Below are 141,412 nucleotides of genomic sequence, written 5' to 3'. Positions count from 1 at the left end.
CCAGGTCAAGGTGTCAGCCTAACCAGGGCCCAGGATGACTTATAGAAGCCCTCAAAAACAATAAGCCAGGTGACACAAAACATGCATGTATGCAGAAATTAACAGCATTTTTCTGAGTCTTCTGATTTTAAAATTCCAGATAGGTTCATCAAAGTGGAAATATTTCCATCTGGGGGTGTCCTGGCTTAGTTTCTTTTTTAAAAAAAAAAATTTAATTATTTATCTATTTGGTTGCTCTGGGTCTTAGTTGCGGCAGGTGGGCTCCTTTGTTGCGGCTCGAGGGCTCCTTAGTTGCGGCATGCGTGTAGGATCTAGTTCCCCAGCCAGGGATCAAACCCTGGCCCCCTGCAGTGGGAGCACGAAGTCCTAACCACTGCGCCACCAGGGAAGTCCCTTAGTTTCTTATTGAGGAGGAGGTTGCCAGGTCGCAAACAACTGCCATGTCCTTTCTGAGAACCGTTCCCTACTCCCAAGGATGGATTCCATATTGGTACCATGTAAGCCCATGCCATGGCATATACATGTGACAGTCACAGTCTCTGCCTCAGAAATTTAGAACTGGGTTTCTGCTGGAGGCTGGAACTGGGCACTTTCAACTCAAAAGCTGCGGGGTGGCCATCTCTGCCACATGCCCAGAGACACTGAGAAATCTGGTCCCAGATGCAAGGAGAGAAGCAGAGATGAGATCATGCTATTGGCATTACTCACAACAACCAAAAAGCAGAAACCACCCAAATGTCCATAGATGGATGAATGGATAAACAAAATGTGATCCATCCATATAATGGCGTATTATTCAGCCTTAAAAAGGAATGAAATTCTGCCACATGCTGCAACATAGATGAACTTCAAATACATTGTGCTAAGTGAAATAAGCCAGACACAAAAGCTCATGTTATATGATGCCATTTATGTGAAGTACCTGGAATAGGCAAATTCGTAGAGACAGAGGTAGAATGGTGGTTACCAGGGGATGGGGGCGGGGGCATGGAGAGCTGTTCTTCAATGGGTGCGGAGTTTCTGTTTGGAATGATAAAAAAATTCTGTAGATGGATGGTGGTGATGGCTGCACAGCGTTGTGAATGCACTTAAGGCCACCAAACTGTACACTTAAAAATGGTTAGAATAATAGGTTTTATGTTATGTATATTTCACCACAATTTCAAAAAAAAGAGAGAGACAGTGGGAATAGAGACAGGCAGTGCTGCCTGCGTTCCCAGCCCCTGTCCAGCTCCTGGTATCAGCCCCCATGAGGCCAGGCCAGCTCTCTGGATTTCTGACACCCCTGAATTCTCAGAGTATATGTTCCTTTTTTTGCTTGAGCCCATTCACTCAGGGCTCTGTATTTGCAAATGAAAGGATCTCAGCCGAATATCAGGGGACAGTTAATTCTGGGAGGGCATCACCCTCTGTCCAAGGTCAGCCCCGAAAAAGGTCTGGTGCCTCCATACCCCAAGCTTCTCTTCCTGACCCGTAATAGTACCACCCTCCACACATTTATTTTAAAACTGCTTAAATTAGAACCACAGCCCTCCATAGCAGAAAACCTTTCTCCACCCTCCACCCTCCCCCGCCCCCTGCATTTTAATTCTAGCTTTCCCTTGTCAGCATTTCCCAGTTCAAACCTCTACCCAAAGTCAGCAGTCTTGGATCCAGAAGATTCCTTGCTAATTCCAAACACCAGACCCACCCTCAGAGGATGAATGGGCCTCTGCTGAGAACATTCAAAGTGGTGCCACAGGTTCTGGGACATTTCCAAGAGCTAAGTTCTCCAAAGAGCCTCCTGACAGGCAACCACTTTGAAGAGACGACAGTCTCTTACAGAGATAAGCACGCATGTAGTTAGAACAAAATCAGAGAAAGAACATTTGTGGGTCACGCTCTGTTCTGCAGACTCTTCACATCAGCTGGGGAGATGCCAACACCCCAAGCTCCTGGAAGAATAGGATTCAACTTTATGCTCATCGACTAAGACTATATAATCATCTAGGAGCTGGATGAAACACTTTATATAAATCATCTTATTTAATCTCCCAAACAGCTTGAAAGGCAGGTCTTACTATGCTCATTGAAAGATGAGAAACTGGGGCTCAGAGAAGTGAAGTAACTTGCCAAAGGTCACACAGTAGAATGTGGAAGAGCTGGGGACTTTCCTGGCGGTCCAGTGGTTAAGAATACACGCTTCCACTGCAGGGGGCACAGGTTCGATCCCTGGTTGGGGAACTAAGATCCTGCATGCCGCATGGCGTAGCCAAAAAAAAAAAAGAAGTGGGAGAGCTGGAATTTCAATCCAGTTTTATGTTAATTTCCAGGGTCCAGGCTCTCAACCACAGGGAGAACAGGATTGGGGCTACGGAAGGCAGGGTGTAGTGGAAGAAGGGAGTCCAGATTCTGAGCCTGGGTTCCTCCATATTGGCTCCCAACCTCCAAAGCCACCTGCCCACAGTCTTGAAAGTGTGAAAGGTCAAAGCCATAACACACACTAGCCATCAGGTGTTACGTGAATGCAGAGTCGGGGCTCCCGTCCCCACCCCATCATCTTCATCCAGCTTTTGCAAATAAGGTTGAGGTCAGGGACTCTTTTCCAGGTGGAAGGGACCATGCATCTTGGAGACAGACACTATTTGCTCCCATTTGTTAAGAGACAAGCCTCTGGACTGGGCCTGGACTTTAGCAACCCCCAGCTCCAGGTCTCACTGCCCTCCCATCCCCTCTCCCAGTTCATCCTCAAGGGAGGGGACATGCCCCAGTAGTCAATTCTCTCCTGTTGCTCTCTCCCAGCCCTCCAGCCATGCAGCTTTAAAGATCCCTGCCCAGGCTTAGCAAGACAAACAGTGTAGCATGAACCCCAGCCAGCCCTGCACAGACGAGGTCTATGATTACAGCAGGGACAGATCAAACAAACCCAAGTTTGAATCTAGCTTCCTTAGCAAGCCCTGTGACCTTGGGCAAGTCACTTGACCCCTAAACTTCTGTTTACAGATGCTCATCTGTAAAATGGGGATAATGACACTCAACTATGAGGGCTGTTGTAAAAAGTGAATCAGCTCATTTATATAGAGCACTCATTTACATATGTAGCCTTAGCAGGCCACTGATATCTATGGAGATTGTCATGGTTATTACCATTTTTATTACAGTATCCCAGAAAAACCTTCCATGGGCTAGGCTGAAACTTACCTTTGGATTATTTAAGCTTTAATAAGCAAATAAGTTTGTTTCCTCCAAGGCATTTATGCAATTTGTAATTATGTAATATATCTGTGTGTTTGCTTGGATTTTATCTGTGCTCTCAACTCTGTTAGAAACTCCATGAACATAGGATTCCCACCTGTCTGATTCACCAGTATCCTCAGCAGCTAATCTGGTGCCTGGCGCATCCCAGGGGGTTAAGTAACATTGAATGAATGAATAAATAAATGTAAGAAATTGAAGAAAGTGACCTAGAGTTTATCATACTAAGTGAAGTAAGCCATATGAAATATCATATGATGTCACTTATATGTGGAATTAAAAAAAAAAGAAAAGATACAAATGAACTTCTTTACAAAACAGAAATAGACCCACAGACATAGAAAACAAACTTATGATTACCAAAGGGGAAAGGGGGCAGGGATAAATTAGGAGTTTAGGATTAACATATAACACTACTGTATATAAAGTAGTTAAACAACAAGGACCTACTGTATAGCACAGGGAACTATACTCAATATTTTCTAATAACCTATAAAGGAAAAAATCTGAAAAGAATATATAATATATATTTTTAAATGTATGTTTTATATATATGTATAAAACTGTGCTGTAAACCTGAAACTAACACAACATTGTAAATCAACCATACGTCAATAAAAAAAAAAATTTTAAGAAAGCAAAAGCAAATAATATGGAAGCCCCATTTACGTTAATGGTGGCCAGGATAACGGCAAATGATTCTTACCTGTCAGTTAAACAGACCCAGTGAAAATCTCAAGTCAATTCATTAAAAATGCATAGAAGAGATTCAACTTCTCCCCTTGAAGTTCAGGCTTTCAGCTGCCCCGCCTACACTGACTGTCCTGAGCTGAGAGGAAGGAGGAAGGAGGGTCTAGATGGGACACAGGTGGGGAAACCTTACCTTAAGACAGTGCTCCAAGGGGCAGAACTTGACAACTGGTATTTGCTAAACGCCTGCTCCATCCCCATCACTGTGTCACCAAGATTCATGCCCCTAAATTTATTATAGGTTTATTAGTGTTATTTTCCATTTTGCAGATGAGAAGGATTTGAGAGTCTTGCCTGTGATCACACAGAGAGAAAGAGGCAGAGTTGCGATTTGAAGCTTCTGTTTTGTTCAGTTTGGGCCAATTTGGGCAAAGGTCCCATCAGAGGTCCATCCCAGGTTGGGGTCTCGATAGCGACATCCAGGTGGTGGCGTTACTCAGTGTTAGGAGGCTGGTGGCACTGCCATTTGGAGCAATCTCTTCAACTGCCTGGGCCTGGAACGGAGGATCCAGCTCCTCTCTACTGCAAGAGACGGGCAGGGTAGGAGGCCCCAGCCCGGGGAAACTGAGGCAGGTGCCCAGGTACAGAGGACAGGTAAGGCAAGGGGGCCATGGAAGGTCTGAGCTGGCCGGGCATCAGCCAGGGTGGCCACGATGCACCCCTGAGGGGTGCCGTCCCATACAGCCCATCTGGTGCCCCCAGAGTCATGCAACGCTCAGCCCACAAGCCTGAAGGTGGCAGCTGTGACATCAGGTCGCCTGGCTGCACCAAAAGCAAGGCTCCCCCGGGTCCTGGAAAGTTTAAAGGCTGATTCACTGAAAAGTAGTTCCTTCCAGTGGCCCACCCCCAAGGCCTCCCTCTCCCTGTGCCCCTGCCCTCTCTGAAGCCGGTGGGTTCCAATGGCTTCAGCAGGCTGTGCTTTCAAGAGCTGATGCTGCTTCTTCAGAGACTTCCAAACAGGCCTCAGGATCATAGATCAAACCTGGGAGGAAGGAACGTTGAAAAGAGATAAGTGATTTCTATCGCCAACAAAGTTCCTTGGTTGGGGCCTCATGACACTCTGCCCCACTCTCCAGACAAATGTCAGCCACCAGTGAAGAGAAGTCGAGCCCCTTGGGGCCGCACCGGCCATGCCTAGAGACGTGCAGAGGCTGGGAGAGATGGAGGGCTAGCAAGACCCAGCCTCTGCAGGGCGGGCAGTGGGGGAAGGAAGGAAAGGGGAACAGGCAGGAGTTTTCAGGGCCCCAGTGACTCAGAGCTCCAGCGTGTCAGAGCAGTGAAGGCAAGGAGGACTTCCTCACCCCACATCAATGGTGCTGCCCTCTGCACACAGAGGGTGAGGTACTTGGCGCACAGTAGGTGCTCATTCCTGGGAGGGGTTGCTGTTATTGCTTGTACGAGAAGCCCCAGACCAACCTGGACCTCAGTGCCTCCTGTGGACCCTGGGCCTGATGCCCACCTACAATCCAACATGGCGCCCATACAGCACGAGAGGGGGCCTCGAGCAGAAGCCTGGGAATGTGTAAAGACAAGAGGCATTTTCAGAAACCTCATTCAGTGCCCTTTTAGAGCCACTGGAGGGCAGCCCCTGGAGGCCTGCTCCTGGAACTCTGCGTCCAGTAGCTCTGAAGGCCGGCACTCAAATATCCACACTCTCCCCAAGCCCCCAGGAGACCCGAGGGGACCAGTGACTCAGGAACCCACCTCCATGGGTTCTTCTTACAGCAAAGCAAGAAGGCAAGAAGCTGTCAGTGACCACCGACTAAGGTGCCACGTGTGTCCATAAGTCCACCTCCCAGCGACTCCCTGAGGCAGGCATTGGTGGCATCCCCATTTTCCAGATGAGAAGGCCCAGAGTAGGGAAGTGCCTTGCCCAGAGTCAAGAGGACACGATCTGTCCTCAAGGAGCTTGCAGTCAGTCTTGGGAGGTGAGGCTTTCGCCTGAGAAGAAATTCAGGTGCTCCATGGAGTTCTAGAAACTGGAGGATGATGTAGCCCAGCCCCCTCAGTCTGGCATCTGGGAAATCCAAAGTCCAGACCAGAGACGTGATTTGTCCAAGCTCACGATCTGCCCGGCTGCAAAGCCAGTGCCGGACCCCCTGCCTAGGGTGCTGCCCCAGGGGGTTCTGTGGGGCTGGCACAGCTGGTGAGAAGCAAGAAGAGCCATCAACTGCCTGTTGTGGAGTTTGTGGGCAGGGGGCCGACACAGTGTGGACACAGCTGGAGTCCCCTTGAGGGCCCCTTTCTGGGCAGTGGAGGGCGATTATGTCCAGAGAGGCTACCAGAGTGTCCTCTCTTGCCACCTCCTAACCTATGGACACCAAGGGATATCAGGCGCCCCCTGCTGGCCATAGGAGCATGTCCTCCAGGATGGGGATACCCAAGATGCAAGAGTGTTCACCAAGAGGCAGTCAGTGATGGGATGCTGGAGGTCAATGCTAACCTGAGTCTCTGCACTATCCCATTAGGGTTCCACACTCTCTGTCCCAGCTTTCCATGGCCCTGGGGGATGGCCAGGTATTGATGCCCTCCACCTGGAGTTTTTAAACATGTCCGCAAATTCTTTGACTCTCCTCTCATGGAGAGAGAGGGTCTGTGCCTGAATCCGGGCAGGCTCATGTAGCCAACAGAATGCAGCAGAAGTGATCCTGCTAGGTCAGAAGAGGGCATGTGATCTCAATCCTGTTAGCTCACACTCACCTCTGGAGCCACCACATAAGACACCAAGCCTGCCATGACGTGAGGAAGCCCAAGCTACATGAAGAGGTCCTGTGTCAACAGCCCGACTGAGTCCCAGCCACATCTGGGATCAGTTGCTTCCAGATGATTGCAGTGTCCAGCTCTCGACTCACCCCTAAGCTTTAAGTCGTTCAGCTGAGGCCCCAGACAACATAGAGCAGAGAAACGCCATCCCTGTTGTACCTGGTCCAAATCCCTGAGTCTGTTAGCATCACAGAATGGTTGTTTTTTGCCATGAAGTTTTGGTGTGTGTGTGTGTGTGTTTGGGGGAAGATCAGATGAGCTCAAGGATGTGAAAGCCCTTTGTAGCTTGGTGGTTAAAAGTGAGGCTATGGGGCCAGGCTGCCTGGACTGCAGCTCCTCAACCATCTGTGTGAACTTGGACAGGACACTTAACCTCTCTGTGCAACTGTTCCCACTTGTGTAAAATGGAGATGATAACAGAGGGTTGCAGAGAGGTTTCAGTAAGGAAACTCTCATGAAGCACCTGGCGTCCGTGGGCAAACAGCGAGAGTGCAGTGAATGATGGCAGTAGTGATGAATGGCTTTGCAAAGGGGAAGAGCCTGCCTCCAGTCTGATGGGGGTAAGAAAATCCTGAGCCTCTTGGCTCATCTGGAATTCCTCAGAGGGACGATGTACTATGAAACCAGAAGGAGCAGGGGGAATAAAAGTGCAAAAACAGACAACTTTTTGGATTTCTGATCGAAACTGATAGGAGTTCAGGGACAGCCTTGCCTGGCTGGCCCTGTTTATGGAAGCCTGGTCTGGCCCCTTGCCTTACCTCTGGGCACTCTCTCAAATGCCCCTTGGTCAGCCTTTGGGGTCTTTCAAAAGGGGCCACATAGTCTACTAGAAAGAAAGTGAGCTTTAGAGTCCTGGGTCCAAACGCTGGCTCTGCCACCAACGCGGAGCACCAGGCAGGTTGTGTAGCTCTCTGAGCCACATCCCCCATCAAATGGAAATGAGGACTCGATGACACATGTAAAAGGCCTCTCATGGTGCCTGGCATGTAGTAGGCCATCAATAAATGGAGTTGTTATTATTCCTTCTATTAGCATTGTTCCTAGTACTGTTTTGACTTTTCCACTCTCTGGACTTGAAAAGCAGGAAACGATAGCTAACATTAATGAACGTTGTTCACCCAATATTTCCGGCTCTCTCCTTCTGGTACGAAGGATGCACTTCCTGACCCCTTGGATGGGTGGGGCAATGAGTTGTGAGTGCCATGTGTGTCACTTCCGGGCTGAGCGCTCAATTCCCAGCACAAGACTCTGCCGAGTTCTGGCACAGTGCCCGGCTCTGCACCACGCAGGATGGGGAACTTCAGCAGCCCAGGACTCTACGTGACCACACTGAGCTAAGCCCTGGCCCACAGGCCATCAACAAGTAGCAAAAAGTAGAGTTTTGTTGTTTTCAGTCATTAGGATTTTTGGAGGTTGCTTCTTTATGGCAGTGTAACGGGGCCCATTCCAGCATCCTCGCCATGCCGGGCACTGTGCTCAGTACTTTATGTGCATTTCATCCCCTCCTTATGTCAGTCCTCTGGGACACAGAAGATTATTGTGCCCATCTCACAGAGACAGAAACTGAGGCTCAGAGAGGGCAAGCAATTTGACCATGACAAATGGCTCATCAATAAACTGTCATTGCATAACAAACCAACCCAAACTCAATGGCTTAAAACAATCAGCATCAGTTGGTGGTCAGCTGTGTGGTTCTCCTGACCAGGACCAAACTTGACCTCAACTAGACTTGACTTGCCTTTGGGTCTGCTGTCAGCTGGTCTAGGGTGACCTTGCTTGGGACTCTCTCCTCCACAGGGCCTCTCACCTCCCCCAGCCTCTAGCACACGCTTGTGTCCCATGGAGGTTACAAAGGTCCAAGAGAGAGAATGTGCAGGTGGTCAATGTCTCTTGGGTCCCTGGCTTGGCAGTCACATGTTCTCACTTCCATCACTTTCTATAGGTTAAGGAAGGAGTGTAAAAATAGACTCCACACCAATGGGGGAAACGGAGCATGGTGGCCCTTTTTGTCCCTTATACAGTGGTTGGGCCAGGACTTGAACACAGGCCTGTCACTTCACCTTTATGACATCCTGTCTCTAACCTCAGCTCAAATCACCAATACTCACCTTGTTTGGGGTCGAACTTGAACCTCTTCCCTTTCCAGCTCAGGCCCTTGAACAGTATGGTAAGGATGAGTTACCCTTCAGCAAGAGGCTCAGAGGCACAACTTAATTACATCTATTTGCCTGGCCACCTATGCATGTATTAGATTCCTATTGTGTCTCTCTTCTGCCAAGCTCAAGGCCACCCTGGGAATTAAATTCACAGCACAAACAGCTGGGACACACTCAAGACATTGCAGAAATGGAGAGCAAGTCAGAGGGGGGACTAAAGTCAATGGCTTGAGGAGGACCAGTTCCCAAGAGGCCAGTGATGGGCATAATGGGTCATTACCAGCTACAATGCTGTCCTCACAGAACTGTCTTCACAGAAATCAGTGGTCAGCTGCAGCTGTGGCTCAGAGGGACAGCCCTGAGGGCCAAGTTTCACCAGGAGGGTTCTGCCAGGTGAATGACGACCCCTGGCGTTGTGCACAGAGCAGTAGAGTCAGGACTGGGATGTATCAAGGGCTGGACAAGTTCGGGGCTGCACTGTGCTCATGTTCTCATGCCCTCTCCTCCATCCCAGAGGCAGCCTCTGGGTCACCTGGTCCTGCAAACGTGGATCTTCAACAAGTCACTCCACCTCCTGGAGCCTCAGTCTTCCTATCTATAAATTGGGATGGTGATGTTACCTCTCACCATTGCTATGAGGAATCAGTGAAACCATGTATGTAAAGGGCAGTGGGGGCTTCCCTGGTGGCGCAGTGGTTAAGAATCCGCCTGCCAATGCAGGGGACACGGGTTCAAGCCCTGGTCCGTGAAGATCCTACATGCCGCGGAGCAACTAAGCCTGTGCGCCACAACTACTGAGCCTGAGCTCTAGAGCCCGCGAGCCACAACTACTGACCCTGTGTGCTGCAACTACTGAAGCCCGCGTGCCTAGATCCTGTGCTCCGCACCAAGAGAAGCCACCGCAATGAGAAGCCCACGCATTGCAACGAAGAGTAGCCCCCACTCGCTACAACTAGAGAAAGCCAGCACGCGTCAACAAAGACCCAACACAGCCAAAAATAAATAAATAAAATACACAGAAAACCTTTTGTTCTCTAACATAATAACAACAGGAAGAATAAAGCAAACACACACAACATGTATTGATATATAACATTTTCAATCCTCCCAGCATCACTATGAGGAAACTATGAGATTCAGAGAGGTTAAGTCACTTGTCCAGTGTCACACAGCTGGTAAGAAGTAGAGCCAGGGTTCAAAGCCAGATCATCCAAAATGTGGGCTTTTCTCCTGCATCTAACTCCACTGGATGAAGATGTCGTTCTGCCAGCCTGCCCTGAGAGGGAGAGAGAAGACGGGTTTTATTGTCCCCATTATGCGGACAGAGAAAGAGAGTGGTGGTCCAAGCTCCTCCTGCCCCCCACTTTGGCTGTAAGGCTGACCCAGCCACCAGCCTCCCTGCTGCCTGCTCCCCACCCCCCGCCCCCTTACAGAGAGCAGGGCCTGCTCAGTGGCCCAGGGCAGTCTCGGTTTCTGTGGGGTAGGTGTGGGGGCATCCTGGGGGCACCCTGGACTCCCACTCCTGCCATGAGCCGCAGCCAGGTTCAGGGGATTCAAGTTTCCAGATACCACCTGGCACCCAAGCTCGTGCCAGGAACTTCAACAGATGCTTCCCAGGAAAAGTTGGGATGCTGATCTTGCCCTCACCAAGAGCGATAGCTCCGGGGGAACAGAGGGGAGACCAGGAATGTGAGATGGAGCAGCTTTTAATCTGGACCCATAACCAACTACAATGGAACAGGTAACTATCGAGGCTTGGTCGTCGTCGTCGTCATCATCATCATCATCAAGGAATAATAATAATAACGGGAATTGAGTAGGTAGCCTATGAGGAGGTAGTTTAAATTATCCCCATTTTACAGATGAGGAAACTGAGGCGAAGAAAGGTGAAATCACTAGTCCAAGGTCACCCACGCACGTCCTAATCCTGATTCAGGCTCTGGGTTAAGCAATTCACGTGACCATTCCGTTAAATGTTCACAAACTGCCAAGAGGCATTATTATAGCCAATTTATAAAAGAGAAAGTTGAGGGTCAGATGGGCGAGTCACAAAGCCCAAGATCACACAGCTAGGAATGTCTAGGCCGAAGTCCCGGCACTTAACCATAGGTGACCTGGTTCTCAAAGGACTGGGAAGCCTCCACTTTGCCCCAAGGCCTCCTGAGGACAGGAAGATCTGGGCTATTCATCCCCAAGGCTGAACCCAGCTGGGCAGAATTGTGGTGCTGAGGTGCCCTCTGCTGGCTGCAGTGAAAAGAATACCAAAAGGACTGGGGATGCTGAGATGGATAATGCATCATCCCTGCCCTGATGATGCATTATCCACAGTCCCCTCAGAGGAAATGTACCATTTATGAGAGTGGTAATCACACAGCTCAGAAGAAACACCTGCTGAGCCTGAGTAGTCCGGGAAGGCTTCCTGGAGGAGGCTATCTGCATAGAGCAATGGGTAGCCTGATTCAATTCAATTCACTGAAGACAAAACAATTTAGGTTTAATTGGCCAGGCCAATTAGGATAGGCCATCTTGCCCATGACTTAAAAAAAAAAAAAAAAAAAACACCCTGAGAACATTATCTGAGCTGTTATCTTAAAGAATGAGAAGGCATTAATGGGGCCAGAAGGATAAGAAGAACCACATGTGTAAAGGTGCATAAGGAAAGAAGAGGAATCCCAGGCCAGATTGGGGAGGGTGGAGAAGGGGTCGGGAGCTGGGCTGAGCAGGTAGAAGTGAAGCTGCAAGTTTACAGTAGACCGTTAGCCATGGTAGAGAAAGAGAAGTAGTACTGAGCTGAGAGCCAGGGTAGCTGGTAGCAACTTGTCATCTGGGAACTTGCTAGAAATGCAGATTACCAAACAAGCCTCCCCCCACCCCACCCCACCCACTGCAGGTGATGCTAAAATTTGAGTACCACTGCTCTAAGCAATCCCTGAGGATTGCCAATTCCTGGCTGCACTTCTTATTCCCTTCAAAACCAGGTGATCTCCAGAGAAGGAACACTGGCTGGATGGAGTTTTGCGAAACACGTGGCTTTATTTCATGGTTTTTTGGGTTCCTAATATGCTGACATTTGCTGCTCAGTGTTGCTGGGCTGGGCAATTCACCTACATCCTTTCAACAAGCACAGCAGTACTTCCGTTCTAAAGGTGAGGAGACCGTGTCAAGGAGTTGAAGGAACATTGTCTAGTGTCACACAATAAGGATTGAGCCCAGCAGAAGATTCTGGAACATGGCCCTCATCACTACATCCCACTGCTGTGTCCCTGACCTTGATCTTTCCTCTTCTGCTCTTGGTTTTCTTGTCCTTAAAATAATGGGGTGCCATCCCAACGTTCATAGCAGCACTATTTACTATAGTCAAGAAATGGAAACAATCCAAGTGCCCATCAACAGATGATTGGTTTAAGAAGATGTGGTGTGTATGTGTATACACACACACACACACACACACACACACACACAATGGAATATTACTTAGTCATAAAAAGAGTGAAATATTGCCATTTGCAGCAACATGGATAAACCAAGAGATTATCATACTAAGTGAAGTAAGTCAGATAAAGACGAATACTATATGATATCACATAGGTGGAATCTAAAAATTAATACAAATGAACTTATAGACAAAACAGAAACAGACTCACAGACATAGAAAACAAACTCATGGCTACCAAAGGGGAAAGGGTGGCGAGGAGGTATAAATTAGGAGATTGGCATTAACAAATACTAACTTCTATACATAAAATAGATAAGCAGCAAGGATTTACTGTATAGCACAGGGAACTATATTCAATATCTTATAACCTATAATGGAAAATAATCTGAAAAGTATATATATACATAACTGAATCACTTTGCTGTGCACCTAAAACTAACACAATATTCTAAATCAACTATATTTCAATTAAAAACCCAGCTTTAAAAAAAACAATAATGGGGTGTCAAAAAGATCTTAAATCTTATGACTTAAGACTTATGACTCTAAAAATAATATAATTCCTAGTGTCTGGGACCCGATAGTCCAATTTTCCATTCAACAAATGTGCAGTGGAGAAGACAGGATTCTACCGTTTACAGTAAGTGCTGGAGGGGGAAATAAAGCAGGGAAGGGGACAGGTGGGGTCCCTCCCTGAGAAGGTGACCTCTGAGCAGAGACCTGAGAGGGACGAGGTCTGAAGAGTTCCAGGATGGCTGGGGGCAGCCTGTTCCAGGCAGGTGGGACCGCAGGGCAAAAGCTCTGAGGACAGGGCTTTTCCCAGCTTCGGGGGCAGCTAGGAGGCTGGCTGGACCGGAGTGAGTAAGGGGAAACGGAAGAGAGGAGACACTAGGGGCATAGGGGAAATTGTGAAAGACTCAAATGCAGTGAGTGCATGACCAGCTGCCCACCACCTTTCTTAGTCTATAAGGTAACTTACAGCTCTGCAAATTGTAGAAAACCTGATAGTGATACAAATCATTCTTATATGAAAGTGTAAATTGTGCTATTTACAATAGCCAAGACATGGAAGCAACCTGAACGTCCATGGATAGATGAATGGATAAAGAAGATGTGGTATATATACACAATGGAATACTACTCAGCCATAAAAAAGAATGAAATAATGCTATTTGCAGCAACATGGATGGATTTAGAGATTATCATACTAGGTGAAGTAAGTCAGACAAAGACAAATGTCATATGATATCACTTATATGTGGACTCTGAAAAAATAATACAGGGAATTCCCTGGCAGTCCAGTGGTTAGGACTCTGCACTTCCACTGCAGGGGGCTTGGGTTCAATCCCTGGTCGGGGAACTAAGATCCCATAAGCTCCATGGTGCAGCCAAAAAAAATAATAATAATAATAATAGTAATACAAATGAACTTATTTACAAAACAGAAATAGACTCACAGACGTAAAAAACAAATTTATGGTTACCAAAGGGGAAAGGGAGAGGGGAGGGATAAATTAGGAGTTTGGGATTAACAGAAAGACACTACTATATATAAAATAGATAGACACTACTATATATAAAATAGATAAACAACAAGGACCTACTGTATAGCACAGGGAACTATACTCAATATATTGTATACTCAATATATTGTAATGACCTCTAATGGAAAAGAATCTGAAAAAAGAATATACATATATAATATATTCATATATATATATATATGAATCACTTTGCTGTACACCTAACCTAACACAACATTGTAAATCAACTACATTTCAATTTTTTAAAAATGTAAATTGTGTCCTGGGAATACAGGTGATTTAAAGGTTCATCTCACTCATGGAGATGGAGTGGGAGCAGCTAGGGTTGCATTTAACTAGTTAGGGTTTTGCCAGGTTAGTACCATTGGATGGATGGATGGAGGGATGAAAGGGAAAGAAGGAAGGAAAAATAGAAGGAGGGGAGGGAGGGAAGGAGGGAGGGAGGAAGAAAGAAGGGGAGGGAGAGAGGATTGGCCTCTTTCAGATCTTCAAATCCAGGACTTTCCAGAAGAAAACACTGGGCCATCCAATCAGAACCTCAAGAAGAAAAGAGCCGGGCTTCCCTGGTGGCGCAGTGGTTGAGAATCTGCCTGCCAATGCAGGGGACACGGGTTGGAGCCCTGATCCAGGAAGATCCCACATGCCGTGGAGCAACTAAGCCCATGAGCCACAATTACTGAGCCTGCGCATCTGGAGCCTGTGCTCCCCAACAGGAGAGGCCGCGATAGTGAGAGGCCCATGCACCGCGATGAAGAGTGGCCCTCGCTTGCCACAACTAGAGAAAGCCCTTGCACAGAAACGAAGACCCAACACAGCCATAAATAAATTAATAAATAAAAATTTTAAAAAAAAATAGTAAGAGAATATTATAAAAAAAAAAAAGAAAAAGAAAAGAGCCTCAAATTGATCAGCCCTCAGTGGCCAATTATTCAGTGGGTCTGGCTCACTTTTCTCAGTCAATATTTGTCAAGTTAAGAGAGAACTGAAAAACAACAACAAGAAAAAAGGATAAGAGAGAACTAACCTGTTATTTTCTGTTTGGTCCTCGTTCAAAGCAACTTCCAACCTTTCTATTGTCGTTGTGCTTTCTGCAAACCTGGGTGAAATTTCCTCCCAACCCCATTCCAACCTAATTATATAGATTTGTTTATTAGGAGTTTGCAGGGGACCAGCTGGCACTGCAAACCAAGGACATGGAATTTAGCTGTCAAGCCTTTCTTTAAAAGCTACTGTGTGTGTGTGTTTCTTTCATTCCCTCCAGACATTTTTTTTTTTTTTTAAATGTGACGTATATGGTTTTTTTTTTTTTTTAATTAATTAATTAATTTATTTATGGCTGTGTTGGGTCTTCGTTTCTGTGCGAGGGCTTTCTCCAGTTGCGGCAAGCGGGGGCCGCTCTTCATCGCGGTGCGCGGGCCTCTCACTATCGCGGCCTCTCTTGTTGCGGAGCACAGACTCCAGACGCGCAGGCTCAGTAGGTGTGGCTCACGGGCCTAGTTGCTCCGTGGCATGTGGGATCTTCCCAGACCAGGGCTCGAACCCGTGTCCCCTGCATTGGCAGGCAGATTCTCAACCGCTGCGCCACCAGGGAAGCCCGATTCCCTCCAGACATTTTTAAGAAAACTTTCCAAGAACATTTGAGCCAGTTCAGCACGAAGCATGAAGTCATTGAATGAGCTCTCAGGCTTCCTTCCTTCCTTTGATTCTTCTTCTTTCTAGAAAGAGGCAAAGTCCTGGCGCCCAGTGCTGCTTGCACAGCATAATTACCAAACATTAATTCTCCCTCACACCTACCACTGGGTAGACGATCCTTACACTTGGTTTCGGTTTTGCAGAGTTCAACATCACGAGGCTATTAGGAAACTTGGCCATCATGCTCAGCATCGTTCAGAGTTAAAACAGAGAATTTGGGCTTCCCTGGTGGCGCAGTGGTTAAGAATCCGCCTGCTAATGCAGGGGACACGGGTTCGAGCCCTGCTCTGGGAAGATCCCACATGCCGCGGAGCAACTAAGCCCATGCGCCACAACTACTGAGCCTGAGCTGTAGAGCCCGCAAGCCACAACTACTGAGCCCACGTGCCACAACTACTGAAGCCCACGCGCCTAGAGCCCGTGCTCCACAACAAGAGAAGCCACCGCAATGAGAAGCCGGCGCAACACAACGAAGAGTAGCCCCCGCTCGCCGCAACTAGAGAAAGCCAGCGCGCAGCAACAAAAGACCCAACTCAGCCAAAAATAAATAAATAAATAGATAAATAAATAAAATTTGAAAGTTTTTTAAAAAAATAAAAAAAAAAACAACGGAGAATTTGCACTTATTGGGCAGGCCAATTGCAGACCACACAGTCTGCTGGGCACCTCTCATCCCTGGGTGCATTTGATCCTCACAACCCAGAGAGGTTAAGTTACTCGCCTGAAGCCACACAGCCATCTAGAGCTGGGCCAAGATCAGATACAAGACTCTCCCTTCTTCCCCTTCCCTTTGTGGAATTGGCTCTTTCTTCACTAATCAAGACATCACTCACATGTCATCACCTTTCACTGCACCGAGGGAGCCTGCTAATTCTCAGAAGTTGCCCCCACCTCCAAGACAATGAAGAAAACAGTCTCTGAGGCCCCTCTAGATATAAAACACGTGGCCGTAAAGTGAGCTTCAGTGTAATGATCAAAGCGATACATCTGGTTCTGGTCACCTCCCCCTGTAGGGACCCCACTCCAGACCCCTTCCAGCTACCACAGCTGAAAACAATTCTTTCCAGTAACTCGTGGTTCTCAGTTGGAGGGGAGGCGATTTTGCTCTCAGGGAACATCTGGCAAAGTCTGGAGACATGTTTGGTTGTCATAACTGAGAGGTGGCGCTACTGGCATCCAGTGGGTGGAGTCCAGGGACCCTGTTAAATATCCTACAATGCACAGGACGGTGCCCCACAGCAAAGACTTACCAGGCCCCAAAGGTAAATGGTGCCTGAAAAACCTCTGCATTAGCCCAAGCGCATGAGTAAGGCCTCTTTACAGACCCAGGAAAGAGGACAAATTTCAGGAGCTAAGTGGGGAGGGACATTCTTTTTTTTTTTTTTTAATATTGGAATATAGTTGATCAACAATGTTGTGTTAGTTTCAGGTGTACAGCAAAGTGATTCAGTTATACATATACATGTATCTATTCTTTTCCAAATTCTTTTCCCATTTAAGTTATTAAAGAATACTGAGCAGAGTTCCCTGTGCTATAGAGTAGGTCCTTGTCGGTTATCTATTTTAAATATAGCAGTGTGCACATGTCAATCCCAAACTCCCAATCTATCCCTCCCCCCCACATGGGGAGGGAAATTCCTTAGCAAAGGGAATGGTGCTGAGGGGAAAGAAGCTTATCCGGGTTTATCCACAATAAGAGGCAAAAATTCCTATACTCTACATCCAGAAAAAACTCTAATTCGAAAAGATACATGCACCCCAATGTTCAGAGCAGCACTATGTACAACAAAGACATGGAAGCAACATGTCCTAAATGTCCATCGACAGATGAATGGATCAAGAATATGTGAGATATATATATATATATATTATATATATATATAATATATAATATATTATATAATATATATAATATATAATATATATAATATATATATATATATTACTCAGCCATAAAAAAGAATGAAATAATGCCATTTGCAGCTACATGGAAGGACCCAGAGATTACCATACTAAGTGAAGTAAGTCAGACAGAGAAAGACAAATACCATATGATATCACTTAATATGTGGAATCTAAAATATGACATAAATTAACTTATTTATAAAACAGAAACAGACTCACAGACATAGAAAACAAACTTAGGGTTCCAAAGGGGAAAGGGGGTCGGGGAGGAATAAATTAGGAGTTTGGGATTAGCAGATACACACTACTACATATAAAATAAACAACAAGGACCTACTGTATAGCACAGGAAACTATATTCAATATCTATAATAAACTATAAGGGAAAAGAATATGAAAAAGAATATATATATGTATAACTGAATAACTTTGTTTTACACTAGAAACTAACACAACATTGTAAATTAACTATACTTCAATTTAAAAAAATACAAAAAAAATTCCTATGCTCACCCCCAAACCTTGGCCTGAGGGATAGAGCAGGCCACTGGACATGTCCTTCTTCACCACTGGCTCCAGACGTGTCACCCCAAAAGTATGAATGTGGACCACGAGATTGGGCAGGGAGATCTTCCAAATCTTCACTGGGTCACTTACCTGTCCCTGGTGCTGGGCTAGGCCCCGTGCTGCTTACAGACATGGCCAGCCAACAGGGTCCCGCCCCTAGGGAGGTTATTCCTGAAAGAAGATGGTCACAGACACCCTTCCTACAAGATGGTTCATGCTGTTCATGGAAAACAGAAAGGCAGATTTTATTCAGGGACTATTGCAATAGTCAGAGGGGCCACGGAAATGAGGCCTTGCAGTAAGGGAGAAAACTCCCAATTCTCAACTCAGAATACAACCAGGAAAAGTGGGAATGTATCGCCAAGTGGGGGCAGCTGTCTGTGGATGGAAAATTACTAAGAGGAAACAGCAGGGGTTGGGGGGATTCTGGACTGTAAAGAAAAAACACACTCTTGGGACTTCCCTGGCAGTCCAGTGGTTAAGACCCTGTGCTTCCGATGCAGGGGGGGGCATGGGTTCAATCCCTGGTTGGGGAACTAAGATGCCGCTTGCTGGAGAGCACGGCCAGAAAAAAAAAAGGAAAAACACACTATTGTTTTCCTTTACACCACACACAATACTCTGAACACTTCTGTACTCTGTCACTAAATGGGATGTGTGTGTGTGTGTGTGTGTGTGTGTGTGTGTGTGCACACGCACAGGGGGGCGGTTCCCAAACCAAGCAGTTCTTCAACACCAGCTGAATGTCCTACGATTTAACTCCATCCTGACACCGTCCACCTAGAATTCACATCGGATCCCACAGGTCAGTGACTCAGTCCCACAAAATTACTCACCCACACACACTTCAGACGCCAACTGAAGTTCAGGTTGTTACCTGTGCTTCCGACCCACAGGCTACAGATCAGAGGTTCCCACGACCCCCTCCTTGGGTTTGATTAATTGGCTAAAATGGCTCACAGAACTCAGGAAAACATTTTATTTACTAGATCACTGATTTATTATATAAAAGGAGACAACTCAGGAATAGCCCAATGGAAGAAATGCAGAAAGCAAGATATGTGAGCAAAGGGTGCCACCTTCCAGCACCTCCCTGTGTTCACCAACCCAGAAGCTCTCTGAACTCCATGCTTCTAGATTTTTATGGAGGCTTCATTACATAGGCATGACTGATTCAACCGTTGGCCATTGGTAATTGAACTCGATCTCTAGTCCTGCTCACCTTCTGGAGGTAGGAGGAAAGTTGAAGGGTGAGGCTAAAAGTTCCAACCTTCTAATCTTGTTTGGTGCCCCTGGCTACCAGCCCCCATCCTTAGGGGCTTCCCAAAAGTCACCTCATTAACATCAGTTCAGGTGTGGTTGAAAGGGGCTTGTTATGAACAACAAAAGACATCCATTTGGCTTTATCACTCTGGAGCTATTTCAGGAACTGAGGAACAGAAGTAAATATTGTAACAAAAGATGCCCCCTATGGCTCTTCTATAGGAAATGACAAGGGTTTTAGGAGCTCTGTGCCAGAAACAGGAGGAAAACCTAATATATGTCTTATTATAAATCACAATATCACACCGACCTGGCAGGGTTCCTGCTGAAGGCAGGTCTGACATCACCAGCTGAAGGGTGATCTGACATCACCTGGGGGATGGTGGTGGATGAGGAACCCGATCAGATATCTAGATGATCAGATATCAATGGGGGATCCTGGCTGAAGTGACTTAGCAGGATTCTTGCGGAGAATGCAGCACAAAGCAGAGACGAACATGGAAGCCCAAAGTCAGAGCCCAGTTGACCAGAGAATTCAGAGGAGCCTAAGTAGAGTTTGGCCAAGGAGAGAATCTTTGTCACCACTAAAAGCTGAGCTCTGCGCTGTGGGACATGCAGTGGCAAAGACCCGGAACCCAGAGTCTGGTAAGATGGGCAGAGGACAAAGAAGGTCCAGGGATGGTCCAGTCATGAGAGACAGCTGGCTTCCTGAAGGAGGCGGCACAGACAGGGGGCTGGGGAGCAAGGAGCACTGGACCAGGAATCAGAAGTCCTTCAGCCCCCCTGTGTCTGAGGGAGGTCATCTTAGCTCTCTGGTGACCTCATGAGCTTGCCATGAGGTCAAATGACAAAGTGTTAGAGCCCCTAAGCCTTATTCATCATAAAAAAAATGCAACGACAAACTGTGTGTAGGAAAAGGCGCTGAACTTGGCAACCAGGGAATCAAGGTCTTCTTCCTATCTTTGCCATCAACTGGCTGTGTAACCTTAGACCAGTAACCTCCCCTCTCTGGGCTTCACTTTTTTTCCTATGAAATGTGAGCATCGAATGGGCAGAGCTGTGAGAGGCTTTCCACTGCTATTATCTGAGATTCTATTCCTTTGAAGATCCTACTTAATTTCAAGGCTTTAAGTAGTATGCCTACGCCAAAGCCATGACTCACGTGTTTATAACTCCAAACCTCTTCTCAACTCCAGACTCTGAGAGCCAGCTGCCTGCTCAACATCTCCATTTGGTTGTCCAATGGCATCTCATGTCAGCATGTCCCAAACTGAGCTCCCAAGTGGTCCCCCTCTTCCAATCGGCTTCCCTCACACGCCCCCAACTCCATCTGCTTCTACCCAGGTGGGTCTTCCCCTCTCCTTTGACGACAATGACTCCATGCTTCCAGTGTCATACTTTCATTTTCCCTCACACCCCACAGTCAACGAACCCTAATGGCACTACCTTCAAACGACAGCTCCATGTGGCCATTTCTCACCACCTTCCCTGTACTCAGTCCTCCCTTGGATTTCCATATGGGTCTACTAAATGATCTCCAGGCTGCCTGCCTTGCCCCTGCCTCAACATAACAAAGACATTTTAAAAATCCCATTTAAAAAATAAGAGAATCATGTCCCTCTTCTGCTCAGTGCTCTCCAGGAGCTGTCATGTCATTTGGAGTAAAAGTCGAAGCCTTAGATGGCCTACCCTACATCCCTTACCTCTCCCACTTCATCTCCTCCCCTCTCTCCCTCCCTCGCTCATCTCCAGCCGTACCAGCCTGCTTGACTGTGCATCCTCAACCCAGTAGACATGCACCTACCCCAGGGCCTTTGCACCTCGTTTTCCCTTTGTCCAGTGTTTTCCCCCAGGTATCCTCCTGGCTAGCTCCCTAGCAGGGATGTCTCCTTCCCAGTGAAATCATCCCCACCCACCCCTGTTTGCAACTGTAAACCTTCCAACGTGGCACTCTTTCTCCCCTTTCCCTCCACGGCATCTTTCCCTAACATAAGCCACAATTCACTTCTTTGTCTTATTTACTGTCTATCGCCCCACAATATAATGGAAACCCTGGGAGGACAGGATCTCTGTCTGCACCAGTCACTGTTGTATCCTCAGTGCCAGGAACAGTGCCTGGCTCAGTCAATGTTCAATAAATATTTGTCAGAGGAATACTCCCAAAAGGTGTTGTTTGGAAGAATGGAACACTAGGGCAGGTGTTGAAAGGAAAGCAAGTGTAGGGGAGGAAACTTTTCCTTTCTCCCCTCCTAGGTTTTCTGGCTGGTCTAATAATTGACATAAAACAGACAAACAGGAGAAAAACAAATTTAATTTCATATGTACAGGAACTCATAAAAATATGAGACTGAAAGCAGTGACCAAAGCAGGAAGCTTTTACACCTTTAGACAAAGAAACAGATTTGTGAAGAATTGACAGGACAAAGAAGCTTGGGCTTGGGCTAGTAAATTAGTGAGGAAATAACAAGGTTTGTTTATACCGCCTTCTTAGCCCTAAATTTCCTCCTGCAATAAGATGCCATCTACCCTCCTGGTACAGGGAGCATACCTTTCACCTGGGAGATTTATTTCCTGCTTTCAGGGGAAAAAGGAAGGCAGAGTGTCATTCTTGCACTGACTGTTTCTCAAATAACTTTAATTCAAAATAATCAATATGCTGAAATTGCATATTTTGGGCGTGGTATATTCTGCTCCCCTTCAGAAGATCAAATTAATTCTGAGATATTCACCTTAACTCTGTTTTGTTGTTGTTTTAGTTTTATTTATTTTTTAATTTTTTAATTCTTTTTGGCCACACCTCGAGGCATGCGGGATCTTAGTTCCCCGACCAGGGATCAAACCCATGCCCCCTGCAGTGGAAACACAGAGTCTTAACCACTGGACCGTCAGGGAAGTCCCGATATTCACCTTTAACTCTGAACAAGTGCTTACCTTTTCGTTTTGTGCTTCCACTTTCCCCTCCCCCTATCTCTGCCTCCCAGCTTCCCACGCAAAAAAAGAATTTATATGTAGGGCCACCCCCTCCTGCATTTGTGCAAATACTCTAGGTCCATCCCCCTGATGTGGGCCAGGGGCAAATAAACGTCCTCAGTAAATCAGGTGAGCCTCCCCCTCCTGGCAGGGGTCACTGTTAAAGAAAAATGATTCACCTGCCTCACTCTGCTCCTTGGCTATAAATCCACCCCCCTGCAATCCTCCCTCGCCTCCCCACCCCCATCTGTCATGTATTCAGAGTTGAGTTCAGTCTCTCCATATTGCAATAGTTTTGAATAACCCTCCTTACGGTTTTTAACTAGTGTCCAGTGCAACCTTTCTTTCCTTTAACAGCACACATTGGCACAGCCGGGTTTTACACACACACTCCTGAATGAGCTAGGCTCTGGCCCTCCTCCAAGCATCTTCCCCATGGCTGGAAAGCCCTCTGCTGGGCTATTTCTGTATCTCACATCAGCCTCTCGTTACCTGGGTCCCCATCCAGTGAAACCAGGGAGCTCCATGACGGCTAAGGCTGGGTGTCCCTCGCCCCAGGACCCTGGAGAACAGGCACCCAGCTCAGGACCCGGCACTGCACCACCCAGGCGTTTGGCCAGCCATCCGGTGAGTGCCGTTGTCCAGGGATCATGAGGGAGAGAAGGGACTGAGGGAACTTTCTGGAGTGATTGGCATGTTCGACCTCTTGACAGGGGTGCAACCTACACCGTTGTATACACCTGACAAAACTGATCAGACTGTACCTTAAAATCCATGCATTTCACTGTATGTAAATTTCACCTTGCTGAAAAGAGTCTTAAGGAGAAAAGCGGTGGAGGGAGAGAAAGATTCCATTTGAGCAAGAGAGGGATCGGAGAGCAAGGAGTTAACCTCCCAGCTGGCCTGAAAGAACTGGAAGGTAGAAAAAGCTGTTTCCAAGAAGTGCTAAAACTTCTCTTAAATAGAGAGAGCAGGCATAAAATTCACATATGGAGCCTGTTTTTTCCACAGTCCCAAACAAAAGGAGATTGTGGCCAAACCTGCAAATACCTGTGACGAGCCAGTGCACACAGTCTCTCAGACTTTGCCAAGAGATAATCACTCCACCACAGGGAGGTGGAGGGGCCTGTGCCGTTCTCACGAGAGAGACCTGGATGGTCCCCAGGGATAGAAGCCAAACCTCAAAAGTCCCCGTCCCAGCTCCTGCCTGAGATCAGACCGCAGGTCTGCCCATAACAAAATGGCTAGTGTTATCCATGTACAGTGTGGTTGGGAAGAGGGAGGGCTTTAGAATCTGCAAGCTGCTCAGAGGTCAGGGGTCAGGGTGAGCCAAAGGTTAACTACAGGTGGTGTGGAGGATCTGGGTTCAAGTCCTAGCTCCCCCCAGGACCAGCTAGGCTGCTTTGAGAGAGGCTCTCCCTGTTTCTCAGTTTCATCCTCTGTAAAATGGGGATGCTGATGAAAATAGCGCCTACCTCATAGTGTTATACTGAGAATTGTATAAAATTATACACACGTATAGTACAGAAAACTTTGCCCAGAACCTAGTAACTGCTCAATACATACTAGCTATCATCGTCATTATCACCATCATCTCTGCTTTACCAAATTCCAACTGTGTGAGCTAAAGCTAATCAATTCATCTCTCTGAGCTTCCCTCTCCTGGAAGGAACAATGCCTTCTTCCAATAAAATAATGTGTGCTAAGTACCCAACATTTCCTAGAAAAAGCACAAGAAATGGTAGCTCTAATTATGATGATTTCTCAAAACAGCTGGCCTTTGTTTGCCAGATTTCTTTCCGGGCCCCCGATCGGCCTGTGTTTAGCATTTAGATCCCTCGGGGGCAGGAACTAAATTGCTTTCCAAGGGCCCAGCCCCAGTGCGATGGGAATTTGAGGTTTAGCCCCTGCTCCTTGATCTGTTTTTATAGGTCACCACCACAACAAAATCAGCCAAAATGGTTGTGTTTAGGTTTTTGAAAATAAAGGCCATCAGAGGGAAAACATTGCGGTAAGCAGATAAGGTAGGGGAGTCCCCAGAGAAAGAGAACCAGGAATGGCTTCTGGCCTAAGCCATTTTGTGATCTAAGCCTGGCCACAATCCTTACCCTCAGGTCTCAGTAATTCAAGATCTTAAGGGAGGGAATGCAGAAATAAGGGAGGAACAGTCAAGAAACAATAGTTTCCTGCCCCAGCCTGGGGGCAGGGTCCTGGTTCCTCAAGGGATATGCATAATAATATATCTTGGAGTTCTGCAGGAACTAAGACCCCCAACCAGGTAGAGGGTAGAAGGACGAAGTTGACCCTCCTGACTTCAATCAACTAAGCTTGGACTCTGTTGACCTTTGCCCCTATTCTGTGCTGAATTCTCCTCTGCTCAAGCCCCCTCATGAATATGCATGTACCCTTAGCTTAAAACTTCCCCAGTTTTACTGTCCGGGGAGACATTGCTTTTACACTGGGGAGAGGTCCCCAGTGTAATAAGTCCTTCCTCCTCCCGATTTTTGGCTTGGTTGTGTCTATTGGCTCCACACCCACTTAGAGGTGAATGTTTTGGGGTAACATTACCTGGCCGAGTAACTAGCTGGCTGTGCAAAGGAAGGCAGGGCAGCAGAGAAACACTTGGCATGGGTTCCTGAGGGTGGGGACAGGGGCTTTCAGTGCTAGAAAGGGGGTTCATGGTGTTCTGCGGGTGAAGCCTGGAAAACCACTGCCCTGGAGAGGCCCTGGGTCTGCAGGTGGTTGGTTAAAACAAGTTCCACTGATGTAAGTCAAATCATTATGTTGTACACCTTAAAATTCTACAGCGCTATATGACAGCGCTATGTCAATTACACCTCCATGAAACTAGAAGAAAAAAAGTTTCGCCGTTCATGGGTCAGGAAAATGTCTTCAGTTAGGTCCGCTGAGTCTGGTCGTCTCCCGCCATGCCAAGTACATGATTTTTCTTTTTTTTTTTTTTTTTTGGCTGCATTGTGTGGCATGCAAGATCTTAGTTCCCTGACCAGGGATCAAACCCGCGCCCCCTGCAGTGACAGCGCAGAGTCTTAACCACTGGACGGCCAGGGAAGTCCCTTTGATCATTTATCAGCTTCAGCTCACTAGCTCACTAGAGCCCCTTGCCATGAAGTACAGCAATTTTGTTGTTGTTGTTGTTTTTAATTTAAGTATAGTTGACTTTACAATAGCAGTTGGCTTTGATGGTTCCCAGAAAGTGCTGCTGTAAATGGAAACAAAAAAATTTTTACAGAATGATGGGTCATTAGATGATCTTTCTTCTCTCTTCTTTCCTGTACTTTCAACTTTGCTTCAGTGATCTCTGTATTGTTTTCATATTTAAAAATAACTTTCAAGAAACATCATATCCATTTATATGAGAGTTCTAGAGAAGTCTAAGCCACAGAGACAGAATGTAGAAGGACGGTGGCCAGGGGCTGGGGGAGGGAGGATGGAGAGTTACTGTTTAAAGGGTTTAGAGTTTCAGTTTGGGAAGATGAGAAAGTTTGGGGGATGGATGGTGGTGCTGGTTGCCCAACAATGTGAATGTATTTAACGCCCCTGCACTGTACACTTTAAAATGGTTAAATGGGGAAGTTCCTGGCAGTCCAGTGGTTAGGACTCCACACTCTCATTGCCGAGGGCCCGGGTTCAGTCTCTGGTCGGGAACTAAGATCCCACAAGCTGCATGGTGCGGCCAAAAAATTTTTTAAAAATAAAGCATTTCTGGGATTTCCCTGGTGGTGCAGCGGTTAAGGATTCGCCTGCCAATGCAGGGGACACGGGTTCAAGCCCTGGTCCAGGAAGATCCCACGTGCCGCGGAGCAACTAAGCCCGTGCGCCACAACTACTGAGCCTGCGCTCTAGAGCCTGCGAGCCACAACTGCTGAGCCCACGTGCCACAACTACTGAAGCCCGCGTGCCTAGAGCCCGTGCTCCACAAGAGAAACCACTGCAATGAGAAGCACGCGCGCGGCAATGAAGAGTAGCCCCCGCTCGCTGCAACTAGAGAAAGCCCGTGTGCAGCAACGAAGACCCAACGCAGCCATAAATAAATAAATAAATAAGCATTTCTAAAAAATAAATGAAATGGTTACAATGGTCAATTTTATGTTATATATATGTATTTACCACCATCTGAAATTTTAATTGAAAAAAAGAAACATCATCCTGGCAAACAAGGTGGACTCCACTGACAGATGTGATGGCCGAACTGGTACCATACAAGCCCTCCCATTGTAAACAACCATAGAATTGTACAAAGCAGCTGCAGCAGCAGTTCTCAGGCATCAAACCACAAGCAGCACAAGCAAGAGGAAAGAAACTCACAGGATGAGCCGCTGCCCTTTACCACCTCCCTTCTTCCTGGGGACAGTTCCCCAAACACCACACAGAAGCTGGAACCCAGGCGAAGCCCAGAGGTCCTGCCTTTGGGGCAGCAGAAATGCCTGGAAGTGGTAGGGCAGGGTGCCAAAGGGGCACTCCTCCTGGCCAAGCCTCTCACCTCTGTGTCTCAGCTTCCTCATCAGTAAAAGGGGGATAAGAAGACCATCCACTTCATAAGATCATTATGAGGTTTAAATAACTAAGTTAAAATAAGCAAAAGCATAAAAACCTTTACATGGCATGTGCTAAGGGCCACATATCTCCCCTTTACATAGTCAATAAAGCTGTGCTGGGTATAGTTATATGTGGGGTACTTGGTATTAGGAATTTAAAATGCATCCACGAATGATGATGCCAGAACTCTGCACTGTTTATGGCAGGGTCCACACCATCTCTCTTCTTTTGGTGTGTAGTTTGCATCAAGAGCCTTAACAATATGCATGCCCTCTGCCCCAATAATTCTACTTCTGGGAATAAGCCTGAAATAACATTCCTAAATACAAACAAGTTCTGTGATTTGTTTAGTCATTGATTCAGAACATGTTTTTAACACATGCATGAAATGGTTTGGAAAGGAGCCATTCTCTAGTGCAAGGCGTAGTAAGGATTGAAGGAGGTCTGTGTTTACGGTTGAGGTTATTATTTCAACACGAACCCTAGGACAGGGAGATTTACCAGGCTTCTCTGAGTGGAGCTGCTGGACAGAATAGCTTCGATGTCCCCACACCTTGTGCATGCCTTTCACGTGCCCCCTAGGAAGCCGGCTCTTTCATGCAGGGATTTTGCCTGAAGCATCCTTCTTGGTCCCTGGCACAGCCAGGTTGGCAGTTGGAGAGCTGGGACTGCCCCCCGCCCCATGGGACCCTGGGTTGAGGGTCATGCCCAGCAAAGCAGGTTTGAACTTGGTGTCTCTCCAAAGGCCTTTCCTCTTCACTTTCACGCCCAAACCCATGCCACTCTGGGGTTCCAGGACCCCAAGTGTCCTGGGCTGAGCTGGGTAGGAGGAAGGCAGTGGCTTTGGGGAAGCTGATTGGCTGCAGAGGAGTTGGCAAACCCAGAGCCCACCATCCGGTTGGTGGAGGACTCCAGGGAATGCATAACATCTGAAGAACTCTCCCAGTGACGTTTCACTAGGCCCCTAGGAGAAACGGACATGTCTGCAGAAGGGGCACAGGCTCTGGGATCCGGCAACCTTAGGTTGAATCTGATTCTGCTGCTTTTTTTTTGGCCACACCATGCAGCATGCAGGATCCCAGTTCATTGACCAGGGATTGAACCTACGCCCCCTGCAGTGGAAGCGCGGAGTGCCAACCACCGGATCACCAGGGAAGTCTCTCTGCTGCATATTGATGTGTGACTTCTGAGAACTTTGTTCAGCTCTCTGAGCACCAAAAAAATAGCAATGGTAACAATAATGATACCTGCTCCTGGGATTGTTCTGAAGATGACGACATATAATTTGTGAAGCACCTGATAGGAATTTGAAACTTTTGAACACAGACATGAGAAATTATTCATTATTACTCCAGAAGAAGTAGAGTGTGTGGTTGAGATCACTAACTCTGAATCAGTTTGACCTGTGTTCAAATCCTCCATTACTAGCTCTTCAATCCTCCATTACTAGCTTCAGTTTCCTCATCTGTAAACCAAGGTTGGTAATAATAGCGCCAAGTCACAAGGGCTTGTGAGCAATACATACAAAAATACATTAAAAAAACAAGGCCTGTTCTATAATCATCATCATCACCATCATTACTGGTAAATCAGAGAAGGCTGCTGGAAAGATGTAACCTTGGAAAGGGTTTTGAAGGATGAATAGGAGTTTGAAGGACTCAGAATGGTGCTGAGCACATGACAAGCACCTAAGAAGTATTTGTGGTTGTAAGATGCAGAAGGGCAGGTTCTGCAGGACTTGGGGTGGCAGGAATGGACAGCCTCACCTTCTAGAGTCAGCCTGGTGTCCAGGAGAGAGCCTGGGTTTGGTCAGCTTTGTGTTTGAATCTGTATTAGTTAGGATTCTCCAGAGAATCAGAACCAATAGGACAGGGAATTCCCTGGCAGTCCAGTGGTTAGGACTCCGTGCTTCCACTGCAGGGGACTTGAATTCGATCTCTGGTCAGGGAACTAAGATCCCACAAGCCGCGAGGCATGACCAAAAAAACAAAAAACAATAGCACGTATAGAGATAAAATATAGAGATTTATTGTAAAGGATTGGCTCACTTGGTTCTGGAGACTGAGAAGTCCCATGACCTGCTGTCTGCAGGCTGGAGGCTCAGGAAAGTGGGTGGCATACTGCCAGTCCAAACCCAAAGGCCGGAGCACTGGTGGGTGCAACTGTGTAAGTCTGGGTTCAAGTCTGAAGCAGAAGCACGAATGATCGAGGTTGGGAGAAGATGGGACGTCCCAGCTCCTGCCGAGAGAGCAATTTGCCCTTTTGTTCTGTTCAGCCCTCAAGGGTTTGGACGACAGCCATTCACCTGGGTGAGGGTGCTCTTCTTTACTCAGTCCATCAATTCAAATGCTAATCTTTTCCAGAGACATGCTCACAGCCACACCCAGAAATAATGTTTTTTCCAGCTATCTGGGCATCCTTGAGCCTAGTCGAGCTGACACATAAAATTAACCATCACAGAATCCTGGATCTGCCTCTCCCTGGCTATGAGAATTTTCTCTGCCTCTGTTTCCCCACAGGAAAGCAGGACCCTGACAACACTTGCCCTGCAGGTCAGGTGTCTGTGGAAAGTCCCCAGTGCATGATGGGTACTTTGTAGATGACAGTCACTGTTAGGGGGTTGTTAAAAAAATTCAACCAAGTAAATTTGAAGATCTAATTGGCTTTAGACAAGGATTCCTAAATGGGGCAACTAGAAGGGTGCTCCAGGGGTTGTACAAAATGTTAGGTTTTTATGGGAAGAAGGGTAGGGCAAGGGAACTACTAGCAAAAGGAAAGAAGGGTTTAATTTTAGGCAAGGATGGCTTCTTTGCGGGGCAAAGGGAGTGGCAAAGGTTTTATCATACAGATAGATGCCTCTTCTTCCTCTGGGGCATGGAGGGGTTCCACTGGACAGATGACCTCATCAGTGCTGACCAGAACATTCCAGAGTAGTGGATTAAGGGTTCATTTCTGGGAAAGGCTGAAACTGCAGTTAGGTCAGGTATTAAGTCTAGGTTTGGTATCATGGGCTTTAGCACAAGTGACGCCATTTTGGACCTGGGATTTCCTCCTTAACAGGGTCTTTGGGGAAACAGCAGCCTTGTCCCCACTCCTTATTAGCTGCTCACCCCCTCCTTCTGCCACACACCATCCTCCACTGCCCAGGGACACACAATCTGTCACGCACTTCCTTATCGTTTCATCTGGATGCCCTCGCATCTCCCCCAGCACTTGCATTAAGCTCAAGTTTTCCCTCTCTGCAGTTGGGGTTGGCAAACTTTTTCCGCAAAAGCCCAGATTGTAAATATTTTAGGCTTTGTGAGCCAAGAGGCACACTTGGGGATATTATGTGGGTACTTATATAACGAGAGAAAACAAACGTTCATAAATGCTTTATTGTTTGTTTACAAATTCTAAAATAATAACCGAATAGAATTATTTTTTTAATAACACAGATCTACCAATGAGCAGAGTGAAATTCTTTGGGGAGGGGATAACAATTTGCTTACCTGGGGTTCAAATGTAAAAACTGTTCTTAACTCCCAGGTTGAATTTTGGCTCTCTTGGTGCCTTTCCTCTTTCTTGGCTGGATCTTCTTGCAAAAAAAGAACTGCCAGGACTGTTCATCCAAGTGCTGCTGCTTTTCTGATTAGCTTTGTCTTCTGGGGCATTACTCTGCTCAACTGCACAGTATCTTCTGAGCGACTACTATGTTCTGGAAGCTGTGCTTAGACCTGGGGGCATAGCAGTGAGCAAGTCAAGCCTGAGCCCTCCCTCTTGAAGCTTCCGGTCTAGTAGACAGAAAAGTTAAAAGGCAAACCACTTGAGCTTTCTGAGCCTCAGTTTCCCCTTCCGTAAAATGGGCATAATAATCTATGACCCATGCCCTCTCCAGATGGCTGTGAGACCCAAGAGAGAAGACCAACGTGCTTTACAAACTTTAAAGCATCCTACTGATGTGAGCAGGGACCTTCTGCGTTTATTATTTTTAGCTGCTTTTTTTTTTTTTGTCGAAAACAAGAGACTTTGACAAGCAACCTTCAAGGTCTCATTGCAGTTGGTAGGGACGGCAGAGAGTGAGTGGACAGAGGCATCAGTTACCAGGGGAATCTGGGCCATTCCTGATATGAAGTTAATCCTGGAGCATCCACGTGTATTTGGGGAGAGGGGGTGCAGAGGGAAGTGTTCCCATATGCCCCTCAGCCCTCTGCAACTGCTCCAGCTTCAACTGGGGGCCTTGAGTGGCTGGAATTCTCTTCCAGCATCAAAGAGCCAGTAGATGGAGGCAAGTTTTAAATTCTCATTGTGAAACCCCACACCCAAGTCCTCAGGGCTGGGTCTTCTCCCTTGATCTCCACCCCCTCATCTAAATTGCCGGCTCTTATTTGCTCCTCACAAGAGGGTTGCCTGCCTCCCCCTGGGCCCAGGCCCCTGGCCAGGGATGTCATTTGCCCCACTAATGAACCTCCAGTCACAGAACCTGCTTTTCTGGGGAGAGAGGCCTCAGATGGTGAGAAGAGGAGGCCCTGGAGAGGCCTGGTACCCAGGAATCCCTTTTCTGGGGGGCTTTCATGCTGAACTTCATGCATCACCCAAGACATGTTAGCTTAGGACTAACTAATAAGGTAATTAGAGCCAGGGGAACATCGGCATCTTCTTGTTCAATCGTTTTCGAACTATTTTAGCAGTGCAATTTTTTCTTCAAACAAAATCCTGCAGGGAACACAAATAGATAAAGACTAGAGATGGCAGAGTGTTGTGGTTTTACATCCACTCTCAAAAGAGGAGGGATAAAATCAACTATACTTCAATTGAAAGAAAAAAAAAAAAGATTAAAAAAATAGATTAAAGAGGAGGGATAGTTTTTTCAACAAATGGCACTGAAGCCATGAAGTTGACCTAAACCACACACCTCATATAAAAACATGCAAAAGTTTTGCTGTACAGAGATTAACACTACATTGTAAATCAACTAGACTTCAATAAGAAATAAAATTAAATTTTAAAAAACACGCAAAAATTAACTCAAAATGGATCATGGACTTAAAAGTAAAACATAAAACTATAAAACTTTTAGAAGAAACATAGGTGACTGCCTTTGGGATCCAGGACTAGGGTCCTCAGCAAGATCCATGAAAGAAAAAAATCGATAAATTGGACTTCATCAAAATAAGAAAATATTTGTAAACCACAGACCAGCAGGGAGTTCCTAAGAGACATTTCTGAAGAGGGTTTACAAACGGCAAATAAGCAAATGAAAAGATGGTCAACATCACTAGCCATTAGGGAAACATAAATCAGGACTCCCATGAGACATCACTACTTTGTACCTACTAGAACAGCTAAAATAAAAAAGATAGTGACAACAACAAATGCTGGCGAGGGTATGTAGAAAATGGAGCTCTCATACATTGCTGGTGGGACTGTAAAATGGTACAGCTACTCTGGAAAAGAGTTTGGTAGTTTCTTTTTAAAAAACTAAATATACACTTACCTTATGATCCAGCAATTACACTCCCGGGCATTTATCCCAGAGAAACAAAAAGGTCCACACAAAAACCTGTATACAAATGTTTATAGCACCTTCATTTGTAATAGCCAAAGACTGGCAATAAGCAAAAGGTCCTTTATTTGGCTGAATGGGACATCTGTACCACAGAATACAATTCGGTAATAAAGAGGAACAAACTACTGATACACAGAGCAGTTTTGTTTGTTTGTTTAATTTATTTATTTTATTTTTGGCGTTGGGTCTTCGTTGCTGCGCAGGCTTTCTGTAGTTGCGGCGAGCGGGGGTTACTCTTCGTGGCGGTGTGCGGGCTTCTCATTGCGGTGGCTTCTCTTGTTGTGGAGCACGGGCTCTAGGCGCGTGGGCTTCAGTAGTTGTGGCACACGGGCTCAGTAGTTGTGGCTCACGGGCTCAGTAGTTGTGGCTCGTGGGCTCTAGAGCCCAGGCTCAATAGTTGTGGCGCACAGGCTTCATTGCTCCGCGGCATGTGGGATCTACCCGGAACAGGGATTGAACCCACGTCCCCTGCATTAGCAGGCGGATTCTTAACCACTGCGCCACCAGGGAAGCCCCACAGGGCAGTTTTAATGGAATCTCAAGGGATTATGCTGAGTGAAAAAGTCAGCCTTAAAAGTGTATGATTCCATTTATATAACCTCTTGAAAGGACAAAATTATACAAGTGGAGAACAGATTAGTGGTTGCCAGGGGTCAGAGCTGGCAGGTAGGCGGGACGTGGGTATGGCTATAAAGGGCGACACAGGGGAGATCTTTGTGATCATGGAACAGTTTCCTATCTTGATTGCTGTGGTGGTTACACAGCTCTACCCATGTGATATAAGCTGGCACAGAACTATACAATACTCGTACATACCAATGTCAATTTCCTGGTTTTGATATTGTACCACTGGGGAAAACTGGGTGTAAGATGTAACCATTGGGGAAAACTGGGTGAAGGATACACAGAACCTCACTGTACTATCTAGGCAACTTCCTCTGAAGCTATAATGATTTCACAATGAAAAGTAAATAAATAAATAAATAAATACCCAGGCTCAGAGGTCACTCAGAATTGAGTTTAAATCCCAGCTCCACCGTTAACTTGCTGTGTGACCTTAGGCAAATTGCATCACCTCTCTGGGTTTCATGTCCCCCTCTGTAACGTGGAACTACCTCAGGAGTTTGTGAGGGTTAACTGCACGCATGTAAAGTACCTGGTGCTTAGTAAGGACCCAACAGATGTTTGTTGTTATTATAAAAAGGAATATGCTCTGATTGGAGTGGGGCTGGGGGAGCTGGGGCAGGCACCTCCAAGGAAACCTCACTGGAAGACCACTTCTCTTTGTACCTTGGGTGCAGCTGAGGCCCTGGAAGTAGGAGGGACTGTACCCTGGGTCATCCAGAGCCCATGGTGCTGGGAGACTCAGACCCAGTGCTCCTGGCTCCTAACCCTGGGCTCTTCTCACTTTACTCCTCTGGCGGCCCCTCCCACCCATGCAGCCAGAGACATTCACTCCTCAGGGTCATCCTGAGCACTCCCTATGTGAGGCCAACAGGATTCCAACCATGTATGGACTAGAGTCTTAGCTCATGCAAGTTCTTCTCTCTCAAGGGCTCCCTCTGTGCCAGGCTCTGGGTTCGAGTCCTTGACTCCTGAGAACAATCCCAGGAAGTAGGCTCTGTCATTGCCCTGATTTGACACATGAGATAACTGAGGTCCAGAGGAGTGCAGTAGGTGGTTCAAGGTCATGGTGCAAGTAGGGCTGGAGCTTTGATTCTGGCCAGGCTTTGGATCCAGGGGCTGCCCTCCTAAGGTCTAGGATAACAGCAACCCGATAGCACTTGCTAGCACCACCCTAAGACGAGCTCACTTAGGCCACAGAATGGGGCTCAAAGGTAGCTTCTGTTGTCATCATTCCCACTTACAGAGGAGGGAAGAGAGGCACAGAGAAGATATTTAACTTGTCCAGGATCACACAGCAATCGGCAGAGCTGGGATTTGAACACGGACAGGCCAGTTCCAGAGTCTGAGCTCTCCGTCTCCCTCCCACACTGTCTCTCACTCCAGTCCACCCTTTTCAGCCTCTTCAGATGGGCCCTGCCTGCATTCTTGGGGTTACCTGTGCTCACTGCTGCCCTGCGAATCACTGGAAACCCCCTTCCTGCCAGACTGGTAGGTCCCCAGCGCCCTGTTTTGGACACAGAGCATTAGGTGATGATGGCATGGGAGGAGAATGCTTCTGTGTCCAGCCAAATTTCTTCCTTCCCTCCAAGGCAGGGAAGGGACCAGCCCCCAACTCAGGCAATTTAGTGAGGTTTGGTAAGAAATGCACTCTTGGGGCTTCCCTGGTGGCGCAGTGGTTGAGAATCTGCCTGCCAATGCAGGGGACACGGGTTCGAGCCCTGGTCTGGGAAGATCCCACATGCCGCGGAGCAACTGGGCCCGGGAGCCACAACTACTGAGCCTGCGCGTCTGGAGCCTGTGCCCCGCAACAAGAGAGGCCGCGATAGTGAGAGGCCCGTGCACTGTGATGAAGAGTAGCCCCTGCTCGCCACAACTAGAGAAAGCCCTCGCACAGAAACGAAGACTCAACACAGCCAAAAATAAATAAATAAAATAAAATAAAATAAAAATTTAAAAAATTCAAAAAAAAAAAAAGAGTCTGAGCTGTGGAATCAGAATGCCTGGATTAAAAAAAAAAAAGAAATGCACTCTTTTGGAAAACGTGCACTTAATGATAGTTATTTAAACTACCCAGAAGATAAAAAGTAATGAGTGGTTTAGGTGTCAGGGTGGATCCTGGCGGAGCAGTGAGGAGTCAATGAAGGGTCCTTCATCCGGCTCAGAGTGCAGACAGATCCCCTCCCCTGGGTCTTAGTTTTCTCATTCCTCAAAGGAGGGGACTAGATTCCAGCTGGAAAAGGATAACTTTCCAGAGCAGCCTACCGGACACAGAAATGACGATATTTCCCACATACACACTAGACTCAACAGGCCGAGATCAGGTTCCCACCTGCAAGGTTCATCCTCCTTCGGTGCCAGCTTCCTGCTTCCTAAGCCCCGCAATCAGGCTGGCGTTTGAAGATGGATTGCACACCTGGTCACATATTCAAAGCCAAGAAGTCTTCCATGGATCAGGTCCAGACCTGCGTGATCCCATGTGTTCATTTAAACAGGTCTGGGACTTCCCTGGCGGTCCAGTGGTTAGGACTCTTTGCTTCCACTGCAGGGGGCACGGGTTTGATCCCTGGTCTGGGAACTAAGATCTCGCGTGCCGAGTGCCACGTCCAGAAACTTAACAAACAAACAAACAAACAGGCCCACCTTCTTGTCCACTCCCTGAGTCCCCTTCACAGTGGATTGTTCTAGATGGTCAGAGTCTGGTCCATCATAGAACTGAGAACATCAGAGCTGGGAGAGGTGCCAGAGTAGTAAATCCAGGTCTCTTAGGCCAAGGCTGTGTGTGAACCGAATTCCCCATTTTTGCAAGATCTATATAACACCTCATTAAATCTCTTTCTTTAAATAAGCACCTATTTTATTTATTTTTAAATTCTTTTTTGGCTGCATTGCGGCATGTGGGATCTTAGTTCCCTGACCAGGGATCGAACCCATGCCCCCTGCAGTAGAAGCACGGAGTCCTAACCACTGGACCGCCAGGGAATTCCCAATAAGCCCCTATTTTAAACTGAAATGAATCATTTTGAAAAGGAAACTCTCTATCAGTCATGATTGAAAACATGGATTTAATTGCTAGTTAAACAAACATGCACATTTCTAAAATGCACAGAAATACACGTGTAGCAACTGGAATTTTAAAAATGTTCATCTGCGTCCCAGCTAAAACACCTCCTGGTGCACAGCCGTGGTGCCTGTGTATGCTGTGCATCCACGGACCACGTCCACAGTGTGTGTCTGTGGAGCATGTCCACCGGCACGTCCGTCCATGGAGCACAGACCCATCCCTTCCATTTTGCACTGAGGATGCCTGGGGTCCAGGAGGTTTGCCCACAGCCCAAGCCTAACATCACTGATGCATATTCTGAGAAGAAGCCCAGGTCTCAGCGTTGAGGGGCAGTGAGGTATGGCATAAAGGATGTGGGTTTCAGAATTGCAAAGTCCCAATGATCGCCTCAGACCCCCAGTTTCCCTCATGAACTGCTGCAGCTTCACAGGGCACATCTCACTGGGCTGACACCTTAAGAGTACTTGGTCTATAGTCATTCTCTTGCTCCTTCTCCACTTTGCCCAGAGGAGCAGAATGCATTCCTACCTCAGGGCCTTTGCACATGCTGTTCCTACTGCCTGAATTGCCAAGTGAAGAGAGGATGCTGAGGCTTGTGACCCTCATGCCTCTGTGTTGGTTGTAATCTAGGGACCCAATCTAAGGTCATGATAGAGTGGGTGACGCACCTGGCCTGGGGCAGGTCCAGCATACAGCAGGGACTCAGCCCACACCACAGACTTGCCAGCCCATGTGGTCCACTCTCCAGGAACAGCACAGCCCAGGGGTAGAAGCTGGGCCCTGGCATCATCCAGTTCCATGCCTGGTGTCACGGTTGCCCATAGTAGAGAGTGTATTTTAAGATGTTGCCTCCGCTTGGGACTTAAAACCCACAGAACCACGTGTGCTATTGCTATTCATTCCAAAGAGGACCCCTCTGTTTCTAGCCTCAGAACCCAAGTGAGGGAATTCCCTGGTGGTCCAGTGGTTAGGACTTGGTGCTTTCACTGTCGCGGCCTGGATCCCATCCCTGGTCAGGAAACTAAGATACTGCAAGCCATGCCACATGGCCCCCCCAAAAAAAAAGGAACCCAAGTGAGACCCCAGTAGAGATAGCAAGATAAGGAATTAAATGAAGGGGTCATAGGAAGAGAGGGTATTTAAGAAAATGAAGGAGGGGTACTTCCCTGGTGGCGCAGTGGTTAAGAATCCACCTGCCCATGCAGGGGACACAGGTTTGATCCTGGTCTGGGAAGATCCCACATGCCGCGGAGCAATGAAGCCCGTGCGCCACAACTACTGAGCCTGCGCTCTAGAGCCCGCGAGCCACAATTACTGAGCCCACGTGCCACAGCTGCTGAAGCCCGCGTGCCTAGAGCCTGTGCTCCCCAACAAGAGAAGCCGCCGCAATGAGAAGCCCGTGCACCGCAACGAAGAGTAGCCCCCACTCGCCGCAACTAGAGAAAGCCTGCGCGCAGCAACAAAGACCCAACGCAGCCAAAAAAATAAAATAAAATAAAAAACAATTAAAAAAACAAAGAAAATGAAGGAGGGTATGGGGGAGGACAGCAAGTAGAGAGCTTGTGGGGGACAGTGGAGTAAGTACAGGAATGGCTTGGGTAGAGGCCTTGAAGTCAGCGGCTTTGAAAATAGACAAAAGTTATGAAAGTATTATATCATTATTCCTTATATTTTATCTTGACATTGTTATATCTCATAATGAATCCTAGTGAACAGCAAAGCATTAAGTCACTGTCAACACACTAGAAAGTACTCAGTTTAAAGAATAAGGTCCTACTGCACAGTACAGGGAACTATATTCAATATCCTGTAATAACCTATAATGAAAAAGAATCTGAAAAAGAATACATATATATATGTATAACTGAATCACTTTGCCATACACCAGAAACTAACACAACATTGTAAATCAACTATACTTCAATCAAAAAAGAAAAAGGGAGACGGTACTCAGCTAAGGTGTTCTAGTGATTGCACGACAGGGAAACTAAGGCAGAAAGAAGTGGGCTCTGCCTGGCTTAGTGGTTGCTTGTGGAGTGGATGACTTCCTCAGGTGACTTCCTGGCTGAGCCTCACCAGGAAGGGATGAAGAGGAGACGCACATGGTTTTAGGCGCTGTGTTGACCTAAAGCCACACTGTCCCCTTTTGCCAAGTTTCCCTTACATGGGAACAGCCCTTTTACAGTCTAGGAAGCCCTTTCATGTGCCACTCCTGGGAGCAGGCAGGGCAGGAATGGTTGGCCCCATTGAGAGTCTAGGAGCCCAGGTCCTGGAGAGGTCAGTGGGAGGAGGCCAGAATCAGCTCCATCACGCACTGTGCGTGCGCCGGGGAGTGTGCGCCTGCTGGACCTACAGCCTTGAGTGGAACCCTCTCCTCTTTGGTGAGCCGGCTCTGCCTTCCACACCTGGGGCCTGAGGTTCTCAGAGATTTTGCCCTGTGCCCGGTCCCAGGGCTGGGTCTGTCTGACAAACAAGAAAGAATGGGTTGGGAGTCACTTGCTGAGGTTGAAATCTCGGCTTCTCCACTTCCACCTGCTAGACCTTGACTGAGTTACTTAACCTCTTTGTCTCAGTCTCCTTATCTGTAAAATGGGACTGTTATGGGATGAATTGTGTCCCCCCCCACCCCCCTAAAATTCTTATGTTAAAGTCCGAACCCCAAATACCTCAGAATCTGATTGTATTTGGCAGTAGGGTCTTTAAGGAGGTAATTAAGTTAAAATGGGATCCCTAGGGTGGGCCCTAACCCAGTATGACTGGTGGCGATGCAAGAAGAGGAGAATATGACATAGACACACACAGAGGGAGGACCATGGGAGGACACAGGGAGAAGACGGCTGTCTACAAGCCAATTAGAGAGGCCTTGGAAGAAAACAACCCTGCCAACACCTTGATATTGGACCTCCAGCCTTCAGAATTGGGAGAAAATAAATTTCTGAGGTTTAAGCACCCCCCAGTCTGTTATGCTTTGTTACAGCAGCCCTAGCAAACTAATACAGGGACCCATAGCAGTAGCCATTGTTGTATGGATGTTATAAAGATTAAACAGGCTTTTCTTCGTAGAACACATGGCCCGATCTCTGGCACATAGTAGGTGCTCAATAAATGCCAGAGCTTGATTCAATTTAAGACCTCTCTTCTTTAACCCAGCTGACTCAGTCCATTCAGTGAAGGTGAAAATCAGACAGTCCAGGTAGTTAGCACAGTGGGGGCCCCCATTGGTTTGGTTTGTTCATTTTCCAAAGGGTTGTTATAGTTTGGGATGACATGACATGGCCTGAAATGCAGGGGTCCCCAGCCAGCAGGGCCACCTGACACATTCAACAGGCTGAACTCCTTCTGGCTTTATCACTAACATTCCAGGCACATGACCCAATTCTGTAGCTGAGCCCAAAGCCCTGGTTTTTCTTGTTCATTCAAACTCTGTCTCTTGACCTCACCGGAAACTTGCCTGGCTTCTCGGCTCCATTACACAACCGATGCTGGGCGAACATCTGTAAGGCCTGCAAATTGTTTGTCCTTCTCTAGCCTCAAAACCATATATCCATCCTGCCCACGGCCAGGAGAAAATAGAATCTCTGCAGTAGACAGCTTTTATTTGCAAACTTGGATGAGGGACAGTCTTAAAAAATGACTGGAGAGCTGTTGATTAGAGACCAATTCTGCAAACTGGGTTCTATCACAGGCCAGGAACGCACCACGAATTGTGAACACCAGTGCAGAAGCAGAGAGGGGAGGCAATGGTAGATATAAACAACATACAGACATTGATGCAATTGATTTTGATCCTGTTTTTCCTGGATCTGAAAAATTAGATTGGACTCCCAAGGTGTGCCTGGTTTCATTTCAAATTTCTCCTGGACTCCCTTGTATGAAAGCAGGATAGCAGGACCAGCGGGGGCAAACTTGTGAAGAACTGCTTGTTCCTTGAGGTGCAGGTGGCTGGAGCTACAAAAGTGTGAGCCCCTCAAGCCCTCAGGAAGAGAAGCAAGTGCACTGGCTCCAGGTACTGGGCATAGCAGAGACTCAGTCAATATTACTGGAATATCTTTTTTTTTTTAAATTATTTATTTATTTATTTATGGCTGTGTTGAGTCTTCGTTTCTGTGTGAGGGCTTTCTCCAGTTGCGGCAAGTGGGGGCCAGTCTTCATCGCGGTGCGCGGGCCTCTCACCATCGCGGCCTCTCTTGTTGCGGAGCACAGGCTCCAGACGCGCAGGCTCAGTAATTGTGGCTCGCGGGTCCAGTTGCTCCGCGGCATGTGGGATCTTCCCAGACCAGGGCTCGAACCCGTGTCCCCTGCATTGGCAGGCAGATTCTCAACCACTGCGCCACCAGGGAAGCCCTGGAATATCTTTAAATCTTAGTCTTCATCAGCCAGCATGTGAGTCTTGGTGACTAGCATCCTATACCTCTTCACCCTGGAAGTAGACTTGGAATAGCTTCTGCAGGGCACAGACAGGGAGGCTTTCCTTGAGAGACGTGACATGACCTCAAGTGGCAGTTTTCATACTTTAACATATATACAAATCACCTGGGGGGAATCTTAATAAAAACTCAGGTTCAGATTCAGTAGGGCTGGGGCCGGGCCTGAGAGTCTGTTTTTCTAACAAACGCCCAAGTGTTGCAGCTGCTGCTGGTCCAGGGACCACACCAAGGGTTCTCTGAACTGGTGCATGAGGACTGTATTCTTCTTGACTCTCCTACCAGCCAGCTGTGTGGCCTTAGGTGGTCTCAGTACCTCTCTGGGCTTTGGTTCTTCGTCTGGATATTATATAGGTCAACAAACATATATGAACAGCTCACTACAAGTCAGACTGCCCTGGGTGGATGCTGGAAAAACAAAGATGAATGAATCACAAGCCCAGCCCAGGAGGGGCTTACAGACTGGGGAGCCTAAAGTTCCAAAGATAATATTTAAAGACCACTTGGATTCTAAAATTTCATGGCTCACTGGTAGAAAAGGCTTAAAAGATCTTCCTCTACTAGAAAACATCTTTCCAAACACTATGACAGGGAGCCTCTACCAACTACTGTTCTCAGAATCAGGGAACATTTAATCCAGAAGTAACTCCCTGAAAATTTAGCCCAAACTATATCTTGCCATTTAGCTGATGGGGGAACTAGAGAACAGAGGCAGAAAGTGTTGGGTCCTGAGCGAATTACTGGTTTCCAACTATGCTTTTTGGAGGTAGTGCTCTCCAATAGAAATTAAATGTGAACCACAAAATTTTAAATAGGTAATTTAAAAATTTGTGCTGGTTGCATTGAAAAGATTAAAAGGAAACAGGTGATATTCATTTTAATTCTACGTTTACCTAAAGGTCAAAAATATTATCATTTCAACATGTGATCAATATAATCAAATTATTAATGAGATATTTCACACTCTTTTATGTTGTCCTGAGACTCAGAAATCCAGTGTAAGTACACCGACAGCACGTCTCAATTTGCACTAGCCACATTTCCGGCATGGCTCTCATGTTGGATGGTAAAGATCCAAGTTGTATCGTCCTAGTCTAACCTAACTGTACAAACACAGACCAATTTTCCAGTGGGCAATAGCATCATTCCCATGATCAGTGATCATTTTTTATAGACACTGGACCAGAAAGTTAACTGTCCAACAGGAGATGTAGCTTTCTGTGGCCAAGTTGAATAGCATTCCTTTTCTGGGAGGGACCTTAAAAGTAGCCTAAACTAACTTGATGTATGATTTTATGAACACCCGGGGCAGCAAAATAGCCTGCTGTGGGTCCCAGTGATGGCAGGCTGGCAGTTGGAGCCCACAATTCGGCAGTTCCGTGTGTGAATTGCTTAGAACACTGTGCCAGCCACCCAGCAAGTGTCCGAGAAACCTCCGCAACCTTCTCTCCTTTCTCCTCTTCCAGTTTTGCACCAAACGGGTCTGTCCCCAGAGATGTTGCTTCATTCAAGTGAGATAGAATTCAGAGCACATCTTGGAGGCAGAAGTGTCGTTTCCAGCCTGCCTGGTAGGTGCATCTCCCTAGGTGACATTCGTTACAAAGCCGCAGCATGACACACCTAACTGATGAATGTCGGCCGCACACCCATTTCAGCCAGGAAAGCCACACCGGTTTCCGCCGGGAAAATAGTGGTGTGGAACTGAGGCATATAGTTGCAAAAATTACTTTCGCCATCTGACGAGTAGGGTCAGTTCTTGGGTGTTCTACCCAAAGCGCTTTTCTACGGCAGCGCGACCTCAGGAAAAACCAGTTTCGGGGCACCACACCTAGGATCATATGATGCAATCTGATATTAGCGTCTCATTGCATCAGTGTTTTTGACGCATGTGTCTTTTGCGCAGGCAAAAGGCTTTATAATTGGGAAAGAGAAAAAAGAAAAAGACTCGCTGGCTGACATCTAAAGGTACTGTCAGTACTGCTCCTAATTGGCCACACAGGGTGTTTGGAGGACAAACACCCACCTAACCACTGCAGCTTGACAAGCATCGGCATGCCATTTCCTGGAGGGGACCTGATGGCATATTTAGGTGAAATTCTTGTCTGGTTGGCTCTACTTATGTTTTATACCAAAATATCAAGGTTTAATCTCCTAGATCTTTTTAAATACATGACTATTAAGAAGAGGCTTTCAAAGGGTGCTTCGCCTTTCTGAAAAATCTCTGAAATGTACCAGATGATTTCTCATTTCCAAAGTTCTTTTACATAAGTGCTCTTGGCTCCCTGGACACACATACACTTTTGACTCTGATCAAATACCTTAGATTTAGGCCTCTTGGTTTCTCTATCTTCCTTTAAACATTTGTTGCCTCCTGAATCCTGGTTTTTTGTTTTTGTTTTGTTTTTTTGTGGCACCACGTGGCATGTGGGATCTGTGGGATCTTAGTTCCCCAACCAGGGATCGAACCAGCGCCCCTTGCCGTGGAAGCTCGGAGTTTTAACCGCTGGACGGCCAGGGAAGTCCCATGAATCCTGCTTCTTCCTATAGTGGTTAAGGAATTAATTGACTGCAAAAATCCTAGTACTCTAGCCATCTTCAGGAAGTTGCCTAAAGTAGGAATTTCCTTGTGCAGAATGCTTAAGGAAAAAGGAAGCCGGTAAAAATCTTTGGTAGGAGACCAAGTGATACTGAGATCATAATGTAGAAGGGGAGACCAGGCCTGCCTCTTCACCTCAAGCCATACTGTTCTTCTCTCTCAACCCCACGGAACACTTCTCCCAGGAGGCATGTCAAGACCCCTGGACTTTTGTGTGTATGGCTCCCTCCACCCGCCCTGGAAAGTCTTCTCACCCCTGTTCATCTGTTGAGTCTTACCCCCCCTGTCAGTCACTCAGCTCAGATGATTTTTCTACAGGGATGCCTTCCCCGACCCCAGAATAGGATGAATTCCCTTGCCATAATGGTCCTACATATGTGTCACTTTGCAATGCTTATGTAGGGGAGAAAAAAAGCTTTCCTTGACCCGGTCCCTGGTTGGGTTTGAAAATTATGCTGAAGGAGACAGATTAACAGGAGAAAAGCCTACAAATTTATTTTCACCTAAGTTTTACATGACACAGGAGACTTCATAAGGAAATGAAGACCCAAAGGAACAGATCTGTGTATCTTTCTGCTAGTTTTGATGAAGCCTGGACAGTCTGGAGAACTAGGAGAGGTTAAGGAGCTTGAGGCTAAATGTAGTGGTGGGGGGGGGCAATTTAACAAGGCTTGTTTATCAGGATTCTTCTTGGTTTCCCTTTGTTTTCAGAGATAAGGATGTCCCTGTCCTCCTGGAACAGGGAGGGCATCTCTCACCTGAGTTTTATGACTGTTTTTTGGGAAGAAGGTCAGAATGACCTTCCTGCTTCTGCCGTTTTCTCAAAACCTCGTCAGTTGATTCAATATGCCAAGGTGGCATAATTTGGGGTAGCATGTCTTGAACCCCATCACTTACACTTGCAATTACTTGTTGAATTATCTGTCTTTACCGTTAGACTGTGCATTCCACTAGGGCAGAAATCTTGTTCTCTAGCTTTGTTTCCCCAGCATCTAGCACTGTGTGTCTTGCATGTACTGGGGCCTCAGTAAATATTTGTAAAAAAATGAAAACTTTCCATCAGAACTAGCCTCCAGTGCCTCCTTGGCTTCCAAATTAATTACTAATTAATTCGCTAATACAGCAAACCTTTATGTATGTAACTCTACCGTGTAACAGCACCTTGCTACATACTGGGGCACATCCATAGGCAAATAAAATAACAGTTTCTCTCTGCACAGGAGAAAATTATTCAAATTGTATTCATCTTTCATTCCACTCAATTAGGACACGTCCCTTGTTGGCGGATTCGTGAGCGAAGTAACTATTTTCCAGCGAGTGTCCTCAGGTGACCTGTCTAGACATGCCCAGGATAAACAATCTAACACTCTCCTAACCCCCAAAGTAATCTCTGACGCGCTGGACGTGCTGCGCCGCCTACGAAACGCGCAGGACCGGGGAGTGAAGGCTGGCGGCGTGGCGCCCAGCGCAGGCTTCGGTGGGCCGGGCTGCCCCGCGGGCGAGGGCGGGGGCCGGGCCGCCGCCGGGTCCGCCGGCCGGCAGGGGGCGCGGGCGCCCCGGGACCCGCGCCGCCGGCCCCGCCGCGCGCTCGCTTGCCGCCCGGCAGCACATGTGTTTCTGTTTTGTGTTGTAGCATTTGTTCTGGAAGCTTGTATTTACATTTTAAGTGTATCTGGTGAGTGGGCTGGAGCCCTCGTCTGGGCTGGGGAAAAAAAAGCGCTTCGGTTCGTCTTTTAGTCTCTCCTCTTCCTTTTTCTCTCCGGTTTCTCATCACTCCACGCAGGTAGGGGCTGAAAATGAAATCGACAATGATCAGTTTGCGGGGTCTGGGAAAGTTTTTTTTAAAAGAGGAGAAAAGGTAAAAAAAGAAAAAAAAAGAAAAAAAACCTGGGGGAGGTTGGGGGAATTGAATGAATAAAAAGGGGAAGGAAGGCGGATCCACGTGGTTTAATCGGAGACAGACAGAGATCCCATTGTTCAAAATCAATCAAAAAAAAAAAAAAGCAGACAGGACGAAGGCGCAGGGACGCTGGGGGAAAGTAGCGGCGGAGCCGGGCACTTTGCAGCCGGGATCGGAAGGATCGGCTGAGCCGCACGCTCGGGGAGGGGCCGGGAGAGTGTCGGGCACCATTAAAGTTTTTATTTTTCGTGTCTGTGCGAGCAGGTGTTTGGGGCCGGGGGCCGGCTTTATTTGCGCCACCACCCACCGCACCCTTCCGTGGGGGGCAGCCAACCCTAAGGGATTCGGCTAATTAGAGCCCGAGGTCGGAACCCTCAGGCTGGAGCGGAATTGGGGACTCAGGCGGGGGGTGGAGAGAACTGCGTTTGAGTGGGCTTGGGGAGGGGGGTGCGGAGACAAAAGCAGCAGGTGGGGCCGCCGCGGAGGGGGGAGTTCCTTCACCGGGGTGCCAAAAGGGGGTCTTTGAAGTGTCCCAAAGCCTTCTCTAATTAAAGCCTCGGGGATCAGAGACTTCCCTTTTCTTTCCCTTTACTTTTTTGGGGACCTGGCTGCAATTATGATGCGATGTAGGCAAACCTAACTTGAGGATGGTCCCGGGGGGGGGGTCTCCATTTTTTTCTTTTCCTGAGCGGACTGCAGTCGGGGACCTGGACTCCCGTGCGGGATTCCCCGGAGGAGGCGCGCCGGGGCCCGGGAGGGGCGCGATTTCCTCCCGGCTCGCCCCCTCTCCGCCCACCCCGCGGCCGCCACTTTGGGGAGGGCAGGGGAGGAAGTGGAGGCCGGTGGCTCGGCTGGCTCCCCTCCCCCCGCGCAGTTTATAACCCGTCCATTGTGCGCCGCTGCCCCGTGTCTCCTCCAGCGCGACCATGCCCAGGAAGAAGGCGGCGGCGGCCTGGGAGGAGCCGAGCTCGGGCAACGGCACGGCCCGTGCCGGGCCCAGGAAGCGCGGTGGCCCGGCCGGTAGGAAGCGCGAGCGGCCCGAGCGCTGTAGCAGCAGCAGCGGCGGCGGTAGCAGCGGCGACGAGGACGGCCTGGAGCTCGACGGGGCCCCCGGAGGGGGCAAGCGCGCGGCGCGGCCGGCGGCAGCCAAGGCGGGCGGCGCGGCCGTGGTCATCACCGAGCCTGAGCATACCAAGGAGCGCGTCGTGAGTGCGGGGCCGGGGCTGGGGGCCGGGGGGCAAGGGCCGCGGCACAAGGGCCGCGGCACGTCACCGCGCGCGTCCTGACCGGGGGCGGCGGGGCCGGCGCAGGCCGCGGGCTGAATCATCGCCGCCGCCGCCGCCGCATAACAAAAGGGCGCGGGGCGGTCGCGGGCCGGGGCCTACCCGACCCCGCCGCCGCCGCCCACCCACGCGGCCGTTGGCCGTTGGGGCGCGCGCCCCTGGCCCCCCGCCGGGGGAGGGGCAGCGGGAGCCCGCGCCCGCCCGCGCGAGGGGGTCATGGCCCCGCCCCCGGCGCCGCTCGAGCCGACTCCCTCCGCCTCCCCTCCCCCTCCCGCCCCGGGAAGGGAGACTTTTGCAAGTTGTCTGCGGCCGGAGGAGGGGAAGCGCGCACCGGGCCCGGGGCGCGGCGCAGCGTGTCCTCGGTCGCCCCTGGCCCCCTGCGGCCGCCGGTCGGCCCCGGCACCGCGGGGGAGGGGGCTGCCGGCGCGCTGCGGGAGCGGCGGTTCACGCCGGGGCTTTGAGGTTCCCGCCGCCTCGGCTCCGGCGCTCCGGGGGGGCGGGGCTTGGCGGCAGCCGCGCATGCCCCGTGCGGCCCTGCGCCGTCTCGCGCCGCCGGGGAGGCGGGGGTGGCGGGCGCCGGGGCAGGGTGCGAGGGCGCATGCTCTGGAGAGCCCTCCCCCTGGAGGTCGGGAAGGGCCCCCACACCCCCAGAGGTGTTTGGGCTTTGTTCGTCGATTGTGGTCAGAAGGAACGGGCGCTTGGTGTGGTCTCTGTGCAGCGCCCCCCACAAACCCCCGTAGTCTGAGTGGGCTTCAATTTGCTCATTAGAGTTGGGCCTTCAAATCTTCATTAAGATCGTGACCAATTTATATGCCTGCAAAACCCTGCGGAGCCAGAGATCTTACGTGGGGTCAGTGATGCTCAAACCCCACGGGTTTAGTGTGGGACTTGTGTTTAGGGAGAGGGTCAAAGCTTTCACCAGTTGCTCAGATAGCTCCAAAAGAGTAAGAACTTGCACTTAGGGTCTAGAGTCTCACGGTCTGGAGGGATCCTTTTCTCAGTCCGTACCAGCGTGATTTCCCCCAGGGGAGTTCAGGCAGTATTTAAATGGTTAAAAATAATTGCACTTCTAGGTCCACTTTATAGGTGCGAAAACTGGGGCACAGAGTCTAAGGGACTAGCCCAAGATCACATGGAGCTAGATTTCCACTGGGCTCAGGGTTTTTTTCTGATGTCATCCTTAACGCCTCTGCAAATTGTTCATGTGGAGATGGCTTTGTAACTGCCATCTCAGTGGAAAGGGCCAACGTGTTAGATGGTGGAGGAGGGTGATGTTAAGGAGAGCCTGTATCACTGAAACGTGTCACCTGGGGTTGGGGACCAGGCCAGGGCCATGGCCACAGTATTGAGAAAAGGGAGCGCAGGGACTGTTTTCCTTTAACAAATGTGATCTTCTGTGCGGGACTCCAGACATTTTCCCTCCAATCCTGGTGTTAGGAGGGAACTGAAAAGAAAGGTCAGCTGGGCTCTGCCTCTGCTACATTGTCTCTCGAGTGTTTCCAGTCAACCTTTTAGAGTAATGAGTTTTGTTATCAGGGAGTAAAAGATTCTTACCGTGATGCTGAGATTCACCCAAGGAGGTAGTCACGGAGAGAGAGCATGTGCAGTGGACTGGCCAGCACACCATCAGGAGACTGAGGGTCCAACGAAGGATGCTGTTCTGTGCTTCATGGAAAGTGCACACCTCAAGCTTTAAGTCACTTTCACTTTTAGCATCAGTTGGTCCAGGGTCAAGGCCAGGCCCAGGCTGTCCCACTGCGTTCCCAATGCCTTGCCCTAGGTGGGCATTGCCCCCAGTCCTGGGTGTATCCCTGGTCCCAGGTTCCTAGACTCCAGGGGAAGCGCCTGGGAAGCAGTCATGAGAATCCTGTCTGCTGCCACAGGCCAGCAGCCGTCCCCAGCTCTTTTCAGAAAGAGAATTTTTACTGAGAATTTCGCAAGCCTCGCTGCTGTTCAGGGCTGTTGGAAGGAGGTTTGTATGAGAGCAGCTGCCATGAGTTGTCTGAAGCCGTGTTGCCTTCAGTTACCTCAAAGCGGCAGATGTTGGGCTTGTGAAAGATGAACCCCAAATACTTGTATGGTTGAGGGACAGAGTTGCCTTGAGAAAAAGCTGTGTATTTTTATAAAACATTCTTAGGATTTCAGTCTCGGAAAATGCTCTCTCCAAGGACCTACAAGGTTTCTGTGTAGTTGTATCAGATGAGCATTTTACGACCCTCTAGGGTTGATGCAGCCTGAATTCCCTGTGAACTTCATAACGCTGTAGGTAAAGCGAGCAGCCTTGGCTGACTCCTAGAAGACAGGTGAGTGTCACAAGCTGTCCAGGTCTTTGTAGTTCTTCTAGTGTTGGGTTGCTCAGGTTTTGTGGACCCTGAGACAACTCTGTCCTGTCTGAAAGGACCAAATAAATACAATTGAAAACTGAGCTTGAAGCCTGTCTTAGTTGATAGCCCACTAGGGAGTAGTCATTGCGGCCCTTTCTCTGAGTGGTCTTCCCTCCACGGAGAGTGGCAGCCTTCTAAATGGATGTATGTTAACGATTGACTCTCAGCCTCGTAAACATGCTCCTTGCACTTGGGCAGTAATTCAAAAATCGCTTTGGACCAGAAACCCCATTTTGTTGATTGAAGAAGGTCGGTGCGTGTGTCCCGGCCAGCGAAATTCACCCATCCTGTTGGGAGACTGTTCTCCCAGCTTTTCTGCCACATGATATTTAGACATGGGCAGTATGTCTGCTGATTTCATCCAGAAAACAACCTCTTGGCCCATCGGTGAAGCCCAGGTTACACCTGGGAGGGTCCCGTAACCTCTGGTGCTCACAGCCCTGGCAGCTGTCCCTGGGGTTTCTCTGGATGGAGCCCCCCGCATCCGCGGTCTCTCCCACCTGTGGGTGGGTTCAGCTCTGTGACAAAGAGGGACATGGGCTGTGTTTTTTTTAAATTTTATTTATTTATTCATTTTTGGCCGCGTTGGGTCTTCATTGCTGCGTGTGGGCTTTCTCTGGTTGCGTCGAGCCGGGGCTACTCTTCGTTGCGGTGCGCAGGCTTCTCATCGCGGCAGCTTCTCTTGTCGCGGAGCACGGGCTCTGGTGCGCGGGCTTCAGTAGTTGTGGCACGTGGGCTCAGTAGTTGTGGCATGAGGGCTCTAGAACACAGGCTCAGTAGTTGTGGTGCATGGGCTTAGTTGCTCCGCGGCACATGGGATCTTCCCGGACCAGGGCTCGAGCCCGTATCCCCTGCATTGGCAGGTGGATTCTTAACCACTGCACCACCAGGGAAGCCCATGGCTGTGATTTTTAAGTGGGTGTTAGGAGTTCTGGTCCTTACTTGAATTTTTTATTTCATATAAGGTGGAGGGAAGAATTGAATTATAAGCAGCCTACAGCAAAGAGTTATATAGATGATGACATCTAACGTGTGAGGAAATGAGGCCCATGACATAAAAACACAGTTAAGGTACGGCTTACCACCCTCCTTGGACCACTGTCACTGGAGGAAACACAATTGACCAGTTGATCAAGGTTTCCCACAAGGTGTTTACCTTGTGTCAGAAGGCTTGGGGTTTTGTATAAATGCTCCGCTGGCTCGATGGGCCAGTACACATAAACCCTTGTCCACTTGTGCAGGTGCTGGCATCTCCAGGTCACAAAGGAGATCCTGCTCGTGCCCAGGGTGATGGCAGCTAGTTCTGGCAGAGCTGCAGGTCCCGCAGCAGCCAGCAGCACTGCTGACCTGCTGCTGTGCTGCGCGCACCTTGGTGTGGAGTGGTTTAACCGTCTCTGCCCACCTAGGGGCCGGGGGGGGGGCGGCCTGGCCTGAGGTCACGGCTGTTCCGGTGTCCTCTCCCCGCCGTCTGGCCTGGTAGCTCATCCCACGGTGCTTTGGTCCATTCTGAGTCTCTGCTGCCCCTCCACGCAGACCTGAGGAATAGTGGAGAGCAAGTCAGTATTGTGGGCAGAGACCCAGGGCTGCTTCTTCCACTGGGAACTTGACAATCCCCTGATGCTATTTGTCCCCTGCAGTAGACCTGTAGAATGTTCCAGCCAGGCCCGCCAGTTAAACAAAGAAGGGGAGATAACCAGGGGAAACTCGGCTCCCATTCAAGTAATTGGAGTCTGGGTGCTGTGGGGTTGGACTACCCCGATTAAGGTCATTCTCTGAATAATTGAAATGTGGCGAAGTCATCCTCCAGCCCTGGCTGCTTTGTCGCCCCTTTGCATGCTGACCGTGGGCGTGCCCTGTAGATGGACCGTCTGCCTCCAGCCCTGTACTCGTGGCCGAGCGGGCGAGCATGACGGGACCGGGGGTGGTGTGTGTGTGTGCCCAGAGTTCCCTAAGAAACGGAATCCCCCCCATGAGGATGTGTTCCTCTTACACATGCATGTACTGGGCTGCCAGAACGTACCGCCAGGGCAGTCACTGCGTAGGGGTTAGAATGACTGGATTTGCAGCTGTGTGGCCTTTTTTTCCTCAAAGCTTTCCAAGAACGCTTCTGTAAACCGAAGGAAAACTCCTTCTTTGCTTTTAACGTCCTGGGATGCTGATGATGTAAAGGATGAAAGCAGAACGGGAAGTTACTGCTTCCCTTGCCTGTGTGGAACTAAGTGGAGCCTTCAGAAGTGGATCTTTGACTAACAGTTGACTTTAAAGAGTGTACTGGGCATCTCAGAATCGAAGGGAAGGGCTGAGCACAGGACGAGTGCCACCCGGAATCGGACAGTGGCCTTTTTAAGTAGTACATGCTCCCCCTGTGACAGTGAGAGCGTGTGGCCCTAGTGATGGAGGATGGGGACTGAGTTATACTGGCGGGGCCGCTGGCCATCAGTCCCCTGGCTCTCGGCCAGCAGTGAGGACGAGCCCATCGGAGGCTGCCCGGTCAGATCCGCCAGCCCCCCGTGGGTCTTCCTCCCTCCAGTGGAGGAATGAACACGGGGCTCTGCTGTTTTCCCCGCGGAAGGCTCCTGGCAGCGAGGGCAGTGCACGGGGAGGATAGGAAAGTCGACCGATGTGATCTCTGTGCAGAGATGCCCCGGGGCCCCAAAGCCTTCAGGTCCACGTGTGGTATGCTGGGCTTGCAGTGGGAAGATGCAGCCTTGGCCCCGAGGACAGCAGTTTTAACATTCACTCCCTGTGTGACGCAGCAGGCCTATTGCAAATACCTGTACAAGGCAGTCTGCAGAGCGGAGGGGAGGAATAGCATTTGGCTTCTTTTGTAGGGTTTTGCCAAAGATGTTTTTAAAGAGAAAGGATAAAAACGACCCTGGGCTTAACCGATGAGCTGCCGGGGCAGGTTCGGGATTCCACGTATGGAAGGGGCTGGCGAGGTTGTGCTTATTTCAGCTCCCTCTGTCCGCTGTGTGAACCGCTGAGGGAGAGCGTTAACAATGAATTATTTTGTTTCCTGCTGTCGTTGGACAGATTTGGGAAGCTAGAAGCAGCGTTACAAGCTAATTCTTTCTCCCTCTCTCTTTGTCTCTGTAGAAACTTGAAGGGTCTAAGTGCAAAGGGCAGCTTTTGATTTTTGGGGCAACCAACTGGGACTTGATTGGTCGAAAAGAAGTGCCTAAGCAACAAGGTATGAGAAACAATTTCTAAAGAATAGAAGACGCTACTATTGATTGAGTGCTTCCTGTGTGCTAGGTGTCCAGTGTGATTCTGGTGACTGTCCGCCAGGTAGGTATTCTCTTTACGGAAGTGCTCAGAGAGGCCAAGTGATTTGCCCAGGGCCACACAGCCACTCTAGTGATGGGGCTGGATTTGAACCTGGGTCTTGGGCAAGTCTCTCACTTGGGTACAACTCTGCTTTTGAAAATTCCATTGAGATTAAACAGAAAAATCTAAGTAGTAGCCTCAAATAAACCTCTACACTTTTTTCCCATCTTCTCATGTCACTTACTTTCATTAAAATGAAGAGGCTGGTGCTGTGGAATGTCAAAATGTCCTTGATATTTGTCACGTGTCAGATGGCGAACTTGTTAGACATTTCAGAAGAGTCCACGTTTCCTTGCAAACTGCCAAATTGTTGCGGGAACTGGTTTGACAGAGCAGGTAGCAGTCTGGAGTGGGGGAAGCAGGGAAATCCTAAGAAGTATCTTAGTTCCCAAATGTTTTTAGAAAATTGGTGTCTTTTCTCAGGAGAATACTGGCCCATCCAAGAGAAGTAAGGCTGGTACTTTGCCATATTTTATGGCTTCTTGATTTCATTTGGAAAGATTCCCAAAGTACTTTCCAGCATTGCCCGGTGAACAAATATTTGCACGCTGACACTCCCTGGGGCCTCAGGATGGGCAGTGGAGATCATCTTATTCCATGAAAACAGCGGGCGGGGTTTCAGCGGCACTCAGGGTCCAGATGAGTTAGAAATGGGTTTGAGCCATTTTCTTCCTGTTGGGGAAAGTGCCCAGCCTTCAGGACCAAGCTCTCAGCCTGAGCTGCCTGATGGCTGGTGTCACCTGGAACCTCTCCTGGGACGTGATAACATCAGTCTCCCTGCCGGCCCTGGCGCAGGTGTCGCATTATTTCTCCAAGCTGTTCTGTAAATGAGTGGCCCACTTGCAATTAGAGACACTCAGGCCCCAAGCGGGAAGTAGATTCCAGAGGGGAACCCGTGGCAGAGCAGGGCTGCCTCTAGTTGAAGGAATTTTGCCCCACTTGGGCTCATTTTAAGAGTGCCTTTTTGTCTTCTCCGAGGCCCACCTTTGCTTCCCAGATGTTTCTCCCTCTGAATGAAGTTTTATGTCATTAAACAAACATTTTAAAGTCTTTCAGTGTCTTTCGGCTCTCCGTGAACTTGCCAGTAGACATAATGGGAAGGGAGGGAGAATTTGTTTTCCCACGGGTGCCAAACATGAAGGGAAGAAGGATTTCCCCTCCCGCCCTCACCTTTCCCAGTCCCTCCCATTCTCGAAGCTGCCTTCCTTCCGAGAGCCCATCGGCTCTTGGGTACGCGTCACTGGATCTCATAAAGTCAGCAGCCTCCTTCGTTTTCAAGATAACACAGTGATTTTGTGCTCCACCTCTGACTGGGACCAGGCCCTGGGCATTAACGACCTCCCGGCAGGCCGAGTGGCCCGGGACTGCTGCTCTGCATTTCGTATGACTAGGATCCCTCTGAAGAAGTTTCCTTGGGAGGCCCCGAGAATCCCTGCCTCTCATGAGCTGATGACGTCTTGGGCACTGACATTCGTGGAGCTCATGCAGGGAAGATGCTTTGGCAGATCAGACCATCTACTCACCTGTGAGGGGGTCCACTTAGCCACTGTGGGTCAGCCGTGGTGTCCCCTGGCGCCTCCTGGCACCGCGTGTTGTCCACAAGCACGGCACACGGCAGTCATGCCACCGTGATGAGCAGACGTTAGCATAGGTGTGAAGGCTGTCGTTTCTGGTTTGCTCTTTCCCAGGAAATTGCTGGGTCTTCTTTCACCATTCAGTGGCAGAGGAGCGTCTTCAGGTGGAGAAGCTCAGGGGTGCCCTGAATCATGGTGGGGAACTTCCCTCTCTTGCCTGACCCGCCCCAGGTAGTTAAACGAGAGGCCGCGCCTGGCACCCTCTGCTGGTGGGGTGCGGGCAGGGTGGGGACGGGCGGGAACAGTTCTACAGACTTTCTCGTGGAGCCAGGTACTTGATGGAGAAGTTGACCTCTCAGTCCGTTCCTGCATCCAGGTCAGTCTGACACAGTTGATTTCGGCAGCAGCTAGCATTTCATAATAGTCACCACGGACCTAAAAATGGGCTCGTTTTTCTGTCCTTGAGAGCCCCAAGTTGAGGAAATTTAAGCCTCAAATCAGCCACGCCCTGTCCACTAACAAGGTGAAGTGGCGGGTATGATGGAGGCCGGGTGTGATGGAGGCCACTGTCTCTCCTCCCCCCCATGCCCTTGAATGGTTCCCAGTGCCCTGCCCCAGGCACGGGGAGGCCCTGGCCCTCGGGGTGGGAGGCACGTGAACTCAGCAGGATAAGTGCTGTGACAGGATTCACAGTGCGCTGGGGTCCAGAAAGCAACGAGTTGAAAGGGGGATGCGGGCAAGGAAGGCTTCCCAGAGCAGGGGGTGTTTGACCTGGGGAGCAAAGAACAGAGGCAGGGGGCAGGGAAGGGCCTTCCGTGGGAGCAAATACACGGGCGGAGCTAGGGGTCATGACTCGGCCAGCATGATGGGACCCCTGAGAAAGATGGCATGAAGGGGTGCAGGCTCGGGGTTGGGCCCCAAGAGAGCCTCGTGGCTGCAGGCCCCCAGCCTTTCCCCACCCCCAGGTAGAGGGCCAGGAGGGAGCTGTCGGGAGGGTGAGGGAGACTGGGGGTCTGCTACCTGCTCTTCTGGGTCAGCCCCCAGCCCGGCGGGGCTGCAGGGCGGAGGCGGTGGCACCTGCTTTTCGGCCACTGGCTTTTTGGCACGTTCGGCAGGTGGGTTCGGGCCAGAGATGGATGTGGAGCAGTGTGTTCAGATGGCCACTGACGGGTCCACACCGCTGGTGCGCTGCCCCGGGGGCCCCCGAGCGTGTGCTTTACGTGGGGAGTGGGGGGGTCGGCCCTCTGGCTGGTGACACTGGGGCAGCTCTCAGCACCCACCAGGGCTCTGCGACTGTTTGACGCGTGTTCCCTTTGCCTTCGCAGCCGCCTACCGCAACCTCGGTCAGAACTTATGGGGGCCCCACAGGTACGGGTGCCTTTCCGGGGTCCGGGTACGGACGGTGGTGTCGGGGTCATGCGCCGCCCACAGCCTCCTCATCACCACGGAAGGGAAGCTTTGGAGCTGGGGTAAGTACCATGGGGAAGCGGCGAGTCCCGTGGCGCGGCCCGCGGGTGGGCTCCCTTCCTCCATCCCCTGGAGGGGAGACCCTCGTCCGCCCTCCGGGGCTGTGCTGCTTGCTGTGCGTTTCCTCGCTTCCTGATGCCCAGCTAGTCTGTGCCCCGTGAACACATCACTTCCTCCCCTCTTCTGCCAGGTTTTGGTCTGTACGTAACCCCCGATTTCTCTGAATCCTCTTTAGGCAGCCTTTTCCCGAACGTTCTGACTGATTCTGGATCTGATATCGAGGTGTGCCTAGTATTGAATTCCTGTTTTAGGTGTGCTGTCCCCCCAGCACACAGCACAGTGTGACGTAGACCTCTGTTCTTGCCACTTTAAATGCCACCAGCTTTTACATCTGCCACGTGGTGACACCAGCCCGAGTCTATGCAGTCTTATTCCTCTGTTTCCTGTTCCATTGCCCCAGAGAGTTGAGCTTGCTATTTCCAAGGTGATCTGCTTGCCCTGCCGCTGGACTCCCTCGCCTGGGTGCTGGGGGGCGCTGTTCTTGTCTTTTAGCCTCCCTTCCCTTTCAGGGTCCCCTGCAGAGTGCTTCCACACTGTCTGCCCTGTTTCCTCTTCCAGATCCTTCACACAGGTCCTGGCTGGGGCTCAGTTTCCCCCACACCCTCTGCTGGCTCCTGGACTTTTCTTCCCGCAGGGGGTGTTGGCATTTGTCCTCACCCTTTGTTTCTGGCCCTTTGGCTAGCTTTGGGTCCATAAGACTGCATTTTTATTTCGGGCTGTTTGAACCTTTTTTTTTTGCAATTTCATGAGCGGCTGTACCAAAGTCCAAATACATTAACATCTGTTGTCTTCCCTGCGCTCTGCTAATTTTGTAATTCTGGTGGAAAAAAAGCTAACAAGTGTGTCTGGCCCAAATTTAAACTTCGTAGTTTCTTGGTGACACGCTGACATTGCCACGATTTTCGTTTGCTCCCAGTTGGCACGGGGTTGTGTCCCTCCCCCAAAACCCCCTCCGGCTCACTACGCCAGCACTGAACACAGCCTCCCACGTCGGGGTTCCCAACTTCAGGTGTCCTCTTTCTGATCTCTCTACTGAATGTCACTTCCGTGTTGCTTCTAAAAACGCCCCCTCTGCTGACCCCCTGGGCAGGGAATGATTCTAAAAGCTGTGCGTCTGCCCTGCCCCAGAACAAAGACGTGTCCCATGAGCAGACTCGCCGCTGTAGGGGGGATGAGACACTGGGAGTGTCATGAGTCCACAGTGAGTCCCCGGAAGGCTCAGGGCCTGGTCCAGCGCCCGAGAGCATCAGTGCTGCAGCCCGGAATTCACGGGGTCTGCACCCGCCGACCACCTGGGCCTCTCGAGCCGAAAAACCGCATCCGGTGCTCGTTCGTGCCTTTCACAGTGAACCTGGGCAGTTTGCACTAGAAGCTGGTGTCCGCCTGTCCTGCTGGAGCGCCATAATCAAAGCCTGAGGACGGTTTTCCTGTAGTAACGGCGGCTGGTCACCCCTTGTCGAGTCCCATCCAGGACAGTTGAGGCTCATCTTTGTGGCTCTGCTCCCCCTCTTTCACGACTGCAAGGTCAAAGTTCATTGTTGGGGAAGGATGTGGAAACCTCCCCCGCTTTCCGAATTGCCTGGCTTTCTGGCCCCATAAAATCTCCCGAAATGTTCGGTTACAAGTGTGGTTCTTCTCTTAGAGGGACCTGGGAGAGGCCCACTGAGGTGCTGAGTTTGGAACCCTTGTAGCCTGTGTTGAAAACTAGGTACGGTTTAGGGGGGCCAGCCTTCGGCCCCCCAGCTCTCCACACCTGCTTTGAGCCGCAGGGCTGTGTGGGGCAGAGGGCCTGGCAGGTCTCGGCCTCCGGCACCCGCACTCCCCCCCCAACCGATGCCACGCCAGCGCAGCCCCAGAGCTGGAGGTCGGCCCGTGGCCAGGGAGGGCCTGTGTTCAGAGCAGGCCTCGCCTCTGGCTGTCGCTGGGGTGCACGTGGCTAAGGGTCCTGCGAAGGCTGGTCCATGGGAGGTGGGCTTAGAGAGAAGGAGAGAAATACAGGGTCCACGGTAGATGCCTGGGGCACTGAGGGAATCAGACTCCTGTGAGGCAGGTGTTACCGTCTTAAAATACCTCAGAGTGAAGCGAATGAAGGAATTGGCGTCTGGCAGGTGCGGTGAGAACTGAGAGCTGTGAGCTTCCCTGAGCTCATCCGCTCGTGTGTGCCATCCAGGTTGAACCTGGCTTTCTTCCATTTCCCTCGGGGGCAGAGAGCTGGCGAAAGTGCTCCGATCTGTCCCAGCCACTGCCCCAGAAACGAGGGTCAGAGCAGGTGAGGTGGTGGCCGGCAGCTGCACGCCGAGGCGACTCTGGGGACAGCCCTGCGTATCTCATCTAGTCACCCGACCCCACCGGCAGCCTTAAGGCTGGCATTGCCTGCGGAGCCGGGCTTGCTGTCCCCCGGCGCTGGGCTTGTGGGTTTGGAGGGCGCCTTCTGGGAGACCCAGCCTCGCCCGGCAGCTGCTCCGGCCGCCCTCTCTCCTCCTCCCCGCTTTATCTATCCTGCTCCTGACCCGCAGGGCGAAATGAGAAGGGCCAGCTGGGCCATGGCGACACCAAGAGAGTTGAAGCCCCCAGACTCATCGAGGGGCTCAGCCACGAGGTGATCGTGTCCGCGGCGTGTGGGCGGAACCACACCTTGGCCTTGACGGGTAAGGAAGGGCTGCTTCCCTCAAAATGGGGTCAGAGGCCAAATGGTCCACCTGGGGAAGGGGGTGGGGCTGCCCCCGTGACCCATGGTCATGATCAGAAAGATGCCCAGGGAGCCCGGTGGGCAGCTGCTTGAGGCATCGGGAGCCTCGCCCACGGGCACCAGTGGCTGGGACAGCGGGAGGGTCTCTGCTGGGGAGTGGGTCTGCTCTGAGGTATTCCCCCCACCCCGTTTTGGAGAATTGTCTCGCTTGCATTCTTCCTGGCAAAGGAGCTGTTTTTATTATTTTAGAGCCTTTGATTCCACGTCTAGTTCCGAATACTCAGCATTATTTTCCCTTTGGTGATGAATGTTGTTCTTTCCTTCCAGAAACGGGCTCCGTGTTTGCGTTTGGGGAGAACAAGATGGGGCAGCTGGGCCTCGGCAACCAGACGGACGCTGTGCCCAGCCCCGCACAGGTGCCCGCCCTCCTCCGCCTTCAGGGCCTTTGTTTCTCGTTGCTTTGGGGTTGGATTTTCTGGGGTGAGATCAGACATTCCTCTCCATTGTCTGAGTTACTGGGTCCCTTGTAAAAGCAGGATCTCGGATGCTTTGAGTGGGTCAGGTTTAGTAGATGGTCACAGTTGAAGAACATCCTGGAAACAGTTTTTCATTCCGACTGAAATAATTTGTTCCAGAGGCCTGTTTGAAGCCTGTTCTATTCCAAAGTGAGAATTGTTACATGGATGTGATTGGTCTTTATCTGAGGTCTTTATCTGAGAATACTCTTGAGTTTTGACTTTGTAACAAGTCACCGGCCAGGTACTTAGAACACAAATAGGAGGTCGGTCGTCTCTTATTCCTGAGAAACTTTGGAGTCATTTGGAGGAGTGGGATTTATACCTAAAAAGTGAACTCCTGACATAAGGCAGCAGGATGCTACAGCGAGTGTCTGACGAGGGAAGGGACTTGGGTTTCTTGGTCTTAAAAAGAGACCTTGACCTTGGCCAAACGTACCTGTAGTCTGGAGGATTTTCGAGGTGTTGCTGTTTTGTTAGCCACTTGCTCTGCAGTGGAACGTGACGGTTTCCGGAGTGAGCCGGGGCCGGACAGAGCCCGGGAATCAGCATCCCCTCCCCAGCCTCATCGCCTTTCCCCGCGATTTCCCGCGATGTCGGTACTTCACGCCCTCCAGTTCCTCCAGTCTGGCTTTCCCAGACTGATTAGTTTGCAATAGCGAGTCTTCTAAGCACTTTCTCAGATTTGTTTCCAAATCCCATGTTAAATTACTCAGGGCCTTTGCTGTCTTCCAAGTTCTTAATTTCGAACCATTATGTTTCTTCTTCACACCTTCAATTAAGGCTAATTAGCCAGCGGCTCTTACAGTAGTAAAAGAGAGTGTAAAACAGTTCATTTTACTGGTTGGCAATAACGCTTATAAAAGCTTTTCTTTTTAAAGTTGCGTGACATCAAAACTAGTGACTAGAGTGGGATTTGGGAACTACATGTGATTAGTTCTGTTTTCTGACACCTTCGTGCCCACGCCAGTCAGTTGAATTCAGCATTCACTGGGCACCAGGATGTGTGAGGCACAGCGTTGTGCATTTTGAGGGTTACAAAGACCCGGGGACATGATTTGCTTGTCTGAACTGACTCTGTGCTGGGAGGTGTTTCTTTACATACATTCTAAGCCTTTGCCTTCAGCGTTGTTGGGTCCATTAGAAGTCCTTTGGAGCCTAGTAATTGTTTCACACCAACCTGTGGGGAGGTAGAGACTTTATCAATCTTTAAAAAAAAAAAAAAAATGTCTAAAAGTCTGCTGTCTTTTCTTTTCAGATAATGTACAACGGGCAGCCAATTACCAAAATGGCCTGTGGGGCTGAATTCAGTATGATAATGGACTGCAAAGGAAACCTCTATTCCTTTGGGTGCCCTGAATATGGTCAGCTGGGTATGCAAAGTACATTTTTAAAAAGCTCTGTAATCTAACTGTATGTTTAGAACCAGAAGTCAGTGTGGGGCTGCACACACATGGTAGAAATGTGGGTAATTGATCGCAGATAATAGCCTTGATCCATTAAGTGGATGTCCTGTTTACTGGGCCAGCATGTCGTAATTCATGGGGTTGTGGCGTCTGACAGTGACTTGCCGTAATGAAAGTCAGGGCTTGAGTCTGACAAAGGTTTTTCTTCTGATTTGGGAATTCATTTTTGTATAAAAGGATTTCAAAGCTTTTTTTTTTTTTTTTTTTTAATCAAACCACTTTCATTCATTTTCATATTTAAAGATATGCCTTCATTGAAAGTGAGGAAATTATACAAGAGTAAGGTTGTTTTGAAAACCTCGGCCTGGGCCATTATTTCAGGTATACACGTGAAGAGCCCAATATCATGAAAAAGTGGGATTGTCTTCCGGATTTTCATCCCTAAACAGAAGGGATGAAATTTACTTATTATTCATTGAGTAGAAAAGTAAAACTCAAGAAGGTAGTTCTCATCAGTTCTCAGTGAGTGGAAAATGACTCTCCATCCTGACTTTACGAGGTCTCCATTTTCTTTTCCCATCTGACACCGAAGTGGTTTTTTTTTTTCCCTTTCTGGCGTCTTCCCACCTTCCAGCTCCTTCCAAGTGGGAGGTGAGGAGTGGGCGCCCTCTGCTGGCGCCTGAGTTTCACGCTGCTCCGGATCCTCTGCAGCCCCTGGATCTGGGTTGCCTGGGTCTCCACGTCATTAAAAGCAGGCAGATGGAAGATAGTATAAATAGAACAAGGAGCATCTCGCTGGCCTTTAGACTTTAGGGAACAGTGACTTTGTGAAACTAAATATACCTAAGTCAGAAGTGAATAAGAGAGAACAGCCCCATGTGCGTTCAGCTTTGGTTGCCAGGGAGTTGCCAGAGACTGTTGGAGAGACCGTTTCCATGGCCACAGGCCCTGGTGCCATCCCCAGCCCCGGTCAAAACACTGGAAGCAAGTTTCTGGTTTACTTCTGGAAACGTGCGCAGCCCCCCTGCTGCCTGTGGCTGCCCCAGATCTGCAGACAGGCAGCTTGTCGCAGCAGGTGGATTTTCCTTCAGGGAAATGAAATGCCCTTGGCAATGGTGATGACAGCTAACATTTAGTGAGCAGTTACCATGAACTAGTCCCCGTTGCAGCACTTTATACCGAATCTCGTTTGCTTGGTTTACACTTGTTTAAAGGTATTTTGAGAAGTTGGCTTGATTTATATCTACAGAGTCAGTTAATCTTCCCAGCTTATTTTAAAACCGGTTTTCAGTGTGATTGTCCAAACCCAGAGAGATCCCTTTTCAGAATTAGAACTTGACCTCAGAAGGTGCATCCCCAGCGTGCACGAGCCCCCGCGCTCGCTCCCATGACGTGTTTACTGGGTCAGGCAAGGCAGAGGCGAGAACGTACGTTTAACTCTGCTTTAACGACCACGATGATGTATTAGGTTACTGGTAATTCATAAAAAAGCAAGCCTGGGAAAGTGGGTTGAACTTTTTTGTCCGTTCTCGGCCCATGCAGGGCTCCTTGAGGCCCCCAGGTGGGGCACAGATAAGACCATTCCTTTGGATCTGGAGCTTCCCACTTTTTTGGCCACAGCCCAGCCCAAACGTAGACTCGCAAAGAATTTTCACAAAAGTCCTCTTTACAGATGGTGTCCTTGGGTGTTTCTTACTCTGTTCTATTCATTTTTCAAATAAAGAAAAACCTGGTTTCAACCCACAACACCGATTCTATGCCCCACAAGTTGGGTCGTGCCTCAGGTTGGAGGACACTACCTTGGTTGACAGGAGTCCCCACGAGGACCTGCCCAGCCAGGCTGGGCAGGTGCTCTGTGCTCTGGCCGCTGCTGATGGCCGGCCCTGTGGTCGCTGCAGGACACAACTCGGACGGCAAGTTCATTGCCCGGGCGCAGCGGATAGAGTACGACTGCGAGCTGGTGCCCCGGCGAGTGGCAATCTTCATCGAGAAGACGAAAGACGGCCAGATCCTGCCGGTCCCGAACGTGGTGGTACGGGATGTGGCCTGCGGCGCTAACCACACGGTAAGCCTTGAGCGTTTCTGGCCTTTCTTCTGGCTTCCAGGGTGTCACCTCAGTGGAGACCCTTGGCTTTGCAAAGCCAGGAACTGACCCTGGCCCCCTCGACATCCTGCCCTCCTCAAGGGCTTCACACCCTCAGTTGTCCCGGGGCGTCATTCTCACCTGACTGCTTCTCCGTGGCGTCCACAGATGTAGCTGAACGTGCAGACGCTTTGGGTTGGGATCATACAGTAAGAGTTTTTCTGCTTTTGTCTTTTGTCTAATAGAACATCACGGATGTTTTTCCAGGTCAGTAGACAATATCTCAGACGGGGTGTTGAATAGATTCAGTCGTTAAGGGTGTTTCCTTAAAGGTCAATCTAGATAAACGGCAATAAAATTTTGTATGTGCATCTTTTTTTTTTTTCCTTGGCCGCTCGGCATGTGGGATCTTAGTTCCCCGACCAGGGATTGAACCCGTGCCCGCTGCATTGGAAGTCTTAACCACTGGACTGCCAGCGAAGTCCCTATATGTTCATCTTTTTATCTTAGTTGCCTTCCTGTGGTTATTTTGCCTGAAAATGCCTGAGAGTCAGACTTGGTTCTCGTCTCGCTTGAAGGACCGGGGCCGGGGCTGAGAATTCAGAGACAGGTCGGTCTCCTGTGTGCAGGCAACTGGCTGAGTGACCTCAGGACTGGGAGCTTTCAGTCCCTTCAGGTCCAACAACTGATTCTCCCTTGTACAGCGTAGTCAGGAGAAATAGATCTTACTTAGGCCTCTGGTGTCAAATCATGTTAATAAGTTGTACATTCACATGATTCAAACATGAGACATAAGGATGCTGTGAAGAAAAGAAGATGGATTTTTAAAATTTTTTATTTTTTTAATTGAAGTATGGTTGATTTACAATGTTGTGTTAGTTTCTGGTGTACAGCAAAAGTGATTCAGTTATACATATTCTCTTTCATATTCTTTTCCGTTATGATTTGTTACAGGATATTGAATATAGTTCCCTGTGTTATATGCTAGGTCCTTGTTGGTTATCTATTTTCTGTATAGTAGTGTGTATCTGCTAATCTCAAACTCCTAATTTATCCCCTCCCTGCTTCCCCTTTGGTAACCATAAGTTTGTTCTCTATGTCTGTGAGTCTGTTTCTGTTCTGTAAATAAGTTCGTTTGTGTCACATTTTACATTCCACATATAAGTGATATCATATGGTATTTGTCTTTCTCTTTCTGACTTACTTCACTTAGTATGATACACTCTGGGTCCATCCATGTTGCTGCAAATGGCATTATTTCGGTTTTTTTTCACGGCTGAGTAGTATTCCATTGTGTATATGTGCCACATTTTCTTTATCCATTCATCTTTCCATGGACATTTAGGTTGTTTCCATGTCTTGCCTATTGTAAATAGTGCTGCAGTGAACATAGGGGTGCATGTAAGAAGATGGACTTTAAATTGTTGAGATGTCACTGCACACTGCACCTGTGACCAGGTGGAGGGCACCTGTGTGAACCCGCCTGAAGGAGAATCCAAGGTGGGCGGGGCTTTTCCTCTGGGCTCTGTCTGCAGTTTAGTCAGGATTGAAATAGGAAGTGGAGTGCAGTGGCCTGCTCTGGAGACATCACCCTTGTGCTTCTGATGAGGGAAAGGGGAAGACTTGCGGCTTTAATGATAATAATTTGTTAGGAATGGAAAATGGTGTCTCTGGCCGGGAAAACAGCAAACATCCTCGCCATGTGGACCCGCTGCTGGCGCCTCCCCTGTCGGAGGCCGGTGTGGGTCATCTTGTGTGTTTCTGCCCTCTGCCCTCTGCCCTCAGCCCGGGCCACAGGCTCTCAGAACGGCAGCCACCCCGCCTGTCCCCCGTCCCAGCGCTGCCTTTTCTCTCTCCTACAGCTGGTCCTGGACTCCCAGAAGCGCGTCTTCTCCTGGGGCTTCGGGGGCTACGGCCGGCTGGGCCACGCCGAGCAGAAGGACGAGATGGTTCCGCGCCTGGTGAAGCTGTTCGACTTCCCTGGACGCGGGGCGTCCCAGATCTACGCTGGCTACACCTGTTCCTTTGCCGTCAGCGAAGTGGGTCAGTGCTTCCCCGTCTGGGCCTCGGGAGGAAGGCATCCAGGGCCAAGTCACAGGTTTCCCTCTCTGGCTGTGTGCTCTGTTGGGGAGTCCCATGACCTTTGCCCTGTTCAAGACCGGGGACCTTGACTTCATCGACCTCCCGGATTCTTCGGACAGAGCTCCTTGTGGTCACCGGTGCCAAGCGCCGTGCCTGGCGGGTCCCGATCCTCTTCCCTTTCTCCTTTGATGTTGCTGAGGTGAGCATCCAGCTCTTGAGATGATGGCGACAATGGAGACGCGTTTGTCTTTCCCAGGTGGTCTGTTTTTCTGGGGGGCCACCAACACGTCCCGGGAGTCCACCATGTACCCGAAGGCCGTGCAGGACCTCTGCGGCTGGAGAATCCGGAGCCTGGCTTGTGGGTATGTGGCTGTGTCTCCCGGTGAGCGGGGACGTCTGTCACCGTGCCCGGCACGTTGGACACACCCGGGAGGTGCCCTGTCCCTTGAGGGCTCCACTCTTCCCATGGGGCGTAGGGCGCACCAAATTCTAGAGTCAGGAGGGGGAGGGGCTGTGCTTGGGGCAAGAGGGGTCGGGAGGTCTTAGAACAGGTGACTCGCTTTGCTGCTTCTGAGGGTTTCGTTCTTCGAAGGCTTGGTGTGTTCTGTTCGTATTGCAGGTTCAAATCATATTTAGTTAGGAAATTTTAGTTACTGTGATACAGTGGGAACAAGAAAGTATCCTCAGGTCAGTGATTTTCCATTTATTTTGAGGACACCCGTTGAGCTCTGTCGCACCTCTTGATGAGGAGTTTGCTAATGTTCATCACCTGCCAGGTTTTGGGGGAGATGACAGTGTAGTTGTTGGGGGTTCGGTGTGGTTTTAATCTGAAACCTGTAGCCCCGCCCAAGTCGTCTGGCAAGTTCCACCCCTTTGGAATAAACTCTCACTTCATCTTGATTTGTTCTCTTCTCCTTTTCCCAGTGTGTTCATCTAAAAGTGACCCCCCCACCCCAAGAGCCCTAGAGCCCGAGTGGGGTGGGGCGGGGAGATCTGGGGCCCCCGAGGCTCCTGGCTCTAAGGGCTTCTGCAGTTTGGGCCTGCGCGGGGCAGCATTTGGGCTTCAGAAGCAGCCCATTGGCCCTGTGCTCTGTTGTTTGGAATGGAGTTTTTAGCGGGACCAGCTTGATGTTAATGCTAGTAGGTCACACCCTGCAGGGAGCCCACGGGAAGTGCCCGGGGCTGCTGGGTGGCTGAGGTGCAGCGCTGGGCTGCCGCCCTCGCCGGTGACAGCTTCTGCCCGCCGGTGACAGCCTCTGCCCTCAGCGGTGACAGCCTCTGCCCGCCGGTGACAGCCTCTGCCCTCGGCGGTGACAGCCTCTGCCCGCCGGTGACAGCCTCTGCCCTCGGCGGTGACAGCCTCTGCCCGCCGGTGACAGCCTCTGCCCTCGGCGGTGACAGCCTCTGCCCGCCGGTGACAGCCTCTGCCCTCGGCGGTGACAGCCTCTGCCCGCCGGTGACAGCCTCTGCCCTCGGCGGTGACAGCCTCTGCCCGCCGGTGACAGCCTCTGCCCTCGGCGGTGACAGCCTCTGCCCGCCGGTGACAGCCTCTGCCCTCGGCGGTGACAGCCTCTGCCCGCCGGTGACAGCCTCTGCCCTCGGCGGTGACAGCCTCTGCCCGCCGGTGACAGCCTCTGCCCTCGGCGGTGACAGCCTCTGCCCGCCGGTGACAGCCTCTGCCCTCGGCGGTGACAGCCTCTGCCCGCCGGTGACAGCCTCTGCCCTCGGCGGTGACAGCCTCTGCCCGCCGGTGACAGCCTCTGCCCGTTTGCAGGAAGAGCAGCATCATCGTGGCTGCGGACGAGAGCACGATCAGCTGGGGCCCGTCGCCGACCTTTGGGGAACTGGTAAGCTGGTCCGCGTGGCGGAGGCAGAGCCCGCTCTGGGTTCCCTGAACCATCCCTGAAAGCTCGCAGGAGGAAGGTGCGTGCGTGCGTGTGTGTGTGTGCGTGCGTGCGCTTGCTTGCGTGTGTGTTTCCTTGTTGCACGAAGGTCTGCGGTATTCCCTGATGTTTAGGTCACTTGAGGTTTCATGAGTGTTCCTTTGCTTATCAAATAATTGTGAAAGTTCTTTCTGTCCACATTGTTAAGTTGAAATTGGGAAGTTTCAGATCCCATTTCCCCTCATGTTTTGTAAACCGTAATTGTGGGATGATGTCAGTAGGAAAGAGGATGGTTTCTCTTCCCTCTCCCCAGGAGAATTTCAGTTGACAGGAACAGCTTGTCCTTTTAAACGGTGGGGTCAGTTGTGACCATGCATTGAATCTTTCTGGTTTCCAGCCTCTTAGGTCTTTTGGGGACATTCTTCTCTTATTTTTCCCAAATAAGTTTGTCTGTGTTCCAGCTTTTAATCTCAGTTACTTGAGTGACTAGAACCCATGGCCCTCGGATTCCCCCACACCTTTGGCCTCCTCAACCAAACGTCTGATTCTTAGCTTCTGGGGCGTGGTGAGTCTTCATCAAGAACAGCGGGGCTATGGAGCTCATCCTGACGGTCTGCCTGTTCTACCTGCAATTTGATCGTCAGCCTGGCTCTTTTATTTCCTGCTGGGAACTCGGCCTATTTTCCCTTCCCTCTGCTCTCATGGGTAGGAGCTGATGGGGTGATGGAAGGAGGCGGGTGCTTCTTGACCCCCTGCGCCATCTCCAGGGCTGGTGGCCTGAACATGCCTTTTCCTCGGAGCTGTGTGCCCGCTTTCAGTCCGGTGGCTTCAGAGGGGGCCCCACGTGCCGCAGACACTGGGGGGCCCTTCAGAGGTGGCCCCATATGTGGAAGCTTGAAAGAGACTGAGAACCTGGCCCAGTTTTTTTTTTTTAATTTATTTGTTTCTTTTATTTTTGGCTGCGTTGGGTCTTTTGTTGCTGCACGCGGGCTTTCTTTAGTTGCGGCGAGCAGGGGCTACTCTTTGTTGTGGTGCAGGGGCTTCTCATTGCGGTGGCTTCTCTTGTTGGCGGAGCACAGGCTCTAGGCGCGAGGTCTTCAGTCGTTGTGGCGCGCGAGCTCAGTAGTTGTGGCGCGCGAGCTCAGTAGTTGTGGCTCCCGGGCTCTAGAGCACAGGCTCAGTAGTTGTGGCGCACGGGCTTAGTTGCTCCGCGGCATGTGGGATCTTCCCGGACCAGGGCTCGAACCCGTGTCCCCTGCCTTGGCAGGCGGATTCTTAACCACTGCGCCACCAGGGAAGCCCCCTTGCCCAGTTTTTATGGGTTGTTCTTAGAGAAGGACAGATGTTCCTAGGGCCTATCAGAAATAGACTCTGAGTATCGATTTGGAGACTAGAGGGGAACGAGGGAGACTTTGGGGGCAGCCTCTTGGGTGAGGAGTTGGCGTGGCACTTGGCCGGTGGCAGATGAAGCTCACCTGCCATGTGGGCCCCTCTTTGAGCTGAGCTGAGGGACCTGTCCACCTTGAAATCACTCATCTTCACACCACAGCACGTGACAGAACCTCCCCCCCCCCACCCCCGCCCCACACCCCAGGCAGTCCTTGACCGTCCCTTCCATCTCCAGTGTCCTGGAGTCATTGCTGATCATGGACACAGGTGGGGACGGGGACAGCCAGCACTCCTTGTGACCTGGTGGCCCTGAAGGGCCGCAGTTGCCATTTCTTCCTGCCCTGGCCATGGTGTCATCTGACCAGTGACTCTCCCTAAAAGGTGTCCTTATCACATAAACCCCTATAGCTTACATCTTAGTGTCTCGGGCCTGGGGTTAGGAACCGGTCACCTGCTGGCACCTGTGGATTCTTGTTGCTGCCCGGGCCTGGCTTTGGGTCTGAGACGGTGGGGCTCGGCCACAGAGGCTTCCGGGTCCGTGGGCGGTCCAGCCACATGGTGAGGTTCCCTCTTTCTGACTGGCGTTGGTGACCCGGGTTCTGTGAGCATCCCTCTGTTTGCCTCACCAGGGCTATGGGGATCACAAGCCCAAGTCTTCCACTGCAGCTCAGGAGGTGAAGACGCTCGACGGCATCTTCACGGAGCAGGTGAGTGAGGAGCCCTGGGCCCGGGCGGAGCAGGGGCGCGGGAGCAGAGAGAAAAGCAGAGCCGAATCGTGCCTCTCCCTGCTTCTGCTCTTTGCAACCCACTTGAGCCTCGTCTGACATCTCCTTGGGTAGCTTTCCTGTGTCCCGTGCTAGAGTTTTCTGCTGGGTGACGGGGAAGGCACAGAGGTGTGCTGGCTAGGCCCCGTGGCTGCTGTCACCCTGAGGGACACCGGCCAGGGTCCAGCCATAGCAGATTTGCTCCAGGCCGAGTGCATCACTCACGTCGGCTTGGTACCTTCACCCAAGCCTCTATACACCATTAGGCTGTGGGCAGCCGGTGGGGCGAGGCCTCTGCTGTTGCCTCACCAGGCTGCCAGCCCTTGTCACCGATACGCACGTGGGGCTTGTGCCCTTGCACAAGGCAGGGCTGTGGTCCAGAGAGGCGGAGGGAACAGGGAGCACGGTCCCGAGTCCCCGCAGCCTCTGCTGGCAGTCGGCGTCCAAACACTGCTTGGGGGGGCCTCCTTCCACCTTGTCTCCCCGGGGCAGCCCAGAAGGCAGGCTAGCAGGGCACTGGTGGCAGGTCACGTTGACACTGGTGGTCCTCAGCAAAGGGCTTTTTTGAGCTTTTCAGGATGCCTTTGTTTTGACCTCTATACTGACCCCCGTTGGCGAGCCCAGCTTCCCGGTGTCCCGCCGTCTGCCTTGGGCTTGTCGGCCCCAAACTCTGCCTAGCCGAAGCACCCTTGCCCACCCAGCGCTGGTTTGTCCCCCAGGTTGCCATGGGTTACTCACACTCCTTGGTGATAGCGAGAGACGAAAGTGAGACGGAGAAGGAGAAGATCAAGAAACTGCCAGAGTACAATCCCCGGACCCTCTGATGCTCCCGGAGCCTCTCCAGCTCCACACCTCTCGCGGCAGCTGTCATTTCCACGTGCACTGGGACGGGAAGTCAAACGAGGAATTGTCAAAAGCAAAAGTTGACCGAAGGTGCATTTTTGTTAAGACTCCCTGAGGTTCCGTTTTATACGTGATTCAACGTCAACTACCTTTTCTGTATGCTTTCCAAAGTGTTTTTTTTTTCCCCCTCTAAATGATTAATTAAAATATTTGCTCATAGTTGACTTACCATTCCTACAAAAGAGGCAGAAACTTTGAGCAATCTAGGTTTGTTTTTTGTTTTTTTGTTTTTTTTAAGTTTTCCTTTTTTACCCCTCTCTCCTACATACACTTGTCAAAAACACCCCTTCCCGGTTGTGATTAGCATTGAGCTCAGTGGGTGCTACCACACGCTGTCTGTCACCACACGCTCAGAAAAAAAATGTCCCTGTGGGAGCCGGCAGCATCTAGGCAAAGACCGTCCCTGGTGGTCAGTCTCCATCCAGAATGGCGCCCGTGTGCTCGGAAGCATCTGGGTCACTTCTCTTCTGCTTTTCCTTCTAGCCCGGCTCAGGCCGTGCGTGTTCTGCTTCTCCCCTTGGCTGCTTCTAAGCCCCCCGCCGCCTTTTGGCCGCGACATTAATAGAATCTGCCGTTTTCCCCCCTGGTGGGGGATCTGTGTTTAGCCATTTATATCTGCTTTAGCCGTAAAAGAAGTCCAAATGAAAATCAGGTGATTGTGGAACCAGTGGGGACTTCGGGGGGGTGGGCAGATGTGGGGACAGTGTATCTGGTTCCAGATCCGGCTCGAAGGCTCCTCTGAGCCGGGGCCGCCTCGCCAGCACTCGCCATTAGAGATTGACCAGCCAGCAGTAAAAAGTGCATTCTGGAGTCCTTGCAAAGAAGGATCAGCCCTTTGTGTACCAGCCTTTATCGCCTTTGTGCTTCTGTCTTTATTCCGACCCCCTTCCCCCCGCTGGATCCTGCTGGAAGGGGCCCGGTCTGTTTCTGAGGCCCGGGTTCCTGTTCCGCTAACCCAACTCTCTAGTCACGTTTGCTTGGCTGTGTAACCAAATAGTTGGGATCACGGAAGAAGTCCCCTTCCCTGCGTGTCAGCACAGAGGCTGTGACTGCCACCCCGGCTCCCCGCCAAGTGCCCTGTGCCCGAATCCGTCCCCGGCGTCGTGCTGCGTGAGTTATGAGGTGCCTTTCCCGGAACCCTCCTCTCGCTTGGACCCAAGAGAGGCGACAGCTCTGGCTGGGGCTCTTGGTTTCGAGAGGGTCTGGACTGGTTTGGGTGCTTTAAAATAGATTTTTTAGTTCAGTGGTGCTTATGGGGGAAACGGGAATAGAACTTCAGTGTGAGACTTGGGTGATGGGAAAGTTAAATATTGGTCTTTTTTATTATGAATTTTTGCTTTGCTGTTGTTACCACTTTTGTCTCCATGTTAAAATGCCAAAAATGATCTAGTTGTTGTTGCTTTTTTCCCTACTCGTCCCCCGCCCCCGCCCTGTCGCTCCTGACAGGGGCTTCTGCCTTCGCAGGGCGCGTAACGGTATCTGTCCTGGCCAGTCCCAAGCCTCGCGGGAGGAGGCCGGCCTGCCTCTTTCTAAGATTTAGTCTGACTTCATGCTCGTCTCAACTGTCCTGTGTTTATTATAGTCCAGGGGAGAAGCTTCTGCAACTTCAGAGCTTCTGCTAAACTAACCTGATCTGTCCAAATCACCCCCCAACTACCATTGCTGACTCAAGCTTCCCTGCATAGAACCCCTCGGTTTCCTGACAGACCTCTTTCCTGGAATGGGCTTAGGCGCACGCGCTCCTCGTACCCGTGCAGTCACCGAGAGGGTCAAGGGAGCAGTAGCCTGGGTGGTCCTGGCCTTTGCAGGAGCTGCCCTTGGCCAAGTGGGGCTTCAATCTTCAAGTGGACTCATCTGAAACCCACCGCCAGCCCGCTCTGGGGCCCCCTGCCAGGGACTGGAGCAGGAAATGGATGTCCCTTCCACGTGGAGACTGCCCTCTTCTCTCCCACAATCACTCCTTTGGGCTTAGAATTTTAAAATGAACTTCCTAAGGGGGAAAATCCTTTAGAACAAGGAGTGGGGGGAGACGGTCCTGGGCTCCCAGAGGAAGGGACACAGCCACGGGGCTGGAGTGCGCTGATCCTTCGGGCTCCAGACGTGTCTTCCAGCTCAGGAAGGAGACTGGACGAGGAGGCTTAGCGTGAAGGGGAGAGTCCAAGGAGAGGTTGTGATTTGGTCGAAGGTGCCTGGTTTAGTGCTGTAATTGTCTTTTTTTATATATATATTTCTTGGAGTAAACATTTGAAATAAACGACATCATTGTTTACTCTGTTTTGGCTTCTGCACTTCTTTTTCAGCGGAACGAACGTAAGAACACGCAACGGCGTGAGCCCGGCCCAGGCTCCCACTCTGGGCCCCAGGGGAGCGGGTCGTTTTAGCTTCTAGGCCTGACCCCTGCTGGGGTTGGGAGGTGAGTGGAGCTCCCAGCTCTGTTCCTGGAAATGTGTGACCCTCAGGGAGGCTTCAGCACCCCATTGGCCCAACTCAAAACATGGAGTTTTTCATATTCATCGCACTGGGGCTTTGAGAGGATGAGGCGGGAAAGCACCTGAAGAGGGCTATAAAACATGCGCTCTTCCCCACCCTCCTCCACCCACTCCTCATAAGGGAGCCCTGTTGTCACTTCAGCACTGGTCACAAATGTGCCCCTTTCAGGCCGTGCTGGCCCCTCACTGGCAGTGTGGCGAGCTGTCCACCGGGGGCGCCAAGCAGCCAGTCATAGGTTCAGAGGACCCAGGCCTTCTCTGTTCTACCCAAGTTGACAGCCTTTGCTCCAGGCCACCAGCCACCAGCATGCCAACACCGGTCCTGTTTGTGGAGCCTCTGGGATGCCGGCTGCTTTATGTCATCAGATTAGCCCCTCCCATAGGCACTGCCCCATTCCAGGTTGGAATGGGGCAGTGCCTATGGACCTGGACTGCTTGGAGCTTCCCATTGGCAGGAGGAGGGGCAGGGTGGGAGCAGCTGTGGTTAAACCTCAGGATCATTGGACTTAATAGCATTTTTTGTGCCATCAACATAGGGGTGGGCAGAGATAGATACGGCAATAGGCAGCTTTGGGTCCTAGAGTGGGTGTTTGTTTCCTCTCCCCTGGACACTTCGGGCTTAACAAGGGTCCATGCAGGCCTGCCTGTCGCAGCTTGCCCTTCAGAGTCATACCTGCTGACGCCCGCTGTCCACAAGGCACGGGGGTCACTCTTCTTCGGGCCTGGCCTCCTGCAGCTCCTACCAGGCCGAGGGGGAGTCCTCTCCCTTCCCCAAGCCTAGAGTCTGTCACATTCAGCTCAAGCATCTACATCCAGCTCATCAGATGCTTGAACTGGAGAAGAATTTGCATGATCCGAGCCCAACCACTTCACTTCTTCACTTCCCACTACACACAGAGACCTTAAAGATGAGGGACAGCAACTCCATGGTAGCCTGGTCCCCTGCCCCTCCCAGTGGGACAGCCTGACCACAGGTGTCCCAGCTGCTCCACTTTCCATCCTTAGCCATTACCCCCTGCCCCGAAATGAGGAGGCCACGGCCAAAATGCAGTGAGAACGATTAGAGCTTTAATGGACATTCAGTAACTTCTCAGTGACCATTTTCCATCTTTTTCCAAGGGGCTCAAGCCGCCAGTGTTGCCACCCCACTGAATGCTGAGGGACAGGGGTGAACAGGGTGAGTAAGGGATGTAGTACCCTGACTCCAGGCCCCTGAGCAGGGCAAGGGTCAGACACGAGTGGTGATAGTGGGCCATTCATGCTGGGGCAGGGCTGGCAGCGCTAAGTTGGGTCTAGGGCACCATCCTCCACCATTTGAAGGCAAAGGGCACCCGGCGGATGTTGGCACAGGAGCAGAAGTCTCCGATTTCAGTCAGGTAGCAGTCAAAGTCGTTAATGAAGGTGCATTGGAATCCCAGGGGCTCTAGCAACTGGCGGATCTTTTCCTCCAGGCAGCAGGTACCATTGATCTGGGGCCCAAAAGGCTTGGGGATGCCCAGGTTCTGGCCCATCACGATCATCTGCAGCTGTCAGAGAGGCAGTGAGGATGAACAGGGGTCAGCCGTGGAAGAAAGTCCCCTGTCCCTCCTCTAAGGAAGGAAGGCCACTGGGTTCATTGCAAGGGAAAACCCAGCTGCCTCTGTGGTTGGGCTAGACCAGGAAAGACAAGCACAGGGTACCCCTTCTCCAAGCCTGTGCTCAGACAGACATCGCTAATCCATCCGAGCAAACTCCACCCCGCTCTCCTTAACCCCCCAATGACTCCTGATATATTTCTCAATAGCAAAACCAAAATCTTGCCCAGCTGAGGCCTGCCAACTTCCCTGGTTCAGTCCTCTACTGCATTTCTCTTGTCCTGGCCTTTTAGTCTTGTTTCTGCCATAATCTTGCCTACCTCTACTGGAATGCTCTCTACCCCTGGCTTTGCCATTGGACTTCTGTCCATTTTTCACGTCTTAATTCTAGCATCTCTTCCTCAAAAGCAGCTTCTCCCACCATTACCCATACCTCCCTACTCCCAGGGCCTATGAAGCCTCCTACTGCATGCCCAGAGGGCCTCACTGGTCTTGTAAAAAGAACCATGTGCGACTGAATGCAGGGCCTGTGTCCCTGGGGCTCAGAGAAGAGGCCTGCAAGTGTTTAAGGAATTGATGAGCCCAAGCATCTCAATTCATTCTAAGCACCTACGTGATGGGTCACAGTGGTGAGAGAAAGGCCAGATATAGGCCACGGTTGGAAGGCTTGGCCTAGCAGGGGTCTCTCGTATACCCACACCCCCAAATTCCCAATTCCTGTTCTAAATAGGATGCTGCCCGGATACACGGACAGGAAGACCTCATCAGGGAGCTTGCCCACGGTCTCACGGCCAGCAGACGTGGCTCTACCCCCACAACTCTGGTGGAGCCCAGCGTCCCCGTCTGTGAGGAGGGCCCTTGAAGTCGGTCCCTGTTTGGCAAGTCATCCAGCCTGGGCCCCCGCTCACCTGCTCCCTGGAGGGGTCTTCCCTAACTGGGGGAGAGAAGGGCTTTCACCTCCCTTCCTCTCAGGCGCCACTGCCTACTGGGCCCCGCCTCCATAGTCTAGCACCGTGTCCGTCAAGAGACCGGCCAGAGACTACCCCCAGCCCCAGCCTGGGGACACCCAGCCCGCACCCTGCGCCCCTCACCAGGTCAGGGAAGTAGGGCCTCGCGTAGAGTTTCTCGGTCTGCTCGCTGGAGGGGATGTTGGCGATACGCTCCAGGCAGAAGAGCTGCGGGATGTCGATGATGTCCTGCTCCTCCAGGCCCAGCTCCCTCTTCAGGATGCTGCGGTTCAGGTCGATGCACTTCTGCGGGGCGGGAAAGGGCCGGGAGGGCAGCGAGTTTGTCGGGTACCGGGTACCAGCCCGAAGCAGCTGCATCTCCTCGGCACTGACTGCAGGCGCGGAGCCATGCAGGGCGGGGGGCCGGCCCTCTGAAGTCGGGGCTCAGAGCAAAGGCCTGGTCTCGAGAGGCCGGGACCCCTCAGCTCATCAGTGCCAGGGCAGTTCCTAGTCCTAATTGTACAGTAGCATGGGGCCCCTGGCCCTCAGTCCTGGCCAGAGTGGGGGACCTGGGCAAGGGCAAGAATAGGTCCTCAAACCCAGGCACTTGTTCCCATCCTTAGGAAGGGACACCAGCAGCGGACCCCCGGGGCACTTCCCTGCCCAGACCAGCTAATACCCGACGCCTGAGCATCTCCTAGGTCTTGACGTAGGGCTCATGACCTCACACCCAGGGTGCGTGTCGCCAGGGCTCAGAGATGCTGTTCGGACCCCCACCTGGCTGCTGCCCACCCTGCCGTGCCCGGAGGCCTCCCCTGTTTCAGCAAAGGTCAGGGCACAGAGCATGCCTTGGCCGGGAGCCATAAGGACTCAGAGGACCAAGCGATTTTGTGCTGACGGGTGACCTTGGGCCTGTCATCGTCCTTTCTCCAGGCCGTGGCTTCCCCGCTAGAAGTTGTTTAATTTCTGGAAAATCTGCTTCTCACAGCCTGTGATTCACATTTTAAGGGACCTGAGGTGCTGGGTGATTCTGACTCTGAGCTGAAGGGCTGCTTCATCCAGAAGTGTTGAGAAGGCCCTGGTGTGTTCTCTGGTGCCCAGAGCTTCCTAGAGAAGTCAGGGTCGGGGAGGTCCTCTGTCGGGAGGTTGAGCTACAGCACTGTCTTCGGGTCCAACACTAGATGACTTGGGGCTCAAACCTGGTTCCCCAGTTCATCGGCTCAGGCTGGAGGCTTTCTTCTGAGCCTTGCTATCCTCGTAGACAAGGTGGGTTTACTTCATAGGGTTATTTTGAGGATTAGAGTAAGGTATCGTGTGTGATGCTTGGTCATAGTTATTGCTCAGTTAGGGACCCGTTGCCAAGGTGGTCACTGCCTCCCACTGCCTTTTGGAGAAGGTCCCCAGTCCTTGGCCCTTACCTCCGCATAGTCGTTCTGCTTCCTCATGTTTTCATCAGCCAGAAGTTGATTGATGGTATTGGCCTCCCTCCCTGTAGGAAGGAGGAGAGGGCGGGCAGGCCTGTGAGCCAGGGGGTGGGCCACGTGGTCCAGGGCTGGGCAGACTCCAGTCCTGGGCACAGCTGACTGGGTATATTCTCTGGCCAGTGACAATGGTGGGTGGCCTGACTGGCCTCCAGGGACCCATTCTAGGTCAAACGTCACATGTGGGGACTCAGCAGGGTCCATGAAAGCCCAGGGAGGACTTACACTGCCACAACCGGCCACTCGGTCCCAAGTCGGAGGGGAGGAGCCTGGGATCGGGTCTGAGGCAGGCAGCCTGGACCAGGTGAGCAAGTGCCATCGGCCCCCACTCACCTGGGCACCTCTATGCCTTCTGTGTACAGCCTGGCTACCTGCCACTTAGGATCTTGCCCGGGTTATTTAACTTTGTTCTTCAGTTGCTCCACTTGGCCATCAGCTGAGATAACACAAGGTCTTTGGTGTGTGACAGGTGGCTCATGCTCAAGGTCGCCTTCCATAAGCCCTCCTAGAACCATGAGGTCCTGGGCCCCACCTCAAAATTTGATCTGAAATTCTGCATTTCTCACAAGCTCCCAGGTAATACTGAAGCTGCTGGTCCTCAGGCCACACTTTGAGAACTTCACCACCCCCCCACTCCCTTTCTAGGTTTCCAGAAGGTTTAGAACAGAAGGGCTGTGGCACCAGGCCCCACAATCTCTGCTTGTCCACTTATGTCTTCCTGCAGGGTGACCAGGAGACCCTGAAGTCCCAACACCCACCTACTTAACCCAACCTTCCCCGAAGAGATCCAGACACCAGTGCTGGTAGCATCTGGCTTGTCCCCCACCACATGGAGCCATCCGTGTGTTAAGTTCCCCCTTTGCATATATTCTAGCAGCCTCTCAGCCATCCCAGAATTTCTGGCTTATCTGCCTGTCCTGTCCTAGTACCACCAGAATTACCCTGAAAGAGAACAAGATGTTCTAATATGGTACATTTCATGCTTTTATGCTTCCCTAGGATCCTTTTCTATCAGGAGGAACCAAGTAGAAATGGTTCTCTAGAAAGGACATCTGGGACCGAGGAGCCGCCCTCTATTGCGGGGGGTGGGGGGGCTCCCCTTACCATTAGAAAGGAGCTGATCTTTTCTAATCCCTTCAAACAGATGTGCGTCTCCATAGCCCTCCTTCTGTTTCTCCTTGAACAGTTTGTAGCAGGAGCTGGGGCTGGCCAGGAGCAGCCGGAAGTCCTGGGAATCAAAGAACTAGGGTCAGATTCTAGCTTCCCTTCCAGAAACTTCCAGAAGTCTCTGAAAGAGGGTGGGAGACATCCTCTCCAGCCCCCAACACAGACCTTTTTGTCCTCCACCTTGTACTGTGCAGGGATGAAGCACATGAACTCATAGGCATGGCCGATCATCAGCCAGTCGGAGAAGAGTTCCACTGGGGCCTGGACTTGCTGGGCGTAGAGGAAGTCCCGGAGGGTCTTACTCAGGTTCCGGCAGTCCTTGCTAAAGGGAAGATGGAAAGAACAGCCCGTGAGCCGGCATGGCCCAGCTTGGCTGCCAACTACTCGGTGAGTGCCAGGCTACCTTCGGGTAACTGGCTGCTCTACCCATTGGCTAGTCCATAGGGGGGTGGGGTGGTTATTAAGAATCCCTTACCACTGTATAGCACAGGGAGCTAGATTCAATATCTTGTGAGAAATCATAATGGAAAAGACTGTGAAAAAGAGAATGTATACAAGTATAACTGAGTCACTTTGTACAGCAGAAATTAACACGACATTGTAAGTCGACTATACTTCCATCAAAATTTAAAAAAGAATCCTTTACTCTGGCTCAACTCAGGACTGAGCCAATGGATTCTAGATGAAGACTGAACCCTGGGACACAAGTATTTCCTGGATTTAGATGAGCGGCCACCAAGAAATCTAGCCACACATCTTGTGGCAGTAACATCATGTTGGGTCAATAGGCCAACCAAATTTAGCATGCTTCAATTTAAACCCTGGAATCACCACTCAATGAGTGGTTTGTCTGCTTTTTCTACCTCTAGTCTCCTACATGAATCAAAGACTCAGACGTCCTGACTTGACGGTTTAAGGTCCAGAGCAGATGACCTGCTGAGTCCTGTGGGAATCAGGTGGGTCCAGGTGAACTACAAGAGTCCCTCCCTTTGGTTTTAAGGCATCTGGCCACCACCTGGCCTCTTGCCTCACCTGGGGTAAAAGCTGCTGCCAATGAGGATCCTGCCTAGAGGGTATTCTTTCCCTTGGGCCTTGACAGGTGGGGACACCATCAGGTTCCCAATGGAATCTATGCTGGCCACCGTATGGTCCTGGGTGCGTTGGGTCATGTAGCCAACCCCAGGGCTCTGGAAGGAGAGCCAGCAGGGGCAGGGTGTTAGGAGGGACAGGCGTCAAGCCTCAGTCTTACCCCATTCCAGACTCAGTAGATTCCCACACCCCCTTCCCCCAGAGGCCACCTGGGCCCTCTCCCCTGGCACCCATCACTTCCAGCAGGCACCGGGCCTGAGAGGTTGGACCAAGTTCAGATCAGTCAAACCGAGCCCCCACCAGTGAGTATTTCATGGGGAAATCGTCGAGCTTGGGGAGCCGAGGGGTGTCGAGGACCAAGGAAATAGTCTTGTGGGGAGCCTGGGTATAGCAGAAGGCCATCTCATCCTGGAGGACACAGGGAAACAAGTTGTGAGTTTCTCTCGCTCCATCAGCTGCTTTCCCGTGTCCAGTGTTCCAGCCCCAAGTGCTCCCTGTACACGGGCCACCTCCAGAGAGCAGGTACAGGGAGAACCCCCTTCTTCCTGCCACCTCCTGCTCGGCCCTCAAAACCCTGTGCAAGCATCCCCCCCTTCTTGGGGATTTTCCCTGGCCTGTCCTTCTGTTCATCAGGTTTAAAACCTGATGAGTCACCTAAGATTCTTCCTCCTCTCGTCTCCTGCACCAAATCCATGAACAAGCCTTGTTGGCTTTACTTCCAAGATATGTTCCAAGTGGACTCCTCTCTGGTACTATTCAGGGGAAGCCACCTGGGGAAGACCACCTCTTCCCCATGTGACTGTCAGGCCCTCCAATCAGCATCTCTTCTATTCCTGCCCCTTCCTAAGGCTGGCTCTCTATTTCTCAGCCAGAGGGTCTTTTTAAAACCTAAGTCAGAACGTTCAACTCCCCTGATTCATACCATTCAATGTCATCTTGCTTGGTTTTGTTTTTGCTGCACTAGCGCGGCTCGTGGGCTTTTAGTTCCCCAATCAGGGATCGAACCTGGGCCCTTGGTGGTGAGAGCACAGAGTCTTAACCACTGGACTGCCAGGGAATTCCCCTCATCTTGCTTGGGATTGGTTTCTTCTCTTCCTTACCTTTGTGTAAAAGGTCCCCGATATATAATTTAGCTCTTACCTACCTCTGACGGTAGTTCACTCTGATCTGCCCACACCAGCTTTTCTGTTCCTTACATGGTGGATCTTCAGTCGGCTGTTTCTGTGCCTGAAGGGCTCCTACTTCTAATCCACCCCCAACCCCAATCTTTGCACGGCCAACTCCTTGCTTCCCGCGTTTGAAGACGTTCCTGACCACCCAAAGCGCCGAGGTTAATCTAGTAACTCACTAGATCATATCATTTTCTTGCTTACGTGGTACTTAGAGTTCTATCACGGCAAGATCAGGGGCAGAAGTCGGCCCCTTTCTCCTTCAGCGCTACTACTTAGACAGGTCCTCGTCATTTGTGACTACAGACCAGACCTCAAAAAGACTGGGCTCGACACTTCCTGCTCAGCCAGGGTCGAGCTGGACCCTGGGGCAGTGCCCCGGGCCTGCCAGCCTGTAGCTGGAGGCATCAGCCCCTCAGACACCTGGGCCTTAGGGTTAGGTGTTCTGTGGTCTCGAACGCGTACGTTCTGCAATGGGAGGAGGCTGGACTCTAAGCGTTACCCCTTAGTGGCTTGGACTTGGGCAAGTCATTTCATCTCAGCCACCACTGACCTCCTAAGAACAAAGACGCCCCTGCTTAGTCTTAGCTCTGCTGGAAGGCTGAACAGAAGCTGGTGAAGTTTGTTGTATGTGCCGCACATGGTGTCTCCCCCACCCCTCCCCCACAGGTGGGGGGTTACCTGGAGCCACCTGCCCAGGCGGTTGGGGTCCTCGTAGACAGATGCCACCTGGATGTTACTTCTCTCGCTTAGCTCCATCACTGTGTTCACGAAGCCCTGGACCTGCAGCTCTCTGCCACGGGAGATAAGCCGGCTCTAGGAAGGCCTCCAAGGCTCCCCGACTGGTCATGACCTCTCTGTCCCAGGGGAAGGGGGAACCTCCTTCTGGTCAGGAGAGATGGTGCCCCTGCCCGTGAGGTAAGCAGAGCTGCTGTGCCCCCACTTCATGGAGCACCAGCTGCTAAGTTCAGGGCGTGCCTTGCCCGGAATCACTTGGTTTAGCTCACGGCAAAGTCAGGTCAAGAATTGCTAGTGTCTCCTTAAAAAACTAAAAACAGAACTACCATATGACCCATGATTATGGGTCATAATTATGATCATAATTCAAAAAGATACATACACCCCAATGTTCATTGCAGCACTATTTACAATAGCCAGGACATGGAAGAAACCAAAGTGTCCATCAACAGAGGAATGGATAAAGAAGATGTGGTACATATATGCAATGGAATATTAACTCAGCCATAAAAAGAATGAAATAATGCCATTTGCAGCAACATGGATGGACCTAGAGATTGTCATACTGAGTGAAGTAAGTCAGACACAGAAAGACAAATATCATGTGATATCGCTTATATGTGGAATCTAAAAAAAAGGGTACAAATGAGCTTATTTACAAAACAGAAGTAGAGTCAACAGTTGTAGAAAACAAACTTATGGTTACCAGGGGGGAAAGGGGAGGAGGGATAAATTGGGATTGACATATACATGCTACTATAAATAAAATAGATAACTAATGAAGACCTACTGTATAGCACAGAGAACTCTACTCAACATTCTGTAATAACCTATATGGGAAACGAATCTAGAAAAGAATGGATATATGTATAACTGAATCACTTTGCTGTACACCTAAAACTAACACAAAATTGTAGATCAACTATACTCCAATAAAAATTTTTTTAAAATTGCTAGTGTCAGTCTCCGCTCTCGTGTCCTAAGACCCTGCTTGTCCCTACTCTGCAGTCACATTGCACCCCCTGCCCCAGTGATCTAGGAAATGCCCCAGGCTCTCCTGCCTTCATCTACCCAGAGGGCTGACTCTTCTCACCGCAAGGGGGCTGTACTTTTCTCCCGAGAAGCCAGGAAGCCTAGTACCCCCCTTGAGATAGCCAACAAGGTTGTCATATTCATATGGTTAGCAGGGGTGGGTCTTGAGCCCTGTGGTCTTAGCGCCATCATGTACAGCACCAGGCTTACAGGTCCACAGTGTACATCCATTCCTTGTTGGAGAGAAACAGTGATGTTTGGGGCTGACGTTGAGACCACCCATTTTACCAACAGGTCCTCATGAGTTGAATGCCAGCAAGGTCACCATTGGGAAGTGTAAAAAATTTGGATTCTAATCCAGCTCCAAAACTTGAATTGCTATTCCATGCTACTGTTCCAAAGAACCAATTTTTCGATTCTACACAGACAAGACTGCAGGGAACTGGCCAGCTTGACAAGGTCTGAAACAGTCTGAGATGTGTGCTGGGGGAGGAAGTGTAGCCTCAGTCTTGTACACCATCTGTGGCAAAGCTGGGTCAAGCCATGCCTGAATACCACCCTTATGGGAGAGTCTTAGAAGATCAGAGTCTCAGTAGATGCCTCCTGTGAGTGAACTTCTGTCGTCAGATACAAAAGACAAGAAAGATCTTATACCTGGATATCAGTTGTCAGCAAAATCCCTCGAGGTCTTCCCTTTTACCTTCTCATTCTGAAGCCTGGTGTTCCTCTGTGGACCCTACTCCCTAGCAGCCCTCCCGTGGAAGAGCTATTTTTCTTATTTCCCTCCACTGAGTCTGGAGGAGGGATGGACGTACTCCTTGCCATGAGGTGCTACAGCCAGGCCACCATGACCTCTTCAGATCCTTGACTTGACAAGGTCTTATTTCTACCCTCCCATCCTAATGGTCTCACCACCTCCAAGATCAACTGTCCAGTTCCATCACCTCCATCTTCCCTGCTCACTTTGGGCCCTGGGCCAGCAGCTTGATATCACTGTGATGCCTGGACCTCAACTGCTTTTATTCCCATCCCCCTGTGTCTTTGCTTCTCTCCTTATCCAACTTTGAGTTTCTGATGCATCATAATAATTATACCCTTATCCTTCCCCTTGGGCTTATCTGCCTGACAAAACTACAACCCTGGTTAGATTCAGTTCTACATTTCTTCTTCCCTAGAGCTCGTTACCAAAAATAGTTGGAGAAAAACCACAGTGACGGTTCTCTAAGTTGGCAACTTCAACCGGTCCTTAGCACCAGACAGCATCCTACCACTAACAGTTGCTCTAGTCAATTTGCTCCTAGAAAGTGGGTGAGCTGTCCTACCTATTAAGGCCAATGTGACCTGTTCGCTTTTCCCCCACCAAGTTTTCCCCTTCTCTGCTGGATCACATCCATTAGCATTATTCTTTGCTTCCCATAAAAAGCAGCCTTCCCTTTCCCAAATCCCCTTCAGACCATTTCTCTGGAGTTTTGCAGAGTACTCCCCTCCCATTCTTCCTTCGACGCAATTGTGACCCCACCGCACTTTCAAACCCACCACTCAGGATCAAGCTCTGCACGGTGGCCTCCATCTTGCCAAACCCAATGGGCACTTTATTCTCCTCTCGGAATTTCCCATGGTTGGCCCCTTACCAGGTATCACCCTCCCCTAAGCTCTGGGTCTCCGCTCTCCTGGTTTTTATCTGAACTTCCTCTTCCTTCTCAGGCTCCTTCGCTAGGTTCTTGTCTGGAGCCAAGGGTTCGATGGCTCTAGAGCTCACTTCTCAGGCATCTTCCTAATATACTTCCCTCCTCCTCTGAGCTCAGCTAGGCCTTTGGCTCTGAATATCCGCAACGTGCCAGGGCCCCCCCATCTCCAGCTGCCAGACCTTCCCTTGAGCTCCAGACACGTAGAAACTTAATGGGTGTCTCTAGCTTTATGTCTCCAGAGTCAAAGCACCAATTCACCCCACCCCAGGCAGGGGCACCGCCATTCATCTCGTTGCATACCCCAAACCCAGGGGACACTCCTGTTGCTTTGCATCCCATCCCCCAGCTAACTTGGGGGCGGGGGAGCCTACCTTCCAAGCAATCCTGAATCTAACCACTGCGCTCCCACCGCCCTGGCCCGAGCCGTGGCTGCATCTGGCCCATGTGATCGCAGTGGCTGAACTGGTTCCTTTTATTTGTACCTCTGGTTTTCCACGTGGCCGGAGTGGTTGTGCAGAACCCTGGATGGTTTCCCATGGGTTTTACCTGCCAGAGTCTTTTCTCCCCTCCTCCAGCCGCATAGCTAGAGGTCGTTCCTGGCCTCCCTGCCGTTAGGTGTGGCCTGCGCCTCTTCAGGCCATTGGCCCGTGAGCAGAGCAATTCAGGAGCCTTCCAGACTCCAGCAGCGACAAATGGGTGGCTTTGCCCGGACTTTGGCTCTTCCCCTCTCCTAGGGGCCGGGCCTCAGAAGTGCCTGTGCTCAGCCTGCATCAGAAAGATGAAGCTGCCGCCCCAGGGGAAAGCATTACCACAGCCTGAAAGGAACCAGGGCCCCTGACTGCCACTGGGGGCATCTAGGTGGGAGGAAGTTGACTTTCAACCACTGTCTGGGGGTCCGTTACAGTCCCAGAGGCTACGCCCTAATACGCTGAGGCCCTGCTCACCTTGCCCTGTCGCCCCTCCCCCTCCTCTTGCCTGCTCCCTCCTGGTTCTGCAGCCTTCCCTGCTGTCCCTATAACAATCTCGTCCTTACCCCTCCATCCTTTTACCTGGCTTTATAGCCCTGGATCCTACCGGAAACCATGCTGTTTGTCTGTCTCCCCTTAAGACCAGAGGGGGGACCGCCGTGGTCATGGCTCCAGCCCTAGCCTTGTAAGTATCCAAACAAGCATTGGATGGCTGCCTCAGGTGGAAGGATTTCACATTCCTGGTGAGAAGTCTAATCATCTTTACCCACCCTGCCGACAGACAGGAGAGCATGCCAGTTATAGAAACGACCCGGCCCAGGCAGCCTGAGGGCTTCTTACCTGCACAGGTATACCTCTAGAGGCATCTGGGTGCTGGGGACAAAGACGCAAGGAGCTACCCGGAACACCACGGTGTCTTTGTACACCACTGTCTCTGGAATCGACTGCGATGTAAGACGAGGTCCTGCTGGTGACCTGGTTCCCCGTCCACCTTCTCCCCCTCCCCCCCCACCGGGCCTCCAGATGCTCAGCCCAGCCCACCTCCGGGCCCTCAGCTGTCCCCTACAGGACTCTTACCCGAAGGTGACATGACACCCTAGCTCCACCCACCGTGCTCCCATTTTCTGCCCAGCTGTGACAGGCCTCCCTTCCCCCACAGTCCCTGCTCTGAGGGCCGCTTTTCTACCCGGGGACGTACCGGGTCTGGAGACTCTTCCAGCAGGGAGACCGAGTAGGAAATCAAGCCCGAGAAGCTGGCGGATGGGAACTCTAAGGCTTCAACGTAGAAGGTTTCCTCCAAGTCATCCTCAACGGGGGCCAAGTTGTAGGTGTGCTGGTCAGGCCCCAGCACCAACTCGAAGGTGCTAGAGCTGTCTTCTAGGAAGGAGAGAAGGATAGACCGGCTGCTGAAGGAGCCTGGTGCCCATCACCACACCCAATGGCACGTTCCTCAGGTCGGAAGTCAGGCCGGGAGTCCCAGGAGAGCGGGGGCCAAGATGGCTTTTCAGCCTCTAGGTTCCTGGTGTTTAGGGCTTAGTGGACAGCCAGGTGTTTGTTCACAAACGGGGGCCAGTTACTCACTCTTCAAAGACCTGTCGGGAGCTGGGACTCAGATAAAAACACCTGCCTTCAAGAGGTGAAGGCTCATGGTGGTTCTACGCTTTGGCCAACTTTGGGGAGAATATCATAAGTCTTCAAGATGAGAAACTGTGCAGAGATAGGCTTGGAAGCCTCACCCAAAAAGTCCGACACAAGCTGGGGCCATGGCCTGCTTCACCGGCCTCTTGCTCTGGGTTGCAACACAGTGATCACCCGAGTGGGGCTGTGGCTCGCCTCGCAGACGGGCTCCAGGCGGTTCTGCAGAAGCACCTCGTCACAAGGGCTAGGGGTGCTGGCTGCAGCCTTGGCCTTAGCGTGTGGCAGGCCAGCTGGACAGCCCCAGCGCTGGGGATGTACCTATGTGGCCTCCTGCTTTGGAGGCTTCCTCGCTTGCCCTGAGCCAGACCTTGAGGGGGCGAGACCAGAGGACCACCCCTCGCATCCCTGCAGGGCCCCCGCCCAGGGTTCGCAACAGGCGTGCTTGGCGTGCTGCGGGGCTGGATAGTGACTGCCCACCATCCGGTCTCTCTCCAGCTGCTGGGGGCCTTCTCTCGTATCTAGTCGCTTGCTCTTAAGCACAGTTAAGGTTTCTTGTGGACTTACTACATGCCGGCAACTGGGCTCGGGGCTCGGACTCATTTACATCCTCACCATCCTTTGGGGCAGGTGCTGTAACGATCACCCCCATTATACAGAAAAGGAGGCCAGAAGGACCAGCCACAACACAGTTACCTTTACCTAGAAGGCCCTTTCTGCCTTCACTCAGCTTGGCTTAACCTGAGCTCTCACCACCTCCACTCCCCAAGCCCCTGCTTGGTACTTGGCTGTCTGTCCATCTGCCCTAGGCTTTGAGGGCAAGTAATATCCTTATCCTTCTAGAGCAGGAGCCCCAGGGCACAGAGTAAACACTCTCTTGAACCGTGCTCCTTTTTTCTACCTTCTATGTACCACTGGGCTTAGAGGTAGGGCAGGTGCCCTTTGATCTTCGATGGCACTTCTAGACCATCTCTTCATTCCTCAAGAATCCTATCCCTTTGAAGGACATGCTATCAGATAATGCCACCTGCCCCCTTCCTCGCTGTACCTGACTACCACCCTTACCATCCTCCGTGGATTGTTCTAGCACTGGCTTGTCTCCACCACTAGGGTGCTGGGTACCATTCACACCGTAGACCAGACCATCCAGTCTGCTTCTCCGACCTTATTTCAATGAACTCGAGTTCTGCATCATCTTAGACGCCAATGTCAAGGCTCATGGCTCGGATACCACCTCCAAAACAGATCTGGCATCTTCTTTTCAGTCTTTCCAGCTCATCTACAGTCTCATCCCGGCCCCAAACCTTTCTACACGGCCGATTCCCACCCTCCACCCTCACTCCCCTTTGCAGCCTCCTCACGTTCCAAGACCCATTACCTGTCCCACTACCCTGCACACGCCGTCAGCTCCCACACCAAGACCTCAACCCTGGCATTCAAGCAGCCGGAGAAAGCCACACTGAAAGATCTTTAAGGATATGATCAAACCTCAGAGGGGGGCCTCAGCAGTATTTGGAAACACTATTTTGTGGCCATTAACTCTCCCTCTTCCCATACTCTGAGTACTGTGTATTCATTCCTATAATTTTCTCCTGCGTCTATTTCACCACCTCTGTTGGATGGGTCCCATCTGCACATGGATATGCTGTGTTCTACCATCTTCAGATACTGTTCCCCACCCCCACCCCATGCCAGGCCCCACCCAGTTATTACTGCCACATACTTCCCTTTACGGCAGACTCCTTCCATGGTCTGTGTTCGCTGTGCCTGCCCATTTTACTCTTTTTTTTTTGGCTGCACTGTGCAACTTGTGGGATCTTAGTTCCGCAGTCAGGGATTGAAGCTGGGCCACCGCAATGAAAGTGCTGAGTCCTAGCCACTGGACCTCCAGGGAACTCCCTACTCTTTTTTATCCCCACTGTTCTTATCAAGGTCACTAATGACCAGCTTTGAAAAGCAACTTTCCCACTGATCTGGGCATCTTAGTCACTCAACAGCACTGGTCATAGCTGATCACTGCTTTCGTGCAAGTGTTTTCCTTTTCTCGAACCTTATGCTCTGGCTTTCAATTTCTCTGGAAATCTCTTAAATTCCTTTGCTCTATCTTTTAGACTATGGCTCTCCAACTTCAGCTCAACTCAGCTTCACCTGGAGGGTATGTTTACACAGTGTGCTGTGTTGCCCTGCCCTAAATTTTTGAATACTTTAAAAGGCAGGTAGGTAGCTTGAAGTATGGCATCTCGGGCAGGTACACACATCCCTGGCCTCCTGAGCAGGCTCCGAGGCCCATCCAGCCCAGCCCACCTCAGAGTTGCCTGGACATAGTGGGCTTCATAGGACCAGAACAGCCCTCATGGCCTGAACCAGGCCACAGTTTCTAAGGCTCATTTCTAGCCCACATGTCAAAGGACCACATACAACCTGGGCTGCCTTCTCTGCTAGTCCCAGGTCACTTCCAAGTCCAGCTGTGACCTAGGTCTGCAGAAGAGATGCAGCAGCCGACTTGGAGCTGAGGCCCCCGAGCGTGGGTAAGGAGGGAGCTGTGGCACGCTCCCCAGTTGCCCAGCTGAAGCTAGACTTGGCTTTTAAAGAAAGTAGCAAAGAGTTAAATCTCAGTTTAGAGGCACTGAATACTAAACCCGTTTAGGGAAATCCAAAGACTTGTTTGTTGAAGGGTATTTTGCTGGAGTTGGGCACATCCACTGTCTAAGCCAGCAGCCCTCCACGCTTTCATCTGTAGAATAGGGACGTGCCACCTGCCTGCCGCACGGTACCTGGGCTGTGTGGTACCTGGGCTGGATGTGCTAGCATAGCTGCCACTCTGGCTTCCCAGCCTCTGAATTCTCAAAACCTAATACAGCCAAGTCTCGGTTAAGAAACAGATGGATTCGCCTGGCAGGAATACTCAGGAGAAGACATTAATCTATACAAGGCTATAGCCACCATTTCGTCTAATGCCCACCTCTCTTCATCCAGCTACGAAAGTCCTGTAGGAGAGGCACGATCATCGCCCCCACTGGGGAAAGTGGCTTGGAGGTACAATGACTCACCCACATGTATAGACTTACTCCATGGTGAAGGTGGCAGCCAGAGGATCCCAGGGACACAAGTCCGGCTGTAATAGACCCTGACCTGCTGCTCTCGGTCCCCAGCTGGCTTCTGACAGGGACCCTGCCGGGAGCAGGTGTGGCCACAACTGGCCCTGGCATGTTGAGAAACACTCACTTTGTGGCCGGTAGACTCTTGCCTTCTCCGACTCTTCCTTGGAGGTGTGGAGAACCACCCGGCATTTCTTTAAAATGCAGCTGGGTCCCTGAACCCTCAGTATCATCTGGGACAGACTCTTTGTTTCTGAGCAAAAGACAAGGCAAAGGTTCAGGGGCTTCTGGAGGCCAGCGCTCCAGGGGTGGAGGGAGCAGTAGGGTCGGGGGTGGAGGGGCTTGTATACTGGAGCACCGAGGACCCTGTGCCTCCCGCCCTGGCCTAGGCCTGCATCATCGTCTCTGCTACTTGCTGCGCATATGGCTACAGGCAACTTGCCACAGCTGGGGCCCACTCTGAGTGAGGGTGGCATCTACCTCATCAGTTGTAAGGGGTAGATGGTCCCCACAAACACCTGGAACAGGGCCTGGCGTGGTCAGTTCAGCATGCGTTCCCCTCCAGCCTTGGTGTGAACCAGGACATCCCATTCTACTGCTGGGACCTGGAATCTACGTCCAGACCACAGGTCAGGACCAGATCCAAGAGGGCTTTTGCTAGGACACCCAGGGTCCTGCCCCAGGCTACAAGAGGGTTTTTAGGAAGGGTCTTGCCTACCCCTTGTGTGTCTTCATTTAGTCTTCTCAACCACCTGTGATGTCCGTTGTATCATCCCCATTTTACAGATGGCAAAACAAGACCAGGGAAGTTAACATACTCAAGTTCATGGCCAGGAAGTAACTGTTTGTTATCTGACATCAGAGCCTGTGTTCTTGCCAAGGGGCCCCTTTCTGCCCAGTTACACGCTTCAAGCCATTAAGCCATTGAAAAGAGACTTGATGGGCCCAGAGCAGGGACATCAGCCTGGAATCTGGGTTTGCTGAGGGGTGGAGCCGTGAAGCCCCAGGGGAGGCAGAGCCCAGGGAGGAAAGTGGGTGATGGTCCTTGGTCAGCAGCCAGTTCTCACCCTCTGTAGAGAACACCTTGCTCTTCCTGCCCACGAGCTGGTGCGCGTCAGCAGGGCTGCAGTTCACAAGAAGGATGGCACCCCAGCCCTTGGGGCCCCAGACCCAGTTTTTCTGTAAAGAAGACAGGAATGTTGGTTCAGGCAGAAGCCAGGTTAAGTCCTTGGCTTTGCAGATGCTATTCCACCTCAGGGGCAGAGCCAAGCCTTTCTCCAGGGCGACGGGGACCTCTAGATCAGAGTTTGCCCACTCAAGTACCTACAGGGACAGGACAGTAACATCAGGTAAGCGGGCTGAGAGGAAGGCGGAGATCTAGATGTGGGTTACCAGTTTCCTACCTTTGCTCAGTGTCAGGGGAGGAGGGGTCTGGGGCAAACTGGAGGAGACATGCCCCATCTGAAGGGGGCAGCTGACCCTCCGGCCTAGTTGGTTACACGACCAGGCTAAGATGGGAGACTAGTGCCACCAGACATTCTAATATTTTGAAAGAGCATCAGTTCTGATTTGTACTGTAGCAATTTGACACTATGAAGGCCAAATTGAGTCTGTGGGCCAGATCTGGCTCCTGGGCCCCTGGCCTGCTTCCTGCCCCTGGCAGCCTCACCTTAGCCTGTTTGTCATTTGTCTCGAAGTGCCCACTGCGGTAGACATCCACGTCCAGGGAGAGCTCTGCAACAGGAGGGAAAGGTCTCAGCCACCTAGGCCAGCTGGATGCAGCCTTGGAGCTGTAGGTAAGGCCCCAGGGCTGCCTAAGGCTGGTATCAGGGTCCTCCAGCATTTGGGGCATGCTGCCGGCTTGGAAGAAATTTCCTCGGAGGCAGACAGTGTCTCGTGAGCAAGCCCGGAGAGGCCCAGGTATTCATGTATCTCCCCCAACCTCCTGGGAGGCCACAAAACAAGTCCACTGTGGTCATGAGGCCATTTGTGCCTCTTGGCTTCTTCCCAGGTGATTCCTACTTGGAAGGCCCTCCTCCCCAGCCTTTGGGAAAGCTCTTGGCCCTCTAGGACGCAGCCAGGGCTCAATACATGGCAATTCCAAGCCCCTTTAGAGCTTAAGGATCTAGGCTTCTGCCCAAGTATCACCACAGGGGCTCCTCCTGGGTCTTTACATCCCACCTTCCACCCCTCCCCACCCTGCTGACCACGGCGTCGCTTTACCCTGGTTGTATTTTTGTTCATAACTCTTGACATTCAGCGTGCTATTTCTCAACTGGAATGTCAGGGCCAAGGGAACAGACCTCGTTTACTGCTGTCCACTCAGCACCTGGCACAGATGCTCAAGGATGCCCGTCACTAACCAGGTACTGTTCTAGGTCCTAGGGATACAGCAGCGCACAGGACAGGCCCTATCTTCTTTGATCTTAGGAGGTATGCGTGCGTACTCATGCACACATGCGGCAGTGGCAAGGGGTGAAGATATAAGTAAAATACATATTATGTCCAATGGTAAAATGCTGCAGGGAACAAGGGGATGGAGGGGGTGTCTCAGTTTTAGATCAGAGAAGTCTTCTAAGTGTGAACAGAGACCAGCAGGAGGCACGAAAGTGACCCGTATTAGTATCTGGGGTAAAAGCAATTAGAATAGGAAGTGCATGGTGGCAAGTTCAAGGGTCAGAGAGGCCAGTGTGCCTAGAACAGGATGAACAAAGGAAGGGAAAGAGGCCATGGGTTAGAGGTAGCGTGAGGCCAGCTCGGGTAGGTTGTGTAGGTAACGGCGATGCCAGCTTTAATCTGAGGGTGGGCAAGCGGTAGGAGGCTTTGATTGGAAGAGATGTTATCTGATAGCCTTTTAGAGACGTGCCTCTCTGGGGGCCGAATTGAGACTGGACCTGTAGAAGATCAAGGATGGAGCAGGGAACCGCACTGGGGACCTGTTGGTGACCCAGGCAGAGATGACCATGCCTCGGACCAGGCTGAGAGCTTTGGTAGTGGCTGGTGGCTGGATTCGAGCTAGACTTAAGGCAACACCGACAAGATTCATGATCAACACGGGCTAAGAGAAAAGTAAGGGCGACACCAAGGGCTTGGGCCTGACCAGCTGGAAGGATGGAGATTCTAGCACGATGCGGAAGACTACCAGGAAAGAGGCACTTGGGGGTAGAGGGAATCAGTTCAATTTGGTGTGTATTAAGTTTGGTTCAGACTCCACGCTTCCCATGCAGGGGCGCCAGTTTGATCCCTGGTCAGGGAACTGAGATCCCACATGCCAGCAGGGTAGGGCCAAAAAAATAGATAAATAAAATAAAAAGGAGAAACGTTGATCTGAAAATTGCGTATCGCTTTCTCTGAAACACTCTCCTAGGGTGAGTAATTTGATCTGGTTTAACATATAGGAAAACTGCCTATCACTCTCAGTATTCAACAAATGTTACCTGTTATTATTAAAAAAAAAGTTTGAGACATTGGTCAGACACTCAGGAAGCTCTGTTGGTGAGTAGACCCCCAAGTTTATGGGTGATGCTGGGCTAGAGAGTTTTGCGAGTCACCTGTGGGCTGTGTGTAGCCCTGCAGCACCGCAATGACAGGCGGGGTCGGGGGGTGTGGCCAAAGGATCCAGCACAGGGATCTGAGAAGGAAAGGCCAGCTGCAGAGGGGCAAAGCCGAGTGCAGGGTCCCTAAATGGCTCAAGAAAGGACCACCAGTGTTGTGAACACTGAGGACAGGTCCAGGAAGAGGAAGAGAATAGACCACTGAACTGAGTGCAGTAGAGGGTGTTCAGGGGCTCGATGAGGGCAGCATTGGTGGTAGGGGTCTGGTCTGAGCAGGTTCAAGGGAAAGTGAGGAAAAACTAAGGATGCAGAGAGGTGGGGGAGTGGAGTTTGAAGACAACATAGAATCAGGTCTAAGAACAGACATTATAGCTGGTTCCTTAAGAGAATAGGCATAATAACTTGTTCCTATTAAGGGAATAGATATAGTTTGTTCTGGAACAATCTAAAGAGGAGGGCAGGAGGGGTAGTGGCCTCCTACATCAGTAAGAACTGCTGAAGGAATGTTATTGAATGAGAGGGGAAAGAGTCTGGTATGGTTAGGATTAACTTGGGACCAGACACGTCATCCATTGCAACAGAGGAAGCGGAATGTAGGACCCTGACACAGGTAGGTGGATGACGTGAACACGTGGGGTCCCGATGGCCTCTGTTCTGGTCAGAGAATGAGGTCAGCAGTGAGCTTTGAGGGACCACGGGAACGGGTACTGTGTGAATCCATCTGTGACCCACGGGAGGCATCTCGTTACAGGGAGAGCCCCCTTCAGCTCCTCTCGCCTCTGCAAAGCCCACCCCTCCTCTCCAGGGCTGGGAGGACACTCACCAATGCTCGTGAGGTAGAGCACAGCTGTGGCCATGGGGACATCCTCACTGTGCTGGTAGTAGGAGACCGAAACCTGTGGAGACAGCACCCAGCACCCATGGGAGCATTAGAGGGCAGGGGGGCCGGAGCAGGACCCTGAGCCATGTACCTGAGTCTGGCCGTTTGACCTTGGTCTTGAGTTACAGTTTCTGAGCTTCCGGTGCCTTGCTGTGAGCCAGTACAGAGTCATCGTACTGTAATAACCCCCGTGTATAACATGCTGTGACCCTCCAGGCCCTTCCACACCGAGGCCTCACAACAACCCATCCAGGTGGGCTCTACCCCCAAGGGCAGAGAGATCGAGGGACTAAATCATTCAGCCAGAAAAAGGGGTGGCATAGAATTTACGACCTTGGCTGTCCAGCTCTAGAGGTCAAGCTTTAAGTTACACTAACATCCTCCCCACTCTACCTGCCCCTCCTGGGACCCCACCTGTTGCCCCATGAGATGGGTCATGAGAATGTGGGGCCTCCAATGGGTTAAGCTGCCCAAAAGGAAGCAGGACACTGGGGCGGGATAGTCTTTCCTGTGTCCCACACCAACCTCTGCTTCCAGAGGAGTCTGTAGACAAAGACCTGCCTTTCAGCCACTGGCCTTGACCACAGGCCATCATGAACCACAGAACTAGCCATTAGCTGGGGCCAGGAGTAAGCATCTCACTCTTGATGGTGCTGGAGGCTGAGCCCTGGGCAGAGAACATGTCTCAGATCCTCTAGGCTCAGCTGGGCCACATCACAGCCTCAACCCTCATCTGTGAGATGCTCAGTCTTACCTAAGTGTACTACCTGCCTGTTAGGGAGTTGCCTGCCCTGCGCACAGAGCGTAGAGGGGTGTGTGTACTGCCCTCAGTCAGCCCCGCTTAGTCCTCTGCTAACTACCCTCCAGAAAGTTCTGCCAACACGAGTCCCCTGGTCCTGAATGTGCTTCCTCAGCTGTTCTCACCCTCAGCTTCACATTGGAGTCACCTGGGAGCTGTGAAGCCCCAGAGGTTGATTTGATTGGCAGGGGTTGTGGCCTGGGCATCAAGTGGTTCTAATCACTCAGAACCACCACTAACCATTCAGGCTCTGATAAGCCTGTTCTACGAGGTGGAAGGGTACCTCTCCCTCACAGGGGCTCCGTTAGGGTGACAGCCTGCCCAGGGGAAAGGGCACGGACTTGGGCTCAGATCCTGGATCTGCCCCATGGTAGTTATGCTATTTAGGCTTACAGGGGTCTCTCTAGCTCTGTTTCCTCGTTATGTAAAAGGAGGTAATGCCAGCCTCCGGAAATTCAACTCATGATACCTAGTACTCAGCGTTGAACTCAGCGTAGCTCTTGAGGTTCATTAAGAGGCTCCACATCTGGGAGATCAGTCTTAGCCAAAAAGCCCATTTGAGTTCTGCTGCTGAAACCTTTTAAGCCAGGCTTCAAAAGCAGCTAATTTGGAAGCTGGTGTCCTGGTCAGAAGCACATACGGAGGAGACAGACATGCTTGAGCTTGAATCCCTGTTCAGCTGATTACTGGCTTGGGCAGAGCACTTCCTTCACTCAGTGCCTCAGTTTCTTCATCTGTAAAATGGGGTCACGGAGTGCCCACCTCACCGGTTTGTTGCAAGCACTGAGTAAGGTCAGATGTGCAAAACATTTGGCACTGAATTTCTCATAGACTCAGAGCTCAGGAAACGTCAGCTGTTAGAAGGGAGACCCCAGGGGTTGTGTTAGCTCCATCTCCTGGGGGAGTCCCCCTCACCTTCCCCCCAAGACCTACCTTGCCCTTGTCGTTGGCAGAGCTGGGGGATGCCATCCCCACCAGCACGTTCGTGGGATGTGACAGGGGCCACCGCTTCATGGCAGCCTCCTCCCTGATCTTTACTGGGTCTGTGCCGTAGATTTGGACCACGACTCCCGGAGAGCTATCGACGGTGAAGGACTTGCACTGCTGCGGAGCACACCTAGGTAGCCCGGCAAGGAGATAGAAGCTGGGGCACAAGAGCCTCACCTTCTCGGCCTAGAGTGCAGCTGGCGTGGACGGGGATGGCCCCCCAGCCTCTCAGGTGCTGAGACACCCTAACTTATGGTCAGGGCAGTTTTGGGGTCCTAACACAACTTCAGCCTTACTCTTACCATGCCCTGCTCCAAGGACCCCCATGTCCTCCCTCCGACAAGCTCCAGCCCAGACCCCATCCTCCCACCGACACTCTAGAAGTTACCAAGCTATTGATACATCTTATTTATAAACTCCTGACTTCCACGGAGGGGAGAGCCACTTGTCTCAGCCACAAGGGATCCCTATAGGGAAAAAAACATTGGGAGGTCTGTGCCGCGACCTGGGGAAGACATGGCCTTGTGAGTCACCTCCCCACCAAGGCTCCAGCTCACAGGAGCCTCCCTCACTCAATCCTCATGGCTGCCTTGGGAGCCAACCTCACCCCCATTTCACATGTAAGGGGACCAAGAAGGGGCAAGGCTCTTGCTTCTAAGGCCCCACAGCCCATGAGGGGCAGAAGCAGGACCGGGAGGCCCTTAAAGACCCAAACTAGGCCCCCTGAGATGAGGCAGGACAACAGGGTAATATACGGAGAATGGAGGTAACCCCCAACTCCCGCGTAATCCCAGGGCAGCCTCAGGAGGGAAATGAGGCACCAGCCCGGCCCCGCCCCCAGCTCCTCACCCATTGACATCTAAGTAGATTTCCATGTCCTGCACACAAATGGCATGGGCAGGGCTGTCCAAGGACAGATGGACAATGCTCTGGAAGGACATGGCACGGCTCTGCAAGCTGACCGCCCCCAGACCTGCTCAACAACCCTCACACAGTGACCTCAGATAACCCCGGGGCTCCCCATCGCCCTGCCCTCTTATGGGCTCAGGGCCTCTCCAGCCCGCCCCCTCGTTAAGCAGCTACCCAAGTGTAACTGATTTTCTCCATGGAGGTTTGCCGGGAAGAAGGGAGGTGCCGAGGAGCAGCTGGGGTCAGAGCCTGTGCATCACTAATTTATGCAGACCTTCGGAGGCTGAGGCTGGCTGCCTACGTCTCTGGCCTCCAACTGGGAGCAAGAGGGGCTCTGGGAAGCTGGTGTCTGGGACTGGTCAACCTGGCCCTGGCGCTGGAGGCTTAACTCAGCTGGAAGCTGTCAGGAGCAAATATCTGTAGGGGGTGCATGGGGCAGTGGTCAGGAGGGGGGCACGTGACAGCACCTCTAGGCTCTGGGGCCTGGATTCTAAGGTGTGTGTTTCTTGGAAATTGATGAGGTAAGGCACAAAGTGCTGGACCAGTGGTCCTCAGCACTCTGGTGGTTGCAAAAATGATCGGGGGATGGGGGCTTCTTAAAGTTGCAAATTCCTGGGGTGTGGTCCAGGAAGCTGCCCCCTCTCCCCAGGTGATTAGGGGGATCCTTGACCATAGCTGTGTCACCAGCTCCCAGCAGGGGCCCGGTAGGTATTGGTGGAATGAATGGATGAAAGAGCCCCACTGAGCGTGGTCACCAGCTGCTCCCCATCTCTGCTGAGTTCACTGAGCAAAGAAATGAGAACACCTGTTCCAGCCCACGAGGCTTACCAGCTAACTTTAAAACTGTTTATGTTTTCAGTGTGGGTTATAGTTACTCGTGAATAGCTATGACATTCATGGGTCCAAGTTCAAAAGGGGCTTAGCAACAGTTTCCCTCCTCCTGTCTCTCACCCACTCAGTTCCCTTACGTGCAGGCAGCCAGAGGCATCAGGTTCTTCTAAGTCTTTCCAAATAAATGTTACGCATCACCAAGCCAACATGAACCTATATCCTCCCCTCTTTCTTACATTTACATAAATGGTAATATATATGCTGCATAGTATTCCGTACCTCGCTTTGTTCACTTCATCGTATTTATAACTCAGAGAGAAGTTCTTCGTATCAGTAGGTAAAAAAGCATCCTGACCCTTTTTTATGGCTGTGTAGTATTCTGAGGAAGGCTGTACAATCATATAGAAGCGTTTGTTTTCAGTCTTTTGCCCTGGCACACGATGCTGTGATGAGTAACCTGTGTGTAACTGCCTGGGGGACATAAGTTGGGTACCGTGTGAAGGCTGCCCGGTGAGTCAGGCTTGGTGAATTCGAGATTAAAAAGAAAACTAGCCCTCCTTGGAGGCTTTAAGCATGCAGCATAACTGCAGGAGTGGCTTTGTTTGGGGGCTCTTGGAGGCAGGGGGTGGCCAGGAAGACTCTAAATACCCCTCTGGTAGGAGGAGCCCATCATGTGTATGCTCTCACCGCAAATGGCTCACCCACACCCGTTCCCCCATCTGCTCACACACAAGCCAGCCAGAGCCCGGCTGGAGGAAAGGGATGGTCTGACTTGGGAGGGGTCGAGAGGGCTGGGCTCAGGGTTCTGGAGCAGAACAGCATGGGAGTTCTGTCCCTCCCACCTTTGGGCAGCTCTGCCTTGTGCGGGCCTCTGAGTATGGTGGGGAGGGGCACCCTTGGCCTGGTGCATGGAGAACCTTCAGGGCATGAGAGGGGCTTGGAGGGATCTAGAGCAGGTCCTGCACCCCCTCTAGGGGGATTCCTGTTCACCACTGACTCCCCAGCACCCACAAGAGTCCTGGACATAGTAGGTACTCAATAAGTTTTTGTGGCCCAAATGACTAAATGACCCCCCAATCCCTGCAAAAGATAACCCAGTGGGCCTCCCCAGGTCTCTCCAATGAAGCGAGGGGTTTGTAACCATACGGCAACTTTTACGTGGATTCCCATGCTTCCTCACATGCTGATTCAGTGGAGGAAGTCCTCCCTCAGCTCCTCCGTGATGTTTCCTGAGATAATCAACTCCCACGGTCACTTTGGGTCGCTGGTGGACATTATGGTATGCCACCTGACCCCTTCTTCAGGGCGGAGGCATTAATTCCCCAGCTGCTATGAGTGTTGGCTTCCGGCTGCTCACAGCAAGTCCCTTTCCGGGAATCGTCTACTGCCAATTCCCAAGGTTACGGTCCCTCCTTGGGGGCAGCTACATCCAATGTGGGGAGACAAAGGGCAGGCTGCTTGTCTTAATTCAGGACAACTCTGAGGGCCCAGCCCCAGAGCATCCCAGGGGATTACCCAAAACCTCTGTGGTCACTACATCCCAGTTCATCGTCTCCCACTGCCCCCCAGACTCCCTCCCAGGTATGGTTCCTAAGAGCACCCTCCCACCATTCCCCCCACCCCCGCCTCCGGCCCAGAAACCTCCTGTGGGCAGAATCTGTTTCCGGGAACCAGACATAAAACAGTCACCAAGGGCTCCCCTGGTGGCGCAGTGGTTAAGAACCCGCCTGCCAAAGGGGACACGGGTTCGAGCCCTGGTCCGGGAAGATCCCACATGCCGCGGAGCAACTAAGCCTGGGCACCGCAACTACTGAGCCTGCGCTCTAGAGCCTGCGAGCCACAACTACTGAGCCTGCGTGGCACACCTACCGAAGCCCGTGCGCCTAGAGCCCGTGCTCCGCAATGAGAAGCCGCCACAATGAGAAGCCCGCGCACTGCAATGAAGAGTAGCCCCTGCTGGCCGCAACTAGAGAAAGCCCGCGCGCAGCAACAAAGACCCAACGAAGCCAAAGATAAATAAAATAAATAAATTTTAAAAAAACCAACAACAACAAAAACCGAAAACAAAAACAGTCACCAAACAATCTCAATTCAGAGGTTTGAAAGTTGAACCCCACACAAAAGAAAACCCCTTAATTTGCTTTTATGAAATTAAATCTACCCCCCCACAAAAAGGTGATAATTATGTGATGGGATAGAGGTATCAGCTAACACTACAGTGGTCATCGTATTGCAATATATAAATGTATCAAATCAACACGTTTGCACACCTTAAACTTACACAATGTATATGTCAATTATATCTCAATTTAAAAAAAGTTAAGTCTTTCCCGTTAGGATTTAATGCAGCTGCAAAACTTAGAACTCTGGAAAGGGGATGCTTGGCTTCTTTCTTCCCCTTCTATCTGTCCAGCTGGCAAATGGTGGTTCTTAGCCTGTAGTAGGTTGAATAATAGCCCCCAAAAGATATCAAGGCGCTAATCCCTGGAACCTGTGTTATCTCATATAGAAAGAGTCCTTGCAGTTGTGACTAAATTTGCAGGTGTGACTAAGACTTTTTGAGCTAAGATTATCCTGGATTATCTGGGTGGGCCCTAAATGCCATCACACGTGTCTTTATAAGAGAAGCAGAGGGAGTGACATACACAGAGGAGAAGGCAACGTGACCGCACAGGCAGAGATTGGAGTGATGCAGCCACCAGCCGAGGCATGCCGACAGCCGCCAGAAGCTGCAAGAGGCAAAGAGCGGATTCTCCCCTAGGGCTCCGGAAGGGACCCGGCCTTGCAGACATCTTGATTTCAGCCCAGTGAAACTGGTTCTGGACTTCTGGCCTCTAGAACGGTGAGAGGATAAATTTCTGTTGTTTTAAGCCACCAAGTCTGTGGTAATTTGTTAGAGCAGCTGCAGAAAACTAACATGTGAATCCAGGAGAAGCGAGGGGAGATGGGTGTTAGGGAGGGGAGGCAGCAGGAAAGTTCTTGCTCCTGGGTGCCATCACAAGATGCTCTACGGGGCTGGTAGGACTTAAACTGGTGCTTTCTCTCACTCGGGCTCCCCTGGCTCCTTTACTGATGCCCCACAACCCCCATGAACGGTTGGAGGAGGCTCACTTGCATTTAGCTGATGCGAGGGCTGCTTTAGCCTTCAGCTCATCTCTCCAGCCTTCTGCAGCCCCAGGAATCTGGCAAGGGCTTCAGCTTTTGTCTACTGAGCTCATTCACTGCTCCAGGCTGCCCTATTGGTCAGGTTTGTGGGGACAACTTCACACCAGCTTCCCCTTGTGCATGGCCCCCTTCTGTCCACGAGAAACACTTGTGCATCATCTGCCCCAGCAAATTCCAAGCGGGCGGGGGGGAGCTGATTCTCTTCAGAGAAGCACATGGTGACCGGGTTTATGGATCCCTTTCTCCCTAGTCTGTGTGAGGGCAGACACTCTGGATGGCCATCTTTTTCCACCATGATGTTCTCCACAACCCACCTGAAAACAGCATCTCTGGGCGTTTTCTGAGCATCTCAGGCTCTATGGAGCCAAAATCTGGCCTCAATCTTCAAGACCTCAAGTCACCAAGTTTTATTTTCTTCAGGGGAATCTTAAGTCCTAATGTCAGGGCCACAAAAGAAAACATATGAAAAGGACACAATGGGGACTAACAACCTCATTCCACGAAACCCATGGCTCCTATTCTGTGCCACGTCCAGCTAGGCAGCGTGTGGCACAGCAGAAAACAAGAGGGACAAGACTCCGCTTTATGGGGCTTTCTAGCTGGTGGAACGGAAATGACAAATGGGAGAGACAATGAGAATTTGCTGATGTCTGAAACGTTTGCGGGTTTGAAACGACAGTCAGTTCTCATGTCCCCCTTGGGTTCTTGCATTCCATGTCTGTTGCCTTTTTTTCAAAGGACAATGTGACCAGGAATCAGGCTGCACCTTTGCCCTCGAACCTGATAAATATCGCTCTGTGGTATACGGAGAAGCCTGAGGTTGACATGACATCATCTCTGCTGCTCTTTCCTGCCGAGTGTCCCTGTGGTCCGGTCAACTTTTTATAACTTTATTTTTTTAACCATGAAATACAGAGGAGTGCATTTAACATACACACACATTAAAGCAAATAATCAAATGAGCATCCATATACCTCAGGCGGTTCACCTGGCTGGCTGTTTGGAAACTGACTTCAGTGCAGCTTTGGGGATGTGCTGCACCCCTGGGGGGCCCGGCCCTCCCCCTCCCCCTTCACTCTCCCTCAGAGGTTCCTTGGGAAGCTTAGAATCAACTAGGCTCAGATCATAGAAAATTTTATAGACCAAATGTATGCCCGGGAAAGAAAGACAGGCGCAGGAATGTTGGCCTTCAATGTATCCTGGTCGAAACTTCAAGTTTGTAATATTCAATTCGACCATGACAGTGAGTGAATGAGTGAATGAATAAATGAATGAATGCCAGGAGCATTAGCTTGACCTCACATACTAAGTGACTGTAAAACATCATTGCAGCTTCTCACAGCAGAAGTGAGTTTTCAATGCCACGACCATGTTGGGGTCCTCGGTGAGGATTCCAGGGGCTGGGGCACAGGGGAAGGAATCAAGCCACTGCCCAGAGGGTGATCCCCCACCCCGCCCCGGGAGCCAAGATGTCCCCAAGAGCTCTTGCTGTGCCTCACTGCAGGGGACCAGAGCCTCTGGCCAGGAGCTTGTTGGGGGGGGGATGGGCTCGGGGCACCATGCACCACCACTTGAAGGAGAAGGTCTGCCGGCGCACGTTGGTGCCGCAGTGCACGTCCCCGTGCTGAACATGGTAGGTGTAGAAGTCATCGATGAAGGTGCAGTGGAGGCCCAGCGGCTCCAGCAGGGACCACACCTTCTCCTCCAGGCAGCAGTGGCCGTTGATGATGGGCCCAAAGGGCTTGGGGATGCCCAGGTGCTTCCCCAGCACCAGCATGTTCACCTGCAAAGAAGCGGGAGCCCAGGTCAGGGGCAGCAGCGTGCAGCCTGCGGCACCATCTGAGTGCCCCCTTCCTCTTCTGACCTTTGGAAATAACAGCCCCACTTCACAGATGAGCAAACTGAGGCCCAGACCTGTAACGTGAGCTACTTAAGGCCACCCAGCGAGTCTAGGACTTATATTCAATTCTGTTGGACTCCGGGGTCCACATTGTTAACACTGTTCTCTCCTTCCCCACTGCCACCCTCTGGCAAACTCGATTACTCAAGGCCCAGCTCAAGTACCACCGCCTCCGTGAAGCTGCCTGTGAATTAGTCATCCTCCTCTGTGTTTCCATAGCTCCCAGCACAGTGCCTGGCACAGAGTAGGCACTTAATAAACATCTGTTGATATGATCTGGTGAATAAGTGACTACCTATTTTGGGGCACTTTCCATATGTTGTACCTTATGTAGATGACTATGTTTCCTCCATTATATTGGGAGGTGGCCTGGTGAGATGAAAGGATGAGGATTTTGGCTCCAGGCCAACATGGATTTGAATCCCAGCACTACTATTGTATAGCTATGTGGCCTTAGGCAAGTCACTTCGGCCTCTCTGAGCCCCATCAGCAAAAAGAGCCCAAACACATTTCCATTGCTATGACAATTGGTTAAGAACCTGTATGCAGAGTCTGTGCCAGCTCGTAGTAAGTACGAGTCAGTCACCAGGGCTTATGAGTCACTGAAGGGGCATCTCACTGCTCAGATGCAGCCAGTGCCGAGTGCCTGGCACTCTTCGTTTCTCCGCCTGTTCCTCGCCCAGGCCCACGCCCCCACCTCCCATCACGGGGCTCCTGGGAGAGTCATGGCTCAGGCTCCAGCTCCCTCTGGGGCCTCGCACAGTGGAGGTACCAAGTCGGCCCTCAGCATAGCTGATTACTTCATCTGAGATGCCTCATCCCCCAGCCGTCGGCATCAGCTTTCTTGCCTGGCTGGGCTAAACTGGAGAAAAACTGAAATGCTTGGGGCCAATTTTATTCCAGGGGTTAAGAGGAGGGTGCCCCCTCCTGTCTCGTTTTAGCCAAGGAAGGTTTATTCTAAACAAAATCTTCTGCAGCACTTCAATGCATGAACAGAAAAAATCTAAACCACTGCATTTGAGGTCCTACCTTGGAACCCCAGGGCCCTGGAGAACCCAGTTTGAGGACCACTGTGCCAGGGACTACTGGCCCTTCCCTGAACAGTAATCCGCAGCTGCAGCAGGAGAGGGGGCTGAAGGACCCCAGTAGTATTGGGTGAGGTTTCTGCCTGGCCTTTGGGTATTCTTGGAAGAGACAGAGCAAGAGGGCAGAGGGATGGGAAATATATACTAGATGACTTCAAGATGGTGCTGGGATCAGTTAAAAGTTCTCGACAAAAGTGGATCTCCCTCAAGTTCACCTTCAGACAGGTGAGTCCCACTTCGCCCAGGCAGTGCCAGCCTAACCTCCTCAGAGAGGCCTTCCTGGACCAGTCTGAAAAGGTGCCCCACCTTTATTCCCTTCATGGTACTTAATTCGACCTGAGAGCATCTTGCTTGTTGCTTGTCTCCCCCACCAAAACCTGCCCCATTCTTACCTCACCCGCCACCGGAAGTCCACAACGGGCAGTTCAGCCAGACCCCAGGCTCTGAATCCCAGTTCTGAATCCCACCTCTTGCCAGGAACCTGGTCTCCCTGGGCATCATCTGCAAAGTGGGGGCAATGATAGTCTTTGACCCCCAGGTGGTTGCCTAAAGCCTCTGTAAGGCGGATAGGGCCGTGCAAACCCCAACGGGTGAGGAGACAACCAAGCCTCCTGGACCCAGTGCCCAGCTGGCCTCTCTGACTTAAGGTTACTCAGAAGGTCACTTCCTCACCACGTTTGGGAAAAAGGCTTCGGCCTTGAGGGTCCCTTCGAAGCCTTTCTGGAGCTTGAAGAGCTGGGGGACGTCCACGATGTCCCGCTCCGTCAGCTCCGGCTTCAGCACCTCCCGGTTCCAGTCGATGCATTTCTGGGGGGGCGGGAGGAGGGGACGGCGGTGGGTGGGGCGGGGCTAGCAGGGGGCGGGGCGCGGGCTGCCGTGGGGGAGGGGCAGGTGGAGCCGAGGCCGGGCCAGGGGAATGACCAGGGACAGGGTCAGGAAGGCGGTGATGGGCACCTTCTTTTCCTCCGTCCTTCCCTCCCTCTGCTCAGTCCCTCTGCCTCTTGTTTCTGCTTCTGTGTCCCTGCCTTTCCAGTCACTCCAACCCTTGGCCTATCTCCTGCCCCTGTCCCTCTGTTTCTGAGAGTTTCCCCCATCTTTCTCCAACTCCAGCTTTGCCAATTCTCTCTCTTCCGTGCATCACCTTGTGAGTGTTCCTGTAGTGGTGACCGAGGTCTCCTCTCCCTCTTTCTCTCTGTCACGCACACATTGACCCAAATCCCAGAGCTGTTCATCACGGAGCTCGTGGAAGGCTCTGCCTTGGGCCTCTAACCTCAGGGAAGGGGGCTGGAGGTGGGGGGTGGAGGTGTCAGGTCTGCCCAGGATATGGCATCTCCTGGGCAGCCAGGCTAGTACCTCCACATATGAATTATGTTCTCTCAGTTTCTCGTTTGACAGAATGTCCTTTATTTTCTGCTGGGTTTTGTCTGTCATGGAGAAAAAGAAAAGAAAAAAAGCAGATGAATTCAGAGGTCCATTTTGCTCTTCCCAGCAGGTCCAGTTGGGACTCAGTTTTCCCATCTATAAAATGGGGGCAGCAATGATTCCTAACATATAGGTTTATTATGAGCATCTGGGAGGCAGATGACTTTAATAAAATAATCTACCAGGGTAAGTTCTCATTAAGAGTGTTACCTTTGCTCCCTTAAATTCTCTTATCTCCAAAGGGATCCCGTTTCCGGAGGGGCAAACAGAGGTCTGACCATTGCCTGATGCTACAGGACATATACAGATATTAGGTGAGAACTCTCAGCCATGGTGACTTCAACCTCTGACTCTGGCCAGTGTCTGTGGACTTCACTGAAAAACATATTTCATTCTGTGCTCCACCCAGACTGAACTTTCTTCAGGTCCTCAAACACATCTTGCGTTCTCCTGCCTCTGTGCCTTTGCCGTTCCTTCTGTCTGGAATATCTCTCTTCCTCCCATCCCACTGCCCCATTTGCCTGGCCAACTCCTGCTCATCTCTCATGCTCATGCTTGACCTTCGCCTCCTCCAGGAAGCCTTCCTTGAGCTCCTCCCAGACACCCCTTAATGCCCCTGTGTTTAGTTGTTTCCTTCACTCACTTTGCCCCGGACTGTGGGTCCTGAGGGCAGGGAGCTATTCTGCCCTGTTCATACAGCATCCCCAGCACTTAGCACAAAGCCTGGTGCCAGTGGCTGCTCAGAAGATGTCTGTTGCCTGAATGATTCCATCTGGCAATAGGAGACCATGTGAAGGCAGAGGAAGTTTCCCAGGTAAAAGAACAGGCATGGCCAACTTACTCTTGACCCCTTGGAACAGCAGAGCCTCCCCATGGCCGTCCTTCATCTGCTCCTGGAACAGTTTGTAGCAGGACCTGGGGCTGGCCAGGAGCAGCCGGAAGCCCTGGAGGCAGAAACCCTGGGGTCAGAGGTCAGCTTTGCCCCTGGGTCTCCTAAGGAGGAAGGCTCTGCTGAGGGTACGGGGAGTGTGGGCTTGGACCTGGGCAGGCCACCTCTTACATGCCCCCTCCTGGGGGTGAGGCAAAAACAGAGTCAGGAAGGTAAGGTCAGTCACCCCCAGGCAGAGGCAGAGCTGTGTTTGGAAACCCAAGAAGGAGGCATGTGGCTTCCTCCAGGCAGCCCCCCAGACTGCACCTTCTTGTGCACTGGAACGAAGCTCAGGAACTCATCCTCGTGGCCCACAGACAGCCAGTCGGAGTAGAGTTTCACAGGGGCCTGCACCTGCTGGGCACTGAGGAAATCCTGCAGGTCCTGGTGCATCTCCTGGCTTTCCTTGCTGCCAATGCGGGGTTAAAGGGGTTATGGGGAGATGGGGGTGGGGGAGCCAACAAGGGTGGGGATTAACAAGGAAGTCTCTGCGGGACTGGGACTTGGCGAAGGGGTCAAGGTTCTCCTTCAGGGAAGGGATTCAGGACCCTGGGATGCCTTTTTTTATTATTATTATATCTCCTAACATCTGAGAAATTTAGAAATTGTCACCCCAGTTTTGTTGGGGAAAACTGAGGCATGGAGTCAGTAAGGTAAGTAGGACCAGAGCTTAGCTTCAGAAAGCACTGCCTGTTGACTCAGCCTAGATGCTGGTGTTGTGAGTAAACGTGGGGTCTGGAGCTGGTCCCACTGAGTCGGTGAACTCTTATTAGCTGTGTGCCCTTGGGGACATCAGTTTTCCTCTTGCTCTGACCTCCAAGGTCCTTTGTGATCTAGCTCTTTGCTCTTTCTCTTGCTCAGTCTGTTTTAGCCACTCTGGCCTGCTTGAACCCACTAAGCCAGAGGTCTCCAACCTTTCTGACACCAGGGTCCGGTTTCGTGGAAGACAATTTTTCCATGGACGGGGATGGGGGGTGGCGGGAGATGGTTTCAGGATGATTCAAGTGCATTACATTTATTGTGCACTTTATTTCTATTATTATTACATCGTAATATATAATGAGATAATTGTACAACTCACCATAGTGCTGACAGGAGGCAGAGCTCAGGCGGAAATGCGAGCGATGGGGAGCAGCTGTACATACAGATGAAGCTTCGCTCACTCGCTCGCCTGCCGCTCACCTCCTGCTGTGCGGCCCGGTTCCTAACAGGCCTCGGACAGGTACCAGTCCGTGGCCGGGTGCTGGGGACCCCTGCACTAAGCTATTCCTGCCACAGGATCTTTGCCCATGCTCTTTCGTCTGCCAGGAACCCTCCACCCCAGATGTCCATGCAGCCATGTCCTCCTTGTCATCAGACCTCAGCTCAAAAGCCCCCTCCCCAGAGAGGCCCTCTCTGGTCACCTTAACATAGTTCCCAATCTTCCTCTGCCCCTCTCTTTTGTGCTCTCTTCACTGTTTGAAATTATTTTATTTGTTTGCTTTTCTATTATGTGTCTCCCCCACTAGAATAGTGGCAGGGACCTATCTGTCACGTTCATGGCTACATTCCTTCCTAGCTCCTAGCACAGTGCCGTGCACATAGTAGGTGCTCAGTAAATATTTACCTACCAAAAGTGTGTAAGTGGCAGAGCTGGACTTTGAGCTTGGAACTGTTGGGCTCCCGAGCAGGTATTCCTTGCTGTGTATTTTGATTGCTCTCATACCCCCTCAAGTTTGTGGAGCCTTCTTGGTCTGGGAGCAAGTAGGGAAGGCTTCTGCTCTGGCCTCTGCTTTTCCCCAGCATCTCTGGGTGCTGGCCACCCCCCTCCCCCCCCTCCCCTCCTGACCTGGGGTAACCGCTGTCCCCAATGAGAATCCTGCCCAGCGGGTATTCCTTCTCCCCGACTGTCACCGGGGGGGCTCACTTCCAGGTTCCCAAAGGAGTCGAGGTTTGGGGCACTCGAGTCATGTAGCCAAAATCTGGACCCTGAGATGGGAGAAGCAGTGCCAAGAGTTAGAGAACTTAGTCCCTGGGTGAGGAGAGGGTGGGGTCCAGGTTTAAAGATTAGCCTGGTCACAGGGAGTAACCTTTCAGCAGCTGGTTCAGAGCAGGTCTCATTATTATGTGTGGAATATTGAAGGAAAGCTGAGTCAGGGGGGCAAGAAAAGGGACCAGGATTTGTCAGAGTCCCTAATGGGCACCCGCTGCTTCATTAACCTTAACTCGGGTGTAATAATGAATCTGCAAGATCTCATTTTTATCCTCATTTTCAGAGCAGAAACTAAGGTCAGAGTGGTGTGTGGCTCTTCAGGTTCCAGAGCCAGTTTGCAAGACTGGGATTTGAACTGTCTCTACAACAGGCCATCTTGGTCCAATGGGGCTGCATCCTGACCTCGGGCTGGAATGAACCTCCCCAAATGGCTGTGACATCTCCATCTTCATGAGAAGACTGGTCAGGTGACACACCTCTCACCCCCGTATTAGTTTCCAGCTGCTGCTGTAACCCAATTAGTGGCTTCAAACAACACACATTTATCTCTGACGGTTCTGAGGTCAGAAGTCTGAAATCAGTTTCACTGGGCTAAAATCAAGGGGTGGCATGTTGGTTCCTTTTGGAGGCTCTGGCAGAGAATCCATTTTCTTTCCTTTTTCAGCTTCTAGTGGCCACGTCGGCTGGTCGCCTCTTCTTCCATCTCTTCAATGCCCATCACTCCAACCTCTGTTGCTGTCATCACATGCCTTTTCTCACCGCAACCCGCCTTCCTCCCTCTCACAAGGAGCGTTGTGATTACATAGAGCCCACCCAGATCCTGAGAATCCCCATCTCAAGATCCCTAACTTAATCACATCTGCAAAGCCCTGTTGCCATGTAAGACAGCATCTGGTTCTGGGGATTAGGCCACATTTGAGGAGCCATCATTCGGTCTACTTACTGCACCTGTAACTCTGCTTCCTACAAGTCGATGGTCTGTACCCTGGGGATTCATGGGGGCCACAGACTCCCTGAAAACAGATTCCAAATAGTGAACTTGGGTGCGTTTTTCTGGGAAGATGACTAGTCTCAAGGAGGTCTGTGATAGCATAAGTCTAAAAACCATCATTTCCAAATCCTCCCTTTCTCTCTAAAACCCATGCCAACCTGATGGCTGGGCCATCAACACTGCTCCCTCGAGGTCTTCATGGTCACACAGCTAAACCCAATGGGCAGTGCCCAGGCTTCCTTGTCCATTAGCAGCATCCGAGTCAGCTGGTCACCCCCACGTCCCTCCCACACTTTCTGCACTTGGCTTCGGCCATTGCTCCCTCTCAGCCTCCTGTGTACTGGGGGCCTTGATTCACTCCCTCCTTTGATGATCTCACCCAGTCTCATGAAATACCATCCACGTGCTGACCATGCCCACGTTTATATCTCAGTCTGCATTTCCCTCCCAAACGCCGTACATGTGGTGCAACGTCCCACTTGGATGTTGCCTAAATATCTCACATTTGCCCCAAACAGAACTGCTGATCCCCGCTTCCCAGCCCCTTGTCCCCTGTTCCTCCCTCAGTGCTCCCATCTCAAGGGATGACACCTGCCACTCACAAGGGTCAAAACCTGAAGTCACCTAGGCTTGTCACTCCCTCACAGCATCAGGAAATCCTATTGGCTCTGTCCTCAAAGCATATCCCAAATCTGGCCGTTTCTCACCCCCTCCCCTTCTCCCCTGGTCTGCAACCCCATCATCTTTCACCAGTTACAGCACCAGCCTCATCCCCACTCTCCCTGCTCCCACCCTTGCCCCGCTGCCGTCCATTCTCAGTGGGCAGCCAGAGGTTCTCTTTAATAACATCAATCAGATCATAATCATCCTCTGTTTAAGACTCTGCAATGATTCCCCAGTTTCTCAGATTCTAAACAAATGGCCTTACGATGGCCAAGAAGCTCACAGGATCCGTCTCCCCACTACACCTCATCCCCATCACCTCTCTGCCTCTCCTACCACTTTGCCTCTTGCTCACTCAGCTCCACCCCTTCAGGCCTCCTCGCTATTCTGTGAACATGCCAGGCATGCCCTGCCTCAGGGCCTTTGCACTGGCTGTCCCACCGCCCAGAACACTCTTCACCGAGATGTCTATAGAGTCAACTTCTTCACCTCTTTCCAGTTTTTGCTCCAGTGTCAACTTCTCAAAGAGGCCTCCCCTGACCATTTTATTTAAAATTGCAATCCAATCCCCCCACCACTCTGGCACCTGTGAGCCCCTTGATTCTGCTCTTTCTTTTTCTGCAGTACTTGATTTCACCTCCCAACATATAACGTAATGTATTTATTCATTAAACATATGGTTCCTTGTCTATCTCTCTGGGCTAGAATGTCAGCTCCATGAGGGCAGGGGCCTTGGCATTGCTCACCAATAGATTCCAAGTGCCTAGAACAGAGCTGGACACAGAGTATGTGCTCAAAGAACGTTTGATGAATGAATAGCAAATTCATCCAAGTCACTGCCCTGGCTGTCGCCATGAGAAGAAAGCTACCTAGGCTGCAGGCTTGGATTTCTGCAGGCGAATGAAGGGGTATCCATGGTCTGGAGAAGGGCCCCCCCAACCCAGAGCAAGATGTGCAGGAGATGCTCACATGTGCTACTTGCTACAGGTTCCAGCACAGGCTTAGAATGTGTCCAAGTTCTCCTCCAGTCTTTCTGGTTCATCAAAGATGAAAGTCCCAGAGTGGGAGATGCAAATCCATCCTTAATACCAGCTAACCTCCCGTCTTAACAAGCGGAGGGCGAAACGTGGTTCAGAGTTTTTGCAGTCATTTGTGTGGAGCTGGATTTAATAGCACTCTTTTGTTTTCATTCTGTTTAACTTCAAGGTTCAACGCTTCTACTTATGGCAAGTGCTACTGGTGTTCCACTGACCCATTTAAAATGTACTGACGTTGTCTTGTGGGAGAACATCCACCACGTGTAAGCTGCGTGCTAAGTGCCTGGTGTACAGTGATGGGCACTACGGCCCAGGCCCTGCCCTTGTGGTGCTTCCAGTCTAGCAGGGAGACAGAGGATGGAAAGTAAACAGTCCGGTGATTTATAACAGAGACTCCAGAAGGAACCAGCAGTGCTGCAGTGGAGAATGCCAGGGGCGCGGATGTGTCCTTCAGTACCAGGATGGCCTCACTAAGGCGGGCATTGAAGCTGAGACCTGAAGGTGGAGAAGCAGCCAGACATGTGAACCGGGAAGCTAACCGGGAAGCTAACCGGGAAGCGGGAACAGCATATGAAAAGGCCCTGGGGCAAGCACAAGTTGGGTACATTTGAAGAACAGGAAGGAGGCCAGTGGGGCTGGAGCCAGGTGAGGGACAGGGAAAGTGGCCCATGATGGGGTTGGGGAAGCAGATGGGGCTGTTGCCTGGTGAGGAGTTTGACTTTTTTTTTTTAAGCATCTTTATTGGAGTATAATTGCTTTACAATGGTGTGTTAGTTTCTGCTGTATAACAAAGTGAATCAGCTATATGTATACATATATCCCCATATCCCCTCCTTCTTACATCTCCCTCCCACCCTCCCTATCCCACCCCTCTAGGTGGTCACAGAGCACCGAGCTGATCTCCCTGTGCTATGTGGCTGCTTCCCACTAGCTATCTACTTTACATTTGGTAGTATATATATGTCCGTGCCACTGTCTCACTTCGTCTCAGCTTACCCTTCCCCCTCCCCATGTCCTCAAGTCCATTCCCTACATCTGCGTCTTTATTCCTGTCCTGCCCCTAGGTTCTTCAGAACCTTTTTTTTTTTTTTCAGATTCCATATATGTGTGTTAGCATATGGTATTTGTTTTTCTCTTTCTGACTTACTTCACTCTGTACGACAGACTCTAGGTCCATCCACCTCACTACAAATAACTCAGTTTCATTTCTTTTTATGGCTGAGTAATATTCTATTGTATATATGTGCCACATCTTCTTTATCCATTCATCTGTTGAAGGACAATTAGGTTGCTTCCATGTCCTGACTATTGTAAATAGAGCTGCAATGAACGCTGTGGTACATGACTCTTTTTTTTTTTAAGGGTTTTTTTTTTTTTTAATTATGTGTAACACAGACAAAGTTATTTAAGTCAATAAATTTTTAAGGAATTTCACATGTTCTGATTCTTTCCACTGCCAATCACCTTAGTTCCTCCAAACTCCCAATCTTCAAGATAAAATAGCCCTTTCAAAAGGAAGTTATCATGTGAGTCAGCCCACAATTCTTTTAGTTAGGCTTCTTTGATCTCCAATGAAATATGGACACACTTCAAAATTCCCCACCTGTAATCTTTGGGATCCAGTTTCCTCAAGCGATTTACTGTAGGACCATGTTTAGGGTCAGGGATGGATCTGCCTGGTTCTGAATTTGACACCCTCTAAAATTGTATTAGGTTCAAATCATATTCACTCCTAAGCCATCACACCCTAGAACAGTACAGATCATTGGGATATGCCAATACCTAAGATAAAAAGTTTGTTAGGTTTTTCATAGTTTACTTGGCAGCTCTGTCTTGTAGTTCTTTCCCACAGATCTAACAGGTAGTTCTATGAGTAAAGGAAACTACACAGTTAATCTATGAGGCGTTTCCAACGATGTAGGTTTACAGAAAAAGCCCCATTGGGATAGACCTCAACCATGACTCTTTTGAATTATGGTTTTCTCAGGGTATATGCCCAGTAGTGGGATTGCTGGGTCGTATGGTAGTTCTATTTTTAGTTTTTTAAGGAACCTCCATACTGTTCTCCATAGTGGCTGCATCAATTTACATTCCCACCAACAGTGCAAGAGGGTTGCCTTTTCGAGGAGTTTGACTTTGATCCTAATTCTTTTCCTGAGTGATTTGAATACCCCAGACGAGCGTGGCTAAGAGACCGTCGCAGCCCCCCTCTTCCGAGGCTGTCTGTGGGTTGGGTGAGGACACCTGTGCTGCGGTGTCTGTCTGTCTGCCTGGCAGCTGGCTGGTGACGTCAGAGAGCCTAGCCTTCCTCACTCTTCGAGACATGGCCACTGAACACAATAGGAGTGAAATCAGCGAGAAGTGCCAAAGTCTCAGCGCAGCTGGCAAATTCATCCTGTTGCTCCTGAAACAGGATTAACCTGATTCTGTGGCAGAGAGATACCAGTGACCCCAACTAAATCCCCTCATTGGCACCACTCAGCACAGGAGAACAAGCGAGTTAAACTCAAGTTTCCTTTCAAAGCCTCCTTCGTGGGCAGGGCCGCTTCCTTTCCCCTTGGGGCACAGGGTGCTCCTTGGAAAGCCATTCCCCACAGCAAACCTTGCACCCTGCACTCTTTCCTTTGTTTTCCCTGGTGCCTGAGGTTAGGGGGCTGTCCAGGCTCAGATCGCAGGCCTGGGGTCTTACTGGGAAAGCAGGGAGCAGGGTGCTCATGGCCCAGTTTGAATTCTAGCTTCACTCTATTTTTTTGTGTGACCTCGGGAAAGCTGCTTCACCTCTCTGAGCCTCAGTTTCTTCGTCTATAAAATGGGCCTAGTGATAGCATCTACCTTAGAGGTTGTTAGATTAAATGAGTCAGCTCATGTAAGAATTTAGCCCTGTGACTGCCACAGAACGCGTGCTCAATAAATGTAACCATTATTATTGCTATTATTATTCTTCTTCTTTGCTGAGTTTGCCCAGAACTGCCAGGTTAGTCAAGCATGACTCACTAATATGTCACCCTCGCCCCACCCCCCAAACACATGTAGAGACCTTGGCTGATAAAGTCACACCGAGGAAATGACCACCCTGATCCTGAACACCCCCATGTCCCAGAGGGAGCCCCCCAAAGACCAGACTCCCACCCAAAAGACAGAGCCTCCAGCTGGACATTGGGGAAGGTTCTGGTCCTGGCCCTACCCCCACCTTCCAGCAAGAGCATCTTTTTTTTTTTTTTTTTGGCCTCATTGCACAGTATGTGGGATCTTAGCTCTCCGACCAGGGATCGAAACCGTGCCCCCTGCAGTGGAAGCGTGAAGTCTTATCCACTGGACCGCCAGGGAAGTCCCAAGAGCATCTGTGGGGAGGATTTATGTCCTCGGCAGGGTTTTCCTGAGGACAAAGTGAGCTCATGGCCAGAAAGGGCTTTGGGAAAGGAAGAGCCAGATCTCATCACATAACAAAAATGCCCTGGCCACCTGTGTGATGGCTGCTTGGGCAGGACGCACACCTGCAGGGCGCTCAGCAGCAGGCGGGGGTGGGAGACAGAAAATGAGGAAGGAGGCCTCAATCAAGGCAAGGGTTTCAGCGCTGGTGCCCATCCCCGTCTAGTACGTACCAGCACGCATTTGATGGGGAAATCCTTCAGGCCTCTGTTCCTTGGGGATTCAAAGACCACGGGCAGTGTTTTGTGTGGGGCTTGGATGTAGCCGATCTCCATCTCATCCTGTGAAGAGCGAGTGGAGGGGAGGCTGTTACGCGTGCTGCCTGGGTCTCAACCCCCAGCGCAGGGATGGGGGTGGGGAACCATCCACACTCTCCCCCTTGCAGTCAAGGGCAAGCACACGTGGGACATTCAACTCCAGAGGAGGGGCTCCAGGAAAGCAGAGCTTACTGTCCTGTGTTTGAACCAACGTGTAGTGGAAGCAATGGCGTGCCCTTCACTCTCGCTCCTGGTGAGTGCCGGGCCAGATGCCAGGGACCCATGGTGTACGAGCCTGTCCTCGAGGGGAGATCCAGGAGCTGGGCACTCACCACCCGGTGCTAGGAGGTGATGGGAGGGAAGTGAGGGGTCTTCGGGAACACGGAGGAGGGACTCCTGATTCAGTTGGGACGGGTCAGAGGAGAGTTCTTAAAAAGAACCTACTTTATAGCACAGGGAACTCTACTCAATGCTCTGTGGTGACCTAAAAGGGAAGGGAATCTAAGAAAGAGAAGATATATGTATATGTGTAACTGATTCACTTTGCTGTACAGCAGAAACTAACACAACATTGCAAAGCAACTATACGCCAATAAAAATTAATTTAAAAAAAAGAGAAGGAGCGTTGCTGAGCTGAGGCTGGAGGGCAGAGGTAGCTCTGCCCCAAAGGAGGGCAGGTGAGGCCCCAGCCAAGCCCATGGGGCAGAGACGGGGAGGGCGCAGAAATGAATCGAGTACACATCCTGCCTGTATTTTACCAGGCAGGCGTGATGTTGGACACATCACTATTAGCTGAACCATCCGAAATTGCCATTCTTGGAGGTAAAAAATGGTGGCATATCAGCCATTTCTTCTGGTTCAACCTGATTTAACACAGATGGAAGGATGAGAAAGGAAGAGAGGGTATTATTTGGAGGTTTAGAAGAAAGAGGAATGAATTCCCCGCTGGAGGGATTGAGGACATTTATGGAGGGGATTCGAGCTGGGATTGGACAGGACTGATTTGGACGTGGGGGTGGGAATGGGGAGGGCGGCTGGAGAGAAGGAGCAGGGCTATGGGATGGGGTGGGAGCAGGGCGGGCAGCATGGAAGGAGAGGCACGGAGGCTCGGTCAGCCCGCCAACTGCCCACTGGCACCACCCAATGCCAGGTTCTGGGTGTTGAGCTGAATGAGACTCCCTCTCTGCCCTCAGGGGGCTCATGGCACGATGGGGTGGAGGGGGAGCCTGGCACAGAGACGGAATGGTGATCCAGTGTGGCCAGTGTGGGACAGCCAGATTGAGAGGCAAGCTGAGGAGGAGGAGATGGGAGCCATGGAAAGTGCTGGAGCAGGGGTGTGGCCTGGCCTGGTGGCCAAGCCCGGGAAGGCTGGCTTGGAGGGAGGTTGCTAGGGAGAATGGTTGAGCTCCAGCCCCCTGAGCTTTGCAGCATTTCCTCAATTTCCTGAAGTTGTCTGAGACCTTTCAAGCAGGAATGTGGTCATCTTGGTGACCACGGCCGGCATGACGTGGCCGCAGTAGATGTCAGTGGAGTCACTTGCCTGAGCCCTCCGTCTGCGAGGACCCTCAGAGGCTCCTAACTCTCTGAGGAAGGGTGGCCAGCCAGGTGCTCGGCCGAGCCCCAGGAGCCCAGGTCCCCGTGTCCCTTGACCCTCAGGGATGCGCCTCCTGTGCGCCCGGGCCACGCACCTGCATCCACCGGTCATTCATGCTCTCCTCCTTGGCACAGACCATCAGCTTGCACCTGGCTTTCTTGGCCAGAGCAGCCCCTGACTTCAGGAAATCCTCATTTTCAAATAACCTAGAAAGAACAGAAAGAACAATCTCCTTAGTGCCCTTGATTCAGCAGCCAGTGGCCTTGGCTGGCCTCCGAGGGGGCAAGCTGGACCCCTGGGGTGTCTCTAGGGATGGAGCAGGAACTCAGGGCTGGGTGGAGTGGGGGAGGGGCACAGCGGGTGCTTCAAGACACCTGGAGCCTGGACAGAGGCCGCAGCTCACCCTGTCTCTCTGCTCTTAGCGAGCTTAGCTCACTGAACTCTGGTAACAGCCCAGTAGGGGAACTAGCGGGCAGCCTTCCACCGAGGAGGAGACAGAATGAGGAGGTCAGAGGTCAAGGTCACGCCATCTGGATTCAAACCCAGGCCTTGCTGGTTTCCAGCCTGTGTCCTGACCACAGGGTTACATTCTCACCCCTTCTGCCCCAAAGCAATGGGAAGAGGAGAGGGGAAGGTCCCCCTGTGACCCCGCATGGTTAGCAGGGGCTCTCAGACTGCGGGAGGGATGCCAAGCCTCCTCCGGCAACTTGTGAAAACACAGCTGGGCCCCGTCCTGCCCCCAGAGTCGAGACCCAGCAGTTCAGAGGTTGGCCCGGAACGTGCATTGTAAATGAGTGCCCAGGGGTTCCTGGTGCAGAAGGCTCACAGGCTGCCCTCTGAGGAGCCCTGGAGGCCTCGCCCAGGGACCCAGGGTTCTCATCTTCCAGGTCTGGCCAACTCTAGAGGCCCCCAGGAGCTAAAGCAGCCCTTGGCCTGCCTCAGGGCAGGATAGTGACACGGAAACACCACCAATAATGATTTTCCTGACCTTTTTATGGTTCTTAACAAGCCTCAGCCCTCAGCAAGTCATAGCACAGATATCACCTTTTCCCCATTTACACAGCAAGTGCGTGATGGGCTCCTGGTCCAGGGCTCTCCCTGGGGGTGTGTCTGTGCCCCGCCCTCAGCCCTCCAGGGCCCCTCACCTGCACACATACACCTCCTTCGGGGGCTGAGTATTGGGGGTCATGATCCAGGGGGCCACATGGAAGACCACACTGTCTTGGAAAACCAGGACCTTGGGGAGCTCCTGCAGGGGGAAGGGTAGGGGAGGAACTGTCACAGCAGCCAGGGCCCAACACCTACTGCTTCCCAGTGGCTGTTTGGAGCCCCCTCCCCAGCTGGGCCAGAGCCTGGAAGCCTAGATCCCCCCTCTTGGCCTACTGGGTTGGACGTGTCCAGCAGGGAGACATTGAGGGAAATGAGCCCTGGGAAGCTGGCGTCTGGGAAAGCCAGGCCCTCCACATAGAAGTCTGTGCTGTGATGGCCACCCTGGAGCTCCAGGGGGTGAGAGGGGTGCTGTGGCCCCAGGATCATGCCGTACCTGGAGGGCTGTTTGTCTGCTGGGAGAGAGCAGGGGAGGCTCAGGTCTGCGTCCCTACTTCTGAGACCTTGTCTTCTTGGTGTGTGATGCCTTCCCAAGGCCGTGGCATCTCACCCCTAAGGAACCCTCACAGCTGGATCTGGCAGGAGCCTCCCCTTAGGAGGAAGGGACTAAAGGCCCCGCCCTCACCCTCCCGATGGAGGTCCAGGAATGGAGTGATGAGGGTGCCTGAGTCATTCACAACTTTACAGAAAGTCCAATATACATTATAGTTCATTCATTCGTTCATCCATCCATTTACTCCCTATCACCTGCTCTCAGCTGACACCTGGAAAGACCAGGGCGACTGTCCTGGTCCCCAGGGAGTGCACAGTCTCCTGGGTAAGTAGGGAGGAGCAAAGACAGTCAAAATTACAAATAGTAGTAAGTTCTGGAAGGTCAGGGAAGGCTTCCTGGAGGAGGTGATACCTCCACAGAGGCAAGGAGTTGGTTTGTGGCCAAACCAATGTCAGTCTAATCGCTGTGGTTTGAATGGAAGTCAGATCAAGTTGCGCCTCTGCACAGCCCTCAGATGGCCCCCCACCTCCCATAGACTAAAAGCCACAGTCATTTCCTGCCTCCCTGACCCAGCCCCTTCCCCTCTGGCCTTTCTTCTCCACCCTCATCCCCCGCTTAACCCTTGCATGACACACTCCAGCGGAGCCGGCCTCCCTACATTCCTCAAGCCCATGGGCACATCCCACCTCAGGGCCTTTGCACTTGTGGTTTCCTCTGCCAGGAGTGCCCTTCCCCTGGGTGTTCCCACACCTCCGTCTGCTCAGTGACACCTTCTGGGGGAAGCCTTCCCCGGCCCCCCTTCCCCACACCCCTCGTTCTCTTCCTCTTCGCTGTTGCATCCTTCTGTGTAGCATTTAATGCCGTCTGAGGCACTAGACACTTTACTTAATGATTTTACATATCATTGCTCTCAACCCGCTGAGATGAAAGTGACATGAGGGCAGGGACTTTGTTTTGTTCTTTGCTCCGTGCCCTGTGCCTAGAGCCGAGCCCAGCACTACCTTGGGAGGGAGGTCATTTCCTTCTCAGTGCTCATCCAGCCCCAGACATCATCTTGTTTGCCTGCATTTTGTCTGTGCCCTTTCTACAAGGTAATGGGCAGAGGTGTCCATCTTGCTCACTGCTGCATCCTCGGTTCTTAGAACCTGGCACAGGGTAGGTGCTCGGGAATTATTCACTGAAGTGTGTGTGAAGGGGCTGAGTCCCATTGGCTGGGGTGGGAAGGGAACACCAAGGTGACGGCCAAGGGCGACTCACCATTGGCTCGAAACACCCTGACTTTGTCCATCTCGGATTTGGCCACATGGGGCACCAGCTGGTGCTTGCTGAAGAAGTCCCTGGGGGTCTTCGTGCTCAGGGTCACCAAGGACATGTCCTTCAGGTCTGGAATGAGAAGGGTGTGGCCTGAGACGCAGGCCCCTGAGACGACGCCCCCCTCACCAAGACCACCCTTCATCACGTCACCTGGCTTTATTTTCCTTATGCTCTTTCCAGTATTTAAACAATATTTTTCATTTTAGAATTAAAGGAATTCAAGGTTTTGGTCCTCTCCCACTAGGATGAGCTTAGGATATAAACTCGCCAAAGCAGAAATCACATTTATCTTGTTTGTTGCTCTGTTCCCAGCTCCGAGAAGCATCTAGAACAATGCCTAGCACAAGGCAGGTGCTCAATAATTATTTGTGGGGTGAATGAGTGGAAAGGTTTCTCCCTGGGGCCTGCGTGGGAAGTGAGCCAACCTGAATAGTGGCCAGCAAAGGCTGGGGGAGATTGAAGCTGGACGAGAGTCAGAGGCTGGACAAGAGTCACGTGGTCAAGGGCACTGGAGTGGGCGGGGTTTGAACCCTGGATCTGTGTGAGCTTGGGGAGGTATTTCAGCTCTCCATGCCTCTGCTTCCTCGTAAATACACAGGGCTAAGCGCAGAGCCCACACGGAGGGAAGGGTACAGTCACATGTGTAAAGTGCATATTACAGCGCCCGGCATCCTGGGAGGGTACATACGGGCTGTTTGATTATTACTGGGTGCCAGGCACCGTGTAGAGGCTGCTCCCTGGCATCAGGCCAGGCCAACTCCACGCAACTTTAAAATGCATCCATTTCTAGGCCATTCTAGCAACTCCCCAGGAAGGCGGCAGCTGCTGCCCTGGCCAAATGATCCCGCCCCCCCCTCAGTGCCCTCCTCCAGTGCAGGTCTTCCACCCTGGCCACGCCTCAGAGGTGTGCCAGCAGGGACCCTGCGCCCAACTTGTGCCCCTAAACCTGACCTGGTGTTGGGATGCCCAGGTTCAAATCCTGAGCCTGTGACTTACTACCTGTGTGACCCAGAGCAAATTGCTTAACTTCCCCATACCTCAGTTTTTCCATCTGTAAAGTGGGGGTGAGGACCATACATACTTCTGAAACTTGAGCTGAAGGATCAAATGAGTTAAGGATTCTGAACTGGTCCGAGCAGTGCCCAGCCTATGGCAGGGGCTCAGGGCTGTTCTGACGTGAATTTGGGGCTCTAGTCAGTCTTTCATTTTGAATTATTTTGGGCCCAGTTTTGACCCAAGAGCAGAAGTTTGGGTTGGTCAACAGGCTGGGGTTGGAAATTGGGCCCTGGAGGAGGCATTGGGAGACTCAGCATTGCTCCCAGCTCTTCCCTGGCTGCTGTGTGACCTTGGGCAGGTTACTTGCCCTCTCAGGACCCCTGTACATTCCTTCACCTCCATAACGGGCATGTTAACAAGAACACGCTTCCAATAACCCTGGTTTCTGAGGGTTGTTACAAGGCTCAGGACAAAAGGCTTCACAAAAAGGCAAAACTCTATTCATTCCCATTGGTTCTTGGGGGGTCTTTACCTTTGCTGTCAAGCTGGTCATCCTTGCAGTCCACAGTGGAAGATATGGGACTGTCTCTGTCACAGTTCACAAGCAGGATGGCGCCCTGCCCATGAGGGCCCCAGGTCCAGGTCCTCTGTGGACACCCAGCAGAGATGGGGCACACTTAGGATCCTGTGTATGTCCCTCCAACTCCTGGGAAAGCCCAGCCACCTTGCCCTAGCACCTCGATACCCTTGTGTGATTTACACATTTTGTTCCCACATCAGGTAATTTTTTGGTCCCAAGAGTGGATTTTTGCCTGCCCCAAAAGTCATAAACAAATTCCATTCATCCACTTAAAAAAAGGAGCCCAAGACAGTAAAATTGATTTCAACAGCTTTTAAAAACTGTTGGATTAGCAAACCAAACTGAGCTAAATATTTGTGTCTAGATTCAAATCTAAATAGCTCCTCTTCTGAGAACTCTTAATTACTCGTTCACCAAAGTGTGGGCACTGTTCTTAGCAGCTGGTTACTGTCTGCCCAAAGATGAAAGCAAATTGAGCAGCCCCTCCCAGCGGGAATCTAATAGTGATGACATCTTCTGTTTGTAGGAGAGCATTCTCCCCCAGGGAATGACTGCGTTTTTGGGAGGGACCTAAGGATGAATTCCACTCCCAGAGCTATAATTCTTCCCCCCACTTTTGACTGACCCCACAAAGGGATCTTAATTTTTGACAGGTCATATCATCCTAAAGTGCACACCAGCATATGGGGAATTCCCTGGCGGTCCAGTTAGGACTCGGAGCTTTCACTACCCGGCCAGGGAACCAAGATCCAGCAAGCCACGCAGTGAGGCCAAAATAGTAATCAATCAATCAATCAATAAAATAAAATAAAATAAAGTGCACACCAGCACAAAAATGTGCAGGCAGCTTTGGGGTTTCAGGGACACCCTGAGGTTTATCCACGCACCCCAGTTAAGACGATTCATCACCTGCATATCACACCACCCTATATTTCTGCAACATACATTCCCTTCCCCAACCTGGCTCCTTCCCTCCTCCACCCCCTGCTTCTTTTCTCTATTATTCACCCCATGTGAACCTCTCTCACTAGTCGCTAAAGTCTAGTATAGGGGATTTTTTTTTTTTTTTTTTTTTTTTTTTGGCTGCGCTTTGCGCTTGCGGGATCGTATTTCCCAGACCAGGGATTGAACCCGTGCCCCATGCAGTGAAAGTGTGGAGTCCTAACCACTGGACCACCAGGGAATTCCCCATAGTATAGGGGATTTTTGAGCCAGAGTTGAGACCTCCCTGCAAGTTTTTTCTCTGCTGTGCATGAACTGGGTGAGTCTAGTTTCCAGTTTGTGGGACACACACATTCTCTGAACCCACAATCGTGAAAATCTAGCTTTGTAGGATAGATGGGACCTATGTAAACCAAAACGGTAATGGTATTCGTGATTTTAATTTTCTTTTTTTTCCCCTGTTCTTCTTAAATTTGTGTTTCTTTTACTATTAACATGGATACATGAGACAGACCGCTGTTCACCTCATCACCACCAGGGGGCGCGCTAGGAGAACCCAGTGGAGTTACGGGAGCATTTGGGGTGCCGGACAAGGTCGAGCCATACCTGGTCCTTCCTGCCTCCGATGGACTTCATTTTGCCAGTGCGAGTGAAGTCCGCGCTCAAGGAGATTTCTGAAATCCCGGGGAGTAAGAGGAGAGGGTTAGCGAGGGTGCAAGGTGGGAGCACTCAGTCTGGTCCCAGATGGACAATCCTTTCCCCAGGAGACCTATCTGCACAAAGGCTTCTTTCTCACCGGTTCAGAGGAGACACAGGTTCTAAGACACCCCCATGTCTCCCAAGAAGAAGTCTGGCTGCAATTCTGACAGCAGAGCCAGGGCTTCTAACCACACGCATTCCCCTCTCATGGAGGACCTGCCACAGCTCTGATGCCAACCAGACCCTGCCTGTCTGGCCACCCCCAGGGGTCTCAGAAAGAGTTCCCGGCCACCCCAATGGATGTATGGTACGAAGCCCCTGCAAGGACACCTTGCCAGGCTCTCAAAGGCCTCTGGCCCCAACTCCAGCCCCCAGTGACTTTGGGGTAGGGGACACAGTGGTTATTCCAACCCCACCTAGCTCTTCGTTCTGTGTAGTGTGACTGCACCAGGGACAAACCACAGCCCCAAACATACCCTGCTCTGTCCAAATGGCATGGCTGAGAAAGCATATGTTCGCTTCTGAATCCTTCCCCTCTCATCAGAACGCATGACTATACGGTCATTCCAATGACATCGTGTAGTGACCTTGTGAGCTCACAGAATGAGATTGACCTAGATGACCTTTTAAACATATCCATAGCCATGTATCAATGTTGGGCCATAGAGCATAGCGCTTGGTGGCCAGAACTTCCTGGCTCCTTTGCTAACCAGCTGTGTAATCTTGGGCAAGTCCCTTTACCTCTTATACCTCAGTTTCTTCATCTGTAAAATGTGGTAATAATAGCGCCAATTTCATTGGATTGTTGTAAGGTTTAAATGTAAAGTCTTGGCACCCTGCCTGGCATAGAGTAAGTGCTATATAATAATAACAACAACAATATTAATAATTATTAGGAAAAGTGTATTAATGAAATAAATGAATGAAATTCATTAATGAAAAGAAACCTGAAGCTTTCACACGCTGCTCATATATTTAATGCATGTTTAAGTAGTAATAATAATATTATGATATTATTGCCCCAGATGAGGTCAAGTTAAAAATGTACTTTATTTAAAGAAGAATGCTAAATAAATATGAGTACAGGCAGATCACTGATGTGGCAAAAATGGTGAAGATGGGATGTAAATAATGGAATTTGGGGAACACTGGTCTATATTATTGTGTAAAACAGTCTCATCATCTACTTTTTCTCATAAATATTTGAGGTTTCAAAAAGGTATAGAGATTCATATGTTGAAAATCCACGTACCACTTCCTAAGCTGAGAAATAAAATTTTGAGATGTAATTGAAGCTTCCTGCAAACGCCCTCTCTCCCCAGCTCTATTCGGGGTTCACTGACTGGGGAAGGAATACTTATGAACTACCAGATGCATGACCGGCTAGAAATTATCCTTTTCTCTGCTCAGTCTAAAGTAAGCTTCAGGGTGTAGTTTCTCCTGGAGAGATGCCTTGCATGGGTGTGTGTGTGGAGGGAGAGGGGTGGTGCTCCAAGATCCCTGGCGTCACTTACCGACCCTGGTGACGTAGAGCAGGGCTTCAACTGGAGTGGTCTCAGGTCCATAGTATGAAATCTGAACCTATAGGACAGGAGCAAACCACTAATGATTTCCCTTAGTCATTCAACAAACACTAACTGGCCTGCTATGTGCCAGCTCAGAGCAGGGTGCTGAGGAGACAAGGAACAGGCGCCCAGCCTGTTAGGGACACCCCAACTGGTGGGAGTGGAAAGGGAGCAAAACACTCAAGTGACTGTGATGTATAGAAGAGGGTCCTTTGGGAGACCAGGGAGGCAGGGGCTTCCTCTGCCTGCATGGTGTCAGGGAGGTACCCTTTGAGGTAGATTTTGGAAGGGCAGCAGGAGTTCAGCAGATGGGGATGTGGTGGAAGAGGCATTGGAGGGAGAGTGGCAACACCAACTCCCACTGCCCAAGGTTAAAAATCCAGGAAGAACCCATCTGATTGGCCCAGCCTGGCCAGAGGAGGGCAGAGTGTCAGGAACCACACTTCTAAGCAAGATGATGGAGGGGAGCTCCCCAAAACAAAACCAAAGAGCTGCCACCAGAAGAAGGGGAGCTCCTGAGGGTCGCACTGAGGTGTCTCGACCTGTCCTGCAGATAATGGGAATCCAGGGAAATGTCACAGCCACTGTCACCTTGCATCTGGACCACGGCATCAGCCTCCTGACTGGTTGCCCTGCCCCCAGTCTGCCGCCTAGATCTAACTGACTCACTACACTGCAGCCAGTGGGTCTTTCTAACATACATATGTGGTCTTGTTACTCCTGGATGAAAGGTTTTCATTGGCTTCCTGTTGTCCTAAGAGAATGAGGTCTCTGACGCCAAACCCTCTAATACTGGCTCCCTCTCTCCCTCACCTTCCCTTCTACCTTCCTTTCTTTCCATGCAGCTCTTCCTCAGCTTCCCCAACACACATCTCACCCTCTCTTATCCAGAGTGTGCACACAGGCCACATCCTCTGTGTAGAGCTCTCGCTCCTCTTTTCCTCTCTTAAGCAGGTCACTGATACCATCCATCAGCTTGCCACTTCTCCCAGGAAGCTTTCTCTGATTGCACCCTTGCTGACCGGCTTTGATGCCCAAGGTCTGTATTCTTACAGCAGGCAACAACTCTGCCCCAGGAGGTATCCTGCTTGGCCTGTCCTGCTGGGAACAAGTAGTTGTTATCCCAGATCCCTGTGGGAATCCTGGAGGGTCCTGTTGAGTCCATCTATAGCCAATGTGGCTACAGTGGGTTGAATGGTGATTCCCCAAAAGATATGGCCACATCCTAATCCCTGGATCCTGTGAATCTGACCCTATTTGGAAAAAAAGATCTTTGCGGATGTAATCAAGGATCTTGAAATGAGATCATCCTGTATTATCCAGACAGGTCTTAAATCCAATGACAAGTGTCCTTATAAGAGTGAGGCAGAGGGAGATTTGACAGGTTGAGGAGGAGGTAATGGACCACGGAGGCAGAGATTGGAGCGATGCGGCCACAAGTCTAGGAATACCAGCAGCCACCAGAAGCTGGGAGAGAAAAAGAACTGATTCTCCCCAGAGCCTGCAGCGGGCTGGGGCTCTGGGTCGATTGAGTGGCTGACCTGTTATGACCTGCTGACCTCCTCCTACACATCCCAGCCCACGGCTGCCACACTCACCTTCCGGTCACCTGTGCTGTCGCTGGCAGCTGTCCTCTTCAGGCTCACCTCCAGCCCAGGGTCCAGGGGCCACTTGGAGGAACCTGTGAGATTCTGCTTGGCTGGAGGGCGGTGGGCAACATCCACGACCACTCCTGGGGAAGCATTGATGCTAAAGGATGTGCAGTCCTTGGGGGCAAAGCTGTGGAAGAGACAGATGGGGAGGACAGGGGGACACGGTGAGGCAGTGCCTGGCCCACTACTGCTCTCCCCAGCGTTCTTCCTTTTCCCACCAGTGTGGACACCAGAAGGCAGCCAGACTGACCCTGACCATGGGAGTAAGTACTGGTAGGTTGTCAGGAGGTAGTGAGAAACAGAAAGAAAATCCCCTGACCTGAAGAGGTTACGTTTGAACTAGGAAAAGACACACACACACAGATGTATGCATAGAGCGATGTGTGCACCCAGAGGTTTATACTACACAAACATGCACACACAGTGTTGTGCATATATGAAGAATCACACGAACAGTACAAACAGTACTCTGAAGGACCTTCCCTTTACAAAACAACTGGATCATGTTTAGAATATACTTTTCAAAGCATTGCTGAGATGTGAAAAGTAAGGGAAATTGCCAAGAATTCCCTTCTCTGCATACACACACACACACACACACACACACACACACACACACACACATCTCACTGTGGTTAAGAATACCAAAGACAAACAGATCTTAAAGGTATCCAGAAAGAAGAAAAGAAGTCAGGTCACCTATAAAAGAATAATAATTATCAATAGATTGAAAGTAGACTTCACAACAGCAGTAATGAAATCCAGAAGAGAGATGAATAATATCTTCAAAGTATCTTGAAAAAATAACTATTAACTTAGAATTGTGTACTTAAAAATTATATTTTAGGGCCTCCCTGGTGGCGCAGTGGTTGAGAATCTGCCTGCTAATGCAGGGGACACGGGTTCGCGCCCTGGTCTGGGAAGATCCCACATGCCGTGGAGCAACTGGGCCCGTGAGCCACAACTACTGAGCCTGCGCGTCTGCAGCCTGTGCTCCGCAACAAGAGAGTCTGCGATAGCGAGAGGCCCGCGCACCGCGATGAAGAGTGGCCCCCGCTTGCCGCAACTAGAGAAAGCCCTAGCACAGAAACGAAGACCCAACATAGCAATCAATCAATCAATAAATCTTAAAAAAAAATTATATTTTAATAAAAACATTTTCAGATGAAGAAAAACTGATATTTTAAAACCAACACACTTTCACTAAAGCAACTTCTAAGGACATACTTTAAGAAGAAGATACCTAATGTCAGAAGCATCTGGATGCAAGAAAAAATGGTGAACAAATAACATGGTAAATATTTTGGTAAATCTAAAAAATATTGTCTGTATAAAAAAAGTTTATAAAAATATCAAAATTGTGAGATTAAAAAAAGAGCAGAATGTAAACTGGGAGAGGTAATGAGAGTTAAAGTGTTATGAGGTCTTCAATTGAAGAGGGAATTAAGATAGTGTTTAATTCTAGATTTTATAGAGTTAAAAATTTATTATTAAAAGGTAAAAGTATTGACCAAAAGAATAGAAATGGAGTTCATAAATTTTTATACATGGAGAAAATGCAATAATTTTTTAAAAGAATGGATAATTCCATACAAAAAGGCAATTACATAGAAAAAGGCAACATAGAAAAAAATAGACAACTAAAAACTAAAAAGCAAATGGTAAAAAGAAACTGAAATATATGAATAATCAAAATAAATATAAATAATGTTACTAGTCAAAAGAGAGTTTTGGACTAGATAAAGAAAAAAATCCAGCTCCATGCTATTTATAAGAGATGAACCTAAAATACAAGGATCCAGGAAAGATGAAGTTTTAAAAAAAAAAAAGGAACATACATTAAGCCAATATTAGCCAGAAGAGAGCTGGGATGGATACATTAATATCAGACAAAATTAATTTTTAGACAAAAACCACACTATTAGCATATAATTTACATTAGGAAGAAATACTGTAAAGTACCTAGGCTAAACCTAACAAAAGATGTGTAAGGCTTTTATGGAGAAAAATGACCAAACCTTATTGAAATCAATTAGAGAAGACCCAAATTAAAAGAAAGAAATACCATGAACATGGTTAGGAAGGCTTAATATCATCATGGTATGAATTCTCTCCAAATGGATTCATGTGGTCAGAGAAATTCTGGGGTTTTACTTGAACTTGACAAGTTGATTCCAAGGTTTACTTGGAAAACCAAGAGGCTAAGATAGTCAAAGTACCTTGTAAGAAAAAGAAGCAAAAGGTGAGGGACTTGCTCTACCAGGTATGACTTACTGTAAAGTAATGGATTGCGTTGTAATGGCTTAGGTAAAGACAATGACAGATGCAACTTAAGAGAGATTCTACTTGATCTATGACAGAGATGGTCTTGCAAATAACTGGGGAAAGTGAAGATTGTGCAATAAATGGTGCTGGGACAATTGCTTATCCATATGGAAAATGATTACATTGAATAAATAATTAAATTGATCCCATCCTCACATCATATACTAAAGACTTAAGAAAGACAGAATTTTGCATCTTTTTTAAAAAAATAGCTCATTTTCTAGAGAACTTTTAGGTTCACAGCAAAATTGACAGGAAGGTACAGAGATTTCCCATATGTCTCCTGCCCCAACTCATGCATAGCCTCCTCTATTATCAACATCTTCCCCCAGAGTGCTACATTCATTAGAGTTGATGACCCTACATTGACACATAATTATCACCCAAAGTCCACAGTCTACATTAGGGTTCCCTCTTGGTGTTTTACATTCTGTGGATTTGGACAAATGTGTAATGACATATATCCACCATTATAGTACCATATCGAGTAGTTTCACTGCCATAAAAATCCTCTGTGCCACATCTAAAGACAAGTTGGCTATATCTATGTGTGGCCATTTCTGGTCTCTATTCTATTCCATTGTTTCATTTCTCTATTCCTTTGCTAATACCACATTGTCTTGATTACTGTAGCTTTACAGTTAAGTCTTTTTCTAAAAATAATTTTTATTAGGGTATAGTTGATTTACTTTACAGTAAGTCTTGAAGTCAGGTAGTGTCAGCCCTCCAGCTTTGTTCTTCTTCAATATTCTGTTGGCTATTCTGGGTTTTTTTTGTTTTGTTTTGTTTTCTTTGTTTTGTGTCTCCATATAAACTTTAGAATCAGCTTGTTGATATCCACAAAATAACTTGATGGGATTTTGATTGGGATTGCACTGAATCTACAGATCAAGTTGGGAAGAACTGACAATATTGACTTTTCCTACCCATGAACATGAAATATCTCTCCATTTTTTTACTTCTTCTTTAATATCTTTCATCAGAATTTTGAAGTTTTTCTTGTACAGACTTTATACATATTTTGTTAGATTTATACCTAAGTAGCTAATTTGGGAGGGGTCAAGTGTAAATGGCATTGTGTTTTTAATTTCAAATTCCATTTGTTCATTGCTGGTATACAGGAAAGCAATTGACTTGTGTCCTGCAACATTGCTATAATTGCTTATTAGTTCCAGAAGTTTTTTTTGTCAGTTCTTTGGGTTTTTCTACATAGATGATCATGTCATCGGTGAACAAAAAAAGTTTATTTCTTCTCAGTAGGTATCCCTTTTATTTCCTTTTCTAGTTTTAACGATTAGCTAGGACTTTCCATATTGTGTTGAAAAACAGTGGGGAGAGGGAGCACATTTGCCTTGTTCTTGACTTTAGTGGAAAACTTCAAGTTTCTCACCATTAAGTGTGATGTGAGCTGTAAGTCTTTTGTAGATATTCTTTATCAAGTTGAAGAAGATCTCCTCTATGCTTAGTTTACTGAGACTTTTTATCATGAATGAGCATTTGTATCTTTCAAAAGATGTTGGAGACATCTTGATGACCTTACTTAAATAAGACACAAAATCCATAAACAAGAAAGACAAGATTGATAAAATTCAACTAGATGAAAATAAATAACTTCTGTTCATCAAAAGACTCTATACAGTGAAAAGGCAAGCATAATCTGAGAAGAAGATATTCACAGCATAAAACCTACAAAGGCTTAGCATCCATAATATTTAAAGAACTTAGGCTACTCAACATGAAAAAGACAAACAACTCAACAGAAAAAAATAAAAGGGCAAAAGATACAAACAGGCATTCACAGAAATTGTAACGCAAGTGGATAATAAACATATAAAGAGGTGCTCCACATCACTAATAAGTAAGGAAATGAAATATTAAAGCCTTGAGACAGGGTTTTACACCTATTTGATTGGTGAAAAACAACATCATAGACTATATGGTTCAAAGGCAACTTTAACACACCACTCATGGGAGTGTCAAGTTAAGCATTTTGTAAAAGAACTTGCTGTTATCTTGTAAAGTCAAACATTAGCCCACCCCAAACCCAGCAATCCCACTCTTGGAGAATCTTTTGCACACGTACACCAGGAGACACGTTCAAGGATGTTCAGAGCAGCCCTTTCTGTGACAGTGAATGACCCACAGACAGCGAAATCCCCACAGACAGAAGGGCTAATAAATTGGAGCAGATTCAAACCGTAGTGGAAACAACTTAGAGAGGCAGCCCTCACTCCATAATGTCACAAGACATGGATTTTATGATTACACTTTTCATTTTTATTTTTGTAATAAAGTTCTTTGTCTCCATATCAAAAGCTGTAGGTATTCCTTATAGAGAATTAGGAAAATACGGGAAAAGTACGTGGCAGGCAGGCTTCTGAGATGTCTCCGATAACCCCCACCCCAGGTGTTCATGCCCTTGTGTAACTCCCTCCCCTTGAGTGTAGGAAGTCTCCCCAGAGACTTCCTTTCAACCAACAGAAAATAGCAAAACTGATGGGCTGTTAGAAAAGACCTCTTCCCCTGCCCCTCTTTTTCTTTCTCTCTCCTCTCTCTCCCTCTCTCTCCCCCGCACTCTCTCCCTCTCCCTCTCCCTCTCCCTCTCCCTCTTCCTCTCCTTCGCTCACCTTGATGAAGCCAGCTGCCACGCTGTGAGCTATGGAGAGGCCCACATGGCACGGAACTGGGGGAGGCTTCCTGCCAACCACGTGAAGGGAACTGAGGCCCTCAGTCCACAAGCCCACGAGGAGCGCAATCCTGCAAGAGCCACATGACTGAGCTTGGACGTAGGGCTGCCCTGGTCAAGCCTCAACATGACTTTAGCCCCGCTAACACCTTGATTGCAGCCTTTGAGCCCCCAAGGCAGAGGGCCCAACTAAGCTACACTGGATCCTGACCCACAGAAACTGTGAGATCATAAACGCTATTGTTTTGAGCCAGCACGTTTTGGGGCAATTTGTTACATGGTGATAGATAACTAATACAGGATCAGTCCTTGACAAAGATACCATTCCACTTCTGCTAAACTCTAACAGCAGGTGTCCCTGTGTGTCCCCTGGTGCAGGCACTGACTTTCCTACCTGCCCTCACCTGCTTTCAGCACAATAGTGGCCGGGGAGCAGGATGGCTGGGTTGTCGTCCCTGGGAGGCACTGACTGTCTGGGTCGGGGAGACAGCCAGGGTCAATGTGGACGAAGTATACAAACTATGCCTGCCACCACATCGAATAGCCCAGGGGCCAGTCTGTCTACACCAGCTGGCTACGGCACATGCCTGTGGATGTGGTGTCTGCAGCCGGCTGGGGCTCTTTGTGATCAGACACTTGCCTGCAGACTAGCGGGGACGCAGGGGCTCAGCTGCCCATGGGAAACCTCTGCCAGGTCAGCCTGGGAACAGCAGGCAGCCTCAAAGGGCTGGAGAGTGGCGATGGGCTTGGGCCACTTCTGACAGGCTGTGTGACCTTGGCCTAGGCACTGACCCTCTCTGGTCTCAGTTTCTTCCTCTGTAAAATGGGAATAATGTTTACTACGATGATGCTTTTTACGATGTTGTGCAGATTGAAGGGACCACGTGTGGTGCTCGCCCCTCTTCAGTAGCTAGGTAATAATATCAGAAATGAAGGGACATGATAGTAACAGTAATAATAAAGAATGCGTGGCCCTTGCTGGAGGAGAGTTCACGTCCAAGGGATGGTACAGCAGAACCAGTGCCCCTCTGCTCAAGTGCCTCAGTTGACCCTACACCTCCCTGGCCAAACCAAAACTTAAGAAAGGCCCTGGTTTCTCTGCCAAAGCCTGGAGGCTCCTTCTCTGCTCCATGCGCAGCTGTTTGCCTTTATGCTCACAAAGCCGAGGTGGGAAGCCGGGCGTCCCCAGCTGCCCAGGTGCTGTGGCAAGAGGATGGGGATGGGAGAGGGACACGCCATGTGTCTGTTACAACAGGAGAACGAACAAGCGGCTCAAAGAACAATGGGGAGACAGAGACAGTGGGGGACAAAGCAGGATGCAGGACCTGCCCGCGGGGTGGTTCCCCTCGGCTCGCTCTGCCCGGCATGGCTTCCTCTCCAGAACCAAGAGAAGGGCGCGGACAGATGGGTCTGCCACCTGCTGGGGCTCTACAGCCATCCTCTCTGCCAGATGGGAAACCGAGGCTCAGAGAGGTGAGGCCCTGCTGGGAAGTGGCACCACTGGGGTTTGATTTAGGATGCGTGTTCTTTCCTTTGGCTGTTTTCCAGACCCTCTCAGGTCCTAAACAAGGGACTTTCATAAACACACAAGGGTTTTTATTGTGTTGGGGGCTGGGGGACCCGTGTGCGCTATTATAAGATAAACCAGAGCTGAATCTTCTAGTAACTTCCAATAGCCTCACAGAGGCAGCACCAAGAACTTGAGCCCCAGACAAATGACATCATTCCTTCAGCTCCTGCATCTAACATTTCCTTACAACGATCACCAGCTGGGCAGCAGCGTCTGCAACACTCACGTTCAACAGCACATGCAATCCTTACAGAAAAGGGGGACCACTCTGCCAGACTCTTGGCATGCATATTATAATTTAATCCTCACTGCAACTCAGCAGGGTGGGTGTTAATTTCCCCATTTTACAGATGAGTAAACTGAGGCTCAGAGACACTAACAATCTTGCCCTGCTCCCCACTGTCACACTGAGTGGTTTCCTCACCCCAGTGATTGCAGCTCCAGAATGCCCACGGTCCTCCGTGGTTGCCACCTCCTGGACCCCCCACCCCCACCCTCACCCCTCCGTCCTGGGAGCCCCTGAATCCTGCAGTTTCTGACCCCCATGTGTCAAGCCCCAGCAATGATGCTCACCTCAGGCATAAAATTACCTGGATCCCGGGCAAAGGGGGGGAGGGGAAGTAGGGGACACTCCGATGACCCTCCTCAGTCCCTGCGGTCCTCGGTGCCACGGAGCTCAGACTGGGGAGGCATCCACACAGCCTCTGGCTCAGTGCAGGGCACCCAGGAGCGGCCCCTCACAGGATGGCTGGTCCCCTTGCCCTGCTCCGGGGGCCTCTGTTCTGACTCACCAACTCCGCTACTTACTAATCATGTGACTTCAGGCAAGCCACGCCCCTTCTTGGTCCGTTTCCTTGTCTGTAAAATGGGTTCATTGAGTCCTGCCCCACCTGCCTCATGGAACTCCCTGGATAGGATAATTCAGACACATGGATGGTAAAGATGTGGGGGTGATGGAGGGAGCCTGTCCCCGGGTGTCAGGCAGCTCTGACACCTGAATTCTAGCCCTCCCACTGATCAGCTATGTGGTTCCAGGACAGTTACTCTGAACCTTGGTGGCCCCACCTGTGAAGTGGGGATCAGACCCTGCCTCTCAGGGCTGTTGTCGGGGCTGGGGGAGGTCACGGCTGCCCCATGCTGGGTGCATGGCCAGTGGTCCTTAAAGGGCCAGTTTCCCAAAGTATCGCTCCCGACATGGAGTGGGGACCTGCCACCCACACGACAAGGCCTGGTTCCCATCACCCCTTTAGGGGGCATCCCCTGTGCCCTGTGTCGAGGGACACCCGACTTCTCCCACTTTTTAAATCCCCCCCTGCCCTGGGGCCAGAACACTGCCTCCAGCTGGGTCTTGGTCTCAAACTTAATGGGCAGAGAGAGGAGAGGAAGGGGAGGCATCCTGCCTCTGAGAAGTGAATGGGGTCAGGAAGAGAGTGGGTTAGGGGAAGGTGAGGCCCCTGGGGAAAGGGGTCTCCCCAGGCAGCGGCTTCCCTCCCCCATCTCTGCTTTCTCTCCCTCATTCAGAGTATCAGAGACCACGAGTCAACCCTCAGCCTACAGATGGGGAAACTGAGGCTCGACACAGAAGAACTAGGACAACTCCTCCCTTCACAAGGGGTCCTGGGAAGCAAGAGAAGGAGCAAAGGCTGGCTCCTGTTCAACACTAGGAGGAAGGTGCTATGATTATCCCCATTTTACAGTTGGGGCAACTGAGGCCCAGAGCGGTGATGTGACTCACCAGCAGACTCAGTTTGTGTTTGTAAGTTGCAGAGCTGGCTGGCTCCAGGGCCAGGCGCTTACCCACTGTGCTACCCTGCACTCTGGATAAAGAGAGGGCACTGGGCCCTTGTGGAGTGAGATCACTGCCTCCCCATCACTCCCTCAGACCAAGGGACCTGCTTACGTGACTGTCATTGAGGTCGTTGCTGGGAGAGTTCATGACCACGATGATCTGCAACCCCGCATCAAAGCACCACCACCTGGTGTCTGCATGCTCCCGGTCCCTCTCCACTCCGGGAGAGATGTAGATGTCCACGCCGGGGGTTCTGTAGACCTCAAACATCTCTGTTCCCTCAGGTACTGACCTGGGAAGAACAGGGAGCCACGGAAAGTGCTAGAGGGCAGCCCTTGTTCTGATGCTTGAGCTCTGGCTCAAACTCTTGCTTCCTCCAGGAAGCCTTCCCTGACTACCCCAGGACTCTCAGATTCTCACAGCAAGCTCCTGGAAGTCAAGCCTAGACCTCACACACAGATAAACATTCTCACATTCTAAGGTTCTGTGTTCATTAACATTTCCCTTGTGAGTTCTCCAGGCATGAATTGTAGGGTTAAAAATTCCACGCTGTTCTGTGGCCCTGGGACCTCATTTCCCCCACTCCAGCTAGTCTGGGAGTCCTGCTTGAAATCAGTCTGTTCATCCTCTGATTGTCTGTGGGGTGCCTACTGTGCATGCTGGCACTGCTGGGCTGAGGCAGATACACCCACTGCCCCCGAGCCTTCAGTCTGGCTAGGGAGCTGAGGACAGCACTGCCCAGGGCAGCCGGACGGGATTCAGGGTGACGGGGTCAGGGGTCAGTGGGATCCCATGTAGGGAGAGACCACTGTGGGCCAGAGGAACCAGAAGGCTTCCTGGAGGAAGCAGCACACACATCCAGCTGGGGGATAACAGTAGCTGACTTCGGTTGAGCCCTTGCTATGTGCCAGCCCTATTTGAGTTTCTTTATGTGCCTTATGTCATGTAATCCACTCAAAAACCCCAGGAGGTAGCGACTATTATTGTCTCCCGTTTTACAGGTGGGAAACTGAGGTTAAAGTAAACTGTCCAAGGTCATGGAGCTAGTTAGTGGCAGGACTGGGGTCCAAACCCAGGCCTTCTGGTTCCTGAGTCCACATTCTTACCCAAGAGTAATAACAACAGTAATCATAACCCCCAGGGCTCCCCTCCCCTGAACATTTACCATGGCAGGCTTGGCTAAGACTTTCCAAATATCAGCTCATCTAATCCTCAGCACAGCCCCAGGAGGAGGGGATCATTACTCCCACTTAACGTGGGGAAACTGAGGCTCAGGATGGGCAAGAGGCTTCCCCAAGCTTGCACAGCTGGCCACAACCACTACCCAGGTCCTTTCCCTTCCCTGCCTCCACGTGGAAGAAAGCAGACCTCCTCCAAAGCACCCTCTTCACTCCTCTGCCAGCATGAGTCTGACACTTCTCAACATGCCTTTCCTCTAAAAAAAGAGAAATAAATGAAGCCTAACTGTACTCCACCAGGCGGGTCCCACTCCAGGGCTTGGCCCTGCCAGGTATCTTCACCAGGTGGGAGGGGCTGACACACCTGTGTCTCATTCCAAGCAGGGCTGCCAGATTTAATAAAATACGGAACACCCAGTCGGACTTGAATTTCAGATAAACAACAAATAATTGTTTTAGTATAAGTATGTCCCATGAAATATCTGGGACATACTTACACTAAAAAATTATTCATTGTTCATCTGGATTTCAAATTTAACTAGGCATCCTGGATTTTATCTGGCAACCATACTCCTGAAGCTGTAATTTCCAGGGCTCTGTCCTATTGTGCCCTGGATGTGTGAGAATCTAGGTAGAGAGACATGGGGACACAGAGACAGCGACAAAGGGACATGAAAAGATATGGAGAGACAGAGACTCATGGAGATAGACCCGGGTACGAAGGGCTCCCGGTATCCTCCCGCCAAACACAAGCTAGAGCAGAGCGCCTTGGATGGTCCTTCTGGTATGAAGACCACCGAGTTCCCAGGCCCCAGCCTCTGGTTTGGGGTATCTCAGCCCAGCTCCCCTGCACCTCCCTGGCCCAGGCCTTGTATGAGGCACCAGGGGACCCCTGATGAAGACAGAAGTGCCCCTGCCCAGGAGGGGCCCAAAGAAGCTGAGAGCTTGGTAGTGCCAGGACCAAGGTCAAGAGTCAGGTTCTAGACTGGGCTGGGTTGCCCATCAGCCAGGTGACCTTGAACAAATCACCTAGCCTCCCCGGGCCCTGTTACCTCACCTGTAAAGTGGGATAATGACACCTACTGGGCCAACCTCACAGGCAATTGTGAGGCTCAAGCACGATAATAGATGGGGAATTCTTGGAAAACCACCGTCCCAGGACTGGGGAAGGGGTTACTAGGGTAAATTAAGGCACAGGAAATGGGTGGATGGGAGCAGGTTGAGAGGGTGTACTGGGGTGTCTGGGGAAGGCTTCCCGGAGGAAGGCAGGTAAACCGAGGACAAGGAAGAGACACATCTAAGGGGAAGGGGTTTCCACTGCAGAGCCTTAGGAGGTCAAGTGCAAACTCAGGCTGCAACGAGCTCATTCTCATTTCACCGCTATGTAATGGGAAGCCAGCGACGGTTCCTGATCAGGAGGGGCAACCCAGTGGAACCACGGGGAGGTGGTTAAGCCTGTGGGCTCTGCGGCCAGGAAGCCTGGGTTCAAATCCCAGCCCCACCACTCACTAGCTGTGTGACCTTGAGGGAGTGACTTGGCCTCCCTGTGCCTCAGTGTCTACATCTATAAAGTGGGGTGATGAGAAGACGAAAGGAGTGTGAGTAAACACTGGGGATGAGTAAAATTTGGAGGCACCTGAACCCATGCCCCCATTTCACGGCTGGGGAAACTGAGGCCCAGAAGAGGAGAGACTAGAAGACAGGGCCCTAGACTCCCAGTCTAGCGCTCATGCTCCGTCATGCAGCCGTGTGTTAGGAAGATCAAAGGGGAGGCTTCTAGGAGGAGAGCCTGCATCAGGTACAGGAGGATCTGGATTCCCCATTTCCTGGAGGACAGGGAAAGCGGCCAGAGGCTCACGTGGATGAAGTTCTTCCTCCAGCCAGGCCCCCCCCGAGTGCAGCATGCTGCTCTAGACAACATCCCCAGCCCAGTCCTGGGGGCACTTGTGGCTGGGGGCCTCGTCCTCCCCCAACGAGTGGGGCAGTCCAAGACCCTCCCCAGCACAGAGACCTTCTAGCCAGCCCAAGGGCCCAACTGATCCAGTGGTACAGCCAGCCTAGGAGCTGGTGCACAGTGGGGAAAACATGATGGGATGACCAACAGTTCTGGTTTGCCAGGGACTGAGGCATTTCCTGGGGTGCAGGACATTCCATGGTAAAACCTAGAAAGTCTTGGGCAAACCGGGACAGCTGGTCACCCTCACAGTGGTCAAATTCAGATCAAGCTATTGAAAATGCAGATTCCAGAACCATAAGTTCTGCAGTCAGAGCTCAGGAACCTGCATTTTAAACCACACTGATGCCCAGTGAAGTCTGAGGACCATGGCTAAGGATGGACTGTCTCAGAAACAGTGGACCCTGGTCCCCCGGGAGTGTGGGAGTGACTCAATGTGAGCTCACGCCCTCCTGGGAATCAAGACAGGTCAGGTCTTCCTTTAGAGTCGTGCCACCCCTTCAATGGTGAGGATGATGGTGGCGACAAGGGTGATGAAGACGGCTCTCCTAGTCATAGGACGTCAGTACTATTTCCCCCACTTTACAGATAAGAAAACTGAGGCCCAGAGATGACAGGTGACTTGCTCAAAGTCACACAGCTGGTGAGTGACAGAGCCAGGACTCACAGCCAGTTCTGTCCCCACTCCCTTGCAAACCGAAACCCACCCTCTCAAGGGCTCAGGGCCTCCACCTCTGGGAAAACAAAATCAGACATTTCAGAGCCGGGAAATTGACAGTAAAGGTCTTTGTGGCTGAAAACAGGAAAGTTGACAAGATGACCACCAAGGTCCCCAGCAAGTTGGCCCACAGGAGCCGAGGAGACCAAGGCCCAAACAGCTCAGGCTTTGGGTACCAGCTGCCCCTTCCCTCTTCAGTGAGGGTCCCAGATCCCCGACTGCACTGGCCTCGCCAACAGAACACAATTCAGGAAGTCACTGCCCCTCCTTAATTCTACGTCTTCCTGCCCCTGGAAAATGGCAGTCACACAAACACTTTTTACAAAGTCCAAATAGTTAAGAGAGTTAAAGGTGCGTCTACCTCCCAGAGCCCAGCTCTCTGCACAGGCAGGTTGGAGCTTTACATCAAACAAAATCTGGTAGAGACAGAAGGGGAGCTGCTTTGTCAAATCAGGGAGGAGACTCAGAGGCCTCCACGAGCAGAGCTTGAAATCCACTCTTCTACGCCAACCTCCTCAGAGTACATATGGGGAAACTGAGGCCCAGGAAGGAGCAGAAAGTTACTCAAGGTGACATAGCAAAGGGTGAAAGAACTAGGGCCAAAACTCAGGGTTCCTGGCCCCCAGGTGCCCCAAGCCTTTTCTTTCTATTAGACCACGTCTGCTGAGCAAGGGGTGAGTTGTTTGCCCTTCCAGCTAGGGCAGCGGTTCTCAACCCCGGCTGCACGTCCAGCATGTGGCTCAGCACACCTGTGTATTACACTTCCTTACCCTCCTCCCTAAGAATCCCTATTCAGGAAAGCAAAACCCCCTTACCAAGTCTGGGCCATCTCCAACTCAATGGAAGGAAGGAAGACAGGGTTTAATCCACTAGTGATTAGAGAGCCCCAATGGTCTTGCTCATCCTGCAAGGCTCTGGTTGGTGCCCTTTCTCCAGGAAAGCCTGCCCTGACTGCTCAGCCTGTGTTAATTTCTCTTTTCTCATTTCCTCCTTCTCCCAGTATGGCTCAGAGTTTGTTCCCCAGCCATCTTGTGGATGGCAGGTTTGGGGACGCTTGAGGCTGTCTAGAGAGCCAGGAAGGATACTTAAAATGATGATGATGGTTATAATGGTAGTAGTTACCATAATTGAATGTTCACATGCCAGCCATCGCCTACGTGCGCTGCATGCACAATCTCATTCAATCGTCCCAATGGCCCTTTGAAGTGTCAATCGTCCCAATAGCCCTTTGAAGTGAAGGCCAAAGTGCTCGGGCTGCATCCTGGCTCTGCCTCTACTCACTGGTTGTGTGACACGGGGCAAGTGACTTAGCCTCTATGTGCCTCAGTTTCCTCATCTCTGCAATGGGGATGAAGACAGTACCCATCTCACAGAATGGTTGTGAGCACTAGTTAACATATGTAAAGGCTTTAGGGCAGTGACTGGTATGGAACAGCCTCTAAGTATCATTGCTGACATTATTATGACCTTCATTCTATAGATGAAGAAAGAGCCACTTGAGAGGTTAAGTGACTTTCCCAAGGTCAGACTTGAGAGGTTAAGTGACTTACCCAAGGTCAGACAGCTGCTAGGTCGCAGAGCCAGGACTGAGCCACCACGCCTAGTGCCCTTTCTCTTGTTGGCCCACAGTCTGAGCACCAAGGATTACTAAATCACTGTATCTCTGAGCCCGAAGGGACTTTAGAATTAGTACAGTCCCGCTCCCCTTGCAAGACAGGAATCCTTTCCACAGCACCCCTGCAAGGCGGTCCAGCCTCTGCTAGAACCGCAGGACAGGTCCTCAGAGGGCAGGGACCACGCCTGCTTGTTCACCATTGTGTCCCCATGCCTGGCACGCACTAGACCCCCCAAAAATACTTGAAATACTTGACGAATGTGTGAAAGAACAAACTAGGAGCTCTCCCCCATCCCCAATGTGGTCTGGTCATTGGAGGCCCAAGAGTCCCCCGTGTGAGGGTGCCAGAGGCTCCACCCCCCACCCTGTGACTGTCCCACCCACAGCTCCTTTGCAAACCCCAAAGTGGCCCATCTATCCACAACACCCCAAGATACTGCTGCCTTTGCCTCTCATGGCCCAAATCCTTCCTCCGTCCTCTAGGAAGGTCTGCAGGGAAGGAACCAGCCCCCGGTTTCCTGGGGCAGGTCAAACTAGAGACACATCTGCCCCATGGGCGTGAGGAAGCCAGGGCATGAGGCAGCCATGGGCACATAACGCTGGAGGAGGCGGTGGTGCCAGCCGGCACGGGTACACCTCCTCCTTCATCACCCCTCTGTGGCTGCCCCCTGCTTCAGGATCAGCTGAATCCCCTTCTCACTCCTCACTGCCCACCCACCCTCAACTGGGCTTTAGCTCCTCCTACTAGCTTGGAGGGCTTGTTCCAGACTTGGTTCCCTCCCATGACCAGCTCCTCACCCCCTGTCATCTAATGCCCTGGGACCAACCCCATCTCTGCTTCTAAGTTCACTCCAGTTTTTAAAGTCTTAGTCTGAGACACTGGTTCTCAGCTGGGGGTGATCTTCCCTCCAGGGCACACTCGGCAACGTCCGGAAATGTTTTTGGTTGTCATAAGTCGGGGGTGTGCTACCGGCATCTAGTGAGTAGAAGCCTCTCTACCCCCATTCAGTCTCCCACACTTAACACCCCCTAGCGGGGGTTCTTTAAGAAGCCTGGCTGAGAAAGACGAGGACCCAAGCTTCCATGATTGGCAGCTATGCCAAGGCCAAGGCTCAGGAGAGGGCAGCCAAGTCAGGCCTGAGCCTTGAGGAAGCCCCACACAGCTCGCAGGGAGAGCCCAAGAGGTCAGCACCAGGGGCCTGCAAACCCCCAGGCTTCTGGCTCTTACCCATAAATGTCCACGAGGGTCTCCACGCCAGCCACACACATGGCACTGGTGGGATGCCCCAGAGACACTCGCACGATCCTCTGCAGAGACATGCTAGCCTTGGGCTGGGCTTGGGCCACAAAACCCCTGGCATGCGGTTTAAAAGCCCTTGGTCTTTCCCTTCCAGCCCAAGATGCTAATTCATTGGCTCCAGTCCTGGAAGCCCAGCCCCTTCCCAGAGCCAAGAGCTCAGGATTGGCTGGAAGGAACCCAATATTTGCATATGAACCTGTTGCTCCCACCCAGGCGCAGAGAGAGTTAATTTCTCACTTGAAGGGGAGCGAGTAAGTACCTGGCCAAGGCACCAGGACCCTGGGGGGCGTGCAGAGATGCAGGGTATGGATCAGGGAACCTTCCTTGCTTTCCACACTCAGCCTCTTCACCCGTTTTTCTGCATTTTCAGAGATCATTGCTTTAGTGGGGAGTTTCTCTACCCTGATGGAGGAACTGATGAAAACGCAGATTCCCAGGCCCAGCCTCCAATCTGATAAGCAGCCTGGCGTCTGGAGTCTTTTCTTTTCTTTTCTTTTTTTTACAATTTTGAGGCACTTTGAGGAACACCAACTTTTTTCTTAAGAGCATGGATTTTACAGGCAGGACTGGATTTCAGCCCTGCCTCAATTACATCCTGACTGGGTGACCAGGGGCAAGTCACTTAATTGCTCTGTGCCTCACTTTTGGCATCTGAAAAATGGTTGTTATGAGGGTTAAAGGGGAAAACGTGGGTGGAGCTCTAGTGCGGAGATCAGTATTATTTTATTATGGATGTTGTTATTGTTATTATTGTTAGATGCCAAAAGCCTCTGGAAGGAGTTAGTGATAAGGGTGAAAGCCCTCTCTGGCCAGGAGGAGCTTAGAATGTCAGAGTAGGAAGGCTCACTCGTTAGGTGGGGAAACTGAGCCCAGAGGGGGCATTCGGCCACCTGAAACGGAAGGAGCGAGGGCTCTGGGGAGAGGGGTCTCGGGTTTGGACCCAGGCTCCACCAGGCACTGGCTGTGTGGCCTTGGGGGTTATGTCCCCTCTCTTGGAGCCTAGGCATCCTCATCCGTAGAAAATGTGGCTAATCACCAGCCCTGGCAGAGATAATGGTGGGACACACCCTGTCCAGCAAGGCTCAGAAGGTGCTGAATAGAGGTTCCCTCCCTCCTCCCCGGTGATGCTGATAATCTTAGGCAGGGTGGGGACCAAGATCTGCTCCCCAGAGTCCCCGGCTAGTGCATTCACACCAGTTCAAGGATCTCAGCAAGACTCTAAGACTGGCATCCCTATATCCCAGGTTCTGGTAAGGATGTTCTCAACGAGAGCTGCTGGGCTGCTGGGCCCAGGGACAGCTTCACTTTTTTGGCTGTAAAACGGCTCGGGGGCTGACTCAGCTCTGGGTAAGAGTCAGCGTTCAGGAGGAAGCCCCAGGCAGGCTTCATAGCCTGTTTTGTGGGCACAGCTGGGGAACAGATACAGAAGCAGGGGCATTCCTCTGGGCGCTGGCCCACTGTGATGGCGACAGGATAGCCTCCAGCTCAGAGCCCTGGATCTCCCTTTGGAAGTAGACTCATGCTTTCACTTCTCCCCAATTACTACATGCCAGCTTTTAGAAAGAGATCGGTGGTCCATTCAGACTAAAGTGTCCACGACTGATGGGCAGCAACTTTTTGCCTCTTAGTCTACAACAAATCTAAAATAAAGTGAATGAGTGAGTGAGTGAGTGTCAGGGGAGCAATCTGAGGCAGCACCAAGTATGTAGGATGAGAGGGGTGATAATTTCAGGTCCCTGAAATCAGACCACTGAGGCTGGGTAGCTTAGTAGCTTTAGAGGCAGGAATGCAAGGGAATTATATTGGCCTGTGGCCCTGGGCACCAGTCCTGCTGGGGACTCTCCCACTCTGCCAATAGGGCCCAGCCTGCCTGCCCTCTGAGAGATGGAGGAGATAGCCCAGGGAAGGGAGAGGGATGAAGAGATAGGACCCACCCTCCCCGATAGCCATCTCAGCAGGGCAGGCAGCCTCACGGCAATGGGCGTGTGCCAGCCATCCTGCTGCGTCAGCCTGCCTGCCTGGCACTGGCCCTGGGGGCTCTCCCAGCTGGGTAGGAGCTGCCCATGGCCAGTGGAAGTTGAGCCAAGGAGCTGGTAGCATAGCGGGTGGAACTGAGAGCACCTCTCCCCCCCTTCCCTCCCCTCCTCCCCACGGCCCAACGAACAGAAGCTAAGGAGGCAGCCGCTTGAAGAAATGCATGTTGACATTTTTATTAATCCGAAAGGAGGTGACCAGTCACCTGGAACATTCTCAGAGGGAACATCAGCAACGCACCCCCCAAACAGCCCAGCAGCAATTCCAGAGCTCCCCGCACTCAATGCCACTCCCCGCATTCAGTGCCACCATCCCCATCTCTCTGCAATGCCCACTCCCCTCCCACCCGCAGCGCTTTCCCTGGGGAACCCTGGCTGCACACCCTTGGCCGCCGAAGAGATTCCTTCTCCTCCTGGCTCAGCCTAAGGGGCACCATGCTTATGAGCAGAAAGTGCACGGGCTGGACCAGGGGCTTGCAAATGGGGTTCCACAGAACCTTCTGGAAGGGGAGGATCCTCGTACACCACCCCCGCCACCTTAAACCAGAGCAGTTCCGTTTTCATCAGTTTCACATGCTGGGTCTCCGTGGTAGCCTCTGATGGCTAAGTGTTCCACAGCTAAAAGAGTTTAAGGGTAGATGGCTCAATCTAAATCTCACCAGGAGCCAGGGAGAAAACCCAGAAGGTAGAGGCCCAGGGGCTGAGAGCCACTGAGATGGCCCCAGAGGCTGTGGGAGAGGAAGGCAGGCTGGTTCCCTCCTGCCCATGCTTATCTGGGGCAGGGGCCACCTCTCGCCCTGCACCGGCCAAGCCAGCTTGCCTGTGCATGTCCCGGTGACCTCACCTGGGGCCAGGCTATTAAATTCCCATGGCAGCTCTGCCTTGCCTTCTATGGGAGGGGACACAGGCCTGCCACGGGGCTTTACTCACTGGTGAAACCCAAGCTACATGCAGGGTCTCTGAGTTGCTGAGAGAGACTGGGCGAGCCTTCCCTCCCACTGCCGGCAGAAGAAAGGGGGATAATTAACGACTATTAAAGGAAATTAAACCCCACCCTCAAAGATAACCTAATGACCCCCCACCACCACCCTCTTCTAACATCTGGGCCCCCTCTCCT

General features: G+C 50.9%; 3 protein-coding genes and 1 non-coding gene across 6 annotated transcripts; 1 reads left to right on the top strand and 3 right to left on the bottom strand.

The window, feature by feature from the left end:
* Nucleotides 1-44,690: 44,690 nt before the first annotated feature.
* Nucleotides 44,691-71,071, top strand: RCC2 (regulator of chromosome condensation 2). Of its 3 annotated transcripts, none has more exons than XM_068539014.1 (13): nucleotides 44,691-44,768; nucleotides 45,913-46,198; nucleotides 51,757-51,850; nucleotides 54,887-55,030; nucleotides 57,605-57,736; nucleotides 58,105-58,193; nucleotides 59,551-59,665; nucleotides 61,597-61,763; nucleotides 63,644-63,824; nucleotides 64,120-64,225; nucleotides 65,638-65,710; nucleotides 67,765-67,842; nucleotides 68,619-71,071. In XM_068539014.1, the coding sequence occupies exons 2-13, from the start codon at nucleotides 45,920-45,922 to the stop codon at nucleotides 68,721-68,723; spliced, it is 1,563 nt and encodes a 520-aa protein (XP_068395115.1). In that variant the 5' UTR covers nucleotides 44,691-44,768; nucleotides 45,913-45,919; the 3' UTR covers nucleotides 68,724-71,071. The 3 variants fall into 3 exon arrangements, with proteins under 3 accessions (XP_068395115.1, XP_068395113.1, XP_068395114.1); XM_068539012.1 differs by lacking the exon at nucleotides 44,691-44,768 and adding an exon at nucleotides 44,779-44,876; XM_068539013.1 differs by lacking the exon at nucleotides 44,691-44,768 and having other exon boundaries at nucleotides 45,791-46,198.
* A 1,512-nt stretch (nucleotides 71,072-72,583) lies between these two features.
* Nucleotides 72,584-94,537, bottom strand: PADI6 (peptidyl arginine deiminase 6). Its single transcript, XM_068537739.1, has 16 exons — nucleotides 94,446-94,537; nucleotides 93,543-93,726; nucleotides 91,754-91,826; nucleotides 89,046-89,110; nucleotides 88,444-88,555; nucleotides 87,504-87,629; nucleotides 83,842-84,020; nucleotides 83,484-83,587; nucleotides 79,400-79,511; nucleotides 77,850-77,957; nucleotides 77,493-77,647; nucleotides 76,626-76,782; nucleotides 76,398-76,521; nucleotides 75,231-75,301; nucleotides 73,957-74,118; nucleotides 72,584-72,817 (listed from the first exon to the last, which is right to left on the bottom strand). The coding sequence occupies exons 1-16, from the start codon at nucleotides 94,535-94,537 to the stop codon at nucleotides 72,584-72,586; spliced, it is 2,058 nt and encodes a 685-aa protein (XP_068393840.1).
* A 5,459-nt stretch (nucleotides 94,538-99,996) lies between these two features.
* On the bottom strand, nucleotides 99,997-138,282 carry LOC137760516 (protein-arginine deiminase type-4-like). The gene is given in 20 exon segments (XM_068537504.1): nucleotides 99,997-100,284; nucleotides 102,159-102,293; nucleotides 102,840-102,910; nucleotides 103,750-103,852; nucleotides 104,104-104,245; nucleotides 105,665-105,804; nucleotides 112,102-112,209; nucleotides 113,874-113,985; nucleotides 114,925-115,028; nucleotides 115,163-115,341; nucleotides 116,637-116,762; nucleotides 118,222-118,336; nucleotides 119,818-119,885; nucleotides 121,425-121,491; nucleotides 123,074-123,254; nucleotides 128,543-128,611; nucleotides 130,282-130,298; nucleotides 130,774-130,845; nucleotides 131,609-131,789; nucleotides 138,191-138,282. Coding segments are annotated over 20 exon segments (2,370 nt in total).
* LOC137763207 (small nucleolar RNA SNORA18) lies at nucleotides 110,326-110,456 on the bottom strand. The gene has a single exon (XR_011073765.1). It is a non-coding gene; the product is annotated as a small nucleolar RNA SNORA18 (small nucleolar RNA).
* Nucleotides 138,283-141,412: the final 3,130 nt, after the last annotated feature.

Source organism: Eschrichtius robustus, chromosome 3, assembly GCF_028021215.1.
Source record: "Eschrichtius robustus isolate mEscRob2 chromosome 3, mEscRob2.pri, whole genome shotgun sequence".
Classification (NCBI taxonomy): Eukaryota; Metazoa; Chordata; class Mammalia; order Artiodactyla; family Eschrichtiidae; genus Eschrichtius; species Eschrichtius robustus.
This window is presented reverse-complemented; position numbering and strand designations above follow the sequence as displayed.

Bases quoted from the DNA above. Each gene is read 5' to 3' on its own strand.
- PADI6 (XM_068537739.1), bottom strand. From the start codon at position 94,537: ATGTCCTTCCAGAGCATTGTCCATCTGTCCTTGGACAGCCCTGCCCAT. The intron at 89,111-91,753 runs GTGAGTGTCCTC...CTCCTGTTGCAG, and splicing joins GCTCTACCTCACGAGCATTG to AGCTCTCCCTGGACGTGGAT. The intron at 77,958-79,399 runs GTAACCCCCCAC...TGTGTCCTCCAG, and splicing joins GCCTGGGCAGGTGGCTCCAG to GATGAGATGGCCTTCTGCTA.
- RCC2 (XM_068539014.1), top strand. From the start codon at position 45,920: ATGCCCAGGAAGAAGGCGGCGGCGGCCTGGGAGGAGCCGAGCTCGGGC. The intron at 55,031-57,604 runs GTAAGTACCATG...CCTGACCCGCAG, and splicing joins AGGGAAGCTTTGGAGCTGGG to GGCGAAATGAGAAGGGCCAG. The intron at 64,226-65,637 runs GTATGTGGCTGT...GCCCGTTTGCAG, and splicing joins ATCCGGAGCCTGGCTTGTGG to GAAGAGCAGCATCATCGTGG.